A 144,179-nucleotide genomic window follows, 5' to 3' on the forward strand; every position below is an offset into this window, starting at 1 on the left:
GGTACTTTCGGGGGGGGGGGGTGATGGTGAGCGGGGGGCTGGGCAGTGTAAGGTGGTCTCTGCCCCGGTGCTGCCTCCCTACTTGAACAGTCCAGTCAGCTGCTGACTGCCCTGCAATACCAGAAGCACACACAGAAATATATAAATAAATACACCAATATATTTATACACACAAGGTAGACACCACAAAAACGTACACAATTAGTTGCATGCAAATATACCCTCAAAAACAGACACTTTCTGTGGACATTTTGTGTGGACACTTTCCACACAAAATAAATAAAAATGCAGCACAACAGAAAAACAATTCCATTCCTCAGCTACTAGGTCTAGGCATAACGCCATTTGAGAAATGTTTTGACTAAACTTTTACAAATTAATAAAAGAAATAGCTTGAGTCAATAAGTGTTCAACCCATTTGTTATGGCAAGCCTAAATAAGTTTGGGAATAAAGTTGCATTGCCTCTGTGTGCAATAATAGTGTGATTTTTGAATGACTACCTAATCTCTACACCCCACACATACAGATAATTGTAAGGTCCCTCAGTCGAGCAGTGAATTTCAAACACAGATTCAACCACAAAGACCAGGGAGGTTTTCCAATGCCTCGCAAAGAAGGGCACCTATTGGTAGATGGGTCAAAATTGAATAGAAATGGAATATCCCATGGTGAAGTCATTAATTACTTTGCATGGTGTATCAATACACCCAGTCACTACAGAGATACAGGCATCCTTCCTAACTCAGTTGCCGGAGAGGAAGGAAACCGATTTAACCAATGGTGACTTTAAAACAGTTACAGAGTTTAATGTCTGTGATAGGAGAAAACTGAGGATGGATCAATAACATTGTACTCCACAATACTAACCTAATTGACAGTGAACGGAAAGAAGCCTGTGCAGAATACAAATATTCCAAAGCATGCTTCCTATTTGCAGAAAGGCATGAAAGTAAAACTGCCTCCCTACACGTTCATAGTAAACTGATGTAGTAAATTGTGTTTGAACAAATACAATGCTATTTTTCAAAGAACAAGTTAACTACTGACTTTCAGCGTGCATATAGAGAAGGGCACTCAACATATACTGCACTGACTCAGATGACTGATTATTGGTTAAAAGACATGGATAAGATGATAGTTGGAGCTGCATTTTTAGATTTCAGTGCAGCCTTTGATGTTGATGATCAGAATTTGTTGTTGAAAAAAACCTCACTTTTTATGGCTTTAGATCACCTGCAATCACATGGTTGGAGAGTTACTTGTCCAATAGAACTCAGAGAGTATTCTTCAATGGAATCTTCTCTAACATCGGTATCCCTCAAGGCAGTTGCCTTGGGCCAATACTCTTCCTCTAATTTTACTAATGATTTGCCACTTGTCTTACAAGAAGCTAAATTGACTATGTATGATAATGATTGTACACTCTACACATCAGCACCTACAGCAGTGAGCTCACTGAAACGCTTAGCAAGAAGTTACTTACTTTTTGAATGGGTAATTAAGAATAAACTGGTCTTAAATACATCTAAAACCAATAGCTGTCACACCCTGATCTGTTTCACCTGTGCTTGTCTCCACCCCCCTCCAGGTGTCGCCCATCTTCCCCATTATCCCCTGTGTATTTTTTTTACCTGTATTCTCTGTTTGCCAGTTTGTTTTGTTTTGTGAAACCTACCAGCATTTGTTCCCCTGCTCCTGTCTCTCCTTGATCCTGTTTTCTAGTCCTTCCCGGTTTAGACCATTCTGCCTGCCCTGACCGCCGTTCTATACCTTGCCCCACCTCACTGGATAATTGACCCCTGCCTGCCCTAATCCTAAGACTGCCTGCCGTTCTGGACCTTTTGCACCCTCTCTGGATTACTAACCTCTACCTGCCTTTGACCTGTCGTTTGCCTGTCCCTATACTAGAAACGTTTGTTTATTCGACACTGTCTGCATCTGGGTCATACCTGAAACCTGATAGTACGAACTGGCCTTAAACTGACCCAGCAGACATGGACCAGTGCCGCCACGCCCTCATTGGAAGGCCTGAGGAGTTGCTTCGTGGGCTCATGGAAGGGTTCCAGAACTTAGCCGAACACCATCACTGAGCATTTAACACATTGCTGGAGCAATTCTGTGGGGTATCCGTTAGGCAGCCTACCACCATGGTGGTAGGTGTACATCATAACGCTGATAGTGTACATCATAACGCTGATGTCCGGCAGTGCACTCGCCTGGGCCACAACAATCTGCCATCTGCTTCACTCTGGAGGAGTTCGTGGGGGAGGTTCGGAAGGTGTTTGATTCTCCGTTGTCCGGGAGAGAGGCTGCTCGCAATCTGCTCCAGCTACGTCAAGACTCTGGTAATGTGATAGACTACGCGGTGGATTCCCCCACGTTGGCAACTGAGAGTTCTTGGAACCTGGAAGTGCTGTTCGACATGTTCCTACATGGCGTATCGGAGGAAGTAAAGGACGAGCTTGCAGCCCGGGAACTACTAACGGATCTCGACTCGCTCATCGCTTTGACCATTCGGATCGAAGGAAGGAGAGGAGATTCCACCTCGCCTCCGAGGTATCCCGGAAGTCCCCAATGGCTCCGTTGCTGAGAGAACCCCAGGTTACCGGAGTTTCCCCGAGAGCCTCCGAAGACTGCCGATTCACCTCTTCCCAAGCAACGAGGCAGAGCTAGGCTGTCTCCAGCTGAACGGCTATACAGGCATTCTCACTAAGAGCTGCCTGTAGTGCGGGACAACTGGCCATTTCTTCTCCACCTGTCCACTAAAAGACCAGGCTCGCCGGTAGGAGCGAGTACTCTGGTGGGCCATACGGATAACTTTTCCCCTCCCATTACTCGCATCCCTTTTCATGCCATGTTGCTGTGGGAGAACCAGTCGAAATCTCTCCGGGTACTCATCGATTCTGGGGCCGATGAGAGCTTCATGGATGTTACTCTGGCTTCTGAGCTGGATATCCCCACTCAGAGCACTGGACGGTCACTCTTTAGGAAGGGTCACCCACAATACCAGCCCTATCAACCTACGTGTGTCAGGGAACCACAGCGAGACGATCCAGTTCCTGCTCATTAAGTCTCCTCAGGTTCCCATGGTTTTGCTATTAGCCAGGAAAATCCCCTCATTGACTGTTCTGCCGGTGCAAATCATGGGCTGGAGCTTGTTCCACCCAATGCCTGAAGTCAGCGCAGCCTGCTCCGGGGCGTCTTCCTGGGGGCTCGGAAGTTGCCCCGGACCTCTCCGCCATTCCCGCGGAGTACCAGGACCTCCGGGAGGTGTTCAGTATGGCCCGGGCCACTTTGCTGCCGCCGCCCCGACCATATGACTGCGGGATTGACCTCCCTGGCACCACTCCGCCCCGGGGACGACTGTACTCTCTGTCGGGTCCGGAGACCAAGGCTATGAGACCTACATTGAGGACTCTCTAGCTGCTGGGTTCATCCATCCTTCTGTCTCCCCTGCCGGCGCAGGATTCTTCATTGTTGAGAAGGACAAAATCCTGCGCCCGTGCATCGACTACCTGGGTCTGAACGATATCACGGTGAAGAACCGCTACCTCTCATCTCCTCAGCCTTTGCTCCAGGGGGCCACCGTGTTCTCCAAGCTATCATCTGGTGCGGATACGGGAAGGGGACGAGTGGAAGACTGCCTTCAATACGGCCAACGATCACTACGAGTATCTGATCATGCCATTTGGCCTTACCAACGCCCCTGCTGTGTTCCAGGCTCTGGTTAATGATGTTCTCCATGACATGTTGAACCGGTTCGTCTTCATCTACCTGAATGACATCTTCTCCCGCGCCACCCAAGAACATGTGCTCCACATCTGACAGATTCTCCAATACCTCCTGGAGAACCAGCTTTTTGTAAAAGCAGAGAAGTGCGAATTCCATCGCTCCATCATCCCCTTTCTCAGTTACATCATTGCTGCAGGGAGTGTACCATCTGATGCCGGGAAGGTGAGAGCGGTGGTGGATGGGCCCAAGCCTAGCTCCAGAGAATAGCTGCAACGTTTCCTGGGATTCGCCAACTTTCGGCTAGGAACAATGTAGAAAATAGTAAAAATAAAGAAAAGCCCTGGAATGAGTAGGTGTGTCCAAAGGTTTGACTGGTACTGTACATACATACCCCACCAGACACACCAATATGGATTTCTTCACGATACACAAACCAAAAGCAGATTCAATGCATCGCTCAGTTATGTATAGGGCCATGTCATAATGGAATTCTCTGCCACCAGAGGTTACTCAGGAAAAAAGCAAGTTTAGCTTAAAAAAACAAAACATTCTTTCACAACGGTACTGTACATAAGAACAGTGGGTAAAAAGTGTTTTTCTTGTCTCTGGGTATCTTTCCAATATATAACTAATTATAAATATAATATGTTGTTCTTGTCTAGAACTGTTTTGTACTTGATCATTGGTTGTACATTTTATGTGGACCCCAGGAAGAGTAGCTGCTGCATGTGCAGGACTTAATGTGGATACTTATAATTTAAACACAAAACATTTACACTGAGCGGAGAAATACATTCTAAACAACGTTTTTCTGCTGTTTGAATTCTCATTCACTCAATAATTTGCAAGCATTTCAATTGGATCAAAATGACACGGAGAAAGATGTCATCACGCTCCATCATCCGATTGTGATGTTAGATTCGAGTTTGATGAGAGTTTTCCCCATTCATTTGCTTAAAATGAGTGCCCATTACTTCTATGAAGTCTATATGCATTACAATGTTCTTTTAATACATTTCTCTTGTGGTTTGACTAAATGGTTTAGGATAACATACATGCTTTGCTGACAGAGAGTTGCCTCCACTTGGTTTGAACACGTTTTGACAATGAAAAAAGAACAGTAAATTCAGGTAGAACAGTGTGACTTTAACACGTTCGAGCAAGGTGGTCCAAAGAGTTTATATTGAATACAGTAGAGCGCAACAAACTCTAGCTTTGCACACTAGCGACATCTGTTGGACAAAAATAAGCATGAAGTGTAAAGATTAGAAGTTGAGGAAACAAGATAATATTTAGGTCGTTCCCTTTGATGTGTCCCTTTGATGTTTTAAGTAGACATTGTGCACCAATATTGCACTTTAAAAGCCTGTTATATTAAATTAAGTGTATTTTAATATAAACCACATGGATAATTCAATAAATCAGATTTTTTTACATGAATAAAGGCTTGCTAAACTGCCAAAATTCACAATTTTGACATGTCCCTCTGTCAACCGTGTCACTTCTCGGAAGATTTCAACCCACTTCATCCAAAAACGCATCCAAGTTTCACCGTCATCGTAAAGCCCTTAGTTATTTTGTTACTTTGACAAAAGTAATTTCTGAAGAATATTATTTATTTCATGTGATTAGTGATTCATTTAAGTCTGTCCCTCATTTTAAGGTCAAACCTGTTACGTGAACTAAACTCTTGTTTTAAAATGGTTAAAGTATTTGTTTTAAAATATTCAAATCACAGTGTAAAAGCAGGTGAGCTGGATTTATTATTTTGGGCAATTATCTGGTGTTTTGTGGTTCTTGTGTAACGTGCATTCAATTGCCACGCTCTGTTCCACACAACAAGCTCTATTCCCCTGTCACAAGGGGATTCATATCTGATTTAAGATTAAATCATCAACCCTGTTACTTTATTTGATACTTATTAGGCACTTACTATAGTATTTTTTTTTTTAAATGTAACCTCCTGAGCTAGGAAAACATGTTTTTTATGATGTTGAACATGCTATTCATGACAATGTTAAAATGTACCAAGTTACACTTCCCAAAAGGCACCGAATTGATGGAACGACCCAGTTGTCAACATTTTGTCAGCTCAAGAGAGAAAGGGCAGGAGGAGCAGGAAGAAAATACAAGGGGAAACATGAATTTATGTAACTGTAGCACCCAAGTATCTTGTGTAGCACATTTGTATCACTTTCTACAAAGAACAACATGGAAGTAAATGAAGAAAAATGGTTCACTTGACATTTTAATAAACATTGAAACAATTATATCGGACTGCAGTACACGGAAGCGTCACACAAAAAGCCAATGCATTTGATCACATATGATATTTACAGTATATAGGTATATACATACTGTGTTTCTCTTGGAGGAATACTGAAATACTTTCCCTCTCTCCATTTTCTCTCATTCATGAGTCCCATTGCTGAAGGGTAAAGGGATGATTGAAATGACATACAGTATTTACAGTAAGCACAATAACACAGACATACAATATACTGTATATGCTAATCATTCTTCTTCAATGAAATGCTGTCTGAAACCTTGCGACTCAACTGAGTAAGTGTATTCAAAGACACAAGAGCACTTTAGGGTCCCGTTTCAAAATCATCATCATCATTACAGTATATATTCGTTAAATACTGATTTACATTGTTGAATGGATACGATTTCAATTCTGTAATTGTAGGTATACTAACGGGATAGCGAGAGGAAAAAACAGACTCGTACACAATGACAAATGTAAGTAACACAGTTCATTTGATAAGTTTGTCTGTTCATTCCTTATTTATCCTGCATTATCTACCATTCTCTCTTTCCCTCACTGAGCTCTTTTTATGATTCAATTAAGGGGGAGGTTAGACCTAGCAGTCCAACCATTTGATTGATGCTACCATACCACATTGTCCAGCAATGTGCAAAAACTGCTTACCCTCTCCCACCCTATGACGAGGCACCTTGGAATCATTGTGTGTCCCCATCCAATGCCCATGACTGGATTTCACCTGTGTTTTGAGGGGTCAAGAGTGTTTTAAGAGTCAATGGCTGCATTACGATTCTCTACCCCACTGAATACAGATGTCAATTCAACGTCTTCCACGATGGTTCAAACCTAATTTCATCGAAATCATGTAGAAACAACATTGATTCAACCAGCGTGTTCCCAGTGGGTACCCTTCTCCAGCAATGTTCACTCAATCACTCCTCGATTAAAAGCCTTGGATTGGTGCAAGCATGGCTGGAAGAGTTTCCACCATATTCCTCACACCAGTTGATTCCGTTTCAAGCTTTTAGGGGCGAGTGCACGATTGCACACGTCGGTAGAAGGGTAGAGAATCAGAATGTAGCCAATCTGTAACCGACTCTAGCCCAGTGGTCATTTAGTGAACAGGATAACAGGCCACTTTCTTTTTGCAAGAGATAGGCCAAATGAATCTAACCCTCAACTGAAGTTAAGCTCTAGTATTCTTGTTCACCAGCCAAATTCACCTGGTACAAGAGACTTCTTAAGTCCTAAATCCACAGCATTTCACTTAAATTTACAGTACCTTCAGAAAGTATTCACACCCCTTGACAATTCCCACATTCTGTTGTGATACAGCCTGAATTTAAAATGAATTTAATTGAGATTTTTGTGTTACTGGCCTACACACGATACCAAAGTGGAATTAGGTTTTCAAAAGCTGAAATGTCTTGAGTCAATATGTATTCAACCCCTTTGTTATGACAAGGCTAAATAAGTTCAGGAGTAAAAATGTGCTTAAGTCATATAATAAGTTGCATGGACTCATTGTGTGCAATAATAGTGTTTGACATGATTTTTGAATGACTACCACATCCCTATACCCACACATAGTTATCTGTAAGGTCCCTTAGTTAAGCAGTGAATCTCAAACAAAGCCCAGGGAGGTTTTCCCAATTCATCACAGAGGACACCTATTGGTAGATGGGACATTTTTTTGAAAGCAGACAATGAATATCCCTTTGAGCATGGTGAAGTTTTTAATTATACTTTGGATGGTGTATCAATACACCCAGTCACTACAAAAATACAGGCGTCCTTCCTAACTCAGTTGCTGGAGAGGAAGGAAACCGCTCAGGGATTTCACCATGAGGCCAATGGTGACTTTAAAACCATTACAGAGTTTAATGGCTGTGATAATAGAAAACGGAGGATGGATCAATTACATTGTGCTTACTACACAATAATAATCTAAGTGAAGAGAAGGAAGCCTGTACAGACAAAAATATTCCAAAACATGCATCCCATTTGCAACAAGGCACTAAAGTAATACTGCAAAAAAAATGTGGCAAAGCAATTCAGTTTTTGTCCTGAAAACAAAGTACTATATTTGGGGCAAATCCAATACAACACATTACTGAGTACCACTCTTCATATTTTCAAGCATAGTGGTGGCTGCATCATGTTATGGGTATGCTTGTAATTGTTAAGGACTGGGGAGTTTTGCCAGTTTAAAAATAAGAAACAGAATGGAGCTAAGCACAGGAAAATCTGGTTCAGTCTGCTTTCCACCAGACACTGGGAGATGAATTCACCTTTCAGGAGGACAATAACCTAAAACACAAGGTGAAATCTACACTGGAGTTTATTACCAAGAAGACAGTGAATTTGGCTGAGTTATAGTTTTGACTTAGATCTGCTTGAAAATCTATGGCAGTAACAATGATAGTGGGCAAATGTTGCACAATCCACGTGTGGAAAGCTCTTAGAGACTTACCCAGAAAGACTCACAATCGCTGCCAAAGGTGAGTCTACAAAGTATTGACTCAGGGGTGTGAATACTAATGTAAATGAGATATTTCTGTATTTCATTTTCAATACATTTGCAAACAATTCTAAAAACATGTGTTCACTCTGTCATTGTCGGGTATTGTGTGTAGAATGGGTGAGAAAAAAATCTATAGACTTCATTTTGAATTCAGGCTGTAACACAAAATGTGGAATACGTCAATGGGTGTGAACACTTTCTGAAGGCACTGTAGATTATAATGTGGTACATTAGGCGCATATTTCGACCACAGTGGTCGAAACACCCGCCAACAGGTACAGTAAACGAGACACAAACCCATTTGACCTTCCAGTAACGTACAAAAGGAAATAGGGGTTATTCGGAAATAAAAAAAAGAAGAAACAGGGACCCTGAGGACTTGGTACCATGGACTTTCTAACAGGACAGTCCTGATGAACGCTAACACACATGTGCGCTATCACACATAGGCGCATGCACTCACACACGCACAGACACGCACGCACACACACACACACACACTCAGAAAAAAACACAGAGATAGCGAGAACAAAAGAACTGTAGACACCACAACAATACCAGATAGGGATTAACAGGAAATACATACATAACATTGGCCAGCACCACCATTTTTTCATGATCACAGAGTTAAGAAAGTGGCGAAGTACTAAACACGAAACTTGTTACACTGGAAGATTTTTGTTCTCATCAAACCATTGAATGTTAAAGCAAGTTACATAGATTTCAAATAGAAATTTAAGTGTGCAATGCAAATACTATGAGAAATAATTTCAAAGGTCTCCCGAGTGGCTACACTAAAGACCCGGGTTCGATCCCAGGCTGTGTCGCAGCCGTCCGCGACTGGGAGACCCATGAGGCGGCGCACAACTGGCCCAGTGTTGTCCGGGTTAGGGGAGGGCTTGGCTGGCCCGGGATGTTCTTGTCCCATCGCACTCTTGCGACTCCTTGTGGCGGGCCGGGCACATGCACGCTGACTTCGGTTGTCAGTTGTATGAGGTTTCCTCCGACACATTGGTGCGGCTGGCTTCCGGGTTAAGCGAGCAGTGTGTCAAGAAGCAGTGCGGCTTGGCATGGTCATGTTTCGGAGGACGCATGGCTCTCAAACTTCGCCTCTCCCGAGTCCGTACGGGAGTTGCAGCGATGGGACAAGACTAACTACCAATTGGATATCACGAAAAAGGGGGAAAAAGTACAAAATATTTTTTTTGAATTTTGAATTTCAAAAAAATTCAGCTGTGCTTGATTAAGACTTTTTTAACCAATAGAAACATCTCAAAAGTGCAAACCCCATTAATCTCGCACTCAAGGCGGGAAAGATTTCAAATAGCATTTGAACCCAGGTGTGGTATAATGTGATTTCTCCTCTGTCAACATACGGTCACTTCTCTCTGCAATATAAGCCTACACCAACAAGATGGCATCTGAGTCAGTCAAAGAGATAGGCCACCGCACCCCAATGTCATTCCCTTATTAGCGTGAGCATTCTTATCTAGTGTACCCCTATTGTCACATTCCTAACTACCTGTATTTCTTGGAAGTGCCGCAAATATAATTCTGTTGATTTCTTATCACTTCTGCCAGATAGGGGAGTGGTGCTACGGGGAGGAAAAGTCACAATACTTTGTGGACTAATTGGCATGATGCCGGTTGTTTGTTCCGACGTATAATGGCACTATCTTTTTCATCCACGCCCAGTCCTTTCAGTTCAGTGGCAGGTGGACGTGTCTTGAAAAAAAGCTGTCGGAAAACACAAAACGCTACTTTCCACTTTGAGTCTTCAGTGGAAAGAAACGAGAATCGAAGCATTAAACCAAATACTTCACCATTGCTTGTCACAATTTATGGCGACTTCTAAACCTGTTGGCACTTGGAACATTGAGACGAGACCGTTCCAAATGTCATTTTTTCCCGACAAAATGACCATAACTTGTCCAGTGGTAAACGTTGACTAGTCTCCCTCTACATTTGATTGTCTTCAAAGTCACTCTACACTCTTGTATAAAAAGACCAAAATCAGGTGATTGACACTCCTCTTCTGTAATGTCTCTCTTTCTCCAAAGGGCATGTGGCCGGTCCCAATCCTCTTCCACTCTTCTGATCCTCTTTCCCTATCCCTCTTTCTTCCTCTCCTTGGGGCAGTTCTAAACGATGGAGTCCCAGTCAAAGTCATCCTGGATGTCTTCGGTAGGCAGCCTCCTCATCTGGTAGTGCCCAGGCGGCATCATGTGCTGCTGGTTCATCTGGCCATGGTGCCCTGAAGATGGAGGTAAAAGTGTAAGGCAGCTGTACGCAGACATATAAACAGTACTATTATTTTAGCAGGATCCCCATTAGCTATTGCCAAGACTCTTCCTGGGGTCCAAAATGACATCAAACAAAACATTGTGCATTATACAAATGCACCATTATTACATTACAATACTAAGAATAATGTGTACACACACACACACACACACACGAGGGGGTGAGTAGTTAGCATTAGTACCTGTCATCGTGGAGCCTGCGGTGCTCATGGGGGTCATGTGGGGGTAACCCGGGGGTCCCATCATTGAAGACATGTTCTGTCTGGAGTCCATATACGGATTACCTACAGGAGATGAAGACAACCAACAGGAAGCAACAGTCATTCAGTTACCTACACTAACTCTTTTGACTCATCACACACTGATGCTCCCATTTATCATCTGTCCTGTTACATACAGTAGTATAGTGCCTTAGGAAAGTATTCAGACCCCTTTACATTTTGTTACGTTACAGCCTTATTCTAAGATGTATTCAATAAAAAAAAAATCCTCAGCAATCTGCACACAATACCCCATCATGACAAAGTGAAAACAGGATTTTAGAAATATTTACATAAGTATTCAGACCCTTGCTTTGAGACTCGAAATAGAGCTCAGGTGCATCCTGTTTCCATTGATCATCCTTGAGATGTTTCTACAACTTGATTGGAGTCCACCTGTGGTAACTTCAATTGATTGGACATGATTTGGAAAGGCACACACCTGTCTACAGTGGGGCAAAAAAGTATTTAGTCAGCCACCAATTGTGCAAGTTCTCCCACTTAAAAAGATGAGAGAGGCCTGTAAGTTCCATCATAGGTACACTTCAACTATGACAGACAAAATGAGAAAAAAAACCCAGAAAATCACATTGTAGGATTTTTAATGAATTTATTTGCAAATTATGGTGGAAAATAAATATTTGGTCAATAACAAAAGTTTCTCAATACTTTGTTATATACCCTTTGTTGGCAATGACAGAGGTCAAATGTTTTCTGTAAGTCTTCACAAGGTTTTCACACACTGTTGCTGATATTTTGGCCCATTCCTCCATGCAGATCTCCTCTAGAGCAGTGATGTTTTGGGGCTGTTGCTGGGCAACACGGACTTTCAACTCCCTCCAAAGATTTTCTATGGGGTTGAGATCTGGAGACTGGCTAGGCCACTTCAGGACCTTGAAATGCTTCTTACGAAGCCACTCCTTCGTTGCCCGGGCGGTGTGTTTGGGATCATTGTCATGCTGAAAGACCCAACCATGTTTCATCTTCAATGCCCTTGCTGATGGAAGGAGGTTTTCACTCAAAATCTCACGATACATAGCCCCATTCATTCTTTCCTTTACACGGATAGTCGTCCTGGTCCCTTTGCATAAAAACAGCCCCAAAGCATGATGTTTCCACCCCCATGCTTCACAGTAGGTATGGTGTTCTTTGGATGCAACTCAGCATTCTTTGTCCTCCAAACACGACGAGTTGAGTTTTTACCAAAAAGTTCTATTTTGGTTTCATCTGACCATATGACATTCTCCCAATCTTCTTCTGGATCATCCAAATGCTCTCTAGCAAACTTCAGACGGGCCTGGCCATGTACTGGCTTAAGCAGGGGGACACGTCTGGCACTGCAGGATTTGAGTCCCTGGCGGCGTAGTGTGTTACTGATGGTAGGCTTTGTTACTTTGGTCCCAGTTCTCTGCAGGTCATTCACTAGGTCCCCCCGTGTGGTTCTGGAATTTTTTCTCACCGTTTTTGTGATAATTTTGACCCACGGGGTGAGATCTTACGTGGAGCCCCAGATCGAGGGAGATTATCAGTGGTCTTGTATGTCTTCCATTTCCTAATAATTGCTCCCACAGTTGATTTCTTCAAACCAAGCTGCTTACCTATTGCAGATTCAGTCTTCCTAGCCTGGTGCAGGTCTACAATTTTGTTTCTGGTGTCCTTTGACAGCTCTTTGGTCTTGGCCATAGTGGAGTTTGGAGTGTGACTGTTTGAGGTTGTGGACAGGTGTCTTTTATACTGATAACAAGTTCAAACAGGTGCCATTAATACAGAGTGGAGGACAGAGGAACCACTTAAAGAAGAAGTTACAGGTCTGTGAGAGCCAGAAATCTTGCTTGTTTGTAGGTGACCAAATACTTATTTTCCACCATAATTTGCAAATAAATTCATAAAAAATCCTACAATGTGATTTTCTGGATTTTTTCTCTTTCATTTTGTCTGTCATAGTTGAAGTGTACCTATGATGAAAATTACAGGCCTCTCATCTTTTTAAGTGGGAGAACTTGCACAATTGGTTGCTGACTAAATACTTTTTTGCCCCACTGTATATAATGTCCCACAGTTGACAGTGCATGTCAGAGCAAAAACCAAGCCATGTGGTCGAAGGAATTGTGCTTAGAGCTCCGAGACGGGATTGTGTCGAGGCACAGATCTGGGGAAGGGTACCAAAAAATAATTCTGCAGCAATGAAGGTCCAAGAACACAGTGGCCTCCATCATTCTTAAATGGAAGAGGTTTGGAACCACCAAGACTCTTCCTGGAGCAGGCCGCCAGACCAAACTGAGCAATCTGGTGAGAAGGGCCTTGGTTAGGGACGTGACCAAGAACCTGATGGTCACTCTGACAGAGCTTCAGAGTTCCTCTGTGGAGATGGAAAACCATCCAGAAGGATAACCATCTCTGCAGCACTCCACCAATCAGGCCTTTATGATAGAGTGGCCAGACAAAAGCAAACACCCCTCTCCTTAATAAAAGGCACATTACAGCCCACTTGGGAGTTTGCCAAAAGGCACCTAAAGGACTCTCAGACCATGAGAAACCAGATTCTCTTGTCTGATGAAACCAAGATTTAACTATTTGGCATGAATGCCAAGCGTCACGTTTGGAGGAAACCTGGCACCATCCCTACAGTGAAGCATGGTGGTGGCAGCATCATGCTATGGGGATGTTTTTCAGTGGCAGGGGACTGGGAGACTAGTCAGGATTGAGGCAAAGATGAATGGAGCAAAGGTAGCCTAGTGGTTAGAGAGTTGGACTAGTAACTGAAAGGTTGCAAGATTGAGGCAGCATCATGCTATGGGGATGTTTTTCAGTGGCAGTGGACTGGGAGACTAGTCAGGATTGAGGCAAAGATGAATGGAGCAAAGGTAGCCTAGTGGTTAGAGAGTTGGACTAGTAACTGAAAGGTTGCAAGATTGAATCCCCGAGCTGAAAAGGTAAAAGTCTGTCGTTCTGCCCCTGAACAAGGCAGTTAACCCACTGTTCCTAAGCCGTAATTGAAAATAAAAATTTGTTCTTAACATACTTGCCTAGTTAAATAAAGGTAAAATAAATCAAATTTTAAAAATGCTGAGAGATCCTTGATGAAAACCTGTTCCAGAGGGCTCAGGACCTCTGGAGCAGAGATTCACCTTCCAACAGGAGAACGACCTTAAGCACACAGCCAAGACAACGCAGGAGTGGCTTTGGGACAAGTCTCTGAATGTCCTTGAGTGGCCCAGCCAGAGCCTGGAATTGAACCAGATCTAATATCTCTGGAGAGATCTGAAAATAGCTGTGCAGCAATGCTCCCCATCCAACCTGAAAGAGCTTGAGGATCTGCAGAGAAGAATGGGAGAAACTCCCCAAATACAGGTGTGCCAAGCTTGTAACGTCATACCCAGGAAGAATCTATGCTGTAATTGCTGCCAAAGGTGCTTTAATAAAGTACTGAGTAAAGGGTCGGAATACTTATGTAAATGTGATATCAGTTTTAAATTTTTTATAAATTTGCAAAAATGTTTTTGCTTTGTCATTATGGTGTATTGTGTGTAGATTATTGATGAGGAATGAACTATTTAATGGATTTTAGATTAAGGCTGTAATGTAACGAAATGTGGAAAAAGTCAAGGGTCTGAATACTTTCCGAAGGCACTGTATCTATCTTAATTACCTCGTACCCCTGCAGATCGACTCGGTACTGGTACCCCATGTATATAGCCAAGTTATTGTTACTCATGGTGTATTTATTCCTTGTGTTATTATATTTTTCTTTTCTTTCTCTTTTTTTCTCTCTGCATTGTTGGAAGCAAGCATTTCACTGTTAGTTGACACCTGTTGTTTACAAAGCATGTGACAAATAACATTTGAATTGAACTCCACTGATCTATAGCCTACCTGATTAGATCAGTAAAGGAAGTTTCGCTTAAATCAATCAAACCCTTTCAGATCTATATGGGAGGCACGGTAGAGACTGCGCTTAGGCACAGACCTAGGATCAGGATTCCATCCATCCTCGAAGCCTAAGCATAACCATTGTTAACAACTGACTTTAGACCAGTATCTAGAGTGGCAACTCCATCCTACTGGCCACTGACCTGTGTTGATGTGCTGACTGGGCTTGCTGGTGTGCATGGGGCCGTGACAGGAAGCCTGGGGTGGCTGTGGTTGCAATGGGCCTTGTGGTGGGATGACCCCAGTGCGGGTGAAGAACTGGTTGATGGAGGAGCACAGGTCGGCAATCTGGGCCGGGTCCAGGGACCAGTTGTTCAGCTCCGCCTGCCTCATGCTTTCCTTTAGTCCTGTCAGACACACACAGACGGGGTCATTTTAGTTTCACTAGTCCTAGGTGCCTTCCTCTTGTTCTAGTCTTCTTTTCCCTTACCTGCACTGGTCTGAAAACTGGTGTTGCAAAATGATGGTAACTTTCCCAGAAGATTTCAAGAAACAGGAGGGAAAAAGCAGGAAATTCAAACATACTCCAGCTGGAATTTCTGGAAAACCTGGGAATTTTGGGAAAGTTAACGTAATTTTGCAACCCTACTGAAAACACAAGATGGATGAAAGCAGTATGCTAATTAGGGTAGAAGGAGGATTGGGTTCCACCATTGCTGCTCGACTGTGAAGGAGGTCAAGTGCTGTGGGGGCGAGTTGCATCTAAACATTCAGCACTGTCATCAATCATAAATAGATGTGCAGCTTTGTGCAATGACCCTGATAAGAGTGCTCCACAGTCAGGGATAATTAGATTATTCACACTGAGGCAGTGGCCAAGCAGACCAGAGACTAGGGCTGCAGCTACCGCTGCAACCCTGTTCCCTACGTTGTCCACTACTTTTGACTAGGGGCCTCTGGTCAAAAAGTAGTGCACTACATTGGGAATAAGGTGCCATTTCAGATGCACATAGTGCACTTCATTGGTAGGGTGCCATTTCATATGCATCCTAGGATAGGCCTTTTCTACCTCGGAAACTATCATTGACATTGGGCTACATCCATTTAACAGATGCTCTGTATCCAAAGCGACTTACAACTAACACATAGGGTCTAACATATTGTGATGTCACTTTTGCATACAAAACATTAAGAACACCTTCCTAATATTGAATTGCATCCTCCACAGGAATGCTGGCCTATGTTGACTCCAATGCTTCCCACAGTTGTTGTCAATTTGGCTGGATGTCCTTTGGGTGTTGGCCCATTCTTGATAGACACAGGAAACTGTTGATAGTTGAAAAACCAAGAAACGTTGCAGCTCTTGACACCAAACGGTGAGCCTGGCACCTACTACCATACCCTGTTCAAAAGCACGTACATCTTTTGTCTTGCCCATTCACCCTCTGAATGGCACACAAACACAATCCATGTCTCAATTATCTCAAGGCTTAAAAATCCTTCTTTAACCGGTCTCCTCCCCTTCATCTACACTGATTGAAGTGGACTTAACAGGTGACATTAAGGGGTCATAGCTGTCACCTGGATTCACCTGGTCATTCTATGTCATGAAAGAGTTTTGTGTCAAAGGGAGACTTGCGAGAAAAATTATTTGACGGTAAGTGACATTTTTGTACATTTCAGTATAATTTCCAAATGAATAACCTGTGCATAATGATGAACGCATAACATGTATTTAAATTCAGTAATAAGGCTACAATAAGGAGCTAGGAGATGATTGTGACAGAAGGTTTTATAATAGCATTATACACGTGATGTTACCACCATTTTTTACATTTAGGATATGCTAGTCGGTGGTTTTGGCGGCCTAGAGGCTAGAGGGGTGGGCTTGCTACCAGAAGGTTTCCGGTTCAAATCCTGGAAGAAAATCGGATGGGATTTGAGCCGACTACTACAGTGTTGTTATTGACAAATCCAAGAAAGATAACCTCACCTGCTGTTGTGCAAGGAACAATGTTGTGGCTCCCACTGCTCCAGCCTCTCCAACCTAATGTGTATGTGTGCGTGTAATCAGTGGTTTGGTCCGTATTCCTTCTTCTTACCTTGGAATGGAGAGAGGTCCACGTCAGCCCAGTTGTAGCTGCCGGCGATGCGACAGCTCTCCTTCAGCCAGTCCAAGTTGGGGTACCAGTCGGCTGACAGACCTGCACAGACACACAGAAGTTTTCCCCCTAGACTTCTTCCTGGTGTAGCACCAGGGCCCCAAAACCAGTTAGGCATCTAATAATTCTATTGAAACAAACCTAAAAAAACAATTATTTTAGGTAAGGGGAGTGGGCAATAGAGCGAGGCAGGGTCAGTGCTAGGGAGGAAGGCACAACTAAGTAACGGTAGGAGAAATGTTGGTCTTGTTAGCCCGGGAACACGATTAGGGAAACATTGACACAAGAGCACAGTGCTGCAATCAACAGAGTGACAGCCAAGCACCAACAGAAGTCATGTAGTTTGAGTAGGATGCAGTGACGCTTTTGACCACAAGATGTCATTTTTTTCACTGAGTAAATTCAAGTCACAGACGTTAGTGAAGAGGAATGATTTTCTGCCTTAAACCACAAACGGCAACACATTTGAAGCTGTGGATCAAAGACAGGGGATTGCTTTCATTCATCCCAGGCGCTGTGGAGAGGGAAATAACCTAGATAATGCAGCGTCTATTTGTACAGGGCTTTTCTCTGAGCCTAGAGCCCAGTGCAGAGACACAGGAAAAACAAAGAGTAGCCCAGGCAAATGAGAGACCTCGGCGAGGTTCAGAAATGCCTGTCTCTATGAGTTTAAGTCTGCTTCACACGGTGTAACACGCTTTGAGGAGTAGTGGGAAAACAAACTACGTAGCTAATACAATGCAATCCATGAGTCCTTGCTGAGCATGTAGGGAGTAGTATTTATGGATAGCAGTTGAACCCGAGTCCTGCCTTAAGCTTCAGACACACCACCACAACGAATGGCTAAAAGCAGCGGGGGGCCGTCGTTTGTTGTCGCTGCAGTGTGTTAAAGTGACCACCTGCTGGGTGTCGCCGAGCGGTTGCTGTTTGTGCGGATTCAGCATGTGGAATCGTCGGGAAATGAACAGAAAATGACAGACGATATTCTAGTCAGAGGCACTCGGCCATCCATTGTTTAGGTGCGTTTTGTCTCAGACAGTACACTAGTGGGTCTTACCAGTGTTGGTGCAGGGCATCTGTGCTGGCTGGCCAGTATGGCTCTGGAGGTGCTGTGACTGCTGCTGCCCACTGTTGGGGTGCTGGCGGTGTTGAGGGTGCTGTGAGTGCTGCCTGTGCTGAGTGTGTTGATGAGGTTGGTGTTGGTTGTGTGTGGCGTGGGGAGAGAGGTGCTGCGAGTGGGGCGGGTGGTGATTATGGCGGTGACCGTGGTTGTGTGCGTGTTGGTGGTTGTGGGCGTTGATGCCCCTGCTGCTGCCCCGGCCAGGGGAGTGCTGGTAGGAGCACAACGTCCGTGGCTGCTGGCTCGATTCGCTGGGCATACCCATGAGACCTGCAGGGCCAACAACAATCACAGACAGACAGACAGACAGGACAGGGAAGGTTAGAAGCACTACACCTATGCCACTACAGTGCAGCATGCGACTGCTATTGATACAGAGATGTTTTCTCATTAAAAAAATACTCACGCAAACCTGGAGGGATTTCATTCTGATGGGTTTGATGAATTTGACTCTCTTGATGCATGTGTGTTATTTAAACTGATATCTGCCTTACCACATCAGGAATCCTCACTGAAGCTCTGAGGGTGCATTTCAAGTCTAAAGTGGCTTCCTCTACTCTCCTTGTGTCATTCACCTTCATTTGTACTGGCGGGCTTTCATCAGTCTTTCACAACACAGATGAAGGAAAGGAGACGGGAGAGGAGAAGCCACTTTAGTCTATTGAGATGCACCCTGACTGAGTCAGTCCATGTGGTTTAGACACGCTTTGGTTTTCTAGGGAGGGTGAGGAGCTTGGCTGCTTGGGTGACTCACAGCATTTCAGCCCCTCAAAGGCAATGACTACTGACGCCATTCCTTTGGTAGAAGCATTTAAAAAAAATATATATATTTTTTTTCTTTATCCTTTATTTAACTAGGCAAGTCAGTTAAGAACAAATTCTTATTTACAATGATGGCCTACCCCGGCCAAACCCAGACGACGCTGGGCCAATTGTGCGCCACCCTATGAGACACCCAATCACGGCCAGATGTGATACAGCCTGGATTCGAACCAGGGACTGTAGTGACGCCTCTTGCACTGAGATGCAGTGCCTTAGACCGCTATGCCACTCGGGAGCCCCAAGCATGCAAGGCAGTGATCTTCACTTTGCCTAGGCTGTGGGGGCCATATAAATAGAATGGAACACATATTGTAGGATGGCATTTTCACAATGCAGGAGAGCACAGATTGGTGCAAAAAATACCCGTAAACACCACTATAATATGGCAGCGTGATTTAATTTCTAACTTTTAAATATACATATAACAATGTACGTTATATGGAGGCGATTATTTAACTAGTCTAGAGTTCCCTAAGCTGAGCAAGGCATAAATAGTCGCCTTCTTAAATGAACGCACATTGAAAAAAAAGGTGTTGGGACCTCATACACTGTGGGATTAAGTGCTATGGTTACAGTGCCACTCCAGCCATTGTACACCTGCTAAAAAGCAGCAATCATAGCCATTGACTTTCAATGCCCTAGGCTTTGTCATTATTATTTATTCTCGTAGCGATGTATATTTCTTACGTTTTTATATTTCATTGTACACAATTCAGCTCGTTTGCTCCTCCTTGTACAATATTCTTTGAACAATAAAAAGAAACTGTCATTAAAGAATTGATTTCAAGCAGCAGACCGACAGAGCGCATCCATGTCTGGGGTTAGAGAAGGTGGATGGTAGAACAAGCAGGAAGAGGCCCTGTTGACCCAATGGGAAGCTACAGGAAGCAATTAGCGAGAAGCTTCACAATCTAATTAGCAAGTATCAAAGCTAGTCACACAGCCGCTGCACTTTGCTCCAATCATGTGTGAATACAATGTTTAGTTTTTTCTATGAATTCCCCTTGATTGCCTGGCTCGTTTGACTAAGTGACACAAAGATTTTTAGATCTTTAGCACAATTGATTATTTGTTTATGCGAGTTCAATAGAGGAATACAAAGAAATAATTGTATTACTGGTTAACGTAATTAACCATCCAAACTTTGGTGTAGGAGATCGCCATGATGTTGTGGTGTGTGCTTTTAGCTAACCAGTAAAATAATCAGTAGAAAAAGCATGTTTCATTCCCACTTGTGTTCCCCATGCAGCTCTTCCTCTGTTCTCTCATCAACCGGGTATGACGGTAGCTTGTTTTCTTTCAAATACTTCAGCTGTGTTCGATTTAGCTAGCCTGCTGCAAACCGCAGCGTGACTACAGGCAGGCTCAATCAAATGCCCCAAAGTATTTTGATAGAAAACAAAACATTATATGAACCCAGGTCTGCATCAGAGTGCTTCTGCCCATGACTCACCATGCTGGCTGAAGGACTGCTCAAAGACAGACTTGTAGAGGCTGCGGAAGGAGGCACTGAGGTCCTCGAAGTCGGAGAAGAGGAGCTGCTTGTCCCCCTCGGCCACGTTGTACTGGGGCTGGGGAGGAGGAGGAAGTGGAGGGGGAGGATGCAGCTTTAAACTCAGAGACTGGGAGGAGGGTTCTGAGTGACTACTGACCTACAGAGAGAGAGAGAGGCAAAGGGTATTTTCATTACTTTGGTTAAAAAGACTGGATGCTAACTTGAGGTATCCACACTGTGCCTGTTTAATTAAGGCATGGTAGTAAACATGTTTTCTATATCCCTGTCTTCTGCTGGTCCTTCCCCCTTCTAACCCGAGAGCCCAGGCCGATTGTATCTATACTAAGCCAGCACCTCTTTCGGAGACCATGACAACCAACATTTTTTGCGTTACGAAAATTCTCATGTTAGGATTCTGCCCTAATTACCTTCAAGGCAATTTACTGAGGGAATAACACTACAGTGGTTTATACAATACAGTCATTCTACTTCTATAAAGTCCATCATATACAGTGCCTTCAGAAAGTATTCATACCCCTTGACTTTTTCCACATTTTGTTTAATTATAGTCTGGATTAAATTGTTTTTTTCTGTTGTTATTTTTTTAAATCACCCATATACAAACAATAACCCATAATGACAAGGTGAAAACATGTTTTTTGTAAATGTATTGAAAATGAAATACAGAAATAACTCATTTACATTATTCACACCCTTGAGTCAATACTTTGTAGAAGCACCTTTAGCAGTGATTACAGCTGTGAGTCTTGAGGTGAGTCTCTAAGAGCATTCCACACCTGGATTGTGCAACATTTGCCCATTATTCTTGGCAAAATTGTTCAAGCTCTGTCAAATTGGTTGTGGATCATTACTAGACAACCATTTTCAGGTCTTGCCATAGATTTTTAATTTAAGTCAAAACTGTAACTAGGCCATTCAGGAACATTCACTGTCTTCTTGGTAAGCAACTCCAGTGTAGATTTGGCCTTGTTTCTCAGGTTATTGTCCTGCAGAAAGGTTCATTCATCTCTCAGTGTCTGGTGGAAACAGACTGAACGAGGTTTTCCTGTCAGATTTTACTTGTGCTTAGCTTGATTCCATACATTTTTTATCCTGAAAAACTCCCCAGTCCTTAACGATTACAAGCATACCCATAACATGATGCTACCTCCACTATGCTAGAAAATATGGAGAGTTGTACTCAGTAATGTGTTGCATTGGATTTGCCCCAAACAGAACTTTATGTCCTAAATACAAAGTTTTAATTGCATTGCCATGTTCTTTGCAGACTTACTTTAGTGCCTTGTTGCAAACAGGATGCATGTTTTGGAATATTTTATTCTATACAGGCTTCATTCTTTTCACTCTGTCAATTAAGTCAGTACTACGGAGTATCTACAACGTTGTTGATTCATCCTCAATGTTCTCCTATCACAGCCAGTAAACTCTGTAACTGTTTTAAAGTCACCATTGGCCTCATGGTGAAATACCTGAGTGGTTTCCTTCCTATCTGGCAACTGAGTTAGGAGCGACGCTTGTATCTTGGTATTGATTGGGTGTAAAGATACACCATACAAAGTGTATAACTTCACCATGATTAAAGGGATATTCAATGTCAGCTTTACAAAAAATAGTTTTTATCTACCAATAGGTGCCCTTCTTTGCGAGGCATTGGAAAACCTCCCTGGTCTTTGTGGTTGAATCTGTGTTTGAAATTCACTGCTCGATAGAGGAACCTTGTAGATACTTGTATGTGTGGTGTACAGATATGAGGTAGTCATTTAAAAATATCATGTCAAACACTATTATTGCACACAGAATGAGCACATACAACTTATTATGTGACTTGTTAAGCACATTTGTACTCCTGAACGTATTTAGGCTTGCCATAACAAAGGGGTTGATTACTTATTGACTCAAGACATTTCAGCTTTTCATTTTTTATTAACATAATTCCACTGACATTCTGGGGTATTACGTGTAGGCCAGTAGGAGATCTAGATGTAATCCATTTTAAATTCCGGCTATAACACAACAAAATGTGGACAAAGTCAAGAGGTGTAAATACTTTCTGAATGCCCTGCATGTATAATATTTTCACCCTTTCACCATCCTAATTGTGGCTCTGCCATGTGCATTGGCCTCAAATATACAATTAGAAGTCCAATCGGCGTGGCACCTCCCTGAAGTTGATCCAACTGAAAGCGACACATTCATCCCTGCCGACGTGGCCTTTCTATCCAGCGATCTTGGCAGTGCTGGCACTTGAGACTTCAGCAGGAGACGCCAGGAGTAATCACCTTCAATGAGGAGGCGTCACCTGGGTGGACTAACGAAGCAGAACTAACCCTGATCCCACATGACTGGCCGTAAATTAGGTCTGGGGATTACCCCTGGAACGAGGGATGAGGGGATGGGAGGAAAACAGAGGATGGCCTCGAGAAAAGATAGATTAATTTGATGAAATTGTGTTGACCTTTTGTATAATGCAGGTGCAGGGGGGGGTGACTGATAAACAAATGTCAAAACAAATGGCAAACAGTTCATCCTCATCTACCCCAAAAATATGTCCAACTATAGGTAACTGACAAAAAAATTGGAACACTTGAGTAAATGAGGGATAAAAAGTATATAAACTCAGCAAAAAAAGAAATGGCCCCTTTTCAGGACCCTGTCTTTCAAAGTGAATTGGTAAAAATCCAAATAACTTCACAGATCTTCATTGTAAAGGGTTTAAACACCGTTTCCCATGAACCATGAACCATAAACAATTAATGAACATGCACCTGTGGAATGGTCGTTAAGACACTAACAGCTTACAGACGGTAGGCAATTAAGGTCACAGTTATGAAAACTTAGGACACTAAAAGAGGCCTTTCTCTCCTGACTCTGAAAACAAAAACAAGTGGTGTCTGCTCCTCTGCATGAACGTGCCTTAGGCATGCTGCAAGGAGGCATGAGGACTGCAGATGTGACATGGGCAATAAATTGCAATGTCCGTACTGTGAGACGCCTAAGACAGAGCTACAGGGAGACAGGACGGACAGCTGATCGTCCTCGTAGTGGCAGACCACGTGTAACAACACCTGCACAGGATCGGTACATCCGAACATCACACCTGCGGGACAAGTACAGGATGGCAACAACAACTGCCCGGGTTACACCAGGAACGCACAATCCCTCAATCAGCGCTCAGACTGTCCGCAATAGGCTGAGAGATGCTGGACTGCGGGCTTGTAGGCCTGTTGTAAGGCAGGTCCTCACCAGACATCACCGGCAACAACGCCACCTATGGGCACAAACCCACCGTCGCTGGACCAGACAGGACTTGCAAAAAGTGCTCTTCACTGATGAGTCGTGGTTTTGTCTCACCAGGGGTGATGGTCGGAATCGCGCTTATCGTTGAACGAATGAGGGTTACACCGAGGCCTGTACTCTGGAGCGGGATCGATATGGAAGTGGAGGGTCCGTCATGGTCTGGGGCGGTGTGTCACAGCATCATCGGACTGAGCTTGTTGTCATTGCAGGAAATCTCAATGCTGTGCGTTACAGGGAAGGCATCCTCCTCCCTCATATGGTACCCTTCCTGCAGGCTCATCCGGACATGACCCACCAGCATGGCAATGCCACCAGCCATACTGCTCATTCTGTGCGTGATTTCCTGCAAGACAGGAATGTCAGTGTTCTTCCATGGCCAGTGAAGAGCCCGGATCTCAATTTCATTGAGCACGTCTGGGACCTGTTGGATCGGAGGGTGAGGGCTAGGGCCATTCACCCCAGAAATGTCCGGGAACTTGCAGGTGCCTTGGTGGAAGAGTGGGGTAACATCTCACAGCAAGAACTGGCAAATCTGGTGCAGTCCATGAGGAGGAGATGCACTGCAGTACTTAATGCAGCTGGTGGCCACACCAGATACTGACTGTTACGTTTGATTTTGATCCCCCCTTTGTTCAGGGACACATTATTCCAATTCTGTTAGTCACATGTCTGTGGAACTTGTTTAGTTTATGTCTCAGTTGTTGAATCTTGTTATGTTCATACAAATATTTACACATGTTAAGTTTGCTGAAAATAAACACAGTTGACAGTGAGAGGACGTTTCTTTTTTTGTTGAGTTTAGGTCCTTCCACGCAGGTTTGGTTCCGGAGTTACTTAAGCAATTAACATCCCATCGTGCTTAGGGTCATTTATAAAAATGCTGGGCAGGCCATTATTTTGTCTACCATGGCCACCACAGCCGTGACATCTGGTTTACATTGTTTTCATGCTCATCAAACCATTCAGTCACCAGATCTCAACCAAATTGAACACTTATTTGAGATTCTGGAGCGGCGCCTGAAAAAGCATTTTCTACCATCACAACAAAACACCAAATGATGGAATTTGTCATGGAAGAATGGTGTCACATCCTTCCAACAGAGTTCCAGACACTTGTAGAATCTATGCCAAAGTGCATTGCTGTTCTGGCTCATCGTTGCCAAAAACCCAATTAAGACTTATGTTGGTGTTTCCTTTATTTTAGCAGATACCTTTCTATGTCCATTTTAGCACTTTCTTCCGATGATACTAAAGCATAGAATTCAGTTAGGACCACATTGTCTACTCACAGTCACAGAGGCCCGTATTGGTTCCCACACTGCACCCACATTTGACCCATAGCACATAGTGGACTAAGTCTTTGGGGTTCTTTGCTTTGGCCGACACTACAGACCATGGGAAAGTAGACGCTACAACGCCACAGGAGTGCCTTGGTTTAAATAAACCGTTTGTGGCAATCCTAGGTGCCCGGTAAGGATTAGGTTGAGAAAACAGGTGTTTTCTAGTTTCCACTGGAGAACAAACCAAATACCCTGTGATGAACAGTAAGACACAGGCTCTTACAAAGCAAATGTTCAGTTTTGTTTCTACTCTACCCCTTAATTCCCCAAAGAAACAACCCTTTAGGTACGAATTTAACCCTCGCCTCAGTAGTGTGTTCATGCACACCACCCTACTCCAGGTATTTCCACAGTGTTTGTGGTAGACCTGGAATAGTTAAGGGGCTGTGTGTGAGTAGTGACTGTGTTACACAGCCGTGGCCTCAGACAAACAATAACACAGCCTCACATTGTAGTATGATCTAAAATAAGGACACCCGACAACGAGGTTCTAGCTCCAGCCTGTTAATTAACCTAACCCTTGCATGTCCTACATACAGTGGGGCAAAAAAGTATTTAATCAGCCACCAATTGTGCAAGTTCTCCCACTTAAAAAGATGAGAGAGGCCTGTAATCTTCATCATAGGTATTTATTTGCAAATAAATGCATTAAACAATCCTACAATGTGATTTTCTGGATTTCTTTTCTCATTTAGTCTGTCATAGTTGAAGTGTACCTATGATGAAAATTACAGGCCTCTCATCTTTTTAAGTGGGAGAACTTGCACAATTGGTGGCTGACTAAATACTTTTTTGCCCCACTGTAGGTACGGATACCCCCAAAGGACTACATCTTCCCCTCTCCCATGAACAAGAACTCAACATGCATAACCACTGAAGCATAACTGAAATGCAATTTGGAAACCAGTATTATTCTCTAATATGCTACTTCCCATCCTGAAACAGTATGAAAGCATTAAATCACACAGTATGAACATTAACTTAGGTACAGTCTCTTTTTGCTGGGTATGGTCCCCAACAGTATGTATTCTCTTCACGTAACATAGTCTTTCAGCCACTCTGGTGGCTTCACATCCCTTTTTGGGCGCGCTTGTGGCTCTGTGAGCATTCTCTCTCTCCTTCACCCTCTTTTTGTGCATTTTCTGTGGCCTCAGTTTGTGTGGCTGGTAGATCTGGAAGAGCTGTGAGGTGTGTTTTGTTCCTTCGTACCTCTTCTGAGCCTGTGTCCACATCATAGGAGCGTGGGGCATCCGCTTTCCTCAGCACTATTGCTGGTGTCTTTGAGTTTGTAATCCACACACGTTGACCTTCGGTCAGCTCTGGCCTCTCCTTAGCATGTTGTCTCCGATTAAAGTCTCCAGTTTGCGTTTGTTTGAGACGTTTGTCCTTCTCAGCGAAGGCCTTCCTGTTAGGCTATCGGGGTTTAAGCTGAGCCGTCGAGACAGGCAATGGGGAACGCAGCCTCCTGCCCATCAGGAGCTCGGCAGGCGACGGCCCATGATGCAGTGGTGTAACTCTGTAAGCTAACAGAGCCCTGTATGGATCCTTGTTATTTTTCAGCAGTCCCTTGACTGTTTTCACAGCTTTCTCTGCCTCACCATTACTGTGTGCATGGTAGGGGCTACTGGACACATGTATGAAGTCATATTCTGCGGCAAAAGCAGAAAAGGAGCTTGCAGAGAACTGGGGAGTGTTATCTGTAACCAGGACCTCAGCGACCCCTTGCCTGAAAAAAAAATACTTTAATCCATTGATAACACCAGCTGATGTGGTTATGGGTGTCTTTGCTATTTCAATGTATCTTGAGTAGTAATCTACCACTAGCAGACAAGTGTCATTTTTCCAAAAGAACATATCCGCCCCTACCTTTTGCCATGGCCGTTTTGGCAGCTCCGTTGCCATCATTGGCTCCGGATGACAAGGTTGACATTTTGTACAGACCTCACACTGGGCCACTAGCTTGGCAATCTGAGTACTCAGACCAAGCCACCACACTGACTGTTGAGCCCTCAGTCTGCATTTGGTTATCCCCATGTGTCCATCATACACTCTGTCTAGCATTTCTGGTTGTAGAGTCTCTGGGATAACTATCCGTTGTCCTTTCATGAGAAAGTCTCCATTACAGTGGAAGTCACGTTGGTGCACCCAATAGGGCTTCAGCAGTTGAGGCAGTTCCTCCTGCCTGGGCCATCCCTTTTTGCACTGCTGAACTATCTATTGGCAGATGTGGTCTCGATGTTGCTCCTCTGCAATCTGCTGCAGTTTGGACTGAGATGCAGGAAGACTGTCCCTTATTGCATTAATGGAGATCTGTACCTCACCCTCTAGACATGGCTCCTTCTCTGATAATGGACGTTTAATTGGGGCGCTGGAGAGTGCATCTGCTGTGATCAGTGCCTTCCCTGGCACATACACCCTCTTGTAGGTGAACCTCAGTAATCTGAGGCAGAAGCGCAGAACTCTGGGAGGCAAGTCGTCCAGTACTTTTGTCCCTAACAGAGCCAACAGTGGTTTGTGATCAGTCTCTGCTGTAAACTGCAGGCCAATAAGGTATTGGCTGAGCCTTTCACAAGCCCATGTGATAGCCAATGCCTCCTTCTCCAGCACTCCAGCACTCTCTGTGAGGCCAGATCTCCTTTGATTTTGTCAAACGCTACCTGTTGCATGTGACCCCATGTCCAGTCATTCTCTTTGGCTAGTAAGACTCTCAGAGGTTTGGTTGTATCTGAGAACTGTGGGAGGAACTTACCCACATATGTGGCCATGCCTAAGAAGGTCCTGACTTCAGCCACATTGTGGGGTCTGAGCATATCTGTGATGGCGCTGATCTTCTCTGGGTCCAGCTCTATTCCAGCTGCACTGATTTTGTGTCCCAAGAACAAAACCTCTGATTGTGCAAAAATGCATTTTTCATTGAGTGTCGTCCGGCCAGTCTTCTGGAGTAGGGTCAGCTGTGAGCCTTACATCATGTTCTGCCCTGTCCCTTCCGCACAAGAGCACATCGTCCACGTGGACTATGACGCCACTCAGCCCATCCAACAGCTGGGACATGCGTCTTTGGAAATGCTCAGGACCGGAAGCGATTCCAAATGACAAAACATTAAAACAGTAACGGCCAAACGGTGTTATAGACGTTGTGAGTGCCCTACTCTCTGATGACAGCGGTATCTGCCAGAAACCTGAGCGGGTATCCAGCTTTCTGAAGACTTGTGAGCCATCCAACTGAGCCAGTGACTACTCAACATATGGTAAGATGTGTCTCTCTCTGCAGAGTGCCTCATTCAATTTAGTCATGTCCACACAGATCCTTATTTCCCCATTGGCTTTTGGCACCACTACCATCCCTGCACACCAGTCTGTGTGGTAGACACCGCCCCAATTTCTTCCATCCTCCCCAACTCTTCCTTTACTCTGGCCAATAAAGGGATAGGCACCTGGCGGGGGGTGGTAAGCGCATAGGGGACAGCATCCTCTTTCAGGCGGATTTTGTAGTCACCTTCTATCCTTCCTAGACCAGAAAACACTTTTGGGAATTTCTTTTTGAAAAACTCACCTGGGTCCTCCAGTTCGCTCACTCTCTCAATAAGTTGCAATGCTTCAATTGCTGGCAGCCCCAGCAACGGTCTGGCTAGAGAGTCAATGACGAAGACAGGCTGGATGGCACTTTTGTCTTTACTCTCCAGTTTAATCACCAAGTACCCTACCACTGGTAAAATGTTATTACTGGGCCCGTACAGTTTTTTGTTTGTAGAGAGCAAAAGGCCATCTCTGCTATAGCTATACAGCCTAGTTGGGATAGCTGTCACTGTGCCCCAGTGTCTAGTTTAAATGACACAACCTCCCCATTGAGTTTAATGTCTGAATGCCAGCCAGTATTGTTTCCCATTACTTCTCCCAGAAAGATGTTGTCCTGCTGTACCTCCTCTGAAACCTCATGCATTTGCTTTAATCGACAGACAGCTGAAAAGTGTCCTCTCCTGTCACATTTCCTGCATTCCGCATCTCCCACATTTGCGAAAAACACTTGAACTAGCTACTGGTGGCGTCTGTGGTTGTTTTCTCCACGTCTGTCTCTGTTCTGTGTTCCCCTCCGTTGTTTTAGCTCTGTATGAAAATGCATGTATTTTCTCTTCGTTCTGCAAGGAGCTGCTGTCGCGCAGTATCGTCTGCTGTCTTTTTACTGTCTCACTCTGCCTAACCTGGTTTACAGCTTTGGACAAGGTAAGCTGGGAATCCAACTGTAACTTTTCAGAAAGTGATATATTTCTTATTCCGACTACAATCTGATCTCGGATCAGCTCTTCCCTGAGCGCGCCAAACTGACAATGGTCTGCTAGTTTGTGAACAGCTGTGATAAAACTGTCAGTGGTTTCACCCTGCTCCTGTTTGCGCATATTAAACCTAGTTCTTTCAAAACAGTCTTTAACGGCGCTGTAGTTAAGTTTCGTCCTTCACGTTTATGTGAATTTTAAAACCACTTCTGACACCATGTAGTATGATCTAAAATAACCCCCAAGGGACATCCTACTACACATGAGCAGCATTGCCCCAATAACCACTGAAGTAATGAGCCAGCAAACACTGGCTGGGAAAAGTCCACTCTGATCCAAGACTGAAGACGTGTACAGCAGAAAAGGTCGACCAATAGCAACAATGGCAGATTCCCACTAAGACTTCTAATGACAAATAAAATAAATATAATTTTTCAAGCAAAGGTCACTCAAATCTATATAGGCAGTCAGGTTTAGATGTTCCCTACCTCTACCATTTGACACAACACTTATTCTCTGCCAGAAATGGCTCCCTATTACATATAGTGCATTACTCTTGACCAGTCATATGGGTCCTGGTTAAAAGTAGCAATATAAAAGGGAATAAAGAGCCCCATGGGTCACAGTCTTCGTATAGCTTTCGTTCTCCTCAAGCCCGTTGGACATGAAACGTCCCGTCCTGTTACTGTCAGTGTTATTAAGTGAGGTGCGTGACCTACCGGCGTGTAGCTGTGCACGATGCTGTTGAGGTTGACTGAGGCCAGGCTCTGGTCAGAGAGGCTGTTATTGAGGCTGCTCCTGGGGCTGTCGCTGTCCTCCTGCTCCGTCTTGTACAACACTACCTGGAACAAAGATGGTGGTTGTTAATATCCCCAACTGGAACAAAGATGGCCAATGTTTATATCACTTAATAACACTGTAATAACAGACCTGCCAAGTTTGAAGAATTGTTACGTGTACTACTTCAGCGCGGCGGGGGCACCCACACTGCTCAAATCAAAGGCAAATGCACTTTTTTGGCCTAATATTGATGTTGGCAGAAGACTTATAGGTACGTGGTAATTTTCTGCTCTTCAGTAGCTAACTAGAAATACATTTAAATGTACAAATCAGGGTTCTCCCTAGGATTTTCTGACAAAGTGGTGCTGGTCTAAGGTTGGGTAGGGGGAGGTACGGAGGGGGTCAGTCAACTCCCCCCTCAGGAGGTTGGAGCATTTTGCATTTGAAAAACCTGTAAATGCCACTTCTAAAAACCTAGAGTCTAAAAGGGATACTTTGGGATTTATCTACTTCCCAGAGTCAGATGAACACATGGATACCATTTGTATGTCTCTGTGTACAGTATGAAGGAAGATTGTGCTAACGCTAGTTACCTCTATGACTGGAAGTCTATGGGTATCTGCTAGCATGCTATTTCCAGTCATTGCACTAAAGCTAGTTAGCAATTTCTCTAGCGCTAGTTAGCAACTTCTTTCACACTACATGCAGAGACATGAACATGGTATCCATGAGTTCATCTGACTCTGGGGAAGTCCCTAAGTATCCATTGAAATTATAGCAAACAATGTAGCCAACACAGAAGTATTCTGTTTGATTCTACATTAAATTGAGGTGGTCTCTATGAAACTTTCAAATGTTTCTAAGTTAAACTTAGGGGTAATGATTATTCTAATTAATAGGTGTCTTAATGTGGATAGTCTAGTGAAAAAGTAAACTGTCTTCATTTTGTTTGGGGAGAAAATTCTGACTAATTCAATTACTGGATGCACTGGATGTAGTAGTCTAGTTTACAGTAGGCTATTTGGAATATGAAACAACTGAACTAGGCCTATATGAGCTTGTTTCAGATCTCCATCCCTGACATAATGCATCAAGTTAGGTCTGACTACTAGGCTACCATTTATTCAACATGCCTTGTTGTCATTGGTAAACTAACTATTATCACATCATTAGCAGCCTACTGTTGACATTTAGATACAGATTGTGAACTGATTAACCCTTAAAAAGCCTTTGGGGAGGGGTTCTATGAAGCTAACATATGGGATTATTTTAAGATGGTCATACCATGGATCATTTAGGTATTTGATTTAGAATTTTAGGACCCCTGTAGGTATAATTCATTGATCAAATATTGAATTTGGCCTTTACTGCTATAGCCCATAGAAATGCATTGAATAACACAATCATAAATGGCAAAACAGACATTCAAAAATGAAACAATAAGGAATAAGGTTTTGAAGTGTCGTTCCTATATCTAGAAGATAAGAAGGCTAATAAATTATCCCCACAAAAATTGACATATTTAATCACATTTTTTTGCTGGCACAAAACTACTTCCATACTTCCCTTCACTTTTTAAACCGGTTCCGGGTTACCTTGAGACGAGTTCCGTGACGCTTGTATCTGTCGTAGAACACCATCGTGTTCGTGAGTCTCCCCTTTCCATAGTGGGGTCATATTAGTTTGTTGCCCAAACGGTTTGATGCTCCAGACAGAAGTTGGCACATCAGTGGAAACAACTTCAAACGAGTCCCGTGGGGCTTGTGGGGTTCGTGGAACAAACAGAGAAAACCAACGTGTAGGCCAAACAGTTCGCCCGCTACAAATGTTTTCCTGAGAAGAGCAATTTTAGGGATGTCTCTTGGACTGGCCGACACTAGCGGCATAGATTGCGACGCAGCCCATATACAGTGGGGCAAAAAAGTATTTAGTCAGCCACCAATTGTGCATGTTCTCCCACTTAAAAATATGAGAGGCCTGTAATTTTCATCATAGGTACACTTCAACTATGACAGACAAAATGAGAAAAAAAACCCCAGAAAATCACATTGTAGAATTTTAAATTTATTTATTTGCAAATTATGGTGGAAAATAAGTGTTTGGTCACCTACAAACAAGCAAGATTTCTGGCTCTCACAGACCTCTAACTTCTTCTTTAAGAGGCTCCTCTGTCCTCCACTCGTTACCTGTATTAATGGCACCTGTTTGAACTTGTTATCAGTATAAAAGACACCTGTCCACAACCTCAAACAGTCACACTCCAAACTCCACTATGGCCAAGACCAAAGAGCTGTCAAAGGACACCAGAAACAAAATTGTAGACCTGCACCAGGCTGGGAAGACTGAATCTGCAATAGGTAAGCAGCTTGGTTTGAAGAAATCAACTGTGGGAGCAATTATTAGGAAATGGAAGACATACAAGACCACTGATAATCTCCCTCGATCTGGGGCTCCACGCAAGATCTCACTCCGTGGGGTCAAAATGATCACAAAAATGGTGAGCAACAATCCCAGAACCACACGGGGGGACCTAGTGAATGACCTGCAGAGAGCTGGGACCAAAGTAACAAAGCCTACCATCAGTAACACACTACGCCGTCAGGGACTCAAATCCTGTATATATAAATAAAAAAACATATATATCTCTAGCACAAACAGACAGCTTTTAATGGGGATTTTAAAAAAATGCTAATTAGATCGTCAATCGACCCTAGGGGGTTCATTAACATAAACTATTACAGTAGTAGGCCTATCATAACTTTCTGTGAAGGACGGTATTAGCGCATCGCTGTATGTCTTGTCTGTTTCCATTTACGCAACGCCGCACGTTTCCCTGCTCGTCAATGCACTCGCGCCTACTACCGCTGTGGAGATCAAAGCATGTGCGGGCAACAAAGTGTTCTTGCTTAGTTGACTAAACGCGGTAGCTAAGGAGCTAACTACAAAATAACACGTAGTTATGTGCTTGACTAACACATACAATTTGGGAAAATGTATTTGGCAAACAGCTCATTCTCCCTACCCCTTTTCCTCAACGTTGGTATCAAAGGAAAAAGTGGAGCGCTACCAGAAAGAGGAAAATGGTAGGCTATTACGACTATAGAGATTCTCTCCTCGCCCACAATGTGCCAACTGGAAACCTAATTTAAGGTAGTTTTTCGTACCAGCATACGTTGACTTCAAATTGTGTGCGGGTTGGCAGGTCGGTAATAAAGATGCGCGCCATTAATATCACTACATTGAACAAAGGTGTATGGGTTTGCATGTCATTACGACAGACAACTACCTTGTTAGTCACAGTGTTGATTGCCAGAGTGGGAGAGGCATCTCCGTACATGATACAGTCCATTCGCAGGGACTCCGATTCCAGGCTGTAGGGGGTGGAGGCCTGGAGAACAGGACAGAGGAATATAAGGGAGGGATGGGAGAGGGCTGTCTCTTGGTCTCTGTCTACAGCAGTGGTGGAAAAAGTACCCAATTGTCATACTTGAGAAAAAGTAAGGGTAACTTAATAGAAAATTACTCAAGTGAAAGTCAACCTGTAAAATACCATTTGAGTAAAAGTATTTGGTTTTAAATATCAAATGTAATTGCTAAAATATACTTAAATATCAAAAGTAAAAGTATAAATCATTTAAAATTCCTTACATAAAGTAAACAAGACAGCACTATTTTCTTGTTTTTTAGCCAGGGGAACACTCCAACACAGACATAATTTACAAACAAAGCTTTTGTGTTTAGTGAGTCCGCCAGATCAGCGGCAGTAAGGATGACCAGGGATGTTCTCTTGATAAATGTGAATTTGACAATTTTCCTGTCCTGCTAAGCATTCAAAATATAACAAGTACTTTTGGTTGTCAGGGAAATGTATGGAATAAAAAGTACATTATTTTCTTTAGGAATGTATCGAAGTAAAACTTGTCAAAAATATAAATAATTTTTAATAAGATAACCCCAAAAACTGTAAAGTACTTAAGTATTTTTCCTTAAGTACTTTACAACACTGCTCCAGAGAACATTGATGGGATAGATAGCATATAATATTGAGCTGGTATAGTCTACAGTAAACCATAACATAATATTAATAATTATTACAGACACAAAATGTATCTTTCACCATTTTGTCTACCCTCACTTGCCTGGCTCCCAAAACTGCTTACTGAAAGAGGATTGGTTTGCAACAATGCAACTTTAATTTATGATAAACTCCAAAAGAGGGGAGAGAGTTGCAAGATCCATGACAGAGGTCTGTGTATTTGGGAAGAATGGCTTGATTCAAGAGTGTATGAGGAGAGATTAATTAGTCCTCCTGTATGCCTACAAGAAAGAATAGTTGGTGCCTCGGCCCTAACAACATTTGACTTGCTATTTGACCACTTTATATACCACAGAAGAACAGTTAGATGGACTACTCACCTTACAGAGAAACAATGGCTATGATATGTGCATCAAAAACAGAAATACCTTATTACACAAGTATTCAGACACTTTGCTATGAGACTCGAAATTGAGCTCAGGTGTATCCTGTTTCCATTGATCATCCTTGAGATGTTTCTACAACTTGATTGGAGTCCACCTGTGGTACATTCAATTGATTGGACATGATTTGGGAAGGCACACACCTGTCTATACAAGGTCCCACAGTTGACAGTGCACGTCAGAGCAAAAAAAAAAGCCATGAGGTCGAAGGAATTGTTCGAAGAGCTCCATGACAGGATAGTGTCGAGGCACAGATCTGGGGAAGAGTAGCCTAAAAATGTCTGCAGCATTGAAGGTCCCCAAGAACACAGTGGCCTCCATCATTCTAAAATGGAAGAACTTTGGAACCACCAAGACTTTTCCTATAGCTGGCAACCTTGCCAAATTGAGCAATTGGGGGAGAAGGTCCTTGGTCAGGGAGGTGACCAAGAAGCCAATGGTCACTCTGACAGAGCTCCAGAGTTCCTCTGTGGAGATTGGAAAACCTTCCAGAAGGACTACCATCTCTGCAGCACTCTACCAATCAGGCCTTTATGGTAGTGGCCAGATGGAAGCCACTCCTCAGTAAAAGGCACATGACAGCCCGTTTGGAGTTTACCAAAAGCCACCTTAAGACTCTGACCATGAGAATGAAGATTCTCTAGTCTGATGAAACCAAGAGTGAACTCTTTGGCCTGAATGCCGCTGGCACCATCCCTACGGTGAAGCATGTGAGAACTGGGAGACCAGTCAGGTTGAGGGAAAAAATAACAGAGCAAAATACAGAGAGATCTTTGATGAAAACCTGCTTCAGAGCACTCAGGACTTCAGACTGGGGCGACGGTTCACCTTCCAACAGGTCAACAACCCTAAGCACACAGCCAAGACAACGCAGGATTGGCTCGGGACAAGTCTGAATGTCTTTGAGTCGTCCATCCAGGGCCCGGACCTGAACTGGATCAAACATTTCTGGAGAGACCTATAAATAGTTGTGCAGCGACGCTCCCCATCCAACCTGACAGAGATTGAGAGGATTTGCAGAGCAGATTGGGATAAAATCCCCAAACACAGATGTGCCAAGCATCATACCCAAGAAGACTCAAGGCTGTAATCGCTGCCAAAGGTGCTCCAACAAAGTATTGAGTAAAGGGTCTGAATACTTATGTAAATGTAATATTACATTTTTTGTTTGCAAAAATGTCTACAAATCTGTTTTTTGTTTTGTCATTATGGGGTATTGTGTGTAGATTGAGGGGAAAAAATACTTTTAAATCCATTTTAGAATAAGGATGTAATGTAACAAAATGTGGAAAAAGACATGGGGTCTGAATACTTTCCAAATGCACTATACAGCATTGAAAACCACATACTAAAATGCTTTGTCTGTTGCCAATAGATCTAGAGAACTAATATGGAACACACACTCTTTTGACAGTGAAAGACGGCTATATTTCTGTGAGCCAATCTGACAACTCTTGCAAATCTGCCAGCAATGCAACCGAAGCGTACTAAAAGGGTCATAGGGCTTACGCGTAATAAAAAATGACTAGGTTCTGAATTAATGTTTGTGATAAAAAAAAAACCCAGAAGAAAATATGTTTAACGGAAGCCTAGGGCCTTGTGTGTTAATTAACTGGAAAAGAAGCCTAGAATTACTCTCCCTCTTTTCTCTCCACTCCCTCTCGCTCTTCCTCTCTCTCTTGTTCTCTTCCTTCCTGCTCTTTCCCCTTTCCATTCTCTCTCCCTCTCGTTCACTCTTTTGCTTTTCCCCCCCCTTCCTGTCGCTCTCACCCTCTCCCTTCCGTTCTTCCCCTCCCTCTCTCTTCTGCTTGCCCTCCCTTCTTCCTATTCTCATTGGGCTGTGTTGATTGTGCACTTTGGCGCTCTATGCCTGCTTTGTTTCCGTGGTGATGGGTAGGGCAGTGGTAGATGCGAAGGGGGAGAGTAGGCTTGCTGCTGCTCAGGGCTCAGTGAGCTGCAGCACCGTGTTCATTCAGGCACTCAGGTCACTGAATGCCAGTGGTATAGTGCTAATTCTATAGGGGCAAAAGAGACGTGATTTTTCACAGTATGATATCACCATCTCAAAGTAGATAGGTGATAACTGTTGGCCGAAATGAGACAGGATCATGAGACGTTTTACATTAAGCATAGAATGCAAAACTCAATGTCCATACACGGTAGCCTAGAATTTGTTTAGGAATTTGTTACATTTATATTGATCTGACGAGGAACAATTGATTATCGTCTCTTATATACACTGAACAAAAATATAAATGCAAAATGTAAAGTATTGGTCCCATGTTTCATGAGCTGAAATAAAATAGCTTCTTGATATAAAATAGCTTCTTGACACCTGTCAGGTGGATGGATTATCTTGGCAAATGAGAAATACTCACTAACAGCGATGTAAACAAATGTGCGCACAACATTTGAGAGGAATAAGCTTTTTGTGCATATGGAACATTTCTGGGATATTTTATTTCAGCTCATGAAACATGGGACCAACACTTTACATGTTGCGTTTATAGTTTTGTTCAGTATACAGTACCAGTCAAAAGTTTGGATACAACTACTCATTCCAGAGTGTTTCTTTATTTTTACTATTTTCTACATTCTAGAATAATAGTGAAGATGTCAAAACTATGGAATAACACATATGGAATCATATAGCAACCAAAAAAAAGTGTTAAATAAATCTAAAAGTATTTTATATTTGAGATTGTTCAAGGTAGCCACCTTTTGCCTTGATGACCGCTTTGCACACTCTTGGCATTCTCAACCAGCTTTGAGGTAGTCACCTGGAATACATTTCAATTAACAGGTGTGCCTTGTTAAAAGGTAATTTGTGGAATTTCTTTCCTTCTTAATGTATTTGAGCCAATCAGTTGTGTTGTGACAAGGTAGGGGTGGTATACAGAAGATAGCCCTATTTGGTAAAAAAAAAAACATTATGGCAAGAAGAGCTGAAATAAGCAAAGAGAAACAACAGTCCATCATTACTTTAAGACATGGAAGTCATTTAATTCGGAAAATTTCAAGAACTTTGAAAGTTTCTTCAAGTGCTGTCGCGAAAACCATCAAACGCTATGATGAAACTGGCTCTCATGAGGACTGCCACAGGAATGGAAGACCCAGAGTTACCTCTGCTACAGAGGATAAGTTCATTAGAATTAACTGCACCTCAGATTGCAGCCCAAATAAATGCTTCAGAGTTCAAGTAACAGACACATCTCAACATCAACTGTTCAGAGGAGACTTCATGAATAAGGTCTTCATGGTCGAATTGCTGCAAAGAAACCACTACTAAAGAATGCCAATAAGAAGAAGAGAGTTGCTTGGGCCAAGAAACACGAGCAATGGACATTAGACTGGTGGAAATCTGTATGATGGTGTGGGGTGCTTTTCTGATGACACTATTGGATATTTATTTAGAATTCAATGCACACTTAACCAGCATGGCTACCACAGCATTCTGCAGTGATACGCCATCCCATCTGGTTTGCGCTTAGTGGGACATTCATTTGTTTTTCAACAGGACAATGACCCAACACCCCTCTAGGCTGTGTAAGGGCTATTTGACCAAGAAGGAGAGTGATGGATTGCTGCATCAGATGACCTGGCCTCCACAATCAACTGATCTCAACCAAATATAGATGGTTTGGGATGAGTTGGACCGCAGAGTGAAGGAAAAGCAGCCAACAAGTGCTCAGCATATGTGGGAACTCCTTCAAGACTGTTGAAAGAGCATTCCAGGTGAAGCTGGTTGAGAGAATGCCAAGAATGTGCAAAGCAGTCATCAAGGCAAAGGGTGGCTACTTTGAAGAATCTCAAAATAAAATATATTTTGATTTGTTTTAACACTTTTTTGGTTACTACATGATCCCATGTGTTATTCATAGTTTTGATGTCTTCACTATTATTCTACGATGTAGAAAATAGTTTTTTTTTTAAACCTTGAATGAGCTGGTGTGTCCAAACTTTTGACTGGTAGTGTATATATGCTCCATTTGTGCAAGCCGCAGATGACCGTTAACAGGACCAGTGTAAATTGTATGTCAGCCCATGTGAGGAAAATTCAGCGGTGTCGGAAGCTGTTGCTTTCGTCCTGACTCCTGATGACCGGTCTTTTGGGATCACCTGGTCCACTCTAATTTGAAATCCAGTACTCACCATTTCTCCAGAGCGCGGCCTCTTCTTTGGTCTGGTGGGCAGTGTGTCCTCTTTAGGGTTGGTGTCTATAGCCCAGTAGGACCCCTGGAAACCAAAACAAACAAGATATTAACACTACCCACTGGGTAGAAACTGGTTGAATCAATGTTGTATTTACATGGAAAATACATTGGATTTGAAAAAAGTCATCAAATGTTGTTTTGAGGGTGAAATCGGCGACAGGGTTTCATGTGAATATTATAAAATCTGCATAAAAATAATATTTTCCCAACAGAGATGTGTTTCCATCAAATTGATTGGTTGCGGATAATAGGCTTTGTGTGATGATGTAGTGCACCTAAATATAACTTTTGTGGTTAAATTCATGTATCGAATAATGAATACAAGTTAAATAGGTTTGCAGCCATTTTCAACTCTACTGATGGTTTTGTCACAAAAATATGTGTGCGTTACATAGCGAATGTGCCCACTCTGGTCTTGGCATGTGCACTCTAGCCAACAGCTGGCATACTGTATACAATGCGGGTAGGCTAGCCTACATGATGACATTATTATGGATTATTTTTGTCAAACGGCAGCCAAGAATCGATCATCATGTCACCAGAATAAGACCATCAATATTTATTGGAAAGAGCCTCAAGCTCATCACCTTGCACTTTCACCACCATGTGAAGTTCATCATTTATTTAATCTGTAGGGTAAATAACTGCATGCTTTCCAAGTCATCACATTATCGCGGGACCACACAACATATATCATCGTGTGACTCCAAGTATACTTTTACATGATGGTTATTATATCAATATTTGCATAAATGCATTTCCACCGCCATCTCTCACATAATGAATTTAACCAACACAAAAACGATCCCACCTTGTCAAATGTATTTTGTTAGTCGATATTTGGTAAATTTACAGACAAATTTTCCATCAGGCCTCTAGTTACATTTTTTATGTACTTTACGCACATAAAAAGGTTGGACCTGTTTACAGTAACCAAATTTCAATGTTTCATACCTTTATATTACTCCAACTACCCCAATTCATGTTCTTAAGTAAAAAAACAAAACAATATAAAAATAGATGACACCATTAAAGCCAATTATCTCAGAATCATCTTTTTGCTGATAGAACCTTATAGTCCAAGCACTCGATATGTTGAATTTGTACCTATAAAACGTCAGATCTTCAATGTTATATCCAGCACAGAAAAAAAACAATAGGCTGGGCAGCACCTCCTACTGGAGCAGTGATCTACGTACAGCTACCCTTTGGTATCTTATCCAAGGTTTTTACCAAGGCCATCCATTTTGAATTCAGGCTGTAACACGACGCCTTCACTTTTTCCACATTTTGTAACGTTAAAGCCTTATTCTAAAATTGTTTTTTTTTAATCCCTCAATCTACACATTATACCCCATAATGAAAAGCAAAGGTTTTTTTTTTTTTTTTTACATAATAGCAAATGTATAAAAATGTTCAAAACAGAAATACCTTATTTACATAAGTATTCAGCCCTTTGCTATGTGACTTGAAATTGAGCTCAGGTGCATCCTGTTTCCATTGAAAGGCACACACCTGTCTATATAAGTTCCCACAGTTGACAGTGCATGTCAGAGCAAAAACCAAGCCATAAGGTCGAAGGAATTGTCAGTAGAGCTCCGAGACAGGATTGTGTCGAGGCACAGATCTGGGGAAGAGTATCCGAAAAATGTCTGCAGCATTGAAGGTCACCAAGAACAGTGGCCTCCATCATTCTTAAATGGAAGAAGTTTGGAACCACCAAGACCCTTCCTAGAGCTGGCCGCCCAGGCCAAACTGAGTAATCGGGGGAGACAGAGCTCCAGAGTTCCTCTGGGGAGATGGGAGAACCTTCCAGAAGGACAACCATCTCCATCAATCAGGCCTTTATGGTAGAGTGGCCAGACGAAAGCCACTCCTCAGTGAAAGGTACATGACAGCCCGCTTGGAGTTTGCCAAAAGGCACCTAAAGGACTCTCAGACCATGAGAAACAGGACTTCAGACTGCGGCGAAAGTTCACCTTCCTACAGGTCAATAACCCTAAGCACACAGCCAAGACAACGCAGGAGTGGCTTTGGGACATGTCTCAATGTCCTTGAGTGGCCCAGCCAGAGCATGGACTTCAATCAGATCGAACATCTCTGGAGAGACCTGAAAATAGCTGTGTGGCAACACTCCCCATCCAACCTGACAGATCTTGAGAGGATCTGCAGAGAAGAATGGGAAAAACTCCCCAAATACAGGTTTGCCAAGCTTGTAGTGTCATACCCAAGAAGAATCGCTGCCAAAGGTGCTTCAACAAAGTACTGAGTAAAAGGTCTGAACACTTAAATCCATTTTTTTTATACATTTGTAAAAATGTATACAACACCTGTTTTTGCTTTGTCATGTAGATTTGTGTCTTGATTGATAAAACATTTTCTTATCCATTTTAGAATAAGGCTGTAACGTAACAAAATGTGGAAAGGGGTCTGAATAGTTTCCAAATGCACTGTATACTCAGTCTCTCTGTGCATATCTGAGCTAAGGTTAACGCAATAATTGAATGCTAAGACAATGATTGCAAGATAGTATCTCCTTGTTCCTTAGCCTCTTAATACTTGCACAACGGTAAACCTAGACATGTGCATCTCATAGTATTCCGAGGGGTGATGCAAGGCTCGCAACCTTGGCTATGCGCACTGGATACGATTAGGGGCTTACAGCATTCACATAGTAATGGAGTCAGATAGATAAATGTAGTTTATTATTAAAATATTCAACATCATTTTTACACATCTACATAATGGAGACCCCCTCATCCTCAGTTGATGGGGATTTCCACCAACCTACATAATGGTTAGATAATTTCCACAAAACAAAATTGTGACATCCAGTTGATGGTGATGTTCTATATTACACTACAATAGTTTCTAGTCTAGTGGATAAACCATATGGTTCAAGAGAAAATAGCCTAATTAATTACAAAGCATCTCATCAACAAAGGCATTATTTTCAATTAAAGCTTTATTGAAAAAAGCATCTCATCAACAATGGCATGATTTACAATTAAAGCTAGAGTCCTTAATTGAAACAATAACAAAGCAGGCAACCCGCCTCTGTTTTGGTAAAAAGCTGAGATGGGCCTGGAGAAATGTAATCATTCTCAAATTCATACACAGAGCTACGGATGCAGGGCCTGACCATGCTGTACATTTTTAAAAAATCTAAATGATGGTTTTAACCATGTTTTGAGGCTATAGAGTGTTTGTTTACATTTACCTGGTTTACAAAGTTCGGAGTAAAACAAACCTCTATTTTGGGTTTTGATGGGGTTGAACTGAGCTCTTGCGGCATTTATAAGTTATCACTTATGCAAAATCTGGTAACTTGATAAAGCACTAACTTCAATGACATCTTATTTTGACATTGCATTGTTTTTAGCTGTATAGATAATGTACACTGCTCAAAAACATAAAGGAAACACTTAAACAAACAATGTAACTCCAAGTCAATCACACTTTTGTGAAATCAAACTGTCCACTTAGGAAGCAACACTGATTGACAATATATTTCACATGCTGTTGTGCAAATGGAATAGACAACAGGTGGAAATTATAGGCAATTAGCAAGACACCCCCAATAAAGGTGTGGTTCTGTAGGTGGTGACCACAGACCACTTCTCAGTTCCTATGCTTCCTGGCTGATGTCTTGGTCCCTTTTGAATGCTGGCGGTGCTTTCACTCTATGGTAGCATGAGACGGAGTCTACAACCCACACAAGTGGCTCAGGTAGTTCAGCTCATCCAGGATGGCACAACATTACGAACTGTGGCAAGAAGTTTTGCTGTGTCTGTCAGAGTAGTGTCCAGAGCATGGAGGCGCTACCAGGAGACAGGCCAGTACATCAGGAGACGTGGAGGAGGCCGTAGGAGGGCAACAACCCAGCAGCAGGACCGCTACCTCTGCCTTTCTGCAAGGAGGAGCACAGCTAGAGCCCTGCAAAATGACCTCCAGCAGGCCACAAATGTGCATTTGTGGTGGTATGAGGGCCCGACGTCCACAGGTGGGGGTTGTGCTTACAGCCCAACACCGTGCAGGACGTGTGGCATTTGCCAGAGAACACAAAGATTGGCAAATTCGCCACTGGCGCCCTGTGCTCTTCACAGATGAAAGCAGGTTCACACTGAGCACATGTGACAGACGTGACAGAGTCTAGAGACGCCGTGGAGAACGTTCTGCTGCCCGCAACATCCTCCAGCATGACCGGTTTGGCGGTGGGTCAGTCATGGTGTGGGGTGGCATTTCTTTGGGGGGCCGCACAGCCCTCCATGTGCTCGCCAGAGGTAGCCTGACTGCCATTAGGTACCGAGATGAGATCCTCAGACCCCTTGTGAGACCATATGCTGGTGCGGTTGGCCCTGGGTTCCTCCTAATGCAAGACAATGCTAGACCTCATGTGGCTGGAGTGTGTCAGCAGTTCCTGCAAGAGGAAGGCATTGATGCTATGGACTGGCCCACCCGTTCCCCAGACCTGAATCCAATTGAGCAAATCTGGGACATCATGTCTCGCTCCATCCACCAACGCCACGTTGCACCACAAACTGTCCAGGAGTTGGCGGATGCTTTAGTCCAGGTCTGGGAGGAGATCCATCAGGAGACCATCCGCCACCTCATCAGGAGCATGCCCAGGCATTGTAGGGAGGTCATACAAGCACGTGGAGGCCACACACACTATTGAGCCTCATTTTGACTTGTTTTAAGGACATTACATCAAAGTTGGATCAGCCTGTAGTGTGATTTTCCACTTTAATTTTGAGTGTGACTCCAAATCCAGACCTCCATGGGTTGATACATTTGATTTCCATTGATAATTTTTGTGTGATTTTGTTGTCAGCACATTTAACTATGTAAAGAAAAAAGTATTTAATAAGAATATTTCATTCATTCAGATCTAGGATGTGTTATTTTAGTGTTCCCTTTATTTTTTTGAGCAGTGTATTTTTGATGTTTTCAGTGTGTTTTGAACACTTTCTGAGAAAAAAAAATGGTGCACTAAAATGACAAAAAGTTGAGTCAACTGATTAACTCTGACAGCCCTAATAGGAACACACACATGAATTATCCGCTCTCAGTCTCATAACCCAAAACAAGTTGATAATGCGAATACATACATGATTTAGCTATATTTATGTCTCTAAGGTGCCCAATCACAGTAACAAGAGAGATGTATTGCTATCCTTGTTTTACATAGTGGTTTGCCCCCGAGTTTAGGCTCTGGCCAGGTCCAAGTAGAGCTAAATCAGGTGAAAACCTCTATGTGTCAAACTACAGGCCTCGGCCGAGGATTCCAGTTGAATTATTAAGTTGATTCATTTTTCAAACAGTTCATATCCCTATGGCGGAGCTCAACACTCCTTGGTCAAAACAATATTGGTAAAACCGAAAAAGAAGGGTAGCCTGGAATCCAAATTGAACATATAATTTTTGTTTCACCATTGTTACACTTCACTGATTCTGGCCATGCATTCATTGAAACAATTTTTACCTATATGTTTAATGAGGGGCATTATGCAAAATGTGTCAGCAATTGCACCACCTTCAACCAACCAGATGACCAAGACTTTAGGCATAATTAATAAATCAGCAATTGACCATGTGGGATTTGGGGCTAAATCGGAGGTTGATTTTTTTTTTGCAATATTATTACATTCACTCGACACAGATACAGTACACTTAATAATATTACAAAATTATGTTCGCGTAAAAAAGGGTTTCATCAATTGTTTGTTTTTACATGAAGTCTAATCAACTATTTTCAACCTCATTGGTAGGCAATTTGATATGAAACACACTGAAACACAGACTCTGCTTTCTCATACCAAAACAGGTGGCTATTCAAAGTTAAAATTGCAACCATGAAAAACTGTCATTTGGACAGCTCATGAATTTAAAAAATAAATAATATTACTCTGCACATTTTTAAGTCATGCCCCACTCTGTCCTTGACAGTGTTTTAATGAGTTTTAGGAGGGCATGTCATTTTTTGAATGGTTTTCCACGGTTGCCCCGGTGCCATGCCCAGTTGATAATCACCCCAAAGGTGCCGTGCACATTTGATAATCACCCCGATAATTGCCTCAACTGAACCTAAACTATACCAAAACTAATTTCACACATATAACAGATGAAATAAATTAAGGAAAGTATGATGGGGGAGAAAGAGGGGGAAAAAGGTGGAAAGTGGGTGAGTTGATGAGCGAGGGGAGGTGAACGATGCATAATTGGGTAATCACCAATTGTGAATGAAGAACAGGGTGACCCATTATATTGTATTGATCTATTCTAATTATAATCTCAAAATGGTAAACCCTATATCAGTCGACCGAATCCAAGCAGTCCTATCTGTCTACTCTGCCCATCTTAGAGTACAACAGTGAGAACGTGCGTAATTTACAATGGCAAGAAGATCAAGATGATTGGATGCACATACTGTGTTAGCGATGCTACAAAATCTGAATGAAAACAATTCAAATGGTCGGAAAGAAATGAATCATGACATCTATGATGATTATTCTTCTGATTCTGAGCCTCAGCCTGAATCTACAGTGCCTTCAGAAAGTATTCATACCCCTTGACTTATTCCACATTTTGTTGTGTTACAGCCTGAATTCAAAATGGATTAAATACCAGTGGTGGAAAAAGTACCCATACTTGAGTAAAAGTAAAGATACCTTAATAGAAAATGACTCAAGTAAACGTCACCCAGTAAAATACTACTTGAGTAAAAGTCTAAAAGTATTTGGTTAAATATACTTAAGTATCAAAAGTAAAAGTATGAATAATTTATAATTACTAATATTAAGCAGACACGTTTTATTTTTTTAATTTACAGATAGCCAGGGGCACACTACAAAACTCAGACATAATTTACAAACGAAGCATTTGTGTTTCGTGAGTCCGCCAGATCAGAGGCAGTAGGGATGACCAGGGATATCTTCTTGATAAGTGCTTGAATTGGAAAATGTATGGAGTAAAAAAGTACATTATTTTCCTTAGGAATGTAGTGAAGTAAAAGCTGTCAAAAACATGAATAGTAAAGTACAGATACCCCAAATAACGACTTAAGTAGTATTTTAAAGTAGTTTTACACCACTGTTAAATATCCCATAATGACAAAGTGAAACCACATTTTTATGTTTGCAAATATATTCACACCCCGAGTCAATACTTTGTAGAAGCACCTTTGACAGCGATTACAGCTTTGAGTCTTCTTGGGCATGTCTGTACTGTGTCAGCTTTGCACATCTGGATTTGAAAATGTTCTCCCATTCTTTCTTGCATATTTTCTCAAGCTCTGTAAAGTTAGATGGGGAGAGGCAGTGAACAGCAATATTCAAGTCTTTCCACAGATTTTCAATGGGTTTCAAGTCTGGGCTTTGTCTAGGCCACTCGTGGACTTTCACATTCTTGTTTTAAAGCTTTCCAGCATTACTTTGGCTGTATACTTGGAGTCATTGTTCTGTTGGAAAGTAAATCTCTGCACCAGTCTAAGCTCGTTTGCACTCTGAAATAGGTTCTCATCAAGATTTTTCTGAATTTGTCTCCATTCACTGTTCCCTCTATACTTACCAGTCTCCCAGTCCCTGCCGCTGTAAAGCATCCCCAAAGCATGATGCTGCCACATGCTTCACAATAGGGATGTGTTATGCGGGTGATGAGCTGTGCCTGGGTTTCTACAGACATAACACTTTGCATTCAGACCAAGGAGTTATATTTTTCTCATCAGACCACAAAATCTTTTGCCTTATGCTCTGAGTTTTTCACGTGACTTTTTGTAAACTCCAGGCGTGCTGTCATGTGATTTTTTTTCTCAGGAGTGCCTGCTGTCTGGCCACTCTCCCATAAAGCCCAGATTGAGGAAGTGCTGTAGAGACTGTTGTCCTTCTGGCAGGTTCTCCCATCTCAGCCAAGGAACTCTGTAGTTCTATCAGTGGTCATTGGGGTCTAGGTCACCTCCCTGACCAAGGTCCTTCTTGCCCATTTGCTCAGTTTGGTCAGATGGCCAGCTCTAGGCAGACTCTGGGTAGTTAGATTTTTTAAATTTCCCAATGATGGAGACCACTGTACTCTTAGAAACTTTCTACATAGTAGAAATTGTTTTAAACTCTTCCCCAGATATATGACCTATGAACAGTTCCTTGGACTTCATGGTATAGTTTCTGCTCTGACATGCACTGTGGGACCTTATATGGAAAGGTGTATCTTTCTAAATCATGTCCAAACAATTGGACACAAGTGGACTCCAATGAAGTTGTCGTGACATCAAGGAAAATCAAAGGAAATTGGATGCACCTGAGCTCAATTTGTAGTGTCATAGGAAAGGGGTGTGAATACTTATGTAAATTTCTTTATGTAATTTTCAATAAATATGCCAAAATTCTAAAAACCTGTTTTCACTTTGTCATTATGTGTAGATGGGTGAGAATTTTTTTTTTTAATCAATTTTGAATTTGGACTGTAAAGAAACAAAATGTGGAATAAGTCAAGGGGTATGAATGTTTTTTTTACATTTATTTCACCTTTATTTAACCAGGTAGGCCAGTTGAGAACAAGTTCTCATTTACAGCTGCAACCTGGCCAAGATAAAGTAAAAGCAGTGTGACACAAACAACACATAGTAATACATGGAATAAACAAACGCACAGTCAATAACACAATAGAAACATCTATATACAGTGTGTGCCAATGAGGTAAAAATACTTTCTGAAGGCACTGTACAGCCCCGAGACCTTAGCGCAACAAAGTCAGAATGGTGCGCACTGTGCAGGTGCCAGCGTCACCACCAAATGAAACGGTGAGATGGGGGCGAGGAAGGCATGGCACTGTTTAGATAGAACAAGCCGGTGACAATGCTGCGGCCGATTATCAGCACAAAATCCTATCACTGAGAGAGCAGACCCAAAGCAAAAAACAACATCAGTGACGACCTCACCAGCTTTCATTATGTGACATGGACATGCTCCATCTGATGCCATTACGTGAAGATGCACACCATGTACGCACGAGCTGACAGTAATGGACTATTTTTGAGTACTGTCATATTCACACTTATTGTATGTTCATTATGCCACCATTATTGATTGTGTGCTGATTTTCACTGTTTAACAAGCACACTCGGCGCTTGATTTTTAGGCTACTGGGGTTTTCATCACTTGACAGCATGTCTAGGTGGTTAGTTTTTATTTATTTTGTCTTTATAAAAATAAGCTGTTCCCGCATTCCTACACATATGCTTTCTGTTTCAGAGTTGTAACAAAGGCACTCCACAAATAAAATTCAACACTTGAATTATTCTTATTGTTTTTACATAAACTAATGAAAATTGTATTGTTATTTGAAATATATTTTTCATATTCTAAATGTTACCTTCATCAACCCAACCAAACAATCAAGGCCAAGCGGTTCTCGTGTTAAATATGTATTCAGACTATAATGGTCAGGAAATACTTACTTTCCCAGGGTCGTCTTTGGAGCGAGGCACTTTGAGAAAACACTTGTTCAGGGACAGATTATGCCGTATTGAGTTCTGGGAGAAAAGAGAGAGAAGAGGGGAGATAGACATGTTTTCATTAACACAATCATAACAGCATAGAAAATAATACATTTTTCAATAGATAAAAAGTAGAGGACCAGCAGATTTTCACTTGGTCTGCATGAGTAAGATTAAATATCATACTTTTGCACAAACTACCAGACAACCACACCCTCCCAGGCACCTGTTAGTAAGAAGAAGATACAGTCAGTACCTGCATTATCTATTAATTCACCATGCTCTATTGTTTTACAGTTCAAGTAAAGTTGAATGGCCGGTTTGCCGGATGCAGAGTATGCCTCCATTTAAAACTGCATTTAAGTCTAAGACTCGGCTTAATCTGGGTCTGGAAAAAACTATCCAGACCTGTATTAGGTGGTTAATTATGCAATGGAGACATTTGTGATTTAGCAGTCTTAAACAAAAGTAATTCCATGGCTAGCAGCCCTAAGTAATTGTATAGTGGAAATCCATGAAGATAAGAGCCTCTATTAGTCTGTCTGACTGTAGCTCCTCTACCTATACCATACAGTAAAGCTCCAGTACACCTGGCCTGACATGAACTGTGTTCCCCCTCAGGGCTCCTCCACTCATCTGGAGCTCCTAATTAATACCACTGGGGAGCGGAGAAGAGAGTCCTCTCTCTCCCTTTCTCTATCCCTCTCTCTCTATCCTTTTCCCCTCTCTATCCCTTTCCCCTCTATCCCTTTCCCCCCCTCTCTATCCCCTTTTCTCTCTCTATCCATACCCTTCTCTCAATATCCCTTTCTTCAAAAGGATCTCTTCATTTGCTCCTCACCCTCTCCATCCTCTCTCCTACTTTTCAATCTATCTCATATCCCATGGTCAGAATATAGCAGAGGAGAATACAGCAAGCTAATGCAAAGAGTCATTACCTGACAAATACATGAATAATTAATTTATGCCCATGGCATCCTGCTGCACTGTTTTTTCAAAGAGGTCAAACCATAAACCAAAAGACAGAACAGTTGCAGGCAGATCACACACACACACACACACACACACACACACACACACACACACACACACACACACACACACACAGACACACAGACAGAGAGACAGATATCCCTGTATAAAAACCACCAGGCCTCTCACTCACAAGACCACGTCTTTGTCTAGTACTCCCAGTGGTGCTACCATGGGTCCCCCAGAAGAGAGATGTAGACGGCCGAAGACTGAGAACATCGCTCCACAATGACGACTCTTTACCAGTTACTATAGTGAGCCCTGCCAGCTGTATATGGCCATAAACCAATGGAGAGCCGTTACCACGGCGAGAGATAGTGCCTTTCTCACTGAATGGGCTGAATTTGTCATAGCTCGATGCGATGGCATTGACAATAATGCACTGAGTGGTTGCGACGTGAACGGAGCTAATGCGATTCGATCCCGCGTCCGCCCACTCGTTTGATGGCGTTGGATGATTAACAAGTTTATTGGGCACAGCTGGGGCTTTGCTGCTGCCCAGCGCTAAATTAATCTCATTGGAAGGCGGCATACGGTGGAAAGGAGGTTGTCAAATTTGACTTCCTACTTCCTTGTTCTTAGACGATTTGGGGGATTTGAAATTAGACGGTTTACTTTGCCTTAAGGAGGCAGGCATTTTTTATATAATCATTGTGGCTATTATTAGTAAGCGCTCTGCTTTAGTAATAACGCACAGGCTTACGCTGAATACATGACATGAGCCAAAATCTGGGGTTTCAGAAATGCATAGAAAAAGAGAATGAGAGAGGTGTGCAGATTACATGTGTGCAGATCACTAGAGGATATAGGCCGGAAGGTGACATAACCGTGCTGGAGATATTAGCTCAGAGTGCAATCTTTGAGAGTGCTGTTGGGGATGGAGAGCGTTTAACGTGAGTATGAGCACTGGATATATAGGTCAGAGAGTGTGATGTGTTGGCTATGGTGAAGATAAAGAGTCTAGATGAGATAGTGAGATTACAGGGAGATGTAGCCTAGCAAATACAGGGGATAAAGGTCAGACTGAAATAGTCAGTGAGATGGTGGTTAATGTTGAGGAAGATATAGGACAGGGTAAGTCATATGGATAATGTTGAGGAAGATATGGGACAGGGTAAGACATATGGATAATGTTGAGGAAGATATTGGACAGAGTAAGACACATGGATAATGTTGAGGAAGATATAGGACAGAGGGAGACACATGGATAATGTTGAGGAAGATATAGGACAGAGTAAGACATGTGGATCATGTTGAGGAAGATATAGGACAGGGTAAGACATAAGGATGTTGAGGAAGATATGGGACAGAGTAATGGTTAATGTTGAAGTAGATATATGCCAGAGTAACATGTGTGGATAATGTTAAAGCTATGGGTGCAACAGAAATGACTTGAGGTCAGAAGGTGAGGTCTGCTGAGAAAGAGGGGACTGGGGGGTGGTGTGATAGGGTGTGTACAGTATAGGGAACTGCTGGGCTCCCACACAGACAGCCCTAGTCAGAAGCAATACTGAGGAGTGTTTGTTGTTCCACTAACTCTCCTGGAGTTTCAGCATGTTTGTCCTGGGGCTCCTAGGGGTCGCTGCAACACTGTCACAGGGCGAGAGAGAGAGCGAGAGGATGAAACAGAGTGAGATTGAGAAAAACAGAGCAAGAGAAACAAAGAGAGAGCGAGAGAGATGGTAAACAAATGGTTACGAGAGGATGAGGACACAGGCAGAGAGATAAGGATAGTGTTGGAAGAGAGAAGGGTAGGGAGTCTGGGGACGGGGAGATGCATTGTCACATCTAAATATCTCACGGGATCTAGAGACAACACCGGGACACCTTAACTACAGGTCTAAGCAGAGACAGTGATCGACACATCCTGTATGAGGAGGGGGTTGAATACGACTCACTGCTTCAAATGCAACCAAATATCATTCCATTTGATGGAGCACCACCCCACCCTCTTAGTGCAGAATGGGAAGTCTGCTGTAACTGGAGCCCACTGTGTGAGTGATGGGCACAAAGAGATTTCAGGAGACTGAGCTGCCAGAGCTGCCAGTGTCCCTGGGGACCTGGCGAGGATCCGTGCGCACGCTGCATACATCTATATACAGACAAAACAGACACTATAGTGCAGCAAAGCATGTGCCGTTTTTCAGTGGAAATCTTTCAGTTTGTTGGTTTAATTTGAACGTATCTGCTGGATTAACCTGACTTGGATTTGTAGGAAATTGATCCCAACTTTGGTTTTTCCAAGATAGTAGAAACTAGAAATTGAATAGGGAAAGAGGCCAGCTGTAGGCCATGGCGACTGGCTCCTTCCAGTGCATATCAGACCCCGTGCTACAGCAAAGTGACTGGTCTTGTCAGTATCGGGTTTCTCTGTGGAGAATGGGGACAGGAGCACGAAGTGTTGCCAAAGCACATGGCTGTGTCCCAACAGTCTAAAATAGTAGGAGGTGTATATTCAACCGGCAGAACGGAAACTTAAGGTAAGGGTAGGGCTCCAGACTAACATTTTAATTTGGTGGCACCAGCCCATGATTTGGCCACACCAACATTTTGCCATGGCGCCACGCAATAGAACAAATGTGCAATCATCTTCATTCACAGTGCTACTGAGATAGTATGGTTCAATAAATTACTTGTTTCATATAATATGCAGCAGGAATGGATAATTCAAGATATTTGTAACCTAAACCAGTGATTGTCATACATTTTGGATTGACAATCAGGCTGTTGTTGCTATATCAAAATAGGGCTCCAAAATCCTTCAGTTCAATACAGATGAATTTGTTTACATATTTTTGTGTGTACTAATAACACAAACGGGCTAATTCACCATCTGACGAAGTGCAAACGCAAAACTCTTTAGCTAAATCCCTAAATATAATATACTGCTAGTTAGCAGTGTAATTGATTTATTTAACACTAAATTGAATGTCCTAAAAAAACGTTGCTATTACCCGATGATGACTATATAGGCCTATGAAATCACTGCCAATGGCAGTCTCGTGCTTCCTGTGCTCCGTATCTCAAAGCCATACAAATGACTGGTTGTAAAACTGTGGTAGAACGCTCAAAATTGAGAGTTGAGATGTTTTTTTTTTTTTAATGTGCAGTAAAATCGCAAGAGTTAAATCAACTCCTATGAAGTCAAATGTCACACTATTTTAGGTTTTATATGGTCCCGCCCTAATTTTGTGTTAAAACTACTCTGGTCATGGTGTTGATATTTTTGGAGTTAAAATGACACTAAATGGAGTAAATATTCAACTCTAAGAGTTGCTTAAATTTAACTCAAATTGCCTTTCTACACTTTTCAATGTCGTTTTTAACCCACTCCAGTGCAATTTTAGTATTTTCTGTGTTGTTTTGAATTAAGAATCAACTACAGCAGAGTACATTTCTCTTTCAGTTGACTTATTTTGAGTTATAAGGGTGTAAATGTCACGCCCTGACCTTAGAGAGCCGTTTTATTTCTCTATTTGGTTAGGTCAGGGTGTGATGTGGGGTGGGCATTCTATGTTTTGTTTTCTAAGTTTCTTTATTTCTATGTTTTGGCCGGGTATGGTTCTCAATCAGGGACAGCTGTCTATCGTTGTCTCTGATTGGGAATCATACTTAGGTAGCCCTTTTCCCCTCATTTCATTGTGGGTAGTTGACTTGTGCTAGTGGCACTTTGCCTTCGTGAGCTTAACGATTGTTCATTTTGTTTCTTGTTTTGTTGGCGTCATTCCAAAATAAAATCAAATGTACGCTCACGACGCTACACTTTGGTCTACTTCCAACGACGGCAGTGACAGTAAAGCCTTATTTGAATATTTGTTAAGGTTTTACTTTTGGTGGTTTTCAATGTGATACAAATAATGTTGGATGCCAACTTGCAGGAAAATACCTAGCACTTTTAAATTATTGCTCACAATGTGCATTTAGAATGTGTGTAAGAGTAGGGAAAAACGTACAATACATGAAGACTACCAACATCATGTAAATTGGAACAACTATCTCACTAATGGTTGCTATAAATCCAACTATTTACAGACTGGGTTAGTATAGAAAAGGCCATGCTAGGCAAAGCTCCGCCTTATCTCAGCTCACTGGTCACGATGGCAACACCCATCCGTAGCACGCGCTCCAGCAGGTGTATCTCATTGATCATCCCTAAAGCCAACACCTCATTCGGCCGCCTTTCGTTCCAGTACTCTGCTGCCTGTGACTGGAACGAATTGCAAAAATCGCTGAAGTTGGAGAATTTTATCTCCCTCAACAACTTTAAACATCAGCTATCTGAGCAGCTAACCGATCGCTGCAGCTGTACATAATCTAATGGTAAATAGCCCACCCATTTTCACCTACCTCATCCCCACAGTTTTTATTTATTTACTTTTCTGCTCTTTTGCACACCAATATCTCTACCTGTACATGATCATCTGATCACTTATCACTCCAGTGTTAATCTGCAATATTGTAATTATTCGCCTACCTCCTCATGCCTTTTGCACACATTGTATATAGACTCCCCCTTTTTTTCTCTACTGTGTTATTGACTTGTTAATTGTTTACTCCATGTGTAACTCTGTGTTGTCTGTTCACACTGCTATGCTTTATCTTGGCCAGGTCGCAGTTGCAAATGAGAACCTGTTCTCAACTAGCCTACCTGGTTAAATAAAGGTGAAATAAAAATAAAATAAAATAAAAAATAAAAAAATCTGTTTCATATTTTTGTGTAGCATAAGATCAAAACCAATCAATGTTAATACAAAAACACAGACATTGAAACAAAAATAAAGAAATCTGCCTGCAACGGAGCATGCAGAGAAATATAATAATGAAGCTCCTCCCACATCTGTGGATAACTCCATAGATTTAACTCTCCGTCTCTGGTTACTTTTAATGGAGTTAAAAGTCCTCCATCCCAATGAACTCCAGTTATCAACACTGACTTGAGGGAGCATATCACTCTCGAGCGTTAAGATAACTCCCAGTAGAGTCAATTTAACCCAATGTTGTTTTTAACACTGGTTTCAACTATACTTGATTTACTGAGTACGTACAGAAAGCTGAGGCCCGCCACTCTTTAACTGTAACAACAGTTTCCCTGCTATTGCATTTTGAAATGCTGCCAATCAGAACACATTTTTTGTGTTCCCTCATCAAAGCTCGAAACAGGTACAGGGGCAGCGAAACAGGTACAGGGGCAGCGAAACAGGTACAGGGACAGCAAAACAGGTACAGGGACAGCAAAACAGGTACAAAACAGGTACAGGGACAGCAAAACAGGTACAGGGGCAGCGAAACAGGTACAGGGGCAGCGAAACAGGTACAGGGGCAGTGAAACAGGTACAGGGACAGCAAAACAGGGGCAGTGAAACAGGTACAGGGACAGCAAAACAGGGGCAGTGAAACAGGTACAGGGACAGCAAAACAGGGGCAGTGAAACAGGAACAGGGGCAGCGAAACAGGAACAGGGGCAGTGAAACAGGTACAGGGGCAGTGAAACAGGTACAGGGGCAGCGAAACAGGGGCAGTGAAACAGGTACAGGGACAGCAAAACAGGTACAGGGGCAGCGAAACAGGTACGGGGGCAGCGAAACAGGAACAGGGGCAGCGAAACAGGAACAGGGGCAGCGAAACAGGGGCAGTGAAACAGGTACAGGGACAGCAAAACAGGGGCAGTGAAACAGGTACAGGGACAGCAAAACAGGGGCAGTGAAACAGGTACAGGGACAGCAAAACAGGGGCAGTGAAACAGGAACAGGGGCAGCGAAACAGGAACAGGGGCAGCGAAACAGGAACAGGGGCAGTGAAACAGGTACAGGGGCAGTGAAACAGGTACAGGGGCAGCGAAACAGGGGCAGTGAAACAGGTACAGGGACAGCAAAACAGGTACAGGGGCAGCGAAACAGGTACGGGGGCAGCGAAACAGGTACGGGGGCAGCGAAACAGGAACAGGGGCAGCGAAACAGGGGCAGTGAAACAGGTACAGGGACAGCAAAACAGGGGCAGTGAAACAGGTACAGGGACAGCAAAACAGGGGCAGTGAAACAGGTACAGGGACAGCAAAACAGGGGCAGTGAAACAGGAACAGGGGCAGCGAAACAGGAACAGGGGCAGTGAAACAGGTACAGGGGCAGTGAAACAGGTACAGGGACAGCGAAACAGGGGCAGTGAAACAGGGGCGGGTGCAGCGAAACAGGTACAGGGGCAGTGAAACAGGGGCAGAGCAAACACTAGTTTGATTGCAGGAATTTACTGATTGACCAAATCATAGTTTTAGCCAACCCAAAAACATAACTTTTTTTTGTTCTGTTTTCCAGGTGTTCTTTAAAGAAAATACAAAGACGTTAAGGACAGTGAACTTATTAGAACATGTATAACATCTTCTTAAGATATGATAAGACAAAATGCTTAAGTGATTAGTATTTTCCTTCAACTTTCTCAAGAGGCAATGATGCAGAGTTTGTCTACCACTTTGTGTAGTCGGTAGCAATGATGTGAATGACAACCATTTTCTGGTAGATGGAAAGGCTTTCCCAAAAACTCCTCAATTAAATGTTAACTACAAAAGTCGTCTATCTCTACCTGTCAGAATGATATTATTATTATTGGCATCAATCCAGTGGTGATTTGTTAAGCAAACTCTGCCATCACCTGTGTTCTACTTAAAGTCTCTTGCTGGTACACACTTGAATTAAAGGTTATCTACACCCAAACATTTCCCCAAAAATTCCTAGACCTCAAACGTGTTCTCCTGATGTGGTTTAGGCAATGGTTGTGGACTTAGAACATCAAATGTAGTTGTTCTTCTATTTTTTTTTTTTTAAGTGTAATTTTGAGAGCGAAATCCTGTACTACTGGGAAGTATCTGAAACCTGGAAAAACAAAATGGAGTAAACTGAATTTTTAAAGAAAGAAAATACAGAATTGGTCAAAAAATACAACAGATTTTATTGGGCCCTAAATATGGAATGCCTAAATAGTATATTTCATTAACTCCTCGTCTCTTTTCCCAAGTGAATTTGTCTATCCAAGTCGTCTCACCTACCAGTGGTTGTACATACATGTTTTAATGAATCAGATCCTACTGCCTAAACTCCTCTGTGCTGCATCGAGTATTTCAACACCCTAACGTCACATCCAGACAAACATATCCTCCCTACCTCCTAACAAAATGAGGACCCAACTTACTGATGCCACTGTCATCGGAATAATATTACATTTAATGCAATATAATTACATTAAAAACCCTTATTCACCTTGCAATGCAGAGGGTCGTTAACATTGCACAGGTATGACATACTGCATACTCTATCAACTATGCCAAATCCCAGATGAAGCCTTGTAATTGTTGCATTCCAGCCCCTTTTGAAATCAACACCACCCCTATTATTAGACAGATCAGAGAATAACAACCCTAGGTGAATAATGAAGGAAATATGACATTGGACGTATGCCTATCCTCCTGTGAATAGAACCAGGGAAATACCTCACACATTTGATTACAACATAAATAGACTGATAATACTGATTAGTATGAAATATTTGGGAATGAAATCTGGGCACATAGAGGGGCAGACTTAACAAACAGTGCTTTTAAGGCCGCTGTTCAACAAGAGTTACGGTGGTCATAACAGCCGCAATGATAATACGTGTCTGTCAAGTACATAAACGTAACATATGTAAATCAGGAGCCAACACAAATTCATCCTCATCCACAATAAAACAAAAATCTTTCAAATAAAAATCTTATCTGAGTTCTAATAATGTGTGCAAATGTTTCTACTATACAGGAGACCATGTGTAGTAGTCTCTAATAGCCAAGAAAGGTTGACAGTGGAGCCTAAGGAACAGGTGCGTGGAGACACACACACACACATCTGGCTGGCAGACAGGACATGCGTAACATGTTAACAGGGGATGCTGGGATGCATGCAAGAGGCTACAGCTATGTCTGCGTTGCCAGGCAACAGAGAGTAAACAAGACGAAAGAAAAACACAATCAAATATCCATATAGACTATATTTATATATATATATATAAATATAATATGCATTTTAGACACTCCGTCACACACACACACACACACACACACACACACACACACACACGATCAATAAAATACGACGTTTTTACTGTACTGTCCTGACCCAAAAAGTAGTCCCATGAGCGCAAAAATCACTGATGCATTCATCCCCATTATTCTAAGACCAACCGTTGAAAAATAAAATCCAGAACAAAATCCATGACCCTTGCTCATTTTATATCATTGGGTGTGACACGTGGCGTCCATTGAAAGGCCAAAGGCCATCACAGAGCAGCCTTTTGCACTGTCACATTAGGGGCGCTAATTCAGAGCCAATTATCTGGCTGTAAGGGCAGGCAGCAGGACTGGTAGCAGGACCACAAGGGCAGGCACAGCAGCATTACATCTAGATTTACATAAGGATAGGCAAACTTGTGTTGTTACAATTTCAATTCCAACTTAAGGTTAGTATTTGATGCATTATCGTTTTCAGCCTTGTCCCTTCAGCAGGGTTTCATGCCCGCTGATAATAATGGTAAGAGAAACACTAATATTGACTAGTGAGAAGAGAGGAAATGCCTGTGGTGAATTCCACTGGCACTGATTACGTGTTCTCGTGAAGAGGGCCTAGGCTGTGTGGGGTGGAAGGACACGGCGATGTGAAAGGGCTGCAAGGGCAGAGTACAGGGCATGAGAAAGTAGAGCCAGGCACTATGGAATCCAAAGGAGGATGGGGTGGAGAGAAAAAACACGAGAGAAATCGGGTGGCGAAGACTGCGCCCCAATGTTATCTAGAAGGAATATGAGGCATTCTGCACGGGAGCTACAAGTCCAGTTCATATGATGCCACCTAATGACAACTGAATAGAAACAAAAATAAAAAATAAAAGAACACGGATTGAAACATTGCATAGTCAAATCCGATTTCTCGGTTTTCTACCGGGATGCAACACCGATCATATACTTTTCAACTGATGAGTATATGTGCACATCACAAAAGGTTTCAAACAGAAAAGACCAGACAACAGTTTATGAATCAAAGCCACAGTTCCAGAAGTCTATAAAAGCTCTATAAAACACAGTACATATGTAGGTATGCATGTAAAACACATTATATCATAGCTCAATGTGACATAAAACACACATTTATATTAGGCCTACTGCTTATAAAGCAGAGCACCCCTTTCCATAACAGCTGGTATCAGAATAGCAGTTGGGATGTCAAATTAGAGGTTGACATGGGAGTGAAAATGTACTCCTGTCTTGTCTTGTAAAAAAAAAAAAAATCCCCGTACAGTCCTGATCCCGCAACAGTTCTATAACCCCGGAAATGTTCCTGTCCCACCCCGATAAAAATCCCTCTGTGCCCATTTTTACAAGCGGAAATCAGAAATAACTTCCTCCATTAACTGCTGTTTATTTGTCCCTGTCATCACTAGTTACCACAGTCACAAAGTCATAAACCCCACCTAACCTTAATCACACTGCCTAACTCTCACCTAAAATGTCATTTTTAGTGTTCATGCATTTTTACAATACAGGCAATTTAGACTTTGTGGCTGTGCCATCTAGTGGAAATCGTCTGTCTCCCGCTTGGGTTGTGAGTAGCCATAGCAACTGCTTCGTTTGGCTGCTGCTCAGCACTCACGAGACCATTGCCTGCACACACAGCTAATATCAACCACATTACCAGATTTGGGCAATGAAGGCAGCCCTTCCTCTTACCCAGAGTTGGATGAACTCATGCATATGGGCATGTGTAATGGTGGGTCTCCGCGTGCATATAAGTTAAAGTAGTGACTGGCTACAACTGGAGCGAGGCATGAGAGTGAGTTGACGGAAGGGGGGAAATTAGCATTTATTTTCTTCTTCTTCTTTTTTCTTAACTAAACTACACTGAGTTTACAAAACATGCGGAACACCTTCCTAATACTGAGCTACACCCCTTTTGCCCTCAGAACTGCCTCAATTCGTCAGACCAGGCAATGTTTTTCCAATTCTCAAGTGTCCAGTGTTTTCATTCCTTAGCCCACTGCAACTGCAGTTCCTTGTTTTTTGCTGAAAGAAGTGGAACTTAAGTTGGTTGCCATAACCCATTCGAGTCAAGGTACAACGAGTTGTGCATTCTTTTATGGGTCTTTGGGCAGCAATATTCTACTGAACTGTCAGTTGACTAACTTGCTCTGCACAATGTGTCAGCCTCCTTTGTCCTCTTTCATCAATGACCCGTTTTCGACCACTGGCCTGCCGTTGGCTGGATGTCCTTTGAGTGGCGGACCATTCTTCATACACATGGGAAACTGTTAAGCGTGAAAAACCCAGCAGCGTTGCAGTTCTTGACACACTCAAAGCGGTGCACCTGGCACCTACTACTATACCCTGTTTATAGGCAATTAAAACCTTTTGTCTTGCCCATTCACCCTCTGAATGGCACACGCACACAATCCATGTCTCAATTGTCTCAATACTTAAAAATACTTATTTAACCTGTCTCCTCCCCTTCATCGACACTGATTGAAGTGGATTTAACAAGTGACATCAATAAGGAATCCTGTCCTGTTCCGAACTGACTAGAAATTTTCTCCCATTCCTGCCGGAATCAACCTCTGCCAACCTCTAGTCCAAACAACACCCTATTGCCTTTATATAGCACACACATTTTTAACAGGGCCCTTGTTCCAAATTAGAACCCTATTCCCTTAATAGTGCACTATCTTTGACCAGCGGCCATGTCCCAAATGGAGCCCTTTTCCTTTTGTAGAACACCACTTTTAACCAGAGCCCTATGTATATGAGAAATGCTGTTATCGACCAATGAGAGTGAGAGGTTTACGTCGGCCCCCGTCAAACGTAGTGCACTATAAAGAGAATAGGGTGCCATTTGGGATGCATCCCATGTCCTGCTCCCTCATACCATGTGGACGTGTTATGACCTTGACGAGTTATCTGATTACACTCAGTGTATCATCTGTGGCTAATGCGCTTGTGTTCAAAATGGGAGAGGAGTTAGCGTTGGCCTGGTTTCAACCTGGCCTCTCTGCTGCCTGTGCATCCACATTATCATACAGAGCAGACGCGTGCGTGTGCTGGGTAGTAAACTCACCACTACCCATCTCCTCTGGCTGAGCAGCTCTACTGTAATCTGTAGACTGCACACGTATGCCTACCTGAGTGGGAGTCTCTCTTACTCACACACTCACTGTGTGTGTGTGTGTGTGTGTGTGTGTGTGTGTGTGTGTGTGTGTGTGTGTGTGCGTGTGTGTGTGTTGTACAAGCTATTTTACTTGAGCATCAACAGTATATTCTCCAAATCAAGGAATCCAGACACTGCTTGGGCTCCATGTCTGTCTCCCACTGTTTGCAGCTGTCAGTAATCACCTTGACTGTAATGAATTCGTTCACGTTCCCTTTGATGCAGATCACCGTTTCAACCACAACATCTCTGCACTGGGCCAGGTACATCCGGGATTAAATGTTTACAGCTTGAGGCTGAGCCATGTATGCAATGGGCCTATTAGTCCTCAACAGTCCTCGTGCCAGATTATTCTGTGCATCTCCTCATCTGGAGTATTCCTAGGATGTCTGGTTTGGTCTTGAGGAAATTAAAGGCTAAATCCTCAGGATTGTTCTTACATTTATGGTGGATATATGGGTAGCCTTTTTACACATGTAAGTACACCTGTGATTCATCTAGCTTGTCAATGCAAGGACAATTATAATACCCAAGAGGGCCAATGTACTGAAAGTGTTTTTCTAACTAAAATTACATTTTAAAAAATCGAATTGTATGTGTCACATGCACAAAATACAGGTGGAGACAACTGTGAGTGAAATGCTTGCTTACGAGCACTTCCCAACAATGCAGAGTTAAAAACAATAATAATATAAATACAAATCTTTGATCAATAGAATCAGTTTTGTACTGATGTATTAACGTCCCTAATACTAGGGCTGTCCCTGAATCCCAATTTTGAGGTTTGAATCAGATTTGCCATTTAAAAACAAATACGGTATCATTCAAATCCACAATTTACAAATGTCAGCTAAGTAGCTATGGTTGCTAACGTTAGCTAGCATTCGTCACTGTATCTGCGCCAAAACTCAGTTATTTCTCATAGAATAGGAATAGATTTGAATATTTGGGGTCAACCCTACTTATTACTGTTGTGTGGAAGACATACCACTCTTGGTACTTAAATAAATACTTATAAGCACATCAGAGAAAGCTTACAGATCTTAAACATCTGCAGTACTACACGTATTAATGAGGGCATTATGCCTATCCTATTTAAGACTGAGTTATATTGCCCATATGACGGGGTAACCGCCTGAACAGAGAGAAACCATTGACAATTCAAGAAAAAAACGAATCACAATGCCTGAAAGGTCTAGAAAATCTATTTTTCTTGGTTTTCTGTGAGCAAATGAAAGAAGAAATCTACAGAACATATCTCATGACCATGCCAACAAGCTTGGAACCCTACCAAAACAAACAGACTTTTATCGCAAACCATTTTGAGCTGCTGGCATGCAATTTAGCTCAGGAAGATTAAATCCTGAGAATAAACATAGGTTTGTGAACGGAGCACGGAGAGGGAAGATATTTTCACTCACTGAGAAAAAAATAGATTAAATGGAGATTGTTGTGGATTCGTTCCAAATGCCATCCTATGCCCTATATGGTGTGCTACTTCTGACCAGGGCCGGTAGGGAATAGGGTGCCATTTGGGACACATCTACTTGGGACATTGTAGCCAGGCAGCCTCTTCAGAAAAAGCACAGCCTCTGTCATGTGATTAATAATGGAAGGTATTCCCTAGACTAAACCAAAAGATTCCACATGATTCCACTCACCACTCAAGTAAAAGAAGCATGTCATATTGCATAGATTCATACAATGCCATTTAAATGAAAGCTGCAATCCATATATAATACATTTAAAGTAAAAACATTTTTAATTAATGTACAAATCGCAGATTGCACCATTAAAGATTTGTTAATGACACCTGAATGGAACATGCACTCGGTCACTCACTGCTGTACTCCTCCACATTCTGTTGTTGGATCTGACAACTGTCGCAATGACTGACCATCACCAGTAATATTTCCTCATACATCCGAGACAAGTTGTAAAGTCAAGACCAGCGCAGCAATAAAATGTGAATCAAACAAAATGTCAAAACTGGTTCAGACTTAATCCATGTATTTTTTTTATCACATTGAAATCTCTATTTAAGCAGTAAGGCCTGAGGATTTATGGTATATGGCCTAGGGCTGTTCTTACGCACGACAAAATGCAGAGTTCCTGGATACAGCCCTTAGCCGTGGTACTGTATATTGGCCATATACCAGAAACCCCAGAGGTGCTATTATAAACTGGTTAACAAAGGAACAGTGTAACATTTGTTTTTTGTCATGCTCGTGTAATATTGTCTGATATTCCACATCCTTCAGCCAATCAGCATCTAGGACCCAAACTACCCAGATTATAATATACATTATACTGAATTTAGAAGGTGATAAACGGTGGTCTATGTCAGACCAAGTCTGCTAACTGAACTTGTAAGATCCTGTCCTCACAACAAGACCCGTTACTGCAACAGGTATAAACGTACCCGATGGGATAGTTTACCAAAAATGTAATCAGACATTCGTATCCCTCAAAAGTGGGTTACATAGATCCCACATCATGCAGTCAGAAAAATATGCAGACCTCAATCCCAAACTAATAGGAAAGATGAGCACCACCTAATTCCATTAGAATAACAAACTGAATCTGAAGTGAACCATCCCGTTAATACACACCAAATGCCATTCTTCCATATCCACCTCCTACCTTCCAGCCACTGCCTGCCTCCCGGTAGTAGGGGAAGTTGTCACAGATCCACTGGTAGATCTCGCTGAGGGTCATCCTCTTGTGCGGCGAGCCGTTAATAGCGAAGGTGATAAGGCTGGCGTAGCTGTAGGGTGGTTTGCCATCCCTATGCTGGGCCACCTCCTCCTGGTCCAGCATGTTTCCCTGGTCCAGTGGGGCATTCTTCTTTCCCAGCCCGTGGCCATGATGTCCGTGGGGGTACCCATGAGTGTGGTGTTGGTGCCCGGCATTGGACTTCTGGATGGCCGCCCGCATGGTAAGCTGGGGAAGCCAGTCCATGGAGGTCAGGCTGCTCCCTAGTTCAGAGGTCATGATGGTGAGGGGTTGGGGGACTCAGGGGCAGGGTGGGGAGATGCTCTCCTTTCGCTCACTGGATTGCTGTTGCACAGCGGCACCGGCTGAATTCTAGAAGAAAAGTAGCGTGTTTGCTCAACAACAGAAAAACTAGGAAGAAATTAACAGATATGAAACGGTATGCACTGCAGCTGACTGGACTACGGATGAATAGAAGTGTCAGGAGATGATAGTGTAGGTGTGTGATCAGATATGGTCAGGAGAGGGATTTGGTGCTCTTGATTCTTTTCATGAAATGGTCCAGATTTCAGCACAGCAAATACTGTGTCTGTCATAGCCTCCCTCAATATCAAACATATATTTGACATAGAAAGTGTTTCCTCTAAGTTTCAACTTCACTCAAAGCTGTACATTTAACCATAAAGAAACAAAGGCATCCGCAAACAAAGTCATTTGAGTTAATTTGACCAAATTCTTACTGTTTCAGTTTCTTTACATCTCTTCTCTGGCCCAAGCATCTGTGGAATGTACTGAACCGAAAGGTAGAGTAGTCCTTCTATGGTGCATGTTCATACGCTCCTCATTGAGGCTGTAACACAGAGAGCACACACAAAAGGGGAGTTTGTCAAGTCCTGGCTGACAACACTCATTAGTGACAAAAAAAATTACTATCGCAAAGCCACCCACCACAACAGCAACACTGTCAGAGTTCTGTCTATCTGGCTTGCTTCTGTCATTCTCCCTCCAACAAAGTAGAAACGGCAACTCGATCTGCGTAGTGACTAAAAGCTTGGGAATTTTTTTCACAACTGCCTGCCAAATGGGGGAACAGCACGGGAGGAATTCCAACTCCCCAGAGGAACCCGAAAACCCAGAATCTCCACTGTTCTCTGTCGACGTGCCCCACTCTGCTGTCAAGTCCAGGCCCACCTCTCAGTTTCAGACCTGAAGGTAGTAGAGCTTCTGCCACAGACAACCACAGTGCTTCAGAAAAGAAAGCTCTACTTTTAATTTGTTTTCAGCTATTTCTATAAGACTCAGATCCACACAGTACCATAATCCGCAAAGGTATGTAGAAGAACACAAACAGGGCTAAATGTTGCTGGACACAAATAACACTTCATATATTAATAAAATCTCAAATATATATTTCAGAGTATAGGATCATTTCAGTGTGGACCTGCTCAAAACCTGAAAATACAATTTCCAGGCTAAAACCTGGTCAGTAGTAGCCTCCAAAGGATACCTGTACATCTCTGAGCCCATACAACCTTCAAGTGTCCTTAAACAGAGACAAACACACCAGCCCACGCAATCACACACACACACACACACAGTATCATCTCCTGAAACTTCTAAGGCGGTCTACCAGGAATACAAAACTCTCGGTTTCTGCAGATCCCCCTCGAGAGCAACATACAAGAGAGGAAAACTAAGACAATACTCTGCCCGCAAACCAGTTTAATTACAAGTTGAAAAAACAAAAAATGTTTAACGCATATTCATCTAGCCAAACATGCTGAGAAAATGCTGGGTGAGCTTTTGTACCGCCACCCCCGTCTCTTCCTGAAGGCCCTTGACAGTGGCACTGTGAGAGAAAGCAGAGCCAGACCCCCAATCCCAGGAAGCCATCTTAATTAGTCCACCTTTCTGCTGCAGGGGGAAGGGGAAGGGGAAAAAAACAACACAAGTTATTATTTTTCCCTCATTAAGCATAGGCTTTAGCTGCAAATCAGGCTGCCACAAGCCCCGACCTGCTGTGCTGCTGTTGCTGCTGCTGCTGTTGTTGTTGCAGTTTAGAGCGTGGGCTTGACTGTTGTGATGGCATAGCGTTAGCATAGCGAGGCGCTAGGATGAGTAATACGCTAGAAGAGAGAGGGGGCATGACACTGCTTCTGGGAAAAAGGGGACCGAACACCCAAAGACAGTGATTACCCAGTCAACGAGTCCCACAGTGACTGCCCTAACCCATATACCTGGAAGCGCTCTGCCTATTGTATCTGAAGCAAGTGTGCCGTTACAGTTCATTTGTTTTCCTTCAAGTCTGCAGAGGCACGCCTTACTGAGCTTTCCAGAGTAAAACAGTTAAATAGGCTAGCTATTTTGAAGCATTGAGTTCCGTAGCACAGGCTCAATTGGTACACAGGGTTCAGAGCTAGTCTCTGATTTGTGGTTGTGTGTTAATACCATCACTGAGGTATTTAGCTTCTGTAACCACGGCTCAGCCATGATGAAGCAAGCTCCTAAATCAAATATCTGAATGTAACCTCAACTTGTACCACAGCCATCCATAGAATAATTGCCTGTCATGAGAGTTACTTGACACATAGTAATTATAGGCAAAAACAGGAAGACTTTTGGGAACCCTGATACCTTGGATAGAAGGTGCTTGTGCCAAGTCTGCAAATGGATTCATTAAAGGGGCAATCAGGTGGGTAGACAAGCGGTTAAGAGCACTGTGCCAGTAACCGAAAGGGCGCTGGTTTGAATCCCTGAGCCGACAACATGAAAAATCTGTCCATGTCCCCATGAGCAAGGCACTTCACCCTAATTGCGCCTGTAAGTCGCTCTGGATATGAGCGTCTGCTAAAATGACTCAAATGTAAACAAACATCTAATAAAACACATTAATATTTCATGTCAAATATCGAATAACAGCCTCCAATGAATTTCACATCAGAGGGATTCTCTCGTTCTCCTTGCAGCTGGTAAGTAAGGAACCTTTCAAATGCATAATAGTGTGGTGACACCAATACAATCACAAGCACAGCCACAGGAAGTAGGGGTGCTGAGGGTGCTGAAACACCCCCTGAAAAATCTGAACAAAATCTGAAAAATTATTTGTATTGCTTTTGAAAGAAACATGTTCTCACAAAAGTAATGCCCTGGGTATTTACCAGCCTTGTATTAGCTGACTGTTACAGCCAACTGTAGCACGGGCAAAAAAATAGTTTTGCCGCCCGCCTTCGACAACAAATTCTCAGCAAAAATGTAATAAATTCACACGGCTATGATCACAGGACTCTACATCTAAAGACCCCCTTTGAAAAGATACACAAATGATTGCCAGTCTAGAAGCCTATACAGTTGAAGTTGGAAGTGTACATACACCTTAGCCAAATACATGTAAATACAATTCCTGACATTTAATCCTGGTAATAATTTTCTGTATTAGGTCAGTTAGGATCACCACTTTATTTTAAGAATGTGAAATGTCTGAATAATAGTAGAGAGAATGATTTATTTTAGGTTTTATTTCCTTCATCAAAATCCCAGTGGGTCAGAAGTTTACGTACACTCAATTAGAATTTGGTAGCATTGCCTTTAAATTGTTTAACTTGGGTCAATGTTTCAGGTAGCCTTCCACAAGCTTCCCACAATAAGTTGGGTGAATTTTGGCTCATTCGTCCTGACAGAGCTGGTGTAACTGAGTCAGGTTTGTCGGCCTCCTTGCTCGCACACCCTTTTTCAGTTCTGCCCACAAATTTTCTATAGGATTGAGGTCAGGGCTTTGTGATGGCCTCTCCAATACCTTGACTTTGTTGTACTTAAGCCATTCTGCCACAACATTGGAAGTATGCTTAGGGTCATTGTCCATTTGGAAGACCCATTTGTGACCAAGCTTTAACTTCCTGACTGATGTCTTGAGATGTTGCTTCAATATATCTACAACATTTTCCTCCCTCATGATGACATCTATTTTGTGAAGTGCACCAGTTCCTCCTGCAGCGAAGCACCCCCACAACATGATGCGGCCACCCCCATGCTTCACGGTTGGGATGGTGTTCTTCAGCTTGCAAGCCTCCCCCTTTTTCCTCCAAACATAACGATGGCCATTATGGCCAAACAATTCTTTTTTGTTTCATCAGACCAGAGGACATTTCTCCAAAAAGTCTGATCTTTGTCCCCATGTGCAGTTGCAAACCGTAGTCTGGCTTTTTTATGGTGATTTTGGAGCAGTGGATTCTTCATTGCCGAGCGGCCTTTCAGGTTATGTCGATATAGGACTAGTTTTACTGGGGATATAGATACTTTTGTACCGGTTTCCTGCAGCATCTTCACAAGGTCCTTTGCTGTTGTTCTGGGATTGATTTGCACTTTTTGCACCAAAGTACATTCATCACTAGGGGGCAGAACGTGTCTCCTTCCTGAGCGGTATGACGGCTGCGTGGTCCCATGGTGTTTATACTTGCGTACTATTGTTTGTACAGATGAACGTGGTAGCTTCAGGCATTTGGAAATTGCTCCCAAGGATGAACCAGCCTTGTGGAGGTCTATAATTGTTTTTCTGAGGTCTTGGCTGATTTCTTTTGATTTTCCCATGATGTCAAGCAAAGAGGCACCGAGTCTGAAGGTAGGCCTTGAAATACATACACAGGTACACCTCCAATTGACTCAAATGATGTCAATTATCCTATCAGACGCTTCTATAGCCATGAATAATTTTCTGGAATTTTCCAAGCTGTTTAAAGGCCCAGTCAACTTAGTGTATGTAAACTTCTGACCCACTGGAATTATGATACAGTGAATTATAAGTGAAATAATCTCTCTGTAAACAATTGTTGGAAAAACACCTTGTGTCATGCACAAAGTAGATGTCCTAACGGACTTGCCCAAACTATAAATTGTTCACAAGAAATTTGTGAAGTGTATGTAATAAGTGTATGTAATCTTCCGACTTCAACTGTATTCAAAGCCATATCCCTGTAATGCTTGGAGAAGATCTTATGTCAAGTGTTATTGAAGTGTTGTGGTTGCAGGTTCACTTAGCACATATAAAGCCTTTTCTTTTGGGGGGTGTTGCTATAGACCACCAAGTGCTAACAGTCAGTATCTAATTAATATGTGTGAAATGCTTGATAGTGTATGTGATGTAAATAGAGAGGTCTACTTTCATGGGGAACGGAATATTGACTGGTTTTCATCAAGCAGTCCCCTCAAGAGGAAGCTTCTTACTGTAACCAGCGGCTGTTTTTTTATGTTGTTTTATTTCACCTTTATTTAACCAGGTAAGCGAGTTGAGAACAAGTTCTCATTTACAGATGCGACCTGTCCAAGATAATGCAATGCAATGCGACAAAAACAACACAGAGTAACACATGGGATAAACAAACACAGTCAATAACGCAATAGAAAAATCGGTGTAGAGTGTGCAAATGAAGTAAGGAGGTAAGGCAATAAATACGCCATAGTGGCAAAGTAATTACAATTTAGCAATTAACACTGGAGTGATAGATGTGCAGATGAGGATGTGCAAGTATAAATACTGGTGTGCAAAAGAGCAGAAAAACAAAAACAAATATGGGGATGAGGTAGGTAGTTGGTTGGATGGGCTAATAACAGATGTGCGGGAGATATAAGTCTCCAACTTAAGTGATTTTTGCAATTCGTTCCAGTCATTGGTAGCAGAGAACTGGAAGGAAAGGTGGCCAAAGGAGGTGTTGGCTTTGGGGGTGACCAGTGAAATATACCTGCTGGAGCGCGTGGGTGTTGCTATGGTGACCAGTGAGCTGAGATAAGGGGGAGCTTTACCTAGCAAAAACTTATAGATGAACTGGAGCCAGTGGGTTTGGCGATGAATATGTAGCGAGTACCAGCCAAAAAGAGAGTATTTAGGTCGCAGTGGTGGGTAGTATATGGGGCTTTGGTGACAAAACAGATGCACTGTGATAGACTGCCTCCAATTTGCTGAGGCTATTTTGTAAATGACATCGCCGAAGTCAAGGATCGGTAGGATAGTCAGTTTTACGAGGGTATGTTTGGCAGCATGAGTGAAGGAGGCTTTGTCGCGAAATAGGAAGCCGATTCTTGATTTCATTTTGGATTGGAGATGATTAATGTGAGTCTCGAAGGAGAGTTTACAATCTAACCAGACACCTAGGTATTTGTAGTTGTCCACATATTCTAAGTCAGAACCGTCCAGAGTAGTGATGCTAGACGGGCGGACGGGTAGCGATCGGTTGAAGAGCATGCATTTAGTTTTACTTGCATTTAAGAGCAGTTGGAGAGTTGTATGGCATTGAAGCTTGTCTGAAGGTTTGTTAACAGTGTCCAAAGAAGGGCAAGGGCAAGATGTACATAGAATGGTGTCGTCTGCGTAGAGGTGGATCAAAGAATCACCCGCAGCAAGAGCAACGTCATTGATATATACAGAGAAAAGAGTCGGCCTGAGAATTGAACCCTGTGTCAGCCCCATAGAGACTGTCAGAGGTCCGGACAACAGGCCCTCCGATTTGACACACTGAACTCTGTCTGAGAAGTAGTTGGTGAACCAGGCGAGGCAGTCATTGGAGAAACCAAGGCTGTTGAGTCTGCTGATAAGAATACGGTGATTGACAGAGTCGAAAGCCTTGGCCAGGTTGATGAAGACGGCTGCACAGTACGGTCTTTTATTGATGGAGGTTATGATATCGTTTAGGACCTTGAGTGTGACTGAGGTGCACCAGTGACCAGCTCGGACACCGGATTGCATAGCGTAGAAGGTATGGTGGGATTCGAAATGGTCGGTGATCTGTTTGTTAACTTGGCTTTCGAAGACTTTAGAAAGGCAGGGCAGGATGGATATAGGTCTGTAACAGTTTGGGTCTAGAGTGTCTCCTCCTTTGAAGAGGGGGGTGACAGCGGCCGCTGTCCAATATTTAGGAATCTCAGACGATATGAAAGAGAGGTTAAACAGACTAGTAATGGCGGCGGATAATTTTAGGAAGAGAGGGTCCAGATTGTCTAGACAAGCTGATTTGTGGGGATCCAGATTTTGCAGCTCTATCAGAACATCAGTTGTCTGGATTTGGGTGAAGGAGAAGCAGGGGGGGCTTGGGCCAGTTGCTGCGGGAGGTGCAGAGCTGTTGGCCAGGGTTGGGGTAGCCAGGTGGAAAGCATGGCCAGCCGTAGAGAAATGCTTATTGAAATTCTCGATTATCGTGGATTTATCGGTGGTGACAGTGTTTCCTAGCCTCAGCGCAGTGGGCAGCTGGGAGGAGGTGCTCTTGTTCTCCATGGACTTTACAGTGTCCCAAAACTTGGAATTAATGCTGCAGGATGCAAATTTCTGTTTGAAAAAAGCTAGCCTTAGCTTTCCTATGACTGAGTATATTGGTTCCTGACTTCCCTGAAAAGTTGCATTTCGCAGGGACTATTTGAAGCTAGTGCAGTATGCCACAGGATGTTTTTGTGCTGGTCAAGGGCAGTCAAGTCTGGAGTGAACCATGGGCTATATCTGTTCTTAGTTCTACATTTTTTGAAAGGGGCATGCTTATTTAAGATGTTAAGGAAGGCACTTTTAAAGAACAAGCAGGCATCAATATCCTTCCAGGATACCCAGGCCAGGCCGATTAGAAAGGCCTGCTCGCAGAAGTGTTTTAGGGAGCGTTTGACAGTGATGAGGGGTGGTCGTTTGACCGCGGACCCATAACGGACGCCGGCAATAAGGCAGTGATCGCTGAGATCCTAGTTGAAAACAGCAGAGGTGTATTTAGAGGGCAAGTTGGTCAGGATGATATCTATGAGGGTGGCCATGTTTACGGATTTGGGGTTGTTCCTGGTAGGTTCCTTGATAATTTGTGTGAGATTGAGGGCATCAAGTTTAGATTGTAGGACGGCCGGGGTGTTAAGCATATCCCAGTTTAGGTCACCTAACAGTACGAACTCTGACGATAGACGGGGGGCAATAAATTGACATATGGTGTCCAAGGCACAGCTGGGAGCTGAGGGGGGGGGTCTATAACAAGCGGCAACAGAAGTCAACAAATGAGAGTGCCTGGGGACACACAGGGCCTGGGCTAACCTCTACATCACCAGAGCAACAGAGGAGGAGTAGGCTGAGGGTACGGCTAAAGGCTATAAGAACTGGTCGTCTAGTGCGTTGTGAACAGAGAATAAAAGGAGCAGATTTTTGGGAGTGGTAGGATAGATTCAGGGCATAATATACAGACAAGGGTATGGTAGGGTGCGAGTACAGTGGAGGTAAACCTAGGCATTGAGTGATGATGAGAGATGTTGCATCTCTGGAGGCGCAAGAGATGTAATAACCTGTAATCTGGTTTAGATTATTAATCAACCTACCAGGGTGTTTACAAACACTAAAGGAATAAGATCATCCACATGTATCTATCACATTTTTACTAATACTGTAGACCTTTCTTCTAAAGCTGTATCCGTACCCATTGGACGCAGTGATCACAATAGTGGCTATATCCAGGAAAGCCAAAGTTCCAACAGCTGGGCCTAAAATAGTGTATAATCATACAAAATATTTTGCTGTGACTCTTGTGTTGATGATTTAAAACATATTTATTGTTCTGATGTGATTAATGAGGAGCATCCAGACGCTGCACTTGATGAATTTATGAAATTGCTTCTTCCAATCTTTGATAAACCTGTTAAGAAACTGACTGTTAGAACTGTTTAGGCTCCAAGAATTGTTGAGGAATTTACAAACTTTATGGTTGAAAGAGATGGAAGGAGTGGCTAATAAGTCTGGCTGCACATCTGACTGGCTTACTTATTGCAAATTGAGAAATTGTGACTAAACTCAACAAAAAGAAGAAGAAACTGTATTATGAAGCCAAGATCAATGATATAAAGAATGATGGGAAAAAACTTGAGTACTTTAAAGGAAATTATGGGCAGAAAGACAAATTCAACTCCATATTTCATTGAATCAGATATTCCTTACGAAACTATTTGATGTTGTCACACCCTGACCATTGAGAGCCTTTTTATTCTCTATTTTGGTTAGGTCGGGTGTGCCTAGGGTGGGTAATCTAGGTTGTTTTATTTCTATGTTGGCCTGGTATGGTTCCCAATCAGAGGCAGCTGTTTATCGTTGTCTCTGATTGGGGATCATATTTAGGCAGCCATTTCCCCACTTTTGTGGGATCTTGTTTTTGTGTTGTTGCCTGTGAGCACTCCAGAACGTCACGTTTCATTTATTCTTTGTGAGTTTCACAAATAAAAAGATGTGGAACCCATATCACGCTGCGCCTTGGTCCGAATGTTATTTTGACGATCGTGACAGATGTTGCCAATTATTTGAATGATTATTTCATTGGTAAAGTGGGCAAACTTAGGCAGGAAATGCCAACAATGAACAGTGAGCAATTGTATTCATGTATTTAAAAAAGATAATGAAAGAAAAGCATTGTAAGTTTGAATTTGGTAAAGTTAGTGTGGGAGAGGTGGAAAATGTTTTGATATCAATCAATAATGACAACCCTCCTGGTATTGACAACTTAGATGACAAACTACTGAGGATGGTAGCGGACTCTATAGCCACTCCTATCTGTCATATTTTTAATCTGAGCCTAGAGGGAAGTCTTTGTCCTCAGGACTGGAGGGAAGCCAAAGTAATTATGCGACCCAAGAGTGGTAAAGCGGCCTTTACTGATTCTAACAGCAGACCTATAAGCTTGCTGCCAGCTCTAAGTAAACTGTTGGAAAAAATTGTGTTTGACCAAATACAATGATATTTCTGGGTAAACAAATTAACAACAAACTTTAAGCATGCTTATAGAGAAGGGCACTCAACATGTACTGCACTGACACAAATGACTGATGATTGGTTGAAATAAATGTATAATAAGAAGATTGTGGGAGCTGTACTGTTATATTTCAGTGCAGCCTTTGATATTATTGACCATAACCAGTTGTTGAAAAAAACTTGTGTTATGGCTTTTAAAACCTTAGCTCTGAATCCACGATATGGCAATCTAATAGAACTCAAAGGGGTTTCTTTAATGGAAGCTTCTCTAATGTCAAACATGTAAAGTGTGGTGTACCGCATGGCAGCTCTCTATGCCCTCTACTCTTTTCTATTTTTTTACCAATGACCTGCCACTGGCATTAAAAAAAGCATGTGTGTCCATGTATGCTGATGATTCAACCAGATACGCATCAGCAACCACAGCTAATGAAGTCACTGAAACCCTTTAACAAAGAGTTGCAGTCTGTTTTGGAATGGGTGGCCAGTAATAAACTGGTCCTGAACATCTCTAAACCTAAGAGGATTGTATTTGGTATAAATCATTCCTTAAGTTGGGGCGGCAGGGTAGCCTAGTGGTTAGAGCATGGACTAGTAACCGAAAGGGTGCAAGTTCGAATCCCCGAGCTGACAAGGTACAGATCTGTCGTCCTGCCCCTGAACAGGCAGTTAACCCACTGTTCCTAGGCCGTCATTGAAAATAAGAATTTGTTCTTAACTGACTTGCCTAGTAAAATAAAGGTAAAATTTAAAAATTAAAAGTTCTAGACATCAGCTGAATCTGGTAATGAATGGTGTGGTTGTTGAACAAGTTGAGGATACTAAATTACTTGGCATTACTTTAGATTGTAAATTTCCACGGTCAAAACATATAGATTAAATGGATGTAAAGATGGCGAGAGGTCTGGCTATAATAAAGAGATGTTCTTTTTTGACACCACACTCCAAAAAAGAAAGTTAGTCTAGTTTTGTCTAATCTTGATTATTGTCCAGTCATGTGGGCCAGTGCTGCAAGGAAATACCTAGTTAAGCTGCAGCTGGCCCAGGACAGAGCGGCATGTTTTGCTCTTAATTGTAATCAGAGGGCTGATATAAATACTATGCATGCCAGTCTCTCTTGGCTAAGAGTTGAGGAGACTGACTGCATCACTTCTTCTTTTTATCAGAAACATTAATGTGTTGAAAATCCCAAATTGTTTGCATAGTCAACATACACACAGTTCTGACACACACACTTATCCCACCAGACATGCCACCAGGGGTCTTTTCACAGTATTATATAGAGCCCCAATTGCATGGAACCTCCTTCCATCTCATATTGCTCAAATAAACAGAAAACCTGGTTTCAAAAAAACAGTTAAAGCAACACCTCGCGGCACAACGCCTCTCCCCTATTTGACCGAGATAGTTTGTGTGTACGAATTGATATGTAGGCTACGTCAATCAAAATCAAATGTATTTATAAAGCTCGTCTTACATCAGCTGATGTCACAAAGTGCTGTAAAGTAACCCAGCCTAAAACCCCAAACAGCAAGCAATGCAGGTGTAGAAGCATGGTGGCTAGGAAAAACTCCCTAGAAAGGCCAGAAACTAGGAAGAAACCTAGAGAGGAACCAGGCTATGAGGGGTGGCCAGTCCTCTTCTGGCTGTGCCGGGTGGAGATTATAACAGAATATGGCCAAGATGTTCAAATGTTCTTAATGACCAGCAGGGTCAAATACTTATAATCACAGTGGTTGTCGAGGGTGCAACAGGTCAGCACCTCAGGAGTAAATGTCAGTTGGCTTTTCATAGCTGATCATTCATTGTATCTCTACCGCTCCTGCTGTCTCTAGAGACTTGAAAACAGCAGGCCTGGGACAGGTAGCACGTCCTGTGAACAGGTCAGGGTTCCATACGTGTGCCTTTATTTTTTTTAATGTATTTCTGTCCTTGAGCTGTTCTTGTCAATTGATGTGATGTATTATGTCATTCTGTATTATGTTTCATGTTTTGTGTGAACCCCAGGATGAGTAGCTGCTGCTTTTGCAACAGCTAATGGGGATCCTAATAAAATACCCCAAAATACCAAAACTGAAACACTCTGGGCAGAGAGAAAGAGGGGTGATCCCAAAGAGGATTAGATTAGCAGGACTTTGGTAAATGCATTGATTCCTATTATTCCTTATTATCCTGACTTTCAATATTATATCATTTGCCTGAAACTAAAACAGATATGCATATTTTGGTGAACGAGATTAGGGCCCGTAATATGTTCCTTCCCCTGTTCAAAATAAAGTGACAAAAGCCTGTCTGCCACACAGGTATGGTGCCTTCAAGAGGGAATAGTGAGCAATAGGGCCCTTTAAATTTTATTTGCAACTTTTAGCCTCTTCCTAAAAAACATGAGCACTAACAAAATGTTGAAAAAAATAATCATAATAATTTTCAGTGACTTTAAACATGATTTGAACATATTTCAAAAAGCCCTGAAATTAGCACAACCCTGTGAACTGGTTATGAGACTCACAACTGGGCATATTGTCCATTTTTAGAAGAGTTTGGGCCTGTGTGTTATTGTTATTGTATTCGCCCATTAGACTTTTGTGGCTGGGATGCACTCACTCAGATGATTGCATCGCTAACAGCCCCCCGTTGCTCGCCAGGCTTTTAGACCGAGAGTGGCTTTACACTTTACACCGAGAGTGGCTTTACGCATTTTAATAGGGATTCTGAATGGAGTGAGAGAGAAGCAGGAATCCAAATATTTTCTATCGGAAGAAGGCAAAGTAATGACAACCCCCGAGTGTGATGAGCTGACGGGGTTTCCGAGGAGGACTGTGTTGTGTGGCTATGCTAATGTTTCAAAAGGAGCCTGTCGGCACGCCAAGAACTGTCACGTCTGGGAGTACTGGGCATTGGAAAAAGGGAGAAAAAAAAGGTCCAAAAAGGCAAACCCATGTTCATAATTACTTTCCGCCTCGATGCCAGACGACATTGCATCTGAAAAAAGTTCAATTATAAGATACTGAGGCAAAGCCGATGCCTTTTTTTGCGGGTTCTTGCTCATCTTTCAATAAAATTGAGTTAAGCCCCATGTTTAACTCCTGGAGAAGAGAGCTTGATAATTACTTCTCTAAGATCTGTGGGCGTGGTTGGCTGTCATTCCACATTGATATATAATATCATTCACTTCAGCTATCTGATCTGGTTGGATTTATTGTTAACGCTCATTTGACTCAGTCTCAAGGCTTATTCATGGGGAACACTTAAGCTATGGTTTTTCCTTACATCCCGGGATTCAAATTCAGTATCATACATTTTCACTATGGCTCTTTGCTAAACATCATTTTGTCTTGTGTCAAACTTTATTTTGCAGGGAGCAAACGGTTCTTTCAAAATATACAGTAGCTATCTTCTGCAGGGACACGGGTGCATACAGTATAATTCATGATCCACCTATATTTATCTGACGATATTCATGGTTACTCATTGCCACTTCATTCTTAAGTTCTGCATGCAATGCATAGGCATAGTCTTTATAATATAGCCTTTGTTGTATCAAATTGTATTGTCATTTGTACAGGTTAGGCAATCATATTCACTCATCATGGGGCTATGACATTTTTATGTTGATCTAGCACGGCTCTAGCGCATGTTTGCAGTCTAGGCTTTATGTTTAGATTCAGGTGTGTAACCCACAGGCCTACTATTTCCCCTTAACATGTTGTGCTGTTTCTTCTCCACTCGCTATCGCTCTCTCCTCTCTACTAATTCTAGTAGAATGTATGGAACGGCATATAACACCGGCACGTCTTTCATGGTTGTGCCCTGCCGGCCACTGCTCTACAGGCTGATTGCTGTTGTGCTGTTCACAGATACACTGAGTGTACACAACATTAAGAACAGGCTCTTTCAATGACAGCTTTCACCTGGATTCACCTGGTCAGCCCCTTATTGATGTCACTTGTTAAATCCACTTCAGTCAGTGTAGACGAAGGGGAGGAGACAGGTTAAAGAATAATTTTGAAGCCTTGAGACATGGATTGTGTATGTGTGCCATTCAGAGGGAGAATGGTCAAGACAAAAGATTTCAGTGTCTTTGAACGGGGTATGATAGTAGGTGCCAGGCACACCAGTTTGAGTTTTTTGATGGGTTTTTTACATTCAACAGTTTCCTGTGTGTATTAAGAATGGTACAACACCCCAAAAAATTCAGCCAACTTGACAACTGTGGGAAGCATTGGAGTCAACATCCCTGTGGAGCACTTTCGACACCTTGTAGAGTCCCTGTCGTTTTGGAACTAAACTATTCATTCAATACATAAAATGATTTTGCTATAATGAATAATAGGTCTAATGAATATCAATTGACACAATATTATGGCCATAGATGAGCAAAGTAACCCTGATATGTATCAAATTAAATTTTAAAACATTTTACATGTAATTGTACAATTATTTTCTTCGATATGGTTTTGCATAAGGAAAATTGAAGGTATTTTTCTATTATTTAATATGGTGTTTAATTTTTGCTAGAAATTGAATATAGAATAGAATATATTCTATTTTCTATTGTATGTGTTCTACCAGTAATCAACATATTGTTCAATGTAAATAAATAAATGGCCAGTGTTTATTCTTTGACTTTAACTAATATTTTTTTTTTTTGCTGTTGCCAGCATACCACACTGTATCCCACTGCTGGCTTAACTCTGAAGCTAAGCAGCGTTGGTCCTGGTCAGTCCCTGGATGGGAGACGAGATGCTGCTGGAAGTGGTTTCAGAAGGCACTAGGATGCACTCTTTCCTCTGGTAAAAAAATATATGTATCCCAATATGCAGGGCAGTGATTGGGGACAATGCCATGTGTAGGGTGCCGTCTTTCAGATGGGATGTTAAAACGGGTCACTAAAGATCCCTTAACACTTATTGTAAGAGTTAGGGGTGTTAACCCTGGTGACTTGCTAAATTCCCAATCAGGCCCTCATACCATCATGGTCACCTAATCATCCCATGCTTCAAATTGGCTTATTCATCCCCCTCCTCTCCCCTGTAATTTTATTTATTTATTATTATTTATTTATTTAACCTTTATTTAACTAGGCAAGTCAGTTAAGAACAAATTCTTAATTTCAATGACGGCCTAGGAACAGTGGGTTAACTGCCTGTTCAGGGGCAGAACGATAGATTTGTACCTTGTCAGCTCGGGGGTTTGAACTTGCAACCTTCCGGTTACTAGTCCAACCACTAGGCTACCCTGCCACCCCAATTATTATACAGGCTGTTGCTGTAAATGAGAATGTGATCAGTCAACTTACCCATTTAGTTTTTTTTGCCGCGGTATCAAGCATTTTTTTGGTATTGCGTATTGTTTCGGTATTGTGTATTGTGATAATAAACCTGGTAACGGTATCAAAGTCAAAAATCTGGTATCGTGACAACACTACTCGATTCTGGTAAGTTACCATTTTTCTCTCTAAATTGTTGGGAAGGGCCCGTAAGTAAGCATTTCACTGTTTGTCTACACAAATAACATCAGCAAAGACTTGGGAGTTTTTCAGGTGTTTCTAATAGGTACTAACTCAGGGGGTGAATACTTATCTAATCAAGGTTTTTTAGGGTTTTATATTTCATTAATCGTCCACTTTGACATTAGAGTATTTTGTGTAGATCATTGACAGCATGTGAGGACTGAAAATAGTTAGTGCAAAAAGGGTCATTGTAGATAACCGAGTAGCTACCCAGACTAACTATTTACATTTGAGTCATTTAGCACTCTCTCTTATCCAGAGCAACTTAGAGTAGTGAGTGCATACATTTTCATACCGGTTCCCTGTGGGAATCGAACCCACAACCCTGGTGTTGCAAGCACCATGCTCTACCAACTGAGCCATACAGGACTACGATGACCAAAGTGAGCCGCTGTTGTTGGGAAGTCAAAACTGTCCAACTTCTTGGAGCAGCTTGCAATGGTCATCAGTCTCATTACATTGTCCTCAGGAAAGAGCAATCTTGAGGCAGTCTTTATGCTGTTTTGGAGAAAGAATCCTCTCTCAGCGGGCACACTGTAAACGGGGATAATCAACACAATCCTCACCAATTTTGCCCAGTAGGGGCACACTTAGCTGAAGTCCCTTATGATGACCTCAAGTCCTTTGCGTGAGTAAAAATGGAAACACACACACCCAAAACTAATTTCCAAGCAGCGTGAGGATTTAAGCGTATTAAGTATATTTGCCTTTGAAGTTGGAGCACATCAACTGGTATTTTCATCAATTAATAAAAATGATTATTTTGCAATGGTTTTATTTTTCTCCCAGACAATTTGGCTGGCAACAATTATATTTATTAGGTTTTTTTTGTGTTTTTTTTTGTGTTTAAAAAAAAAAAAAAAAAAATCGGCCAAAAGTCGTCATATACCGGCTATCGGAAACCCTGATCTATTCAGGTGGTATGCGAATTAAGGTCTTTGGAAAAATGTCGATGTAAAAACTTCTAATGTAATGATATTGAACTCAAAACATGCACATATTGAACAGAGCAATAGCTGAGTTTCTGTTTGGATCATGTGCCATTCTATGACTTTGGCTAATAGGCTTTCTTTTTTTGCCGTGGTATCATTTTGGTATTGAGTATTGTAATGGTATCCAGCAAACCTGGTATCGATGTCAAAATTCTGGTATCAGTACAACCCTATGTAGATGTTGCCTGTAATCCATGGCTTCTGGTTGGGATATGTACGTAAGGTGGCTTTGTTGATGCACTTATTAATGAAGCCAATGACTGATTTGTTGAATTCCTCAATGTTATCGGATGAATCCCGGAACATATTCCAGTCTGTGTTAGCGAAACAGTCCTGTAGCTTAGCATTCGCTTCATCGGACTACTTCCGTATTGTGCGCATCACTGGTACTTCCTGTTTGAGTTTTTGCTTGTAAGCAGGATTCGGGAGCATAGAGCTATTGTCAGATTTTCCAAATGCAGGTTGAGGGAGAGCTTTGTATGCGTTTCTGTGTGTGGACTAAAGGTGATCTAGAATTTTGTTGCCTCTAGTGGCACAGGTGACGTGGTAGTAAAAATGCGGTAAAACAAACTTCACCACATTAAAATCACCGGCCACGAGAAGTGCCACATCTGGGTGTGAATTTTCTTGTTTACTTATGGCCCTATACAGCTCGTTGAGTGCAGTCTTAGCGCAAGCATCTGTCTTTGGTGGTAAATAGACAGCTCCAAAAAAATAAATTCTGACAAAAATGTAAACGCAACATGTAAAGTGTTGGTTTCATGAGCTGAAATGAAAGATTCCATAAATATTCTATAAGCACAAAAAACGTATTTCTCTAAAATGTTGAGCACAAATTTGTTTACATCCCTGTTAGTGAGCATTTCTCCTTTGCCAAGATAATTCATCCACCTGGCAGGTGTAGCATATAAAGAAGCTGATTAAACAGAATTATCATTACACAGGTGCAACTTGTGCCGGGGACAACAAAAGGCCACTCTATAATGTGCAGTTTTTTCACACAAGTCAATGCACAGATGTATTATATTTTGAGGGAGCATACAATTGACATCGGAGCTGTTGCCAGATCATTTAATGTTCATTTCTCTACCATAAGAGAATTTTGCAGTGCATCCAACTGACCTCACAACCACATGCAACCATGCCAGCCCAGGACCTCCACATGCTGCTTCTTCACCTGCAGGATTGTTTGATACCAGCCACCTGGACAGCAGATGAAATTGTGGGTTTGCACGACCAAAAGATTTCTGCACAAACTGTCAGAAACCATCTCAGGGAAGTTCATCTATGTGCTCGCTGTCCTTATCAGGATCTTGTCCTGACTGCAGTTCAGCGTTGTAACCGAATTCATCTTCGATGGCCACTGGCACACTGGAGAAATGTGCAGTTCATGGTTGAATCCTGGTTTCAACTGTACTGGGCAGACGGCAGACATGGCATCATGTTGGCGAGCGGTTTGCTGATGTCAATATCGTGAACAGAGTGCCCCATGGTGGCCGTGGGGTCATGGTGTGGGCAGGCATAAGCTACGGACAACGAAGACAATTGAATGCACAGAGATACCGTGACGAAATCCTGAGGCCCATTGTCGTCCCATTCATCCGCCACAATCACATCATGTTTCAGCATGATAATGCACGGCCCCATGTCGCAAGGATCTGTACACAATTCCTGGAAAATGTCCCAGCTCTTCCATGACCTGCATACTTACCAGACATGTCACCCATTGAGCATGTTTGGGATGCTCTGAATTGACGTGTATGACAGTGTGTTCCAGGTACCGCCAATATCCAGCAACTTCGAACAGCCATTGAAGAGGAGTGGGACAACATTCCACAGGCCAATCAACAGCCTGATCAACTCTTTGTGAAGGAGATGTGGTCGCACTGCATGAGGTAAATGGTGGTCACACCAGATACGGACTGGTTTTCTTACCTTTTTTTAAGTATCTGTGACCAACAGAGGCATATCTGTATTCCCAGTCATGTGAAATCCATAGATTAGGGCTTAATTTATTTATTTCAGTTGACTAAGGAGAGTGCTCAGTAAAATAGTAGAAATAGTTGCATGTTGTGTTTATATTTTTGTTCAGTGTTGATATAAACTCTCTCGATAAATAGTATGGTCTGCAGCTTATCAGGAAGTATTCCTAACTCAGGCGAGCAAAAACTCGACACTTTCTTATATTAGAGATCGCACACCAGCTGTTGTTAACAAAGAGACACACCCTCCCCCCTCATCTTACTCGAGACTGCCAACCGGTCTTGACGATGCATGGAAAAGCCATCCAGATGTACAGTACCAGTCAAAAGTTTGGACACATCTACTCATTCCAGGGTTTTTCCATTCTTTTTTTACTATTTTCTACATTGTAGAATAATAGTGAAGACATCAAAACTATTACTTCTATGGGATCGGTGTCCCCCCCAGGACGGTTGAGCTAACGTGCGCTAATGTAATTAGCATGACGTTGTAAACAACAAAAACATTTCTCAGGACATAGACATGTCTTATATGCGCAGAAAGCTTAAATTCTTGTTAATCTAACTGCATTTACAGTAGCTAGTTATGTACTTGAAAAATGTATCAATTGACCAATGTCACATTTGGGCAGACTTGATACAACATTTTGAACAGTAATACGGTTCATTGGATCAGTCATGGTTCATTGGATCAGTCTAAAACTTTGCACATACACTGCTGCCATCTAGTGGCCATAATCTAAATTGCGCCTAGACTCAATGGTATAATGGCCTATTACTTGCATTTCAAAGATTATGGAAAAAAATAAAATAGAAAACGCATGTTTTTTTCATTCTATTATCTTTTACCAGATCTAATATGTTATATTCAACTACATTAATTTAAGATTTCCACAAACTTCAAAGTGTTTCCTTTCAAATGGTATCAGGAATATGCATATCCTTGCTTCAGTTCCTGAGCTATAGATTTGGGTATGTAATTTTAGCCGGAAGAAAAGTAAAATCTGATCCTTAAGTTAAATAATACATATGGAATCATGTAGTCACCAAAAAAGTGTTGAACAAATCAAAATTAGATTTGAGATTCTTCAAAGTAGCCACCCTTTATGAAAGACTACTAGCACACTATTGGTATTTTCTCAACCAGTTTCACCTGGAACACTATTCCTCCAGTCTTGAAGGAGTTCCCACATATGCTGAACACTTGTTGACTGCTTTTCTTTCACTCATCCCAAACCATCTCAATTGGGTTGAGGTAGGGTGAATTTGTTTGTTTTTTTGGCTACTACATGGTTCCATATGTGGTATTTCATAGTGTTGATGTCTTCACTATTATTCCACAATGTGGAAAATAGTCACAATTACGAAAACCCTTGAATGAGTAGCTATGTCCAAACATTTGACTGGTACTGTATATTATCCATGTCCTTGTTCAGCCACGAATCTGTGAAACAGAATGTTACACTTCTTTAGGTCCCGTTGATGGAATAGTCTTGAACGGAGCTCCTCCAGTTTGTTCTCTAGTGACTGTACATTCGCTAACCAAACAGAGTGTAGAGGTGGTTTATTTGTCCCGCCAACGTAGTCTCGTTAGGATGCCAGCTCATCTGCCACTTTTGTGCCCTTGCTTCCTCTTTCGAGTCCGGGGATTAGGGCTTTGTCCGGAGTAAGCAGAACGTCCAGAACTGCCGACTCGTTGAAGTAGAAATTGTCATCCAAATAGAGGTTAGTGATCACTGTTCGGTAATTGGAAATTATGGCTGAGACATTATGTACCAAAAAAGTTAGGATCAGCGTAAGAAACCCAACAAAAAAAACAGTAAAGCGGCTTCTATCCACTGCAGGGCCATCTTCTCACAAGTATTTAAGAAGTGTCAAAAACTTAGTGTTAATGACAATATTTTCATGTTGCACATCTTTTAGTTCTCTCATTAAATGCTTTCAATATTTGTATATGAATTTCTACAATTAATAGTTCAACGAGGGGCCTGTTCAGCCCGCCTTTTCCTGTAGTCCACGATCAGCTCCTTTGTCTTGCTTACATTGAGGGAGAGGTTGTTGTCCTGGCACCACACTGCCAGGTCTCTGACCTCCTTGCTATAGGCTGTCTCATTGTTGTTGGTGATCAGGCCTACCACTGTTGTGTCAACAGCAAACTGAATGATGGTGTTGTAGCTGTGTTTGGCCACGCAGTCGTGGGTGAACAGGGAGTACAGGAGGGGACTAAGTACACACCCCTGAGGGGCCCCAGTGTTGTGGATCAGTGGCAGACGTGTTGTTGCCTACCCTTACCACCTGGGGGCAGCCCATCAAGAAGTCCAGGATCCAGTTGCAGCGGGAGGTGTTTAGACCCAGGGTCCTTAGCTTAGTGATGAGCTTTGTGGGCACTATGGTGTTGAACACTGAGCTGTTGTCAATGAACTGCAATCTCACATAGGCGTTCCTTTTGTCCAGGTGGGAAAGGGCAGTATGGAGTGTGATTGAGATTGCGTCACCTGTGGATCTGTGAGTCTAGGGTATCCGGGAGGATGCTGTTGATGTAAGCCATGACCAGCCTTTCAAAGCACTTCATGGCTACCGATGTGAGTGCTACGGGGCGGTAATCATTTTGTCAGGTTACCTTCGCTTCCTTGGGCACAGGGACTATGGTGGTCTGCTTGAAACATGTAGGTATTACAGACTCGGTCAGGGAGAGGTTGAAAATGTCAGTGAAGTCACTTGGTCCGCGTATGCTTTGAGTACACGTCCTGATTATCCATCTGGCCCGCGGCTTTGTGAATGTTGACCTGCTTAAAAGGTCTTGCTCACATAGGCTACCGAGAGAGCTATCACACAGTTGTCCAGAACAGCTGGTGCTCTCATGCATGCTTCAGTGTAGCTCGTCTGGTTGGCTCGCATCTGGGTTTCTCTTTGTAATCCGTAATAGTTTTCAAGCCCTGCTACATTAGACAAGTGTCAGAGCCGGTGTAGTAGTATTCAATCTTAATCCTGTATTGACGTTTTGCTTGTTTGATGGTTCGTCTGAGGGCATAGCGGGACTTCATATAAGCGTCCGGATTAGTGCCCCACTCATTGAAAGAGGCAGCTCCAGCCTTTAGCTCGATGCGGATGTTGCCTGTAATCCATGGCTTCTGGTTGGGATATGTACACACGGTCACCGTGGGGACGACGTCATCGATGCACTTATTAATGAAGCCGAATGTTGAGGAGAGCTTTGTATGCATCTCTGTGTGTGTAGTAAATGTGGTCTAGAGTTTTTTTTCCCTCTGGTTGCACATGTGACATGCTGGTAGAATTGAGGTCAAACGGATTTAAGTTTGCCTACATTAAAGTCCCCGGCCACTAGGAGCGCAGCTTCTGGATGAGCATTTTCTAGTTGAATTAAGGCCTTATTCAGTTCGTTGAGTGTAGTCTTAGTACCAGCATCGGTTTGTGCTGGTAAATAGACGGCCATTAATAATATAGATGACAACTTTCTTGGTAGATAGAGTATCTTATAATAAGCTGTAGATCACACTACCTCAGGCAAGCAATACCTCAAGACTTATTTAATATTAGACATCACACTCCAGCTGTTATTGACAAATAGACACACACCCCCTCTGTTTTGTCGGTGCATGGAAAATCCTGCCTGCTTTATATTATCCGTGTCGTCGACTCGGTGAAACATAAGATATTACAGTTAATGTCCCGCTGTTTTTTTTATGTCCCATTGGCAATCATTTTCCAATGATTACACTTTGGCCAACAGAATAGATGGCAGTGGGGATTTACTTGCTCGCCTACAGATTCTCAGAATACTTTCTTGGAGCAAATGATGGGGATTTGGGACTGTTCACGAGAAAGAAGTAAATAATTTGCGTCAGACTCGTTAAAGGAAAAAGCTTCTTCCAGTTCGAGGTGATTAATCGCTGTTCTGATGTCCATAAGTTATTTTCAGTCATAAGAGACAGTAGGAAAAACTTTACGTACAAAATAAGTTTCGAAATAAGTTACAAACAATGCAAAAAAACTAACAAAATAGCACAGTTGGTTAGGAACATATAAAACGTCAGCCATCCTCTCCGCCGCCATTCTATGTTTGTATATATTTTTGCGACATTTATTATTTCAGCTGGAAAGTTTTGAATAGAAAACTCGACGGTCGAAAGCCTTTTCAGCATCAACAGCCATTATTGATAAGTCTACATCTTGTTTAACAGCATATTGTACTATACTAAAACATGGTTTTGTATTTGTTTGTAATTGTCTATTTTTAATAAGTGTCTATAAAAATGGTAATGGTAATACTTTTGCCATTCTGTTGATTATGAGTTTTGTTATTATTTTATTGGGCGCAATTTATTAAATGTATGAGTCTACAATCTACAGGGGACTCCAGATTTTCCTGGTTTTAATATACCTGAAATAAAATGTTTGATACATGCCACAGACAAAAATGTGCTGTCTTAGGTGTCTCACAGTACAGACATTGCAATATATTGCCCTGGCCACATCTGCAGTCCTCATACCTCCTTGCAGCATGCCTGAGGCATGTTCACGCAGATGAGCAGGGACCCTGGGCATCTTTCTTTCTGTGTTTTTCAGTCAGTAGAAAGGCCTCTTTTAGTGTCCCAAGTTTTCATAACTGTGACCTTAATTGCATACCGTCTGCAAGCTGTTAGTGTCTTAATGACCGTTCCACAGGTGCATGTTCCTTCATTGTTCCACAGGTGCATGTTTCTTCATTGTTCCACAGGTGCATGTTCATTAAAAGCATGGGAAACCGTGTTTAAACCCAATGAAGATCTGTGAAGTTATTTGGATTTTTACGAATTATCTTTGAAAGACAGGGTCCTGAAAAAGGGCCATTTCTTTTTTTGCTGAGTTTATAGTACACCCAGTGTGATTAATAGATTGTCAAATGAACAAATGATTGTCTTTTGTTGATTTTAAATGACATTCCAACCTCGTTTAGCATGACGTATTCAATTATGGCATAATTCTACTATTTGTATTAATTGGCATCACTGTCAACGACATACATTTATTTCAAAGGCTAACCACCAAGTCCACTATTGTGGCTAATCCTTATTGTGGCTAATCCTTATTGTGGCTAGCTTTACATAGATGGGTCCGACCACCATTAATCAAATAAGAACTGTCTTAGAAATTAGGGTTATTTTTGATTATGACACCTATCTATACAGTTAGCTAGTTAACTATAGCTACTGAAACAGATTGTTGTTTTGCTATGTTTTTGGGGAAGAACATTATTTGCATCCATGAGCAAGCTAGCTTTCTTTTAAGACCAACACTGTAGGTGCGCGAGACAACTTTACCAGCATCAAAGCATACGTATCAATGAATCATTGTGACATATGAAATATGAGTGAGTGTAATCAATGTGAAATAACTACGTAAAACATTTATGAACGCATTCAATTATTATGTGACATGCAGTCATATTAAGGTCCTGATTGGTCACAAGCTTATTGACATATCAAATAGTGTTATTTGAAGTGTATCCTTTTTGACACACAAAGACACAAACAGCATTTCATAGAAATCCTGGTGGAGAATGAAACGACTGAACAAATGAACAACGAAACAGCACAACAAGTAAGTTAAATAAATAGGTTTTGATGGTGTTTTACTGGAAATGGGGACATACGTAAATGCCAACAAAATACATTTTGGGTCAATGTGTGTGTGTGTGTGTGTGTGTGTGTGTGTACCCTTTTTAACTAGGCAAGTCTGTTAAGAACAAATTATTATTTACAATAACGGCCTTCCCTGGCCAAACCCGGACGACGCTGGGCCAAATTGTGCGCTGCACTATGGGACTCCCAATCACGGGAGGATGTGATACAGCCTGAATTCGAACCAGGGACTGTAGTGACCCCTCTTGCACTGAGATGCAGTGCCTGTGTGTTAACTATCAAACTGTCCTAGAATGCTTAAAATGTAGTATTGGTTATCGGTATTGGTTTTCTTGGCAAGGCATATATTGGATATCGGTATTCGCCAAAAATGTAATATCAATGCATCACTAGTTGTGGATGATACAAACCTTAGAATGTCTTAGAAATCAAAACATATGTGGTTGAGTGAATGCCCAGAGTGTGCAAAACTGTCATCAAGGCAAAGGATGGAGATTTCGAAGAATTTCTAAATATATTTTGATTTGTTTAAAACTTTTTTGGTTACTGCATGATTCCAAATGTGTTATTGTAAGATTTTTTATGTATTCACTATTATTCTACAATGTCGAAAATAGTGAAAATAAAGAAAAGGCCTGGAATGAGTAGGTGTGTCCAAACTGTTGACTGGTACTGTACACTGATGTCCAAAATGATTGGCACTTGATAAAGATCAGCAAAAAATACTAAAACAAATACTACAAATGTTGAGCTATATTGTATGCGCAATAAATACAATTGCTCAGAAAGAGATTTTGTTTAATTAGTGTAAAAAAACTACAAAAGATTAGCACCTCTGTTAAAATACTCCAGCACCCTCCCCTTGCGAGGATAATGAGCCTTTTTCTAAAATGTTTTATGAGATTGCAAAAACACATTGGGAAGGATCTTAGACCATTCCTCCATACAGAATCTTTCCAGATCCTTGATATCCTTAGTCTACACTTATGGACTGCCCTCTCCAATTAAAACCACAGGTTTTTAATGGGGTTCAAGTCCGGAGAACGAGATGGCCATTGCAAAATGTAGATTTTGTGGTAAATTAACCATTTATTTGGGTATTTTTATGTGTGCTCTGTGTTATTGTCTCGCTGGAAGATCCATATGCGGTCAAGTTTCAACCTCCTGGCAAAGGCAACCAGGTTTTTGGCTAAAATGTCCTGGTACTTGGTAAAGTTCATGATGCCGTTGACCTTAACAAGGGCCTCAAGACCAGTGGAAGCAAAATAGCCCCATAACATCAAAGATTCACCACCATATTTTACAGTAAATATGAGGTACGTTTCTGCATATGCTTCAGTTTTTCGACACCAAACCCACCACTCGTATGTGTGGCAAAAGAGCTCTATTTTCATGTCATCTGACCATACCACAGGTTCCAATACAAGTTCCAACACTGTTTAGCTAAATCCAGGCAGTGCTATTGTCTCAACCAGTAGTTTAAGACACACTGGGCCCTTTGAGAACTTAGAATCAAATATCTAGCCCCACAGATAAACAGTAACGCCTAAAAACATACCACGATAGAAGAGGTTGCAACCCATCGACTTACCACCTATAACAAGGAAAAAGCTATCGCAACTTGAAATCCTGAGAACGGAAAAGTTAAAAAGGCGTCTTTTACCATAAATAAAACATGGGAGTGCAGCATTTGGGCATACTCCCCCTATGAGAGGTCCCAGGAGAGGGAAGGACGCTCTTTGTGAACTTAGGCTCAGCACAGTAAAGGCTACAGCACTGCGTCACCAAGGAAATCAACTGCATTCCCACATCCACCAATATTTAGAAGTCCTCTTTAAAAATTCATTGATTTACAGCAAAAATAGATTAAAAACGCCCAACTGCGCCAACCTAAAAGTTTGGCTTCTGGATAGCATTAATAATGGAACAGCTCCCAAAACCTAGAGGCATTCGCTCGAAGGAACGGCTTTGGTTTTGTTGCACTTTATAATGGGGAGTCATTTACATGTTTTAGAAGTATTACATCTTTTTGATGGTTGTTTATAATTACATTGTTTTACATGCAAATAGGCTGACAATTGTTCCTCGTTAAAAAACAACCAGTACAATGCAATAGTACACTACTGTCAACCCAAGATTTTACACAGAGTTCAGAAGTGGAGCTTCTGTGTTCTTCTCACTAGTTGCATAGGGTGTTGGCAGCACAAAGTTTGCAAATGCCAGTTCAGTTCTCCTTAACCAGTTCTACACTAGACATTTAAAACTAATGAGTCCCACTTATCTGAAGTCTTTCTCTAAATTTGAAATGACAGAACACATTTTTCAAAATAAATCATTAAAAGGTCTTTCTAACACAGCCGTCTCCAACAGGCCGATCGCGAGCTACTGGCCTACAAATATGTAGCTCGCCAAACAATTCTGAAAGTACACACAGTTAATGTTTTCCACCGCGAACTGTCATAAACAAATCTCATAAAGTATTAGACACTGCAAGCTCCCAGCTACTAACTAATCAACGCAACATTGACATTATCCCACCCGGTTTAGCCACTATTGGCTTAAAAAGCCAAACTTAACACAATATCTGCCAATTAATTTCCAGCAAAACTGCCCATCTGTCTGTCTGTGGTGAACAAGTTTGTATATCGCTCTGTGTGTAGCCAGCTGATGTGATAACAGCCTTGTGGGTTGACAGACATCCTTTCCCCAAAACTTTCTTAATTAAATGTTAACTGCAAAGTAGGCTTACCTGGCAGAACTATATCATTTGTATATATTATTTGTAAACTTTGCCATGAAATGAGCACAGCAGTAGGCCTGCATAACCATTGTTAGACTGTCCCATTCCTCACTTGCCAGATGCGCAATTAAAGGGGAATTACACTAAAAAGGTATCCTGATGTAATTAAAGCATTTACTGTACATGGACTCAGAACATCCTACTTCATTGTAATTATTTTATCTATGAACAATTGTCATTTTGAGAGTGAAAAACAAAACAAATCTAAAACCAGGAACATTTTAAACTGAGAAAACATAATACTTTGGGAAAATAAAAAACAGAATTTGAGAAAGAAATGATTTTATAGGACCCCCTAAGAGTTGTTTATTAACCATTATTTTACCAGATATATTGACAGAAAACATAGTGCACTACTTTCTCTTGTATACTAAAGACCTGGGGATGAGTTTAAGGGAGAGGAGAAGAATGTGCCTATTTGAAAGAGTAGCTCTCATGCTAGAAAAGGTCAGAGACCCCACGGTTGAAAAGCGCTTCATCAATTTGGATTCTGGTGATATGCAACAGTTTGTTAGGGCCCTGACCACGATCACAGCATTGATTTTCAGATCCATCTAGAAGTCCTTGGTCTCAACTGCAGCACCCACAGAACAATAATATCAATGTACACACTGCTAGTAATATAATTTCCTCTTCATCATTTTAATCATTTAGCAGACGCTCTCATGCAGAGAGACTTACAGGAGCAATTAGGGTTAAATGCCAAGAATGTGCAAAGCTGTCATCAAGGCAAAGGGTGGCTGCTTTGAAGAATCTCAAAAATACATTTTGATTTGTTTATCACTTTTTTGGTTACTACATGATTCCATATGTGTTACTTCATAGTTTTGATAGGTACAGCACTTTAGGCATGGATGGATTGTGAAAAGGTCCACGATAAGAGTACATGTTGGGAATAGCCCAAGCAGAATGGAGACTTGAAAGCACATTGAGCTTGTTCTGGAGTCAATTTACCTACAGGGGTCTGTTACTTCAACTAATGGCAGGTCATTTGAATAATCGTTTATTTTAAGGGGGAGCATTTAGTAATGCTTTCAGGGATAAAGGACTGGAATTCCAAATGATCAAATTGGTATGCAAAGGTGGGAACATTCCCTCGTATTAATGTGGTTGGAGAAACGATTGCACAATTTCATAGTCGTGTCGTCTGATACGGAGCTGTAATTTAAAATGTATAATTTGCAGACCTCTATTATCCTATGCAAATAATATAGTCAGTATTACAGCATTACAGTTCGACCAAGAGCTGCAGCTTATCAGGATATCTTACGTGTTTCAATGCATGGCACTGTAATCAAAGAACTAAACTCGAACTAAGCATATACACAAGGTAACTGCCAATATAAAGGAAACGCCAACATTAAGTGTCGTGATAGGGCGTTGGGCCACAACGAGCCACCAAAACAGCTTCATTGTGCCTTGGCGTAGATTCCACTAGTGTATGGAACTCTATTGGAGGGACGTAACACCATTCTTCCAATAGAAATTCATTCATTTGGCGTTTTGTTGAAGGAAGACGCTGTCTCAGGCGCTGCTCCAGAATCTCCCATTAGTGTTCAATTGGGTTGAGATCTGATGACAGAGACACACACACTAGAGCTGGGCGATATGTCCAAAATATTATATGATATTTTTCACAGTGTTTTGTTTTTTTATAATAAAAGTTCTAAACGTGTTTTATGAGTACTTAATGAGCTTAGGGTGGTAACACATACATTATAAGTGATTTAAATAGGGTGTTCTCCATTTGGATTGTTTTATACTGTTCAGTCCAACTTCAACCAAAAAAGTACTTTAATCAATTTCTTCATTTCCTGCATTCATTTTTTTTATAATCTCCACACTAGTGGACACTCATTGACCATACATAAACTCCTCGCTTGGGGAGCAAAATAAAAAAGTAAATGGTATAGGGCTGCATGATATGGGCAAAACAGCGAGGCCTAATAATTGTGAACTGTTGGAATCATGGAAATAGAATGATTATTCTAATTCTATAGTTGGAATATAGTGGGCAGCACATTGAACACACTGTAGTTTGGTATGTCAACAAATTAAAAAAGCCAGGGAGGAATTAATGGGACAATGTAGGAACCAAAGTGTTGCTGGTCAGTGTTTCCCAGAGGACCCTAATTAGATGTTACATTACATGTTTTCTCTTACTTTATCACAAATTATCCATTATATTGAACAGATACTCAAGTGATCGCTCTATCAATTAAAATAAATGTCTTAAAAAATGGAAGACAGTTGGGAGGAGGCAAGATCAGCTGGGACCATTCTAGCCAATGAGAAAGCAGATATGAGTGTGAACAACAAGCATAATACTGATTGTGTTTTTTTTTCTCCAAAGTTGCCAGGATGTCACATGTTCTACATTTATCAGTACACCCATAACAACCTAAGCACTAGGAAACCTCTGTTCGATCAAATAAGCCACACATAGCAAATAAGCATTACATTTTTTGTTCAAATTCGACACTCATTGACCATACATAAACTCCCCGCTTGGTGAGCAAAAAAAAAAGAAGAAGTAAACATGGCACCTGCTGGAGAAAAAAAAGATATTGGGCCCAGGTATTCCTCTTGCTTCGCTTCTTCCTCTCTGACTTCACATAGCTAGCCAATGCTAGCTAACATATTCATGCTTTTCCTATTCCTCGGATTTAATAGATTGTGTTGCAGAAACATGCTGATGTAGGCGTATACCAACACTGGTACCAGGCCCTTCTCCCCCGATTGCTCAGTTTGGCCGGGCGGCCAGCTCTATGAAGTCTTGGTGGTTCCAAACTTCTTCCATTTAAGAATGATGGAGGCCACAGTGTTCTTCGGGACCTTGAACGCTGCAGAAATGTTTTGGTACCCTTCCCCAGATCTGTGCCTTGACACAATCCTGTCTCAGAGCTCTAAGGACAATTCCTACGACCTCATGGCTTGGTTTTTGCTCTGACATGCACTGTCATCTGTGGGACCTTATTGAGACAGGTGTGTGCCTTTCCAAATCATGTCCAATCAATTGAATTTACCACAGGTGGACTCCAATCAAGTTGTAGAAACATCTCAAGGAAGATCAATGGAAACAGAATACACCTGAGCTCAATTTCGATTCTCATAGCAAAGACTCTGAAAACTTATGTAAATAAGGTATTTTCTATTTCTGTTTAATACATTTGCAAACATTTCTAAAAACCTGTTTTCGCTTTGTCATTATGGGATATCGTGTGTAGATTGATGAGGCAAATATAATAAGGCTGTGACGTAACAAAATGTGGAAAAGGTGAAGGGGTCGGAATACTTTCCGAATGCACTGTAAATGTCACAACAAGTTGTTCCACAGAAAAGGAGCAATAGGTGAGGGAAAAGGTGCTTGTGCATTGATAAGCACACCGTTAACAATAAAGTCAGAAAATAAAGACGCCACTTCTAAAAGCCTATCTCATACCATAGCCTGCTGAATTCTCAAGATAACTTTTCTTTCATTTTGATTTCAGCACAGTACTCCATTCTGCTTGTTTGTTTTACCTGTCGGCCCCGTTGCCTAGTCAACGCCATTTTACCTGCTGTTTGTTGTGCTAGCTGATTAGCCTCGCCTACTGTTTTTAGCTAGCTTTCCAAATTCAACACCTGTGATTACTGTATGCCTCGCTGTATGTCTCTCTCAAATGTCAATATGCCTTGTATACTGTTGTTCAGGTTAGTTATCATTGTTTTAGTTCACAATGGAGCCCCTAGATCCACTCTGCATACCCCTGTTACCTCCTTTGTCCCACCTCCCACACATGCGGTGACCTCACCCATTACAACCAGCATGTCCAGAGATACAACCTCTCTCATCATCACCCAGTGCCTGGGCTTACCTCCGCTGTACCCGCACCCCACCATACCCCTGTCTGCGCATTATGCCCTGAATATATTCTATCATGCCCAGAAACCTGCTCCTCTTATCCTCTGCCCCCAACGCTCTAGGCGACCAGTTTTGATAGCCTTTAGCCGCACCCTCATACTACTCCTTCTCTGTTCCGCGGGTGATGTGGAGGTAAACCCAGGCCCTGCATGTCCCCAGGTACTCTCATTTGTTGACTTCTGTGATCGAAAAAGCCTTGGTTTTATGCATGTCAACATCAGAAGCTTCCTCCCTAAGTTTGTTTTACTCACTGCTTTAGCACACTCTGCTAACCCTGATGTCCTTGCCGTGTCTGAATCCTGGCTCAGGAAGGCCACCAAAAATTCAGAGATTTCCATACCCAACTATAACATCTTCCGTCAAGATAGAACTGCCAAAGGGGGCGGAGTTGCAGTCTACTGCAGAGATAGCCTGCAAAGTAATGTCATACTTTCCAGGTCCATACCCAAACAGTTCGAACTACTAATTTTGAAAATTACTCTCTCCAGAAATAAGTCTCTCACTGTTGCCGCCTGCTACCGACCACCCTCAGCTCCCAGCTGTGCCCTGGACACCATTTGTGAATTGATCGCCCCCATCTAGCTTCAGAGTTTGTTCTGTTAGGTGACCTAAACTGGGATATGCTTAACACCCCGGCAGTCCTACAATGTAAGCTAGATGCCCTCAATCTCACTCAAATCATCAAGGAACCCACCAGGTACAACCCTAACTCTGTAAACAAGGGCACCCTCATAGACGTCATCCTGACCAACTGGCCCTCCAAATACACCTCCGCTGTCTTCAACCAGGATCTCAGCGATCACTGCCTCATTGCCTGTATCCGCCACGGAGCCGCAGTCAAACGACCACCCCTCATCACTGTCAAACGCTCCCTAAAACACTTCTGTGAGCAGGCCTTTCTAATCGACCTGGCCCGGGTATCCTGGAAGGACATTGACCTCATCCCGTCAGTTGAGGATGCCTGGTCATTCTTTAAAAGTAACTTCCTCACCATTTTAGATAAGCATGCTCCGTTCAAAAAATGCAGAACCAAGAACAGATACAGCCCTTGGTTCACTTCAGACCTGACTGCCCTCGACCAGCACAAAAACATCCTGTGGCGGACTGCAATAGCATCGAATAGCCCCCGTGATATGCAACTGTTCAGGGAAGTCAGGAACCAATACACGCAGTCAGTCAGGAAAGCTAAGGCCAGCTTCTTCAGGCAGAAGTTTGCATCCTGTAGCTCCAACTCCAAAAAGTTCTGGGACACTGTGAAGTCCATGGAGAACAAGAGCACCTCCTCCCAGCTGCCCACTGCACTGAGGCTAGGTAACACGGTCTCCACCGATAAATCCATGATTATCGAAAACTTCAATAAGCACTTCTCCATGGCTGGCCATGCCTTCCGCCTGGCTACTCCAACCTCGGCCAACCGCTCCACCCCCCCGCAGCTCCTCGCCCAAGCCTCTCCAGGTTCTCCTTTACCCAAATCCAGATAGCAGATGTTCTGAAAGAGCTGCAAAACCTGGACCCGTACAAATCAGCTGGGCTTGACAATCTGGACCCTCTATTTCTGAAACTATCTGCCGCCATTGTCGCAACCCCTATTACCAGCCTGTTCAACCTCTCTTTCATATCGTCTGAGATCCCCAAGGATTGGAAAGCTGCCGCAGTCATCCCCTCTTCAAAGGGGAGACACCCTGGACCCAAACTGTTACAGACCTATATCCATCCTGCCCTGCCTATCTAAGGTCTTCGAAAGCCAAGTCAACAAACAGGTCACTGACCATCTCGAATCCCACCGTACCTTCTCCGCTGTGCAATCTGGTTTCCGAGCCGGTCACGGTGCACCTCAGCCACACTCAAGGTACTAAACGATATCATAACCGCCATCGATAAAAGACAGTACTGTGCAGCCGTCTTCATCGACCTCGCCAAGGCTTTCGACTCTGTCAATCACCATATTCTTATCGGCAGACTCAATAGCCTCGGTTTTTCGGATGACTGCCTTGCCTGGTTCACCAATTACTTTGCAGACAGAGTTCAGTGTGTCAAATCGGAGGGCATGCTGTCCAGTCCTCTGGCAGTCTCTATGGGGGTGCCACAGGGTTCAATTCTCGGGCCGACTCTTTTCTCTGTATATATCAATGATGTTGCTCTTGCTGCGGGCGATTCCCTGATCCACCTCTACGCAGACGACACTATTCTATATACTTTCGGCCCGTCATTGGACACTGTGCTATCTAACCTCCAAACGAGCTTCAATGCCATACAGCACTCCTTCCGTGGCCTCCAACTGCTCTTAAACGCGAGTAAAACCAAATGCATGCTTTTCAACCGATCGCTGCCTGCACCCGCATGCCCGACTAGCATCACCACCCTGGATGGTTCCGACCTTGAATATGTGGACATCTATAAGTACCTAGGTGTCTGACTAGACTGCAAACTCTCCTTCCAGACTCACATCAAACATCTCCAATCGAAAATCAAATCAAGAGTCGGCTTTCTATTCAGCAACAAAGCCTCCTTCACTCACGCCGCCAAGCTTACCCTAGTAAAACTGACTATCCTACCGATCCTCGACTTCGGCGATGTCATCTACAAAATGGCTTCCAACACTCTACTCAGCAAACTGGATGCAGTCTATCACAGTGCCATCCGTTTTGTCACCAAAGCACCTTATACCACCCACCACTGCGACTTGTATGCTCTAGTCGGCTGGCCCTCGCTACATATTCGTCGCCAGACCCACTGGCTCCAGGTCATCTACAAGTCCATGCTAGGTAAAGCTCCGCCTTATCTCAGTTCACTGGTCACGATGGCAACACCCATCCGTAGCACGCGCTCCAGCAGGTGTATCTCACTGATCATCCCTAAAGCCAACACCTCATTTGGCCGCCTTTCGTTCCAGTACTCTGCTGCCTGTGACTGGAACGAACTGCAAAAATCGCTGAAGTTGGAGACTTTTATCTCCCTCACCAACTTCAAACATCAGCTATCCGAGCAGCTAACCGATCGCTGCAGCTGTACATAGTCTATTGGTAAATAGCCCACCCATTTTCACCTACCTCATTCCCATACTGTTTTTATACTGTTTTTTATTTATTTACTTTTCTGCTCTTTTGCACACCAATATCTCTACCTGTACATGACCATCTGATCATTTATCACTCCAGTGTTAATCTGCAAAATTGTATTATTCGCCTACCTCCTCATGCCTTTTGCACACATTGTATATAGACTGCCCATTTTTTTCTACTGTGTTATTGACTTGTTAATTGTTTACTCCATGTGTAACTCTGTGTTGTCTGTTTACACTGCTATGCTTTATCTTGGCCAGGTCGCAGTTGCAAATGAGAACTTGTTCTCAACTAGCCTACCTGGTTAAATAAAGGTGAAATTAAAAAAAAAAAAAAAAAAAAAAAAAAAATGTGGCACTAACTCGCCCATGGGTTAATGTTTCAACATTATATCAATGAAGAGTTTGGCATACGATTAGCCATGTGCGACATGGACGCGGAGTTACAAGCCTGCTAGAGTTAGCGGATGAGCAATATCCACTGTCGTAGTACGGATGAAGCCTGACCTGGAATGTGAAGCTAACTGAGACTAGCTAACTGAAGCTGGCTAGCTTTATAAAAGCCTGAGTAGATCTAGCTTGCTTGTAGTATACCACGCTCGTATAGCCATCAGCGATGCATGTAGACATGAGGAACTTAGCATAGAGAAGTGTTGGATACGATCTCCGGTTTGGTGGGGATAGTGTAACAAATCTGCTGTTCATAAGACTGATAATTGAAGCAATGGTTACAGGCGCTGCCTTTGAACCTGTGTTTGAGCCCCAGTCAGGGGCTCAAAGCTCTATACTATCAATGGGATTATAGAAAGTAAATAATAAATTATAGTTCATTAATAATTTTCCCAACGCCTAGCAAAACAAAAAGGAATTTGCCATTTCAATTCATAGACCTGCAAAAGGGGGAAATTCCATGGTAACGGAATTACACAGACTGATTTTTCACTTTAAAATGTAAACCGTACAAAAACCACTGATTTTAAAACTTTAACAAACCATACAACACAATGAACAATGACTACTTTGAACACTTTACACAGTAAAAAAATATATACATTAATTTACTGGAAAAACAGTGCAGATGCAAACATTGTATCTGCACAGTTCTTCCTGTAAATGTGTTTTTGTAAAATGTTCAGTGGAAATTGTTAAAGTTGTATGGTTTGTTAAACTTCAAAAATCAATGTTTTTTGTTTAGCATACATTTTCAACTGAAAAATATAAGTCTCAGCACAATTCCGTTACTGTGGATTTGCCCAAAGACAAAACAATTTCCAATTTCACTTAATAAAAGTAGGTTGATTCTGCATCAACTAATTTCTTGGTGATGCATTTGCTGACATTGACAGTGATTATAATGACCTCTGAGAATAAAATAGAAATCAGAAAACATTATGAAGGTTCCTTTTTAGAAAGTTTAATGGGAATCTGCATAACATATTTTAATGAGGCATTTAAGGGTCTATGAGTGATCTATTGAGAATGTCTACAATGGCAATCAGCAGAGAGAGAGTGGCAGCTGTTCTGCAATTAAAACGCCAAATTACCCTCAATCAACACTATTTAAGACCGAATGTAAATCTCAGCACAAATAATGATGAGAAAAATCTGTTCAGACAGCTCTCATCTTGATAGGAATTTGGGACGCATCCAAATCAGGAACCAGGCATCTTTCAACCTCTCACTTAAAGTTCTGTTAAGATTAAGCATGACATTCTTTCAGACGACCTATGTTCAATGATATATTATGTGGGTCTCCACAGTACTGTCGCTGGAAGCTGCAGCGTGTTGTGATAAGAGTCATTCCCAACTCCTCTATGGCAAACTGGATTTTCTCAGATTTAAATACATGCATCAACACCAAATGCATGTACGTTTTTTGTTTAAACATACAAAACCCCAACAAGGCTCGTTTTATGACCCATAGACCAAATGCACTTCTAAAGAAATAGCCTAATGCAATAGGATTTCAGTAGTAGGGTCTGTATTCAAAGGCAGACATACACGCCATGGACTGAATATGCTATTGGTCATTGTTCAAACAAAAACTTGCCAATATAGGCTATTGTCGGCTACAGATGTTAGCTTTTCCTTCGGCGGAAATACCATTAGGCAGAAGAGTCAATTGCCTCAGGCATCAATCACATCAGCAAGGGTCCTCATAAACTGAGCATAAAAAAATAAAAATAATAACATAAAAATTATTTTCCGCTTGAGACCTCCCATGCTCCGCTCGACGCATAAAAAGATGTTTAAAAAATAAATAAAATCGTCAAAATCTGTCTGTTTAAGCTAGAGATATTGTTTTGCATGGGCTGTGTCTCAATCCAGAGCATCCGCCGATGCCGACCTTCCGCATCTGCAGTCAAAGGTGTCTGAGCTACATCGATATGTCAGACCAGGAGACATCTCGAAAATTGGTCTACTCACGAAAACGTCTGTACGGTTTGGCCTAAAACTTAATATGACTCCTCTATGGAAAGACTGTGTTCTCCATTTTGCTCTACGACCCCCACAAGTGTCATGGGACTCGTCTGAAGGTAACCCGGAAGAAGGCATTTCCATGTCAATGGTATACAAGTAATTCCACAGTAATAAAAATAATAATAATTCAACCCTGCATTTTCTTACATCTCAGATACAGGACAGACACTTCAGAACATCCTTAATTTCACTTAAATCCATTTTTCCATGAATTAATGTTATTCAAAGTGTTTCTATGGGCTAATAGCAAAAAGGCAAAATTCAATATTTCATCAAATATATATATACTGTATATGGAAGTTTACAAACACCTTAGCCAAATACATTTAAACTCAGTTTTTCACAATTCCTGACATTTAATCCTAGTAAAAATTCCCTGTCTTAGGTCAGTTAGATCACCACTTTATTTTCAGAATGTGACATGTCAGAATAATAGTAGAGAATAATTTATTTAAGCTTTTATTTCTTTCATCACATACCCAATGGGTCAGAGGTTTACATGCTACCAAATACTAATTGAGTGTATTGCTTTTAAATTGATTAACTTGGGTCAAACATTTCAGATATCCTACCACAAGCTTACCACAATAAGTTGGGTGAATTTTGGTCCATTCCTCCTGACAGAACTGGTGTAACTGAGTCAGATTTAGTGGCCTCCTTGCTCACACACGCTTTTTCAGTTCTGCCCACACATTTTCTATGGGATTGAGGTCAGGGCTTTGTGATAGCCACTCCAATACCTTGACTTTGTTGTCCTTAAGCCATTTTGCCACAACTTTGGAAGTATGCTTGGGGTCATTGTCCATTTGGAAGACCGATTTGCGACCAAGCTTTAACTTCCTGAGTGATGTCTTTAAATGTTGCTTCAATATATCCACATAATTTTCCTACCTCATGATGCCATCTATTTTATGAAGTGCACCAGTCCCTCCTGCAGCAAAGCACCCCCACAACACGATGCTGCCACCCCCGTGCTTCACGGTTGGGATGGTGTTCTTCGGCTTGCAAGCCTTCCCCTTTTTCCTCCAAACATAACGATAGTCATTATGGCCAAATAGTTCCATTTATGTTTCATCAGACCAGAGGACATTTCTACAAAAAGTACAATCTATGTACCCATGTGCAGTTGCAAACCGTAGTCTAGCTTTTTTTTATGGCACTTTTGGAGCAGTGGCTTCTTCCTTGCTGAGAGGCCTTTCAGGTTATGTCGATATAGGACTCAATTTACTATGGATATAGATACTTTTCTACCGATTTCCTCCAGCATCTTCACAACGTCCTTTCTTGCTGTTCTGGGATTGATTTGCACTTTTTGCACCAAAGTACGTTCATCTCTAGGAGACAGAACGCGTCTTCTTCCTGAGCGGTATGACGGCAGCGCGGTCCCTTGGTGTTTATACTTGCGTGCTATTGTTTGTACAGAGGAAATAAGCAAACAGGAAACCACTCACCCAGAAGTGGCGCTCCTAGTGGCCGGAGACTAATGCAGGGAAACTTAAATAAGTTCTACCAAATTTCCATCAACATGTTAAATGTGCAACCCAAGGGAAAAAAATCTAGATCACCTGTACTCCACACACAGAGACGCGTACAAAGCTCTCCCTCGCCGTCCATTTGGTAAATCCTACCACAACGCTATCCTCCTGATTCCTGCTTACAAGCTCAAATTAAAGTAGGAAGCACCAGTGACTCGGTCTATAAAAAAGTGGTCAGATGAAGCAGGTGCTAAACTACAGGACTGTTTTGCTATCACAGACTGGAACATGTTCCGGGATTTTTCCGATGGCATTGAGGAGTACACCACATCAGTCACTGACTTTATCAATAAGTGCATCGAGGACGTCCCCCCCACAGTGACTGTACGTACATACCCCAACCAGAAACCATGGATTACAGGCAACATCGGCACTGAGCTAAAGGGTAGAGCTGCCGCTTTCAAGGTGCGGGACTCTAACCGGGAAGCTTACAGGAAATCCTGAACCAACAAACAGGCAAAGCGTCAATACAGGGCTAAGATTGAATCATACTACACTGGCTCCGACGCTTGTCTTATGTGGCAGGGCTTGCAACTATTACAGACTACAAAGGGAAGCACAGCCACGACTTGCCCAGTGACACGTGGCTGTGCCACCAGAGATTCTGGGTTTGAGCCCAGGCTCTGTCGCAGCCGGCCGCGACCGGGAGGTCCCGGCACAATTGGCACAGCTTCGTCCGGGTTAGCAGGGATATCCTTGTCTCATTGCGCAATAGCGACTCCTGTGGCAGGCCGGGCGCAGTGCATGCTGACCAGGTCGCCAGGTGTACGGTGTTTCCTCCAACACATTGGTGCGGCTGGCTTCTGGTTTGGATGTGCGTTGTGTCAAGAAGCAGTGCGGCTAGGTTGGGTTGTGTTTCGGAGGACGCATGGCTCTCGACCTTCTTCGCCTCTCCCGAGTCCGTATGGGAGTTGCAGCGATGAGACAAGACTAACGACTACCAATTGGATATCACGAAATTGGGGAGAAAAAAGGGGTAAAAATAAATAATTTAAAGGTTGCAGACGACACCACAGTGGTAGATCTGTTCACCGACAACGACGAGACAGCCTATAGGGAGGTCAGAGACCTGGCCGGGTGGTGCCAGAATAACAACCTATCCCTCAGCGTAACCAAGACTAAGGAGATGATCGTGGACTACAGGAAAAGGAAGACCAAGCACGCCCCCATTCTCATCGGCGGGGCTGTAGTGGAGCAGGTTGAGAGCTTCAAGTTCCTTGGTGTCCACATCAACAACAAACTAAAATTGGACCAAGACAGTCGTGAAGAGGGCACGACAAAGCCTATTCCCCCTCAGGAAAAGAAAAAGATTTGGCATGGGTCCTGAGATCCTCAAAAGGTTCTACAACATCGAGAGCATCTGGTTGCATCACTGCCTGGTACGGCAATTGCTCGGCCTCTGACCGCAAGGCACTACAGAGGGTAGTGCGTACGACCCAGTACATCACTGGGGCTAAGCTGCTTGCCATCCAGGACCTCTATACCAGGCGGTGTCAGAGGAAGGCCCTAAAAATTGTTAAAGACCCCAGCCACCCCAGTCATAGACTGTTCTCTCTACGTCCGCATGGCAAGCGGTACCGGACTGCCAAGTCTAGGACAAAAAGGCTTCTCAACAGTTTTTACCCCAAGCCATAAGGTAATCAAATGGCTACACGGACTATTTGCATTGTGTGCCCCTCTTTTTACGCTGCGATTACTCTCTGTTTATAATATATGCATGGTCACTTTAACTATACATTCATGTACATACTACCTCAATTGTACCAACCAACCAGTGCTCCCGCACATTGGCTAACCAGGCTATCTGCATTGTGTCCCACCCACCACATTGGCTAACCAGGCTATCTGCGTCCCTTGCAGAGCAAGGGGAACAACTACTCCAAGTCTCAGAGCGAGTTACGTTTGAAACGCTATTAGCGCGCACACTGCTAACTAGCTAGCCATTTCACATCGGTTACACCAGCCTAATCTTGGGAGTCATCATAGGCTTGAAGTCATATACAGCGCAGTGCTTGAAGCATTACTAAGAGCTGCTGGCAAAACGCACGAAAGTGCTGTTTGAATGAATGCTTACGAGCCTGCTGCTGCCTACCATCGCTCAGTCAGACTGCTCTATCAAATCATAGACTTAATTATAACACACAGAAATAAGAGCCTTTGGTCATTAATATGGTCGAACCCGGAAACTATCATTTCGAAAACAAAACGTTTATTATTATCGCATATACCCTGACTCTGCGTGCAATGAACGCAAGAGAAGTGACACAATTTCACCTGGTTAATATTGCCTTCTACCCTGGATTTCTTTGAGCTAAATATGCATGTTTAAAAATATATACTTCTGTGTATTGATTTTAAGAAAGGCATTGGTGTTTATGGTTAGGTACACGTCGGAGCAACGACAGTCCTTTTTCCGCACCGCATCGATTATATGCAACGCAGGACACGCTAGATAAACTAGTAATATCATCAACCATGTGTAGTTAACTAGTGATTAAGATTGATTGACTGTTTTTTATAAGATAAGTTTAATGCTAGCTAGCAACTTACCTTAGCTTCTTACTGCATTCGCGTAACAGGCAGGCTCCTCGTGGAGTGCAATATAAAGCAGGTGGTTAGAGTGTTGAACTAGTTAACTGTAAGGTTGCAAGATTGAATCCCCGAGCTGACAAGGTAAAAATCTGTCATTCTGCCCCTGAACAAGGCAGTTAACCCACTGTTCCTAGGCCGTCATTGAAAATAAGAATGTGTTCTTAACTGACTTTCCTAGTTAAAAAAAGGTGTAAAAAATTATATATATATGTATTTTTTTTAATCGGCCAAATCGGTGTCCAAAAATACCGATTTCCGATTGTTATGAAAACTTTAAATTCCGATTAATCGGCCGACCTTTAGCACAGAATCATCTAGAATTTCATTGTTTGATTCGTCCACAGGACTGCTAGATGGTGAAGCATGATTCATCACTCCAAAGAACGCATTTCCACTGCTGCAGAGTCCATTGGCAATTAATGCTGCAGAGTCCATACACCACTCCAGCCAACTCTTGGCATTGCGCATGATGATGTCAGGCTTGTGTGCGGCTGCTCGGCCATAAAAACCCATTTCATGAAGCTCCCAACGAACAGTTCTTATGCTGACGTTACTTCTAGAGGCAGGTTGGAACTCGATACTAAGTGTTGCACCCGAGGACAGACGATTTTTACGCGCTACACACTTCAGCACTTGGCGGTCCAGTTCTGTGAGCTTGTGTGACCTACCACTTTGCTGCTGAGCCGTTGTTTATCCTAAACATTTCCACTTCACAATAAGTAGTCTCCTGTTGCCATACCTCCAAAATCACATCGCTGTCATGCCTTCCTTTGAGGTCTGGAGAATTTGATATTGCAAAAATAGTTTTTTCAAGAACCCTCCCCCCACATGTCCTTTGGTGATACGTGATATACGTGATATGTTCGGCAATGTTTTCAGACTGGAAAGGAGACATTTTGCAGAGAGTTGTTCCGTATGCTAGTTTCAACATAGCAGAAAATTATGTTTTGTCAGAAGTGTGCTCTATGCACAAAATCAACATACAGTGCTTTCAGAAAGTATTCATACAACCTTTTGTGTTACTCTGAATTCTATTTTTTTCTTCACCCATCTACACACAATGTCCCATAATGACAAAGTGAAAACGTTTTTTTTATAAATGTTTTCAAATGTATTGAAAATGAAATACAGAAATATCTCATTTACATAAGTATTCAATACATGCTATAATCACCTTTGGCAGCGATTACAGCTGTGATTATTTCTGGGTAAGTCTAAGAGCTTTCCACACCTGGATTGCACAATATTTGCACATTATTATTTTTTTAATTCTTCAAGCTCTGTCAAGTTGGTTGTTGATCATTGCTAGACAGGCATAGATTTTCAAGCCAATTTAAGTCAGACTGTATCTAGGTCACACAGGAACATTCAATGTCATCTTGGTAAGCAACTCCAGTGTTTATTTGTCCTTGTGTTTTAGGTTATTGTTCTGCTGAAAGGTGAATTTGTCTACCAGTGTCTGTTGGAAAGCAGACTGAACCAGGTTTTCCTCTTGGAGTTTTCCTGTGCTTAGCCCTATTCCGTTTATTTTTATCCAAATAAAAAACTCCCTAGTCCTTGCCGATGACAAGCATACACATAACATGATGCAGCCACCACCATGCTTGAAAATATGAAGAGTGATGTATTGTGTTGGATTTGCCCTAAACATAACGCTTTGTATTCAGGACAAAAAGTTAATTTCTTTACTGTATTCTTTGCAGTTTTACTTGAGTGCCTTATTTCAAACAGGATGCATGTTTTGGAATATGTTTTATTTTATTTATTTTACAGGCTTCCTTCTTTTCACTCTGTCATTTAGGTTAGTATTGTGTAGTAACTACAATGTTGTTGATCAATCCTCCGTTTTCTCTTATCACAGCCATTAAACTCTGTTTTAAAGTCACCACTGGCCTCATGGTGAAATCCTTCAGCGTTTACCTCCCTCCCGGCAACTCAGTTAGGAAGGACGCCTGTATCGTTGTAGTGACTGGGTTTACTGACCTAACATCCCAAGTGTAATTTTTAACTTCACCATGTTCAAAGAGATATTCAATATCTGCTTCTTTTTTTACCTAACTAACTATAGGTGCCCTTCTTTGCGAGGCATCGGGAAACCTCACTGGTCTTTGTGGTTGAATCTGTGTTTGAAATTTACTGCTCGACTGAGGGACCTTACTGATAATTGTATGTGTAGGGTACAGAGATGAGGTAGTCATTCAAAAATCATGTTAAACACTATTATTGCACACAGAGTGAGTCCATGAAACATATTATGCGACTTCTTAAGGACATTTTTACTCCTGAACTTATTTACGCTTGCCATAAAAAAGGGGATTAATACTTTTCATTTTCCTTTTTTATAAATTTTTCAAAACGTTCTGAAAACACAATTAAACTTTGACAGTATAGGATATTGTGTGTAGGCCAGTGACCAGGATATTTTAGTCAAAAACATGGTTGCATCTGCCAAAAGGCTGAAACAGCAAGACAATAACACATCAAAATCCACATAGAAAATGGTTTAATTGGCCAAAAAAAAATCAAAATTTTGCCATGGCCATCTCAGTCTCTGGACTTGTCTGATTAATCACGCTGTCATACACAACTAATTGGTATATACAGCCTGACACATTGGAGTGCAACATTTTGTACATTTTCCTTACAAGCAAGAATGTTTAATACAATTACATTGAAATTTACTCTGCTGGTTGTCTGTGCAGTTTCAGCCGCTCAACATTTGAGAGAAAATATCCACAGGAAAGTACTGTTTACCAGACTTTTTAGAGTGCCTGTAGGTTTGCCACTGCCAGCTGAATGCGAGCAACATTTGGTCTATGGTTTGGTTATGCTCAGTTATTGTTTATGATTTACATATTGTGCAAGTGTTTACACCACAAAGCAGGCGTCAGTAGATTGAAAATACAAACCGGAAATACAAGCTGACAGAACCGTATACCTACCGGCTCTCTAAAAAGTCGGGTAAACAATACTTTTCTGTGGATATTTTGTCTTCAATTTTGAGCGTCTGAAGGACGAACCACACAGACCTTTTTTTGGAGTAAGTTTAAATGTATTTTCATTAAATATTCTGGCTTGTAAGGAACATTTACACTCCAATGTGTCTGCCTGTATATACCAATTAATTACAGCCAGATTATTCCTACAATCTACGGGCTTGAAACCCATTGAAATACCGTGGTTTGAATCAAACAGGGCAGTCCATAAACCCAGATGAAGGATGTCAAGGATCTAGAAAGATTCTGTATCTAGGAATGGTCTAAAATCCCTCCCCATGTGTTTTCCAACTCATAAAACATTGTGAGGTATTGAAAGGTATTGAAAAAAAGATATTCATATTGAAATGTATTGAAAACAGGGGTGTCAATCATTTTACCCCTACATTTTTGAGAGAAAAATAAAAATATAAAATAATATAATTTCCCATTTTTTTGCAAACAAAATAGCTCAGCATTTGAATTATAATTATTTATTTTATGCAGTCAATTTCTGATGATTTTTTATTTTGGACCTTACCATTTGTCACCACTTCAGAAGTTCAGGCATGTCTAAAAAGTAGCCTATAGTGCATGCATTGATGCATACATGTCAGAATGTTTGCGCAACAGTTTCGATCAATTTCCAAATTCAATGTCAAAGTCATTCTGCTCCTTGCAAGGCAATTAAACAACACAATCAATCAGATAAGCACGACCCAGGATCACCCTGGAAAAAAAACTTGTGGAAGTTTAATTCAAAGCTATCCTCAAAAAACATGGGCTGTCTATATGCATGACAGGGAGACAAAACCTGTCAAGGCCTGTACGCAACGCAACCCCAAAGCTCAATTAAATGTATTTGCCTATGTGAGCTATTTTCTCACCGGCCTTGCTTACAGACATTCCCCAATTTTTCAGTTTACTTACCCGGGTGGATGGTTATGAACCGGTTAAAATTTTACAGAGGTTCAGCGGTTCCAGCGCTGCACTTGAACATTTCCTCCGAGGACTGAGCTTCTTCACCTTCTAGGGCTGTCACTGAAGTTGCATGCCCCATGCAATACTCGTGTCACATTGACCGGTTCTGTGGTCAATATGTGCCATGAATTGGAGACTTCCTCATCCCGCTATTCGCGTTTGCTTCTCCAACAACAGGATCCCGCCGCGTCTCCTGACTCCGTTCTCTTGCTAAACCACCGGAACTACTTCCAATGCCAGCCGGAGCACGTTGAAGACAAATCCATGCACCACAGTCTGGCAACATATTTAAAATCTACATAACTAGTTCCCGTGTTACATATTTAATTAACTTTTCGTGGGTAATTAGTTATCGCCAACAACGACTTGCTAATAATAATAATAAACTGTTATTTTTTCTTCTTCTAGGAATCTAATTTACATATATAGCCACTGGACATGTTAAATTAGACAGATTCTAAAAATGATGCATGGATCAAACTAGTCATCATTACAGTGTTGATTTGCTTTCAGGCATGTCTTCAGTTTGTGTTTAAAATTGGCATAGTTAGAACAGCCTATTATTTATGTAGGCAGAGTGTTTCAGTAGTTGGTGGTACAATGAATGAATGAAGGAAGAAATTAAGCAAGAAATTAAGCAAGAAGGGAAGGGAGAAAGGAAGGAAGGAAGGAAGGAAGGAAGGGGAAAAAGGAAGGAAATTAGAAATATTTGTCCCATAGGGAAATTTGCATACACATCACTTCCGATAGCCTACATCACAGGACATACAGTATATCACAAGATACGATCAGGCAGGGAGACATATATATATACAGTAGATGGTGAGTTATGGTTTATAGTCCTTCAGTGATTAGGAAACTGATGCTGGATGGTGAGAATGAATTGTGTGTCAGATTTATCCAACAAGAGTCCCCTCTGGTGGCTGCTCTTGTTATCCTGCTATCCCTCTCCCTTTGGTAAAGGAGCTGGCTCAGTGGTGGACGGGCAAGGCGATAGCCTAGTGGTTAGAGTGTTGGACTAGTAACCGGAAGGTTGTGAGTTCAACCCCCGAGCTGACAAGGTACAAATCTGTTTTTCTGCCCCTGAACAGGCAGTTAACTCACTGTTCCCAGGCCGTCATTGAAAATAAGAATGTGTTTTTAACTGACTTGCCTGGTTAAATAAAGGTAAAAAATAAAAAATGTATGATGCTATGTGTATTTCTTTGGGCAAGGTCATGTTAAGACATATTTATAGATAGTTTATAAATCTGTGAAGCATTTTAATATCATTTTAATACATTGGCTACACTGGCAATCATAACAGAATCCTACCCTGTGTATGATCAGGATGATGGGGGGACTCCAATCCCGGCCTGGGGACCTCCTGTGGCGGGACTGAGAGCAGGTATTCAGCCTGATGAAGACCTTCAGGTCAAAACGTGGCATAGTGGGTTCAGGGGTTTCCCTATGTGAGGGACATTGTGGTTCCACCATTTCACCACCTGCCTTCACCTTCTCACTCCCACCTTCAGTTACAGAGAGAAGGTTCAGTCCTCTGTGCAGCTTCACTCCTCCTCCATCCTCCTGGCTTTGATGCCTCCTCTGCTCCTGTGTCATTCTCTGTGGCCCTTAGAGACCAAACCTCAAGTTCCGTAAACCACAATGGGCCTACCTCTGGAAGCTGACAGGTATGTGAAGATGTAAATGGTGGACAGTTTGATTTCGACCTTGACAGATGGTTGGTTCTGAGTACCAGTTCAAGCTGTCAGTCAGGCCAGTTCAGGCTGTCAGTCAGTCAGTTAGGCGGTCAGTCAGTCAGGCTGTGTGTGTGTAGACATGTTTAACTATACTTGTGGAGACCAGAAATCCCTACAAGAATAGTAAACAAACCAATTTTGTTCATCCCCACAAGGTCAAATGCTATTTCTAGGTGGTTTAGGGTTAGGGTTAGGAGCTAGGAGCTAGGGTTAGTTTTAGGGTTAGGAGCAGGGTTAGGTTTAAGGTTATTTTTGGGGGTTAATGTTAGGCTTAGGGTAAGAAATAGAGTTAGGTTTAGTGGTTTTGAATGGGACTGAATTGTGTGTCCCCACAAGGTTAGTTATACAAGTCTGTGTGTGTGTGTGTGTGTGTGTGTGTGTGTGTGTGTGTGTGTGTGTGTGTGTGTGTGTGTGTGTGTGTGTGTGTGTGTGTGTGTGTGTGTGTGTGTGTGTGTGTGTGTGTGTGTGAGTGTGTGTGTGTCTTTGGAGATTGTCGGAGCACATTTAAAATGTGGCGACTGACTCAGATTGTCTGTGATATATGCAGACTTCAACATGAACTGCCATAGAGATACTTGCTTGTCCTGCCTTACCATCTTGGGCCTGTAGATGTCAGTAACAGACCTATGTAATTACAGCGTAAATACCATTTAAAATCAAATCAAATTGTATCTGTTACATGCACCTAATACAACAGGTTACCTTACCGTGAAATGCTTACTTACAAGCCCTTAACCAACCATGCAGATTTAAGAAAAATAAATACAAAGATTTACTAAAATAAACTAAAGTAAAAAATAAAAGAGCAACAATAAAATAACGATAATGAGGCTATATACAGGGGGTACCGGTACCGAGTCAATGTGCAGGGGTACAGGTTAGTCGAGGTAATTGAGGTAATATGTATATGTAGTTAGGGGTGAAGGGACTATGTATAGATAATAGATAATAAACAGTGAGTAGCTGCAGCATGAAAAGGGGGGGGGGGGGGGGGGTCAATGCAAATAATTCACAAATAGTCGGTTCCTGCAAGTGTGGTGTATAACTACGGATACTGTAGAAGAATAACTGTGTTCCTGGTTGTTCATGCCAAGCAATGAAGTTAAGCTCCCTAGAATATCCATCTTCATTTTCTTTATTTTCATGCCATCCATTATAACAGGGGTATTCAACTCTCATCGTATGAGGTCCGGAGTCTGCTGGTTTTCTGTTCTACCTGATAATTAATTGCACCCACCTGGTGTCCCAGGTTTAAATCCATAGCTGATTAAAGGGGGAACATTTTTTTTTAAACACAGTGGAACTGGCTTTGAGGTCAAGAGTTGAGTTTTAGGGGCACTGTAACTGTCACACCATGATCTGGTTCACCTGTCCTTGTGATTTTTTCCACCCCCTCCAGGTGTCGCTTATTATCTCCGGTGTATATATCCCTGTCTCTCTGTGCCAGTTCGTCTTGTTTCCCAAGTCAACCAGCGTATTTCCTTGCTCCTATTTTTCCCAGTCTCTGTTTGTTTCTAGTGCTCCTGGTTTCGACTCTTGCCTGTCCTGACTCCGAACCCACTTGCCTGACCACTCTGCCTGTTCTGACTACCAGCCTGCCTATCCCCTTGTACTGTTTTTGGACTCAGATCTGGTTTCTGACCCCTGCCTGGCCTGACCTCGAGACTGCCTATCGTCTGGTACTGTTTGGACTGGTTTGTGAACTCTTGCCTGTCCCCAACCTGCCTTTTCCTACTCCCTTTGTTATAATAAATATTGGAGTTCTACCATATGCCTCCTGTGTCTGCATTTGGGTCTCGCCTTGTGCCCTTATAATAACATAATTTGCAAAGAGTATAGCCCATATGTATTTCTGCTTACATGTCTGTATACAGTAATGAGGTTCATTCCTGGGGCTATGACTACAGGCTTAAAGCTGGCCTGTGTACCGTTCTGTTTCGCTAACATGCCACTCCATGTAGTTGTGAAATAAACTGGTACCCAGACCAGGTAACAGTTAGTATCAGGAAAACAGGGATATTCAGTCAAGGAGACAGCCAAGCAATCCTACTCATTCAGGATTGGGCAATCTTGACCTCTGACTTACCCATGGCTGATTATAAACATAGTTAATTGTTACTGCACATCAACATTTCAACTGTGAGTCAAAGTTCTCAGTATTACTGGGAGAGAGATGAATATTATGGCAACCCCCCAAAAAAAAAATCTAAAAGAGTAAATTGCTCAATAATTTACTTGTTAGTTTAGATTTTCTTGATTCATGAACATTTTCAGCAAACCATACTGGAATAACATTAGGCAAACACGACCATAGAAAATGAATAGTATCTGTTGTCTTTTCATTCTCTTTGTTTTAACACCCCACATACAAAATGCATTATAAGTGTATTAAACATGGATCTTTGCCACCTTGTTTTTTAGAGGTCAGGTCCTCTCTGCCTGAGTGTATAACCATCTAAATCTTTTCTGTAGACTTTTAACAGAGCTTTGTTCAATACGTTACTGAGAGGGATCAAAGAGGGAGGAAATAGAGGGTGTCTTGGCGGTGTGCATGGTTGCAGTGCAGCACATCTCCTTTCGTTCTCTCCCTGCTCTGCTCTCTAAACTGAGAGCCCCTTGAGAGGGTTTTGTGCATGCGGGAACAGCCAGGTGTTTTTTTTTTTTGTTGTTGACATAATAGTGTGTGTTAGCAGGAAGGATAAACCGAAGTCACGATATGCCTGGCTCATATTGATATCATATTGAATGTTAAATATTGTTGCCAACAACATTATTAACCTTTAAGTGCAGCGGGCTAAATCAGGGTCACACAGAGTGCATCATGGTAGTCTTCAACAAATCTACTTTGAAACAAAAGTACAGTATACACCTCACACACATGGTTATGGGCTGAAAGTACAGAAGACACCTGTACCATGCCAGATATATTCAAGTTTGACAAAACCGTTTGACATAGAAACACCAGATTTTCAGCGGGTTTAAAATAAATGATAATTATTTTTTAATTATACAATTATGAAAACCGTTTGAAATAGGAACACCAGATATTCGGCAGGTTTGGCAGACTCACTAAACACAAATACTGTTTGTAAATTATGTCTGAGTGTTGGACTGTGCCAATGGCTGTCCGTAAATAATAGAAAACAAGAGAATCACACCGTCTGGTTTGCTTGAAGTAAGACTAGCATTTACATTTAACTTTTACTCAAGTATGACAATTGAGTACTTTTTCCACCACTGTACTTAAGTACATTTAAAACCAGATACTTTTAGACTTTTACTCAAGTAGTATTTTACTGGGCGGCTCTCACTTTTACTTGAGTCATTTTGTATTAAAGGGATACTTCAGGATTTTGGAAATGAGGCCCTTAATCTACTTCCTCAGACAAACTCGTGGATACCATTTAGATAAAGGGCCTCTGCCAAAATCCCAAAGTATCTTTACTTTTACTAAAGTTTGACAATTGAGTACTTTTTCCACCACTGATTATATGTCAGTACATGTGACAAATTGCAACATCTTATTTAGAGATGTGTTGCTTTTCACAGTCTGCTGTTTCTCTTGTTCAGATTTCTTTCATTTGACTCAACTGGCTTAAAGTTCTTCCTCAGAGGAATCTTCATGGCTCCTATCAGCTTGACTCTTGATATTTGTATTTCTTATTTCCCTTTTTTGAGTCAAAATGGATGGATGGTGGATGCAAACTGATTTGTCTATCTTGTGTAGCCAGCCTCCGCAATTCTCGTCTCGTACACTCGACTATTGGAAGTCTGGCGAACTTCCGATTTGGATTTCGAGTTTGAATGGGAACGGTGGCATTCATTTGGATTTGATTGTCTCTGAGTAGAAATAATGTTTACCCTCAGAGGCATTGGGCGCTCAAGGCTCAAGCAACCGACTGTAGACGAAAGTCGAGGAGTGATGTCGGGGGAGGTGCAACTGCGACAGAAGAAAGTCAGACACTAATTTGGTTTTCTAACATCAAGGCACAGATCAACATGGCAGTGTTGCCATTGTTTATAAAAAAATGAATGTCTCTCTGTCTCCAACCCCCATATCACACAAGTTGAAATAATATCTGTGGCAATTGTACAATCAATTAGTGAGAGAGAGAGACTCAAATATCGCATATCCTATCCATAATTTTAGTATCTTATGCATGCAAGTCAGATTTTGTTGTTGTTCTTTTTCTAAAAATCTGCTTGCTCAGCTCCTCGACAGCTGCTACCGGAGCACCATAAGTGAATCCCACCATTTGTCCAACTAATAATAGTTTAGATTGGGCATCCTTATACCCCTGCGCTCCAGCTTTTGCAAATTCTTACTCTAATTTTGCACTAAATTCATTTACAGCTTGGTTTCTTGCTTCTGTCTTAGTCTTCCTCTCAAGAGAAGCTTTCTTTTTTTCACGTATTTCTTTTTTGTCACACCCTGATCTGTTTCACCTGTCTTTGTGCGTGTCACCACCCCACTCCAGGTGTCGCCCATCTTCCTCATTATCCCTTGTGTATTTATACCTGTGTTCTCTGTTTGTCTGTTGCCAGTTCCTTTTGTTTCGTGAAACCTACCAGCGTTTGTTCCCCTGCTCCTGTCTGTTCTTGCGCCTGTTTTCTAGTCCTTCCCGGTTTTGACTGTTCTGCCTGAACCTGAGCCTGCCTGCTGTTCAATAACTTGCCCCACCTCACTGGATTATTGACCCTTGCCTGCCCTGCCCCTGAGACTGCCTGCCGTTCTGGACCTTTTGCACCCTACCTTGACCTGTCGTTTGCCTGCCTCTGTACTAGCAATAAACTTTTGTTTCTTTTGACACTGTCTGCATCTGGGTCATAAATGAAATCGGATATTTTTTGATTCTCTTCATATTTGCATTTTCTTCCTCTTGTTTGACCTTCAACTCTTCCTTCTCTTGTTCTTTCTTCCTCCCTTTCCTTCAGTATTCTCTCTTCCTCCCTTTCCTGATCTGAGAGTGATTTTGTAATTGTTGTTAAATTAACCGTATCTGTTCCCACATTTCTGAGTTATTTACCTTATGTGGCGTTCTGCTTTTTCAACAAATGTTTGTATGCTGTTGCTCTTTCCTTCCAGGTCATCTCCTCTAGTGAATAGTACAACAGTATTACAACATGTTCTTGATTATCTTAACAGCTGTTCTCTCCTCTTGAGTGAAGCATGCTCCCACAGTTAGGACCAGGAGGAAGATGTGGGGCCTGTGGCAGCCATAGAGATCTCTTTCCTGAACTCCACATTGTCAATGTCTGTGTCAAACAGCCCTGGAATGTTAATCACAGTAATGTGTCTCCCATTGACTTAAGACATCCCCTTATGACACACACTGGTGACTCATCCATCACCGACATCCACCGTAAACACCTCTCTTCCCAGGATGGTGTTTCCTGTGGCACTCTTCCCAACTTCTCCAGCAGCACAATCATGAGACTGTCCATACTCTCCACCGATCCCTCTAATGACAAAGGAAGATGCCATGTTTAATACATTTACTGTAGCCTACATAATATCTGCTGATATTAAGATACTTTAGGTAGATATATTTGCCTATTATACCGTGTACAACCATGACAAATGCAGTAAGTTGAAAAGAAAGCTTGTTAGGTGCTCAACTGAGGGGCTTGGAAATGAAAAAATCTAACTATTTGCAGCCAAAAACAGTTTAGATCCAAAATGCCTCTCTCTGTATCAATTTTCTCACAATATTGCCTCCTCTGGAGGAGAGAGAAACTTCAATTTTTCCCCAGAATTTCAAAGTGGAGGCTGAGCCATGGTTGGCACCTGTGGTTGGAATCGAAATTATTTTCCAGAACCCTTATTTTTTTTGTGTGTTCTAGTGTTCTAAGCAGAAAATTAACTGGTTAAAACCCCCAAAAAGTAACGGTTCATATCGTTCTTTTTAGTTATTTTTTAATCTGTGAAATCAACATAGTTTTTACAAAAAAGCTAATTCATTTACTCGACCCATTAGCACAGCTAAATAAGCTTGCTATGGAACACATACGCTAGTTGTTTAAATGTTTGATTGGTCTGATTTGGCACAGGTATGAGATTTCACCGGTAGGGAGAGAGGAGAAAGGGGTGGACATGGAGGGGGCTTGGCTTGAAGCAGTGAACTGGATTGTGTTTAGGCTATTACTATACTGAACTTAAATATAAACGCAACTTGTGACATTTCACATGTGATTTCAAGGAAATCAGACATGTAATACATGAATTAGGCCCTAATCTCTGGATTTACATTTTTATTTATTTAACTAGGCAAGTCAGTTAAGGCCAAACACTCCCCTAACCCGGACAAGGCTTGGTCAATTGTGCGCGGCCCTATGGGACTCCCGATCACGGCCGGTTGTGATACAACCAGGGTCTGTAGTGACGCCACCAGCACTGAGATGCAGTGCCTTAGACCGATGCGCCACTCGGGAGCCATAATTGACTGGGAACACAAATAACTGGGAGCACAGATATGCATCTGTTAAAAACAAGGTAGGGGCTTGGATCAGAAAACCCGTCAGTATCTGGTGTGACCACCTTTTGCCTCATGCAGCGAGACACATTTCCTTTGCATAGAGTTGATCAGGCAGTTGATTCTGGCCTGTGGAATGTTGTTCCGTTCCTCTTCAATGGCTGTGCAAAGTTACTGGATATTGGTAGGAACTGGAAGACGCTGTCTTACATGTTGATCCAGAGCATCCCAAACATACTCAATGGGGGACGTCTGGTGAATTTGCAGGCCATGGATGAACTGGGCCATTTTCAGCTTCCAGGAATTGTGCGAAGGTCCTTGCTACATGGGGCCGTGCATTATCATACGACAATGGGCCTTAGGACCTAGTCACGGTATCTCTGTGCATTCAAATTGACATCGATAAAATGCAATTGTGTTCGTTGTCCGTAGCTTATGCTTGCCCATATCATAACCCCACCACCACCATGGGGCACTCTGTTCACAATGATGACATCAGCAAACTGCTCGCCCAGACGACGCCATACATGTGGTCTGCAGTTGTGGGGCCGGTTGGACGTACTGCCAAATTCTCTAAAATGCTATTGGAGGAGGCTTATGGTAGAGAAATGAACATTACATTCTCTGGTGGACATTCCTGCAGTCAGCTCCCTCAAAACACTCCCTCAAAACTTGAGACACCTGTGTAATTGTGTTGTGGGACAAAACTGCACATTTTAGATTAGCCTTATATTGCCCCCAGCACAAGGTGCACCTGTGTAATGATCATGCTGTTTAATCAGCTTCTTGATATGCCACACCTGTCAGGTGGATGGATTATCTTGGCAAAGGAGAAATGCTCACTAACAGGAATGTAAACAAATTTGACACAACATTTAAGATAAATTATATAGGACATTTCTGGGATCTTTTATTTCAGATCATGAAACATGGGACCTAGACTTCACATGTTGCGTTTCTATTTTTGTTCAGTGTACAATTTAACTGAATTACAGAATTACATGCTAGACATCATAGGTTATTTTGCAGCGAAAAATAACATTACAAAATGGTTCTCAAGAGTTGAAAACAACATATCTGTTCCCGAACACTTCTCAGTTTGTAAATAATTGTTCTTTTAGTTTGTAAATATGCAGTGGGTTGTGTAGATAAATAGAAAATAAATCCCATTTAATCCCTTTTTAGAATTAAATATAAGGCAACAATATGTGACAACTGTGCACAGGATGAGATATACTGGTTGATAATTCACTCATTGTTAGGGGGAAATATTAAGTTGCAAAGCCTCTGGACCGTATATGGTTGCAATGGGAGGAGTATTACCTGTTACAAATGTACGGAGGCTTGTTGTGCAATTACACTGAAAGCCTTAGCCGAACAATGTTATTTTCCTGCTTAGTTGTTTTCTCTCCATATTATATATATCTACGATAAGGGTTAAAAAATGTTACAGAGGCAAAGAAATCATACCCCTTCCCCCGTCCCCCGTCCCCCGTCCCCCTTCCCCGTCCCCTGTCCCCTGTCCCCCGTCCCCGTCCCCCTTCCCCGTCCCTCGTCCCCGTCCCCCATCCCCCGTCCCCCGTCCCCTTCCCCTGTCCCCGTCCCCCTGTCTCGTGTGTTTCTGTAACTTTCCCACTCATCCTTATTCACGATTCATTCAGGATTATCCAAACATAAAATTCCTATTTACTGTAGAAGTGACAGCAAATGCTGTTTGTAGTGCTAGAAATATGGGAACAATAGTACACTTTTGACTACTTTAATACACATATAAGTGAATATTTTTGGCCCCCTAAAATGGGGGACCATGTACAAAAAGTGCTGTCATTTCTACACGGTTCACCCGAAACGGATGAAAATACCCTCAAATTAAAGCTAACAGTCTGCACTTTAAATACATAGTCATTGTATTATTTCAAAATCCAAAGTGCTGGAGTACTGAGCCAGAACAACAAAATGTTTGTCACTGTCCCAATACTTTGAGCTCACTGTAGCTTTAAAAAACAAATAAAACAACACCTCAAAACACGCCTCTCCCCTATCTAACACATTTAACCTAGTTAAGGCATATGTATATGTAGTAATGTATATATGTGTGTAAATCTGTAATGTCTATGTTCATGTTTTAAAATGTATGTATATTGTAGTCTTTTTGTCTGTATTGTTTTTTCGTCACGTGTCGGACACCAGGAAGAATTGCTGTCGCCAATAAAATCTATAAATCTGATACATCCTTTAAAATGAATGACATATACCCATTGATTCTGGATTAGTATAACTTATAAAAACATAATGACTTAGTCAAAATTGTAACTAGGCAACTCAGGAACATTCAATGTCTACTTGGTAAGCAACTGTCCTGCTGAACAACCTGGTCTCAGAGCATTTTGTGTTATTCTGTACGTGAATCCGTGACACTCCATTTAGTGTGATATGTTACTTTTCGAAAGGCATGAATTCATTTGTGGCATGAATTAATTAATCACCCATTTCGTATGATATGATACAAAGTACATATTGTATTTTATGTTATGAATTTGCAAAAAGTACAATATGTTACATATGTTATGAATTTGCACAACATATGGTATGTTATGAAATCTAGCTAGGTGGCTAGGTGTCTAACGTTAGCTAGCTGGCTAACGTTAGCTAGGCTAGGGGTTAGGGTTAGGGTTAAGGTTAAGTTTAGAAGTTAGGTTAAAGGGTTAAGGTTAGGGGAAGGGTTAACTAAAAGGGTTAAGGTTTGGGTTAGCTAACATGCTAAGTAGTTGCAAAGTAGCTCAATTGTTGTAAGTAGTTGAAAACTTGCTAATTAGCTAAAATGCTAAAGATGTCCTTCATGAGATTTGAACTTGCAACCTTTCAGTTCCTAGACGTTCACGTTATACACCCCACACCCCAACTAACCACACCAAACATAACATATCATACTAATTTGAGTGTTGTGGATTTATATGTACGTCTAGTCTATGAGGCCGCGATGCTGACATAACAAGAGAAAAATTGGTGATGCTCAACCAAATTTCAAAATTGCACTTTGTATATTCTACTATTCTACCATCACCCTTCCTAAATAACCCTTGAGGAACCCTCTTTTCTTAGTGTGTATATGTAGGCAAATGTACATGTCCATACAGCCTCATATGCTAAGATATTCTAAGGCCCTAGCAGTGTTTTTGTGAAAGAAGCTAAAGAAAGTCGTATTCTTAGCGCCATATGAAATTAATTCTTAATCTTCTTTTTTAAGGTGATGACTGCACTTTCCTTCCTTGACATGATAAATACATTCTGCTTTCTTTGGGTATCTTGTATTTCCACAAGAGGGCAGCATCCTCAACGTTATGGACCCAGCTTGGGAAACCCTGCTTCAGACTAATCTCCCACTTGTTCACATACAAATGTCCCTTCCCAGTATATCACCTTTAGTTATAGGTCTAAGATTTGAACTGTATTATAACAAGACGTCACATCAGTATATACATTTCCTTGTATAGTTAGCTTGCAATGCATGTTTCAAATGTGACAAATATAAATTATATCAGAAAAGCAGAAATGAGTTTGATGAGTGTGGGCGCTGTCATAATAGGTACTGCTCAGCGAGTACACTGTATGTGTACAATGTACAGTATACTACAGATGATAAGAAAGCTATTGCCACCAGCCGTTCAGTATTTCAGATTACCTCCAGAGTCAGTTGGCAGGCCAAATGGTTTCTTTCTTTCACTGGCATTTTGTAAGGTAGCCATTCATTTGACCAGTTAACTCTAATGTACTGTACATCATTTTCACTGATTAGGTTGAATGGGTACTAAATCTGTGTGTGTGTGTTCGCACGCGTGTGTGTGTCTGTGTGCTTGTGTGTGTGTGTGTGTGTGTGTGTGTGTGTGTGTGTGTGTGTGTGTGTGTGTGTGTGTGTGTGTGTGTGTGTGTGTCTGACTGTGTGTGTTTGCTTCTGTGTGCATGTGTGTGTGTGTGTGCGTTTAGGTTTGTGTGTGTGTTATATAGGCCTCAGCAGATCACCACCACCTTCTTCACAGCACGTTGTTTTCCTCTCGTCTCCTCGTCTCTCCGCCTGTGTGGAAGTTGTGTGGGCACCCTCTGGATTGCCTCACTGCCGGAGCATGCCGGACCCTGTTATCCGGCTATCCATCTGTGTTATTGATTTTTTTTTTCTCTCCCTCTTTGTAGAGTTTCGTCTTTCCTCCACTCTCCGCTCTTTTCAGAGGAGTGATGGAGAGAGAGAGAGAGAGAGAGAGAGAGAGAGAGAGAGAGAGAGAAGATGGCTAAGCATGGGGGTAGGGCAGAGATCTGAGAGCTTGTGGAAGGGGTGGTTGGGGAATGGAGAAGTGGTGGGGGTTCTGAGGATAGGGGAGGTTAGGGGTTGAGGGGTGTGGGGCGCGTGCAGCCTGGACTGTTCATGAGCGGAGAGCGAGAGAAGAAGAGAGAGAGAAGAAGAGAGAGAGAGGTGCTCTTGAAGTGTTGGAGCTTTTTTTCTCTCTCCACTCTCTCAGGGGAGCAACCCTCCTCCTCCCTCCACTCCTCCCTCCTCCTCTCCTCCTGCTCTGAGGCGCCTCTGGTGCACACACTCCACTCGGCAACCACCCCCCATCCCCTCCTCCTCCTACACTCCTCCCTCCTCTTCTCCTCCTCTGCCTGCCTGCCGTCTCCAGTCCCAGGGGGTCCCAGCAGCGCTGCTGGTGCAGCTGTGATTTGCGGGAGATTTGCGGGAGATTTGTCTAAGTGAGAAGCAATTAGTGTGCTGGGGCCTGCTAATGTATAAATGCTCTGGCCTACCCCACACCCCCCAGCCCCGCCATTTGGCAATCGCCAGGGCAGGGCACAGCCCATTCCCTCCCTCCCTCTCTCCCCTCCATCTTTTTCATCTGCAGCAGTCAGCGAGCTCACACTCGCCTTCAGCTGACCCCATGCTCGCTGATTCTATTAGCCAGATAATTAGCCCGCTGTAGGTGTGTACAAAACTATTGGGCCATCTCTGACTCTGAGAACACCTTTTTTTTTGTGTATCGTCATGATGATTTGGCCAGTGATACTGCTTCTTGAAAGTCCAATATATTGAAAAATTGACTGCTGAAACTATTTTTTTGTCAATTATTTTGGGGTGAATTTGACCCTTTATTGCGATGACTGTAATATGTGGTTGTTTTAGTTGAATGCACTGACTGGATGAGAGTGTCTACTAGGTTACTAAAATGCCAAATGTATTGTCAAAAAAACTTGACTGCTGACATGGAAAACATTTTGGGACTGTATTAACAGTGGACTAATGAAAAAAAATACCCCAAAATTGTTTGAGTGGACTCTCCCTTTAAGAAAAGACAAGTGTGAGTGCAAGAAAGACAAGTTCATCAGTATTTAGTTTTATTAAATGTTTCTGTTCTGCGTGCTCTGAACTTCAGAGGAATTCTTGGTGTTTCCTATCACTAATCTCCCATCTACACCCTACGCCTGTTTCCACTGTCAGGTATCAGAAGGCATCAATGGCCATGAAAATAGTTGGTGAGTGAGTGGCAGCACAGTTTCACACACATGCGCATGCGCACACGCGAGCACGCAGGCACGCGCGCGCACAAGCAGAGTGAGTCGCCATGGAACAGTGGTGGGCGAGAGGATTCCCTTTGAAACCTGTGGTGTAGATATGTGTGAGGGCGAGGGGGTTCCGTATGATGCAATTTTCAGTTCATCTACTACACCGATGTCAACTTTGCCCTTTTCTGATCACTCGCCTTTTACTCTGGTAGAGCTGAGCTAAAAGACGCCTGAGTGAGATGTGGGTGGTGGTGCTGGTTAATTAACCTTTTACTGCAGTGGGCTAAATCAGGGTCAGACAAGGTATTTCTTGGTAGTTCAAAAAAAAAATCTGCTTTGAAACAAAAGTATACATCTCACACAAATAGTTATGGGCTTAAGAAAAGAAGACACCTGTACCATCTCAGATATAGAGTTGAAATGTTTAAAGAAAAGTATAGACTATTCAAGCAGGCCTGAGTTAAGGAGCGAGAGGGATGCCTAGAAGACTAGCTCCATCATTTGAACCTTTACAAACTACCAGCATAAGGAAATTGGAGGACGTTTTTTTAAGTTGGGGTCAATTCCATTGGACTTCAGCCGATTGTAGGAACCAAACTGAAATTCCAACTTCCAATTTTCTCAACGCTCTGTGAAAGAAAATTTGAAATAGTAATTGTAATTTCTGTTTAGTTCCTAATTTGAAATGGGATTGAGTCCATCCCTGGTATTCACTGAGTCATATCCCTTAGATTGGGTCAATGATTTTGAGCAAATGTCAAACCAAACGCAATGCATCATCACCACTTGTACATTTTACATTGGCACATCCAATATTTTGTCAATGTTTCTGCCCAGTGACGTAGTGGTAAAAATATATGTGGGTTTACACTGACCGCCTTTCACTGTGAAGAAAATAATGGTCCCATTTTCCCGTAAATAAGGTGCGCACACGGCAATGACTTCGTTTATGTGTGTTGAAGTGTGTTTACCCTCCACTGCACCACTGCTCTTGCCATTGGACCTGGTTTATACAGTAGAATATTCGTCACTCCTACATGAAACAATTCTATAGTAAACTGCAGTATACAGTAGAATACTATACTACTATACTACTACTACTGTAGTATTCCCGAGATTATTTGTACTACTTACTATATTATGTTGTAGTATACTGTAGAATCCACAAAAAAACACTAGTAAATACTACAGTAATGTCCACAAAAGCACCACAGTCCCCAAAAAACACTACACTTTTTAAACAATAGTGAATACTACAGTATTTAATTTGCATATACCCTGCCCATTCCCCTCCCCCATATCGCAATTTATGCCACGCATCAGAGAGAAACCCACATAACAAGTATAGACCATACGTAAGTATCCATTCAGACCCCAGTCCTACCTTCCTACTTACCTACTGGTTGCTCTTTTAGTATTTCTCCAGTGTGTTTCCTGAAAGAGAAATCCTACACTTCTATGTCAAAGATTGTAAAACAAAAACACTGCAGTAAACACTCAAGTAATGTCTGCAAAAACACTGCATTAAATACTACAGTATACTAGAATCTGCAAAAACACTACAGTAAATAATACAGTACAGTCCGCAAAAACAATACAGTAAATACTACAATTCGCAAAAGCACGACAGTAAATACTACAGTAGACTACAATGTGGGGTGTCTTGGTTATTTCCATTCATATGTACTGTATGTGTTTGACATGATATCTGCCACATGCCACATCTATGAACACATGCTAGGCTGTTCCCATATGCTTGGGCTCCACAGATCTATAATTCAGTGGTGGCAGATGTCCCCCATGCATCATTCATGAGTGCCATTCCATTCCACGCTGAGCGGGAGAGCCATCGCACCCTCGCCGCGGTTAGAGGGTCCCCTCTTTGCTGACCCTCGAGTGCACCTCACCTCAATGGGACGACCGAACAACAACCTCCCCCAGGATGATCTGTTCCATAGAAGCGGCCATGACACAATGAGTGATGACAACTGAGCAGGTTTGGGGAACACATTGTGGCACAGATGTGTGGTATATTGGGCAGACCAGTCTGTAAGTGTGGCAGAAATAAGGAGAGCAGCAGCCTATAAAACATTACCTAACAATGCAATTGAAACAGAATCATGGAAACACCACTAATTACAGCCATCAACTGCCCTAATTCATTTTCAGGCAAGTAAAGCAAGAAGCAGGTTCACTCAATACAGATCTCAAGTAAATCGCAAAACCTAAGAGAGTGTGAGAGCACTGTAATGGAAAACTGTAAATTATACAGAAATATGGGGTATTGTCAACAGTAAAATACTCTGAAACGTTTTACTGCAGCATACTGTAAACGATGGTGCATTGTGGGAAAATGTTGTGGGTAGGGTAAGAATTGCTGTATTTTGAATGGTACTGTAATTCCACCCCACAGAATACAGTACCTTATCGTATCTTTGGAGCGCCAAAAAAACTTTTGACCACAGTGGTTGAATGGTATTACTGTTTCTGGCTCATTAACATATTTGGAGGCGTGCTCTGTAAGAGGCTGTATTTGTTGCACCTGTGAGTGAGAATGCTGTACTAATTTAACTCTTATGTGGTTATAGTGCCCCGTCAATTTACATAGGTGACAGATTGGAGTGGCAGCAAGTCTAAAACCTTAAACGCTTGAGCATTTTGCTGTGTTGTTTTGCTCTGTTTTGCTCTGTAGTGGCTTCCTGTTTGCAAGCCTTTATTAAGGCCTCTGGAAGTGCAAGTGATATAAAACAAACAAACCAAATATTCATTAATATACTGTAATGTGTAAACACTTTACCTAACAGCCAACCTGCTTGCACCAATCTCTTGTAATTACAGTAAAATACTGTGACGTACAAACCCCTCCCCTTAATTCATTAATTTGTTTCCGATTACGGTAGCATTTACACTTTTACAGTATAATACAGTCAGTTTTACTGTGTGGCATTGCACTGTACTTGCTTTGATACAGTAGGTGTACTGTAATATGAAATACAGAATTTTACTTGCCACCGAGCTGTCTATAAGCTACTGTCAAATTCACAGTAAACCCTTTACATTGAGTGTATAGTGATTGAGAGGGAGGGGGTGTACTCGGGTGCTTAAATCATACCTGTACCTGGAGTGGATGGCATGGTGTAGTGCTACTCTGAATGCTGCTGCCTGGGGGATGACGCAGGCAGATGCTGTAGATCAAGCCGTTGCCAAGCCGCCCCACCGTTCGCAAAATGGCAACCCGACAGTAGAGAGGAGACGATTTTCATGAGGTCTCTGCCGCTGACCGAAGTAACAGGAGATCACAGGAGAAATACGCGCTGTCCCCCAGTTAGGAGAGGATGGTATTCATGCTGCCACATGCTACGGCTGGGATCAAGATTACATGAACTCCTCGTACACCTACAGTACTGTGTGGCCTAGGGAGGACCCTCATCCCATACTGAAGAGAGGCCCTCACAAGACTGTTAGTATCATGCGTCATTTGTGTGTCCTCTGTGTGTACAGTTTGGGTCACACATTATTTGGATTGTCCAGATAGTCCCTCTGTAGATGCTCTGAGCCGTTACTGTTTACTGTTTTTACTAATGACCTTCCACTGACCTTGAATATAGTCTTGAATAAATCATTAAAATCCAGACAGAAAATATTTACACAAGAAGCAATCTAATATCACACAGTCAAACTCTCAGTCGTTTAGTAAGTTCACCATTCTGCGATGTACGCCGACGACAACGGTACATAGTAAAATAACGAACTAACACCCTTAACACAGTCAGTTTTAGAATAGGTAACTAGCAATAAGCTGGTGCTAAATAAAAAGTCACGTTTTTTGGGACAAATTCCTCGCTCAACCCTAAACCTCATCTAGATCTATTATTGAATAATGTGGCAACTGAGCAAGTTGAGGAGACTAAACTGTAACCCTAGATAGCAAGCTGTCATGGTCAAAACTGTATACACTCAATGGTCTCTAGAATTGGAAGAGGTCTGCCCATGGTAGGCTGTTGGTCTGCTTTCTTGACATCTCAGTCGACCAGACAGGTCCTACAGGCCCTAGTTTTGTCACACATGGACTAATGCCCAGTTGTGTGGTCATGTGCAGCAAAGAAGGACATAGGTAAGTTGCAGTCGGTCCAAAAGGGAGCAGCGCGTATTTCAAGTAGATGTACACAGAGGGATAATGTAAGTAACATGCATGTCAATCTCTCCTGGCTCAAAGTTGAGGAGAGATTGACTGCATCTCTATTGGTCTTTGTGCGAGGTGTTGATGTGTTGAAGGTACCGAACTGTCCGTTCAAACAGTTGGAACACACAGTTCGGACACTCATCGGTACAGCACAAGACATGCAACCAGAGGTCTCTTCACAGTCCTCAGATCCAGAACAGAGGCTGAGAAACACACAGTATTAAATAGAGCCATGACTGCATGGAACTCTCTGCCACCCAGGGTAACTCAAACTAGCAATAAAACCAGATTCAAGAAACAGACAAAAGAACACATTACGGCACGACGGGGACTGTGAAGAGACACAGTACATTTTTATGTATTTTGTATTGTATTTTGCATTGTCTTATGTATTGTATTATGTAGCGATGTGATATGTATAATTGGGATACAACTTTGATATGGGGTTGTCTCAAGTGGCTCTTGGGATGAATGTATTAGCTGTGGGTCACTCTGGGATGGGTGCACCTGCTGAATGGCTAAATTGTGATGTAAATGTAGAGCTATGTATATTATGCATTTTATGTATTTTATTTGTTGTGTTTTGATTCCTGTTTGGGTTCAAAACAAATCAAAACAAATCTACTTTGAAACAAAAGTATAATCGTGTAGTAACCAAAAAACTGTTAAACAAATCAAAGTATATTTTAGATTTTAGATTATTCAAAGTAGCCATCCTTTGCCTTGATAACAGCTTTGCACACTCTTGGCATTCTCTCAACCAGCTTCATGAGGTGCTAAAATGCTTTTCCAACAGTCTTGAAGGAGTTCCCACATATGCTGAGCACTTGATGGGTACTTTTCCTTCACTCTGCGGTCCAACTTGTCCCAAACCATCTCAATTGGGTTGAGGTCTGGTGATTGTGGAGGTCAGGTCACCTGATGCAGCACTCCATCACTCTCCTTCTTGGTCAGATATCTCTTAAACAGCCTGGATGTGTGTTTTGGGTCATTGTCCTGTTGAAAAACAAATGATAGTCCCACTAAGCGCCAACCAGATGGTATGGCGTATCGCTGCAGAATGCTGTGGTAGTCATGCTGGTTAAGTGGGCCTTGCAGTATTCTAAATAATTCACTGACAGGGTCACCAGCAAAGCACACACACACCATCACTCCTCCTCAATGCTTCATTGTGGGAACCACACATGCGGAGATCATCTGTTCACCTACTCTGTGTCTCACAAAGACACGGCAGTTGGAACCAAAAATCTCAAATTTGGACTCATCAGACCAAAGGACAGATTTCCACCAGTCTAATGTCCATTGCTCGTGTTTCTTGGCCCAAGCAAGTCTCTTCTTCTTATTGGTGTAAGAACCACTAACATTTAGTGGTTCCTTTAGTAGTGGTTTCTTTGCGGCATTTCAACCATGAAGGCCTGATTCATGCAGTCTCCTCTGAACAGTTGATGTTGAGATGTGTTACTTGAAATCCGTGAACCATTTATTTGGGCTGCAATCTGAGGTGCAGTTAACTCTAATGAACTTATCCTCTGCAGCAGAGGTAACTCTGGGTCTTCCTTTCCTGTGGCGGTCCTCATGAGAGCCAGTTTCATCATAGCATTTGATGGTTCTTGCGACTGCACTTGAAGAAACTTTCAAAGTACTTGAAATTTTCCGCATTGACTAACCTTCATGTCTTAAAGTAATGGACTGTCGTTTCTCTTTGCTTATTTGAGCTGTTCTTGCCATAATATGGACTTGTTCTTTTACCAAATAGGGCTATCCTCTGTGTACCACCCCTACCTTGTCACAACACAACTGATTGGCTCGAAAGAAATTCCACAAATTAACAAAAGCACATTGAAACAAATGAAGTTGGGTAAAATGGCATGTCATGGAGACATACTGTAACATGCGCAGTATGAGCTCCTCCAGGAAGTGACGTTGCAGGCTATCTCAATGCTGCCCCCTCTCATTGAGTAACTCCAGTTGAAGGTTGACCGGGGTGCAGCAGGCTGCCATTAGCAACTCAACTATCCTTTGAACTTCTTCTGTGTGCGATTTTAAAATAATCTGTTCAAGATTATATTGTGGTATATGAGAAGCAATTATTGGTACCTTGTCTGTCTTCTTATAATTGTTTTTACATGAAGACTGATAATGAAGATTGCCATTTTCCCAGTCATTATAATGGGGATCCTGTTTTTTGCAAACAATGCCTGCAGTATGGTGGTCGGCCTTGAACCTCCGTGAGAGGGTGCAGTCATTCTTTCTGTTTATTTTTACTCCCAAATCAAATAAACAACATAGATTGTGTATCTCACTGGAAATGTATATAGATAAACATTTCGTGGTTGCAGATCCAATTGGCTCTCACTCAAACTTCAACCAAAAGCTTTCACTCTATTCCTGCAGGTCCATTTCCAGTTCTGTAATTCCTATGACTGTTCCATACAAGACCTGACCCTCATACCATGTATGTAACTCAGCAGTAAACTGAGAACAGGCCTTAATCGGCACTACGGGTTGGCTGAGGGACGGGAGGACCCTTGTTTTGTCACAAATGGCCCGAAAAATGCTAATATCGGTACCATGACTTGAAATGGATTTGTGCCACAAATACTAAAACGCTGGGTTATTGACAGGTTAGAACCCGAGGGCACCTGCAGGATATTATGCTGGAGGGCGGTTACTGCCGCCTGCCTGGGAGAGAGGGATGGAGGGAGAGAGGGATGGAGGGAGAGAGGGAGGAAGGGAGTAGATGGGGCATGGAGAGAGTGGAGAGGGAGAAATGGTAGGAATGTTTTTTTTTAATTAGACAGAGAGAGGGATAATTCAAGTGGGAAGAAGAGACCAGGATGGAAAGAGAGAGAGAGAGACAAACAAGAGTGCATATAGGATTAAAAAGTGCCATCAGTTAGCTCCAGCGATAAAGAGTCAGCTAGCTCCACCATCTTAGTCACGTCTTAGTCACCCACATGCATCCTGTGCGGCGGTCAGGTGCAGCTGTGAGTCATTCACCCTGGTAAAGGTAGAGTGGGTCAGGAGGTGATTGTCCACACCGAGGACCCTTTCATTTATCATTAGATAGCACTGACCTCACCGTGACCCTCACACAGATCAATACACTCTCCTTAAACCTTCATTTGTCCTCGTTTGTCCTCGTTTGTCGTCTTCTGATTCAATTGCAAACCTAAACATGTATTTTCAGCTCAGATTGGATTGGTTAGAACCATTTACCCCACTCAATATCCTTTAAATCTCTAGGCAATTATTGGAATATTGGAATTTGAGTGGGATGATTGAATCCTTAACCTCTTACGCTTGTGGGAATTGGCCTATATGGAGAGGGCTAAATTGAAATGTTTCTTACAGAAGAAATATGGAAAGCAAATGCATAACTATGGCAGCAATTAAAAGGGATCCGTTTGGAGATTATGGGAAAATGATTAGACTAAAGGTGAGGACACAACAGTTCACCTGACACATGACTGAATCCAAACATTACACTGTTGATTTTATTTACATTTTACATTTACTGTACCTTTCGCTGCATTTGTTGATAACGAAATCTGACAATTCTTTGGATACATTCAGTAACATGACAATAATATCATTGGAACATTTGGATAGGTGCAACATGAGACAAAAAACATGACAAGTGTTTGAGTGAGAGGTCTAACTGGTGTCTCCAAGTGGCCACACACCTCTCCAAAGTTTGCACAGTTCCTGCGTAATATCAATCCACTTTTATGAGTCAAACAAGAGTTTTCAACTATAAGGTGTTTTTATTTTGTGCCGTTGAGGAATTAGAGCAAGCACACCTGCAGTTGTTTTGAACATAGCCCTGCATCCCAGCCATCACACAATCACTGTTGTTGTTCATGCAATCCAAAAACAGCCCATTATAAATCGCAATTTGGGTCAGGTGGGCATAATTTGAAAGCTTGTTCCATGACTAGATAAATGACAGAATGTGATCTTACAGTATGAAGTGTCACAAGGCAATTCAGATCAGCAGAAGGTCATTTTGGTGCGCATAAAATGGAGTCATGAGTGCATTCAGAAGTGCGGCCTGCGGAACATTTTCTTCACAATACTACAAACAGGCTCATTCTGTTCAGGACAACCCAGGGTACAACGCCATGTCATCTTGTAAATGTACATCAAACGTAGTGATCATAAACGTTGACAATGCATATTACATGCGTTTTATGGTAAGGCAATGTGAAGTGCACATTTGGACTCCCAGGTGTTTGGCTTGCTTGTTTGACATCAAGCTGTATTTATTGTGATCCTCAGTGTCTCATCTTTCAAAATACATAGAGTACTCGTAATTTACAGCATTCCTCTCACTCAGACAGCAGAAAATGTGCAACTCCTTGTCGTGTGCGGTGCTCAAGTTCAGAACGACTGTCAGTTAAAACCCATACAGAGCTGTGAAGTGGAGACCCTGAACTCTGACCTCATGTATAGCCACTGTGTTCCAATTTAGGCACGTATCAATGTCTCAATCTTCCATTTTCAACCCGTATATGGGTACAACAGGTTCAATGCAGACGTTTTTATCTCAATATCAAACTATTTTGGGGTACTCTTATTTTGATTGTTTTCAATTAATATGGTCAAAAAGAAACAAAAATAGCTTCATAGCAAAAAGCAATTTCTCAAGCAAGAATTTTGCTAGGACTGTCTGGTAATGGTCTGAGTGAGGGGCACAATTGCAGGAGCCTAATTGGAGAGTAACGGGAGTGATATGTAACCTGGAAACTAGTTATTGGCAGAAATGTTTGAAACACTCTTCGTTATTGGTCTACTAACTTATTCCTCCTGGTGATGTTGCCAGACAGACCAAAACTTCATCCTTGTAAAACAAGCTGAAGTTTCAGATGGCCTTTTCAAACAGCTCTTACACTAAAAGGGCATTATCATGATTTTCAAAATGTCACAGTATTATTCCAACCTCATAGTGTGGAAATAGATATAAAACACAGAAATCACATTTTTGACTGCACTGACCCTTTACCAACCAAGCGATGTTTCAGGAGTCAAGTTCAGAGGCTACATTAGAATGAGAATTTATGACAAGTTTATGACACAAGGATTTCGGTAGGCAATATGACACTGATACGTTTCTGTTTACGTTTTTGTCTTTTCAGCGTATGGAGTATGAACTTTCCAACTGAATTCAAGAACATCCTCTCTTTTGAGAAGTAGCCTACAACAGTGCCCTTACTTTTGTGGTTACTGAAATTCGTGTTATTTAGAAAAGAAAATCTGTCTAAATGGTGTCCCTCCAACGCAGGAAATCCCTTCTAAGGCCTATACCTTCTCTCCACCTCCGCTTCTTTGCTTTTTCAGTTCTCAGACTTGGGTCTCTCCCCCTCATTTCTCGCTTCCGTTACCCACAAGCCCCGGCGTGGCCCACACAGTACACAGGGTTTCCCTGTAGAGCATGGCTGTGTGTGGGTTCAACCCTCACCTCCGTTACACATTCCACCACTACTCTCCGGGTTCACACTTTTCCACTCCTCCATCTCACATAAAGACTATGATGCAGGACCCATCTGCTTAACACTGATCTGCAAACTGATTATTTGGGTCTGGTTTCACAGACACAGATTAAGCCTAGTCCTGGACAAAAAAAAAAGCCTATGGAGAGTCATGCTTCATGACATTAGTACTGTTCTATGTAGTATGACTTATCATTCTCATCGTTACCGGGAATAGAGTGACTGGAATTGTATGACACTGATAATGTGTTCAGTTTCTCAGTGGTTGATCAAGATCATACTCAAAGTGCAGAATGACACTGTATGGTGCATCTCCTGTTATCTCTAGTTGTACTTCCAGATACGTTTCCTGTGATGGCGTTATCATGGGTTTTACTCGTACTTTGGAACAGTGTTTTGAAAGTGTTAAAGTGGTCTCCAAAGCCAAAGACCTCAGCTTATGTCGGAGGGTTTATAAATAGCTATTTGTGAACCGGGGCCCGGTTTGGCACAGGAAACACGTCACGGTGTTAACTCTAACCAGATGTCTGGGGCTGCCGGGGTATTCTCGCAATGGAACATGCACTTCAAAAAAGGGGAACTTCTCTCTCTTGCTCTCTTTCTTTCTGTCTTGCTCTTTCGCAGTCTCTCTCTCTCTGTGAAAGGCTACAGCTTGAGCACTAGGCAGTTAAGAGATTGCAGACAATCTATTGAGAAAGAGAGCTAAACCCACATGAAACAATACTACAGTTTACTATAGAATACTACAGTCTTTACTATAGAATTTTGCAGTAAACTGTAGTATACTGCAGAATTATATTACACATTGTAGTATCCGAAGATCATGTGTAGTACTTGCTATAAAATGTTTTATTTTACCATACACATTCACCGGCCAGTTTATTAGTTACCACCATCTAGTACCGCGTCGGACCCCACTTCAAGGCATTCTAGAAGTTGTCGGAAACGTTCCACAGGGATATTGGTCCATGCTGACGCATTGGCATCACACAGTTGCTGCAGAATGGACAGTGGTACGTTCGCGCTGCCAACATCCCATTCATCTCATCCCGAAGATGCTCGATTGGGTTGAGGTCTGGGGACTGACCAGGCCTCTTAAGTAAACTGAACTCAATGTCATGTTTCAGGCAAAGTTTTTCCACTCCTCAGTTGTCCAGTGTTGGTGACTGCGTGCCCACTGGAGCCGTTTCCTCTTGTTTTTAGCTGATAGGAGTGGAACCCGGTTTGCTGCAATAGCCCATCCATGGTAAGGATCGAGGAGTTGTGCGTTCCGAGATGCCGTTCTGCACATCACTGTTGTACTGTGCCGTTATTTGTCTATTTGTGACCCACCTGTTTACTTGCCTGATTCTTGCCATTCTCCTTCAACCTCTCTCATCAACAAACTGTTTTCACCCACACGACTGCCGATGACTGGATGTTTTTGGTTTGTCGCAGCATTCTCGGTAAACTCTAGACAGTGTCGTGCATTAAAACCCCAAAAGGGCGTTCGTTTCCAGCGCGCCTGGCACCGAGGATCATACCACGCTCAAAGTTGCTTAGGTCACTTGTTTTGCCCATTCTAATGTTCAATCTGTAACTGAATGCCTCGATGCCTGTCTGCCACGGCCATGTGACTCACTGTCAATTTTCATGAACAGGGTGGTGTACCTAAGAAACTGTCCAGTTAGTGTATATATAAAAAACACTGTGGTAAATACAACAGTAATGTCTGAAAAAACTACAGTATTTGATTTGAATATACCCTGAAATATCCTTTCAGACCCCAGTCCTACCTACCTAGTGGTTGTGGAAAATCAGTTTTTTATTTATTTCACCAGTAGGTCAAATATAACAAAACAAAAACACTACAGTAAATACTACACTATACTATAGTCTGCAAAAACACAACAGTAAATACTACACTATACTATGGTCTGCAAAAACCCTACAGTAAATCGTACAGTATACTACAATCCGCAAAAACACTACTGTGAATACTATAGTATTTATACCATAGTATACTATAGTATTTTTTTCATGTGGGAAGAAAGTTTGAAGGTAAGATAGGTAAAGAGAGCGAGAGAGAGAGAGAAAGAGCGAGAAAGTGAGTGTGAGAGAGAGAGAGAGCGAAAGATACCTAACTCCCTGGTACCTCTACATGACCGTTCAGCAGGGAGTCTGGAGTGTCTCTGTAGTGGGGGGTGGAGTTGGCCTGCTTTTCCATGCCCGTGAGCATTGCCTGGCCTCTTTCGCTTTGGCCTCTCGCTTTCTCTCCCTCTCTCTCTCTTTCGCTCTCACACACACACACGCACGCACACACACACACGCACGCACACACACACACACACACACACACTCACACACACACACACGTTCATATGTGTGTGTGGATGAATGCACGTGTGTGTCAGTGCGCACACATGTACAGTACCAGTCAAAAGTTTGGACACACCTACTCGTTCAAGGGTTTTTCTTAATTTTTACTATTTTCTACATTGTAGAATAATAGTGAAGACAGCAAAACTGTGAAATAACACATATGAAATTATGTAGTAACCAAAATATATATATTTTATATTTGAAATTATTAAAAGTAGCCACCCTTTGCCTTGATGACATTTTTGCACACTCGTGGCATTCTCTCAACCAACTTATTTAAATTAACAGGTGTGCCTTGTTAATTTGTGATTTGTTTAACAGTTTTTTGGTTACTACATGATTCTAAATGTGTTATTTCATAGTTTTGATGTCTTCACTATTATTCGGCAATGTAGAAAATAGTAAAAATAAAGAAAAACCCCTGAATGAGTAGGTGTGTCCAAACTTTTGACTGGTACTGTATGTGAGTGCGCTCTGACACACACACACACACACACACACACACACACACACACACACACACACACACACACACACACACACACACACACACACACACACCCTCCTCTCTGACCCAGCCTGCATCCTGTCCCTGGCTGATCTATGGGCTGCCCTGCCCTGCGGAGTGTGTGTGTCGCTTGTCCCTCCAAATCGATATCTGTCTCGTATCCATGAGTCGTGCCTGATCTTTGTCCGACCTTGTGCAGCACTAGTTCCTGGAGCTCCTCTTCTGAGCAGACAGAGGCAAAATAAAGTGTGACGCCAACATGGCATAGAGCTTTACCTCAAACTAATCAACTCTGGGTGAAAAACCCTGACATTAAAGTGCTTAACTGATAGCCGAGGCTGCTTAGCCGATGACGCTGTAATATTTAGGAAACGAGTTCACAGGAAGCACTTTGTCAGAGACAGGAATTACTTAATGTGAGGTATACAGGTCAAAGCCTCAGAAAACGGGATACAATTTGACTCCAGAGTCAGTCACTATGAGGTCACAGTCTTGTTTTTGCTGTCGACTGCAAAATAAAGATTTCATAAATAAAGAATCTTAAAGATAAGCCATCCTCGTCTTTTGTTGATTTTTTACACATTCTCCTCAGTGCTAAGTTCACGTGTGTACGAATGACCTCATTGTTTTCCAGGCTGAGGAAGCCAAAGCTTTCCTGTAAGAGTGTGTGTGGGAGATCAACCCAGAGCCTACTCTGAGGTTGCTGGGTAGAGGTTGAGTTCAGTGTTGCGTGGTGGTGATGGCGGTGATATAATGGCTCCCTCCCTGCTCCCTGGCTGAGGGCTTGGGGTGCTAGTGTAGCCGCCGCCGCAGTTAATTGAACCCTTGCAGTAAGGTAAGGGAGGAGGCTGTCAGAGAAGGAAGGGAGGGAGGGAGGGAGGGAGGGAGGGAGGGTGAAGTGCCCCTGGGGGTTTGAGTCCCTGCCTGCCTTCCCTCCTTTCCCCCCTGTCTAAATAGCTCTGCCACCGCTGCAGGGCTTCCTGTGCCTTATCTGCTGATAATTGGGCACTGGAGCTCCACAGCCCGCTTATGAAATATAGATTGCCTGCCGGAGAGGGAGGGGGTGCGGTGGAGCAGAGAAGCCTGTGGTCTTCTCCTCCGACTGTGTGGAGTCCTCTGGGCTTCATGTTGGAAGCGTTGTGTCATTTTGAGGCATGGTAGCTTTCACAACTGGTTTATCTATCACATCCATAGTCATTGCAACAGAGAGAATGTCCAAATATCTGAACTGTCCAAAAATCTGTCATATAAACAATGCACTATTTTATTATACTGTTGGTCCCATCTGCTGAATACAGAAGTAAAAACTGAAAATACTGCCTGGAAACCTAGTCCATTTCTCAACACTATAACAGTACACTGTTGAATTGTTGATTCTAGGTCCTATGCATTTGGTAGTGAAATTTATGTCTCTGGATATCTGTGGCTTGTCTTCCTCCACAAATTTGTAAACCTTGTCCCAAAATATCCAATGAAATATTTGTCTATCCTATTTAGGATATGTTTCCTTTCACTCTTCTCTTCTAGGTGATTTCCAGTCCACACACAGGTCTGTTCACATCCCAATTAGCTAGCGAGAGATTGATTTAATGAATAAGTACCTGGCTATGTGTGGTGTGAGCCAGAACCAGACAAATCTCAATATATTGTCATAAAAAAGTCATAATTTTTACATGCCAAACAGCACCCCATTCCTTAGGTCAGGGCTGTTCATCCGAATTTAGGGACTAATTCATGCCTGGGACACTTCGTGTGCCAGGCAAAAAACAGAAGTGTTTCGGCCCTCCAGGACTGGAATTGAACAGCCAGCCTTGCCCTATGTAGTGCACCACTTTTGACAAGAGCCCATAGGGCTGAACCGGCCAATAGGGGGCATGGGGACGGTGGGGTTGTTTGCACTAGTTTTTTGAAGTGGGGAGAAAAATTATGCACATAGGACCTGCACTTGACATAATCAGATACTATCAGGTGAAATTATTGCCAGGTAAACAGCCAATGCAATTTGAATATTCATAATTTAATAATCAATATATTTGTTTCATTCTTTGTAAACAGATGCGTGTTAAATCATAATTCATAGACCACATTTGGCTACTACCATGTGAAAATCAAGGTATTAGGTCAATCTCAGGCTAAACCAAAAGCACATAGTAACAGTGGACCTCTTTGTTATGAGGCATAGTGTATGTTCAGTATGCAACCTGTCCTCGGCCATGTTACGTTTTATGCCATGGCACAACCTCTGATATCCCTCGAAAAGAAAGACATCACACTTTGACTGAACACATCATCACAAACAAGAGGCACAACCTCTGATATCCCTCGAAAAGAAAGACATCACACTTTGACTGAACACATCATCACAAACAAGGCACAACCGTAACTCACCTGTTGCATGTTCCCCCCTCTTTTCTCCTTCCCTCTTTTTATTGACGTCACAAATGCTAGGCCCCACATCGCTCTTAACGTGCTCCTTAAGGAATAGCCCTCCCATTTTGCACAAAACCAATGTTGTACACTACTTTTAACCAGGGTCCATAGGGCTCTGGTCAAAGGTAGTGCACTACATAGGAAATAGGGTGCCATTTGAGACAAATCACTGTTTCATTTCCCAACAACCATCGGTGGACTTTTTTTGGTCAATACCAATTGCAATTCCCGGCACTGGGCGGGAGACAAATTCATTTCAATTACAATTAGCATGGCAGCTGGGCGGGCTGATTTATGGCGTTGTTTTCTTTACAGTGCATTCCCTTGAGCATGAATCACCCCTACGCCGCCCCGTGTGATCCACACTTCATCTACCTGCCAAGGCAGCGGCCTCACCGAGCGTTTCTGTAGCGCTTCCCCGACCTCTCCCCCTTGACCACAGGGAGCACCAGCTTCCTTAACTCACACCAGACATATTGTATACCGACTGGGAATTAGCAGGGCTAATGTCTGGTTCTGTGTAACAGTTTAGCAGCATACAGCCATGTGTTTCTATCCCCATTAGTAGGCTATTGGTACTAATTTGGATGTTAGGAACGGAAGCCGGTTGTCAATACTGTTTGGAGAAATTCTTCAGTGAAATGTGGGAGCTGGATATGTGTTACTTTCTCATGTGTTTTAATAACAGTGAGTTGGGATTTATATATTTTTTTAAAGTGGGGATAGTGTTCCATAGGATTTGAGTTCTATTCAATCTGGATCAAGAAGTGGTTCTCACAAACCACTTCTTGACCACAGGGAACACACACACACACTGCAATGAAATCCCATCCCGCCACTTGACCAACTCCCATGGTACGTAAATGCTGAATAAAAATGTTCATCACGTATTCATTATCCCTGGTCACGTGAGCTTATAAAGAAGCTTTGGCTTTCTATTCTGTCATGGCAACACAACAGCAAAACGTTACCCTTAATTCAACATTTGGTTACCATCAGTCAGGGACAAACTGTGCCTGTTTTCGATTGTCTGGAAATTTTTGGGACAGTTCCCCCTCATGTTCTCTCTCCTCCTCCTCTTCGGACGGTGAGTCACTCTGCTGCAGACTTTTTCCAGAGGGACGTTTTTAAAGACAAGTCCCTGATGGCCACACTGCGTCATGTTTCTAGGGCCGGCATTGGCTCGGTCGGTCCCCATGAGTCTGACAGCTGTGGCCCTCCTCCCTTCCTCCTCCTCCTCCTCCTCCTCCTCCTCCTCCCTGTCTCGATGCTGCCACCACATCTCTGTGCTGCCATGTGGGGTTGAAAGAGCTGACCCCCGCGACAGAGCCTCTATGGTTACACGAAAGGCGATGATTCAGGGCGGCAAATAAAAAGGCAGTGGGCCGCTCCGCTTTGGGCAGACTAAACATCTGTTTGGACAGCGTCTTGACTGTAGTTTCTCCTTGAGGTGCTGCGTGTGTGTTTATATCCTACCCCATCCTACCCCATCCAGAATCAGCTTAACAGGAAGTGAAGATATATGTCATTTAGATGAGGCTGTTATCCAACGCCACTCACAGAAGTGCATGCATATATTTTTGTATAAATGGTCCCAGCAGGAACTGAACCCACAACCCTTCGAGTTACAAGCACCATGCTCTACCAATTGAGACACACAAGACCTGAAAGGGCTGAACCACTTAGAGGTCATTTATAATAAAATAATACCTGGACTCACAGAATATCTACTCATTCTACACAAAGAGCAGGATACATGACCACCATGTTAATTCAACACCATGGGATTTGAGTTATATTTTATATAACCCTTTCAATTGTGCTTCACCCTAGTTCCCTGTGGTTGCTCCTTGGTTTTATGTTAAACGCTGATGAAGACAGCTTAGCTAATTACTGTAATGAATCTATTGCATCGGAGCAATAGACTTTCTAAGTGTAAGTCTTAAATGGCACCCTATTCCCTATATAGTGCACTACTTTTGACCAGGACCCCTAGGGTGTCATTTGGGATCCAAGTGTTTTGTTCTGCAGGCCGGCAGAAGTGTACTTTTTGTGTGTCTTCTCCAGAAGAACGTTCCTTGGTTGGTTTATATCTGGCTTCTGTGTGACCTGACCAATCCAGTTCCCCCTGTTTAGCACTTTGCTGTGGAGTGAGGAGGATCAGTCTGTGTCTGCGTACCAAATGGCACACTTTTCCCTTCATAGTGCACTACCTTTGACTAGAACCCTGTGGTCCCTGGTCAAAAGACGTTCACTAAATAGGGAATAGGGTGCCATTTGGGACACACTGCCTGTGTCTTTTAATACAGGAAGGCAGAGCTAGGAATTCCCAAACAAGAGTCAGGAAACTGTCTGCAGAGGCAGGGAAGAGAGATGGATTATGCTGTCTCTCCAGCTTTTGGAGTATTTATGAGGAGGATCTTTGACGGTGAATTTCCCTCTCGGGAAGTAACACTATTATACACAGTATAGTATGAAGCTACCCAAGGTACCTCAGAGGAACATCTGTGTGTAAACAGTATGTTTTTAGGTAACACTTTACTATACAGGGTACACATTAGACAATCATAACACCTTTATGAAACCAGTCATAATACATTTCTGGGTGTTCAAGTATCATTTTTTATTATTTTTTATTCAGGAGATCCTATTGAGATCTGTGATCTCTTTTTCGAATGATAACTGAGTACAGAACATAAACATGAAACAGTAAGAGAGTACAAAATACAATATAAAATTAAATTGCATAATAGAAAACAATAATGATGACCATTAACAGTGATACCACACATGTGTGATTGTCTGACTAAAGACTGAGTTAGCCGGCTGAGATTAGGAGTGAATTATAGCTTTAAGGCAAGGTGACTCATCGTGAGAGCTTAGTTTAGTAAGCTACCACACTACACCTCACCTATCTTAAGCCACTTCTCGTCAACAAGCAAACCTCAACAACTGGTAGACGTACTGTGTGATCAGAATCAGGGAACCAATCGTCAACATGAGGATATTGTACATGTTAGCATGTCACTCTAATAGCCATTAGGCGTTTTCATGAATGTTAACCATATAATGCCAGGTGGTAGTTCTGATTCTAGACTGGTCCTGAGAACTTAAAATCCCTTTAAATCAGGCACTCCATCATTTGTTCCTTTGTTTAAAGAGAAAATAGTATTGACAGTAATAAAAGGTATGAATCTGAACGTGTTGTATTAATTGATTTTGTGTGTTAATTGATTTAGAACTCTCGAACACACACACACACATGCTTGCGTGCACACACACACAAACACAGACACTGTACACACACGCGCTCGTGCGCAGACAACACACACATGCACGCGCACACGCGCACACACACGCGCACACACACACACACACATAAACAGTAAGCTACCCCGAGAGTGAGTGCTGTATTGGGTTTTCTCCAGGAAGTGCGGCTCCTCCAAAGCTCTGGTCAGATGAAAGGCAAAGAGCCATATCGATTGGGCAGTCGGGGGACGGGGAGGGTATGGGGGTTGTGGGGAAGGCGAGCAGCGCCTGCAGTGAGCCTGATGCAGGGCTGCAATCCAGCCAAGGAGGCGGAGGGGGGGATGCGGGCAGTGGGGGGTATGGGGGTAGTGAGCTGTCGTTGAGCCCCCGTGGCTCACCCGTAACCCCCCAGCCCCCGCTACACACTCCTCCACAATGTGCAGTCTACTGTTGTTGATGAGGACTGTCAGAGCCGTGCATCATGGCTCAGGGGCAGGGATAGTGCTGACCCCAAGGCTGCCTCGCATCCATATTGCACACCGCATATACACACACACATACACACATCCACACACACACATCTCGACACAGTGCACACACAAGATCCAATTATGCAGTAATTTTCCTCTATAAAAATGTATTGAATCATTGAATTAACGCAGCCCGTACGGGAGTTGTAGCGATGAGACAAGATAGTAGCTACTACAACAATTGGATACCACGAAATTGGGGAGAAAAAGGGGTAAAAAAATAAAATAAAATAAAAATCCATTCTCATATGCACATTTCATAAATGGGAGAAAAATATATTCCAGTGTGGTGGATTGGTGTCACTGATTATTTTGGCAAGTCATGATTTGGATGAGGTGGTGGTATGGTATGACTGGGCTGATTGTATACTAGACTTTTCAGAAGGGGATGGGCTGGGCTTTGAACTTGTCTGCTACTCGTTAGTCTAATTTAAAAACCTTTGATCCCAGCACCAAATTAAGTAGCTGGCTAGAGCTGAAATTATCATTAGATAGCATACATTAAAGGTTTTAGAATTATGAATTTCTCATACCACACATGTTGCTTCAATGGTCTGGAAATTATACAGCTCAAAACGCCAATATGGCCTTAACTAGCAGTGACTAAAGTTAGCCAAAGTTTGTAGTGTCTGTTTCAAGAAAACCGAACCATGGATTACGGTTTCTCTACAGAACTACTTTCAGGGTGAGGAACCATCGAATATTAAGTTGTAAAATACTGAACTTCCTCCTTAAACTGACCATTATGACAGTGACCATGCTAAATGTACTTTTACATACAGGATTGGGCATATCAGAAGTAATTTGTGCAATGTTATGGTTTATGGAGGCCAAATTCAGCCCACAAATATGGAAAAATGTGTTTTTCATAGAACTCTCTCAAGGGATTGAATGTTGTTTGCACAAATTCAGCAGACTACTCATGTCATAAAAAATATGTAGTTTTCACATTGAAACCAACCGTGTTTTCATTTTAATGCCTACAGGAATATTCAAAGACTTTTATTACTTGCCGTGGAATAAAAATGATTCCAAGCACTACAAACAAGCAACTATGCCTCCATCTCTAATCCTCTAGCATCGTGATGAAAACAACCGTTATGATGTGTAATTAAAACCATTAAAAACACAGAAGGTATTATTTTACCAATGCTTTCCAAACTCCTTGAGCCCCTAAACTCCTTTTCGTGTGGAGTCGGTGTGGGGCGTGACCGCTGAGCTGTGACGCCCCGGGGGATAGATCCGCCAGGGCGGCTCTCTAATTGAAACGTGTCGGCGACTCATCGACGTCTTGGCTCCGGTTTCAGGGCTAGTTCAAACCGCAGTGCTGATTGCTGGTTTCAAATCGCACGGAACAAAACTCAATATCGGCAGGGAGATCAGGAAATGTATTCTTTGCAAGCATATATTAACTCTTTACAAAGCCGATTTGATGTTTGTTGTAGGTTGGAGGGACTCAGGTGTGAACAGTACATTTAATTGGTCTTTCTTCAACACTTCAAGACAAACTTTGTGACACTAGCAGCATATGCATTGAACAACATTAAAGGTGTTGTCTTATTTAAAGACACACTTGTTAAAGGGATAGTTCAATTATTTTACGTATTTAGATATGTACAGTACCAGTCAAAAGATTGGACACACCTACTCATTCAAGGGTTTTTCTTTATTTGTACTCTTTTCTACATTGTAGAATAATAGTGAAGACATCAAAACTATGAAATAACACATATGGAATCATGTAATAAACAAAAAAGTGTTAAACAAATCAAAATATATTTTATATTTGAGATTCTTCGAAGTTGCCACACTTTGTCTTAATGACTGCTTTGCATGCTCTTGGCATTCTCTCAAATCAAATCATATATTATTGGTCACATACACATGTTTAGCACACATGTACACATGTTTAGCGTGTGTAGGGTCGAGCTTCATGAGGTAGTCACCTGGAATGATTTTCCAACAGTCTCAAAGGAGTTCCCACATATGCTGAGCTGTTGGCTGCTTTTCCTTCACTCTGCGGTCCAACTCGTCCCAAACCATCTAATTTGGGTTGAGGTCAGGAAATTGACAAAGCACACCCACACCATCACTCCTCATCAATGCTTCATTGTGGGAACCACACATGCGGAGATAATCCGTTCACCTACTCTGTGTCTCACAAAGACACAGCGGTTGGAACCAAAAATATCAAATTTGGACTCCACCAGTCTAATGTCCATTGCTCATGTTTCTTGGCCCAAGCAAAGTCTCTTCTTATTATTGGTGTCCTTTAGTAGTGGTTCCTTTGCAGCAATTCGACCACGAAGGCCTGATTCATGCAGTCTCCTCTGAACAGTTGATGTTGAGATGTGTCTGTTACTTGAACTCTGTGAAGCATTTGGGCTGCAATCTGAGGTGCAGTTAATTGCCGATTTCAGAGGCTGGTAACTCTAATGAACTTATCCTCTACAGCAGCGATAACTCTGGGTCTTCCTTTCCTGTGGCGGTCTTCATGAGAGCCAGTTTCATCATAGCGTTGGATGGTTTTTGCGACTGCACTTGAAAAAACTTTCAAAGTACTTGAAATTTTCCAGATTGACTGACCTTCATCTCTTAAAGCAATGATTGATTGTTGTTTCTCTTTGCTTATTTGAGCTGTTCCTGGCATAATATGGAATTGGTATTTTACCAAATAGGGCTATATTCTGTATACCACCCTTACCTTGTCACAACACAACTGATTGGTTCAAACGCATTAAGAAGGAAAGAAATTCCACAAATTTACTTTTAACAAGGCACACCTGTTAATTGAAATGCATTCCAGGTGACCACCGCATGAAGCTGGTTGAGAGAATGCCAAGACTGTGCAAGGCTGTCATCAAGGCAAAGGGTGGCTACTTTGAAGAATCTCAAATTTAAAATATATTTTGATCTGTTTAACACTTTTTTGGTGACTACATGATTCCATATGTGTTATTTCATAGTTTTGATGTCTTCACTATTATTCTACAATGTAGAAAATAGTACAAATAAAGAAAAACACTTGAATGAGTAGGTGTGTCCAAACTTGACTGGTACTGTATTTCTGAACTATATCTTTAATTCCTGTTTCAATCCTGTTTCAATCTTATATCTGTAACGGCGTTCGTCTGTCTCCTCCTCTGATGAAGAGGTAGAACAACGATCGGACCAAAATGCAGCGTGGTGGTTACTGATGTTCTTTAATGAAGAATAGCGATACATGAAATAACTATATATAAACAAAACAACAAACGGAACGCGAAAACCTATTACAGCCTATCTGGTGAACACTACACAGAGACAGGAACAATCACCCACAAACACACAGTGAAACCCAGGCTACCTAAATATGGTTCCCAATCAGAGACAACGAGAATCACCTGACTCTGATTGAGAACCGCCTCAGGCAGCCAAGCCTATGCTAGACACCCTACTCAGCCACAATCCCCAATGCCTACAAAAACCCCAATACGACAACACAATAAACCCATGTCACACCCTGGCCTGAACAAATAATTAAAGAAAACACAAATTACTAAAACCAAGGCGTGACAGAACCCCCCCCTAAGGTGCGGACTCCCGGACGCACCTCAAAACCATAGGGAGGGTCCGGGTGGGCGTCTGTCCATGGTGGCGGCTCCGGCTCGGGACGTGGACCCCACTCCATAAATGTCATAGTTCCTCCCCCTCGCGTCCTGGGATAATCCACCCTCGCCGCCGACCTTGGCCTAATAGTCCTCACCCAGAACCCCACTGGACTGAGGGGCAGCTCGTGACAGAGGGGCAGCTCGGAACAGAGGGGCAGCTCGGGACTGAGGGGAAGCTCGGGACTGAGGGGAAGCTCGGGACTGAGGGGAAGCTCGGCACTGAGGGGCAGCTCAGCACTGAGGGGAAGCCCAGCACTGAGAGGAAGCCCAGCACTGAGAGGAAGCTCAGCACTGAGAGGAAGCTCAGGCAGGTAGTTGGTTCCGGCAGATCCTGGCTGGCTGGCGGATCTGGAAGAGTCTGGTTGACTGGCAGATCTGGAAGAGTCTGGTTGACTGGCAGATCTGGAAGATTCTGGT

The 144,179-nt window shown here is 42.3% G+C and overlaps 1 protein-coding gene and 1 non-coding gene across 2 annotated transcripts; both read right to left on the reverse strand.

Annotated features, from left to right (window-relative positions):
- Positions 1 to 5,968: 5,968 nt before the first annotated feature.
- LOC115132109 (forkhead box protein J3-like) lies at positions 5,969 to 107,800 on the reverse strand. The gene is made up of 13 exons (XM_029664364.2): positions 107,550 to 107,800; positions 64,145 to 64,254; positions 63,333 to 63,776; positions 48,412 to 48,486; positions 38,899 to 38,982; positions 33,554 to 33,655; positions 30,207 to 30,329; positions 20,517 to 20,715; positions 18,179 to 18,511; positions 17,062 to 17,163; positions 15,163 to 15,366; positions 11,012 to 11,113; positions 5,969 to 10,780 (listed from the first exon to the last, which is right to left on the reverse strand). Exons 3-13 carry the CDS (start codon positions 63,681 to 63,683, stop codon positions 10,668 to 10,670), a joined length of 1,788 nt encoding a protein of 595 aa, XP_029520224.1. The 5' UTR covers positions 63,684 to 63,776; positions 64,145 to 64,254; positions 107,550 to 107,800; the 3' UTR covers positions 5,969 to 10,667.
- trnaa-ugc (transfer RNA alanine (anticodon UGC)) lies at positions 78,954 to 79,024 on the reverse strand. Its single transcript has one exon. It is a non-coding gene; the product is annotated as a tRNA-Ala (tRNA).
- Positions 107,801 to 144,179: the final 36,379 nt, after the last annotated feature.

This window comes from Oncorhynchus nerka, linkage group LG7 (genome assembly GCF_034236695.1).
Source record: "Oncorhynchus nerka isolate Pitt River linkage group LG7, Oner_Uvic_2.0, whole genome shotgun sequence".
NCBI lineage: Eukaryota > Metazoa > Chordata > Actinopteri > Salmoniformes > Salmonidae > Oncorhynchus > Oncorhynchus nerka.

Coding starts and splice junctions, on each gene's coding strand:
- LOC115132109 (XM_029664364.2), bottom strand. CDS start 63,683: ATGACCTCTGAACTAGGGAGCAGCCTGACCTCCATGGACTGGCTTCCC. Junction 15,367..17,061: donor GGACCTCTCTCCATTCCAAG/GTAAGAAGAAGG, acceptor TGTGTCTGACAG/GACTAAAGGAAAGCATGAGG. Junction 10,781..11,011: donor CGCAGGCTCCACGATGACAG/GTACTAATGCTA, acceptor CTCCATCTTCAG/GGCACCATGGCCAGATGAAC.